This window comes from Sapajus apella, unplaced genomic scaffold (genome assembly GCF_009761245.1).
Source record: "Sapajus apella isolate SASKATOON/1434 unplaced genomic scaffold, GSC_monkey_1.0 scaffold144, whole genome shotgun sequence".
Classification (NCBI taxonomy): Eukaryota; Metazoa; Chordata; class Mammalia; order Primates; family Cebidae; genus Sapajus; species Sapajus apella.
Window position 1 is genome coordinate 998,167 of NW_022437084.1, and position 104,379 is coordinate 1,102,545.

The window sequence follows — 104,379 nt, forward strand, 5'->3', positions numbered from 1 at the left end:
CTTTTTCTCTCTTTCTTTTTTATTATACTTCAAGTTCTGGGGTACATGTGCAGATTGTGCAGGATTGTTACATAGGTATACACATGCCATGGTGGTTTGCTGCCTCCATACCCCTGTCACCTACATTAGGTATTTCCCCTAATGTTATAAATGGGACGTAATTAAACTTAAGAGCTTCTGCACAGCAAAAGAAACTATCATTAGAGTGAACCGGCAACCAATGGAATGGGGAAAAGGTTTTGCTATCTACCCATCTGACAAAGGGCTAATATCCAGAATCTACAAAGAACTTAAATTTACAAGAAAAAAAAAATTCCATCAAAAAGTGGGTGAAGGATATGAACAGACACTTTTCCATGGTCATTTTCACCATCTTAATGGGGGATGGGGCAGCCTGCTAACCCGTGCCTCAGTGGTCCCAGCTGCACTGTGTTGGTTTCTTTCCTTAGAATGAAAGCCCGCAGGAAGCATGAAGCTGGGAGATCAGAGAGAATAAGTGACGAAGACCCCGTTATGGGTACTGTCGCCTGGGTGAGTGGTTTGGGGATCCTCTCATGTTCACGTCCACTCAGAAAGTCTGGGCTGAGCTCCTCAGCATCCCACCAAACCCACTCCTCCCTCGTCACCTGGGAGTTCTCTTCTCTCTTGTTCTCCCCTTTCATATCCCGGGACGAGGAAATCGTTATGTCCCATCCAACCTTCTTTCCTTTTTTTCAAAATGGAGTTTCACTCTCGTTACCCAGGCTGGAGTACAATGGTGCGATCTTGGCTCACTACAACCTCCACCTCCGAGGTTCAAGAGATTCTCCTGCCTCAGCCTCCCAAGTAGCTGGAATTACAGATGTGCACCACCACGACCAACTAATTTTGTATTTTTAGTAGAGATGGGGTTTTGCCGTGTTAGTCAGGCAGGTCTTGAACTCCTGACCTCAGGTGATCCACCTGCCTCTGCCTCCCAAAGTGCTGGGATAACAGGCATGAATTACCACGCCTGACCACCAACTTTATTACTAAAACTAACCTGTCCTCTGCTCATCTTCCCACCCCCCCTCTACTGACCTCGGAACCCACCTCACCTCCTCCCTGCCTCCATCTCTCATTCTAAACGTCAGGCTGCCAGAACCATCTCCCCAAAACTATTACTTCTCAGCCAGTCTGAAGCCTCAATGTTGTTGTTTGTTCCCGTTGCTTAGAGAATCAGGGCCATGTTCCTTGTCCCACAGGGGCCACTTCAGCCTGTTTCCCAATCTCTGATTCTGCCCTTTGGCCTGGCCACGCTGGCCTCCTGTCTCCGTACACACTTGCTGTCTTACAACTTTGAGCCCTTGCAAGTACAGTTTCTTCCACTCTTCCTTCCCCATTTCCACCAGACTGCCTCATCCAATCCTCCCAGCTCTAATCTCAGTATCTGCCACTCTGGGAAAACCTAGTTGTTTCCATTCCCGTTGACATCTGCCCCTTCTCTTCCCTGTTTACAGCCCTGCACGCATCCCTGTCCCCGTCCCACATCACCACTGCCTTTACCTGTCTCCACCCCCTCATCATATCTGTGGAATTCTTGAAGGACAGGGGCTGGGGCTTCTTCAGCCCCTGCAGTTTTTTCTCATGCAGTTTCTATCCAGCACGTCTCCTCTCCTCTTTTATAAAGTTGGTCTAGTGCTGTCCCAAATGGAATTATCCAAAATGCTTAGTTCATGACCAAGCTGCTATCATTAGAACGAGCATCATTTACTTGTACTTCTTCATTTTTGTTCATAATATGATAAATGCGAACCCACCATCCAACCTAAGACCTAACACGCTGATGACAACTTACATCCACCTGTGCTCCTCCCTGATCCATTCCCAGTAACTGCTGTTGTGAATCTTGTCTTCCTAGTGTTGTCACATATATGTAGAGCTAACATATACCACTATTTAGTTTTAATTGCTTATGAATCTACAGAGGGTATCGTGTTCCATGCACACTTATCAGACTTGCTTTGTAGACTCAGTGTTGTATTATGATTCAGCCAATAGAAGTTGCAGTTGTGTTGACTTTTTCTGCTTATAATATATATAATTTTTGAGATGGAGTCTGACTCCATCACCCAGGCTGGAGTGCAGTGGTGCAATCTCAGCTCATTGCAGCCTCTGCCTCCTGGGTTCAAGCAATTCTGCCTCAATCTTCTGAGTAGCTGGGATTAAGGCATGTACCACCGTGCAAGGCTCATTTTTGTATTTTTGGTAGAGATGGGTTTTCTCCACGTTGACCAGGCTGCTCTCAAACTCCTGACCTCAAATGATCCACCTGCCTTGTCCTCCTAAAGTGCTGGGATTACAGGTGTGACCACCTATAATATTTTATTTGATGATTTTATCTATTACCTAAGCACAGACTGATGATACATATTTGAGTTGTTTCCATTTGAGCTGTTCTGAACATTCTTATTCCTGTCTCATTGTATCAACACGCAAGAGCTTTTCTTTAGCACTACCTAAAGATTGGGTTGCCGAGTCACCGGGCATGTGAATGGGCTTCTTTACAAGGTCATAAAAAAATGGCTTTCCAAGGCCATTGTATCCATTTATTTATACTCTCATCTATGCCTAGGAGATCTTGTTGATCTGCAATCTCTCCAGCACTTGCTGTTCTCAGTTTTCTCAATTTTGGGGGTTATTTAAATTATCTCCCTATGGTATTGATTTGCATTTCCTTGGTTAGCAATGAAGATGAAATATCTCTCTCTGTGTTTGTTGGCATAAGCACACATCCTCTGTCAAATGCCTGGTCACATCTGGGTTCCATTTTCCTGTTGGGTGTTTGCCTTTTTCTTATTGAATTTGTTGGAGGGCTTTATACATTTTTACACTATTTTTCTCATTATATGTGTTATAAATATCTTCTCCCAATGTGGAGCTTGTCTTCACTTCTTCTTTTTTTTTTTTTTTTTTTTTAGACAAAGTCTCACTCTGGCACCCAGGCTGGAGTGCAGTGGGGCGATCTCAGTTCACAGCAACCTCCGCCTCCCAGGTTCAAGCGATTCTCCTGCCTTAGTCTCCCAAGTCGCTGGGATTACAGGCACCCACCACCACGCCCAGCTAATTTTTGTATTTTTAGTAGAGACGGGGTTTCACCATATTTGCCAGGCTGGCCTCAAACTCCTGATCTCAGGTGATCCTCCTACTTCGGCCTCCCAAAGTTCTGACATTATAGGTGTGAGCCACCATGCCCAGCCTTGTCTTTACTTCTTAAAGGGATCTTCAATGAACACGAGTTCTTAGTTGTAATATAATCATATTCACAATTCCCTTCTTTTCTATTGAGTACCTTTTGGGTCTCATTTTAAAAAATTTTCTCCCATCCTAAGATTAGAAAGATATTCAAGTATAGTTTCTACTATAAGTTTTATGCTTTTCTTTTTAATTTTTTTTTATTTTTAATGTTGTGGGTACATATTAGGTATATATAGTTATGGGGTACATGAGCTGTCTTAATACAGGCATGCAGTGTGAAATAAACACATGATGAAGAATGGGGTACCCAGCCCTTCAAGCATTGATCCACTGAGTTGCAAACAATCCAGAAGCAACCTAAGTGTCCATCAATAGATGAATGGATAAAGAAAATGTGATGTCTATATATCATGGAGTACTATTCAGCCATAAAAAGGAATGAGATCCAGTCATTTGCAACAACATGGGTAGAACTGGAGATCATTATGTTAAGTGAAATAAGCCAGGCACAGAAAGAAAAACATTGCATGTTTTCATCCATCTGTGGGATCTAAAAGTTAAAAAAAATTGAACTGATGGACATAGACAGTGTGCTTTTCTTTTGATGTTTAAGTACTCAGTGTACCTAGGGTTGATTTTTGCACGTGGTGTGTAGTGTTGATCCATGTATGTTTCTCCTTCATTTCTGACCAGTCCTTCTCCCTTCTCCATTGAGCTCCATACCAATTCTGCCATGTTTTACAATTCTATACATATCTGTGGTCTCTTTCTGTGGCCTCTACTCTGTGCCAATAGTCAATTTTACGGTCTCTGAGTCACCACTGTCTATAAATTCAAAAATAAGTTCTGACATTGAGTACCGCAAAACCCCTTCCTTAATCTCCTTCAATAGTATCTTGACTATTCTTGGTCCTTTTTTTTTTTTTTTTTTTTTTTTTACACTTAAATGTTAGAATCAGGTTGTCAAATTCCAAAAAATACATTGACTCTATAGCTCAATCTGGAAAGAATTTATTTGTTTGCAAATTCATGCCTTCTTATCCACAACAGTAATAGTAGATCTCTCCCTTTAAATCTTAAGTGGGTTTTTTTTTTTTTTTTTTTTGATGAGATGAAGTCTTGCTCTGTCACCAGGCTGGAGTGCAGTGGTGCCATCTTGGCTCACTGCAACCTCTGCCTCCCGGATTCATGCAATTCTCCTGCCTCAGCCTCCTGAGTATCTAGGATTACAGGTGCATACCACCATGCCCGGCTAATTTTTGTATTTTTAGTAGAGACTGGATTTCACCATGTTGGCCAGGCTGGATCTGCACACCTGTCTCCCAAAGTGCTGAGATTATAGGCATGAGCCTGGCCCTTTAAGAGATATGTAGTGTTTCTTCACATAGGCCTTAGACATCTTTTGTAATTTTTCTTCCTAAATACCAGTTTTTGTGGCTCTTGTAAATGCTATCTTTTTTAAAGTGCATTTTCTGATTCCCTATCAGAATGTACTTCATTTAAAAATAGATGGGGTTGATTTTTTTGTAATTAAAAAATATCACAAGTTGGTTTTGCATGTGTCCTTTAGAATCTTCTTGCTTTGGTAGCTGGAGAATTCTTAGATATTATTTATAAGCCTGCTGATCTCTTATTTTTCAGTAATATAGATACCATCTGAAAAATTAGTGATATTCCTATCTTTAAGTGTCATGGCTTTTGCTGAATCAAAGCAGCTGGATTTGATGCAAATGTAATGCTATTTTCTTCAAGAATCAACTCATCCTTTTGGGCTTCAGGTACTGAGCAAGAAATACCTGTCCTCCTGTATACTCTGCAGATGCATTTTTCTTCTAAGAGATTTCAGATTTCAACAAACGACCCACTGTCCTGAATAATCACTTTCGTGAGGAAGTGAGGACATGCAAACCTAACCTCATCTGGCAGCGGAAGTCCATGTAACACCTCAGGCTTGGGGCAGTCTACAGAGGGTTTGAATGATAAACAGTTACTTTTCATTTCCACACCATTAGGCAACACAGAACTTCTCCTTTTTCTTTCCTTCATTGATGGGGTTGAATTTATCGGCTGGGTTCCTCTAGGGGCTTCACACTTCACTATAACTGCGCATCTCTTGGTAGTGACACCCACCTCCTCTGGGGTATCAGCTGGCTGGATTTAGAGAATTGTCTTAATTCTCTTGGCAAATGCAGCAAATGAAACTCAATTACATTTTTAATTGATTTCATATCTTTCCAACTTGCTATGCTCCCTTATTAGTTCAAATAACTCAAATAACTTGTATATAAAAAAAAGAGACCACAATTAATATCTTGAAGATATTTCAACTTGTTTTAAAAAAAAGAAAGAAGGAAATTGAAGTATTTTAAATAAATTTCTTTTTCAATTAAAAAAAAAATCACAAATTAGGCCAGGCTTGGTGGCACATGCCCATAATCCCAGAACTTTGGGAGGCTGAGGCAGGAGGATCTCTTGAGGCCAGGAGTTCGAGGCCAGGGGGTAACATCATGAAACCCCCTCCCATCTCTACAAAAAGAAAACAAAATCACAAATTGGTCTTGGGTATTATTTGGAATCCTTTGGGATTTCAAATTAGATAATTGTATCATCTGTAAAATAATAGCCTATTTCTTCCCTTTGTCCCTAAGCACTTCCTTCCTTTTTCTTGTTTCAATATGCTGGGTGAGATTGTAGTGAAAGTTGAATAGATACGGTGACCCTGGGCGTCTTTTGCTACTGCTGATTTTGAAGGAAATGCACTCCATATCCTGCCACTTAACTGGGTTTTTGTTAACTTTCATCAGGTTAAAGAAGTTCCTTTCTATCACTAAATAAGTTTTTATCATAAATTTCTATTGTATTTTTTGAATTCATCTACTGATAGGATTTTCTTCTCCTTAATCTGTAACCATGGGGAATGACAATTAAGATTTTCTAATCTGAAACTACGCTTGTATTCCTGGGAGAAACCCATATTGTTCAAGGCATGTTTTTTTAATACCCCAATAGGTTCAGTTTGATGATCTTTTGCTTAGCACTTTTGCATCTATATGCATGGGTCAAATATACCTGCCATTTTCCTTGTTCCTCCTGTTTCTTTTGTTTGGGCGTCAAGAAAATATCAAGAAATTGGAGATTAGTCTCTTTTTCTATTATCTGGAAGGGTGTGTATAAAATTGAAATGACTTGTTTCCTGAATGATTGATGTCACTTATCAAAGTACCTGGGCCTGGTGGTGTTGCTATGTGCAAGTTTCCTCATTTAATCATTTTATGTATTCTTCAGCGAGCTTTATTCTAGAGACCTGTTCATTTCACCTGAGTTTTATATATATTTTTTGACAAAAGGATATGAGTGGCATTCTCTTGTCTTTATATTATTTGTTTTTGCCAAGATTACTTCCTGGTTTTTTTTGTTTTTTGTTTTTTTTTTTTTTTGAGACGGAGTTTCACTCTTGTTACCCAGGCTGGAGTGCAATGCCGCGATCTCGGCTCACCGCAACCTCCGCCTCCTGGGTTCAGGCAATTCTCCTGCCTCAGCCTCCTGAGTAGCTGGGATTACAGGCACGCACCACCATGCCCAGCTAATTTTTTGTATTTTTAGTAGAGACGGGGTTTCACCATGTTGACCAGGATGGTCTCGATCTCTTGACCTCATGATCCACCCGCCTCAGCCTCCCAAAGTGCTGGGATTACAGGCTTGAGCCACCGCGCCCGGCCTTACTTCCAGTTTTAAAAATATTCCTGACATCAGTTATGTGTGACTTCTTTCTTTTTTTCTAGCTGAATCTTTTTAATTGCTTTCCCTATTTTATTATCAGTTTCAAGGAACCAACTTTTGGGATTGTAGAATTTTCTCACCGTGTCTTTGTTTTCTATTTTATTGATTTTTACTCTCATTTTCTCAGCATTTTCCTTCTACTTGTTTTGGTTTATTCTGATGATTTTAATAAATATTTAAGCCGGATATTTAGTTTGTTAGTGTATATCTTTTCATTCTCTATAAAAAGTAGTTAGGGATAAATTTCTTCAAGAACGTAATTTTCATTCCATTCCACAAATTTTGATATTTACTATTTAAATAGCATTCAGTTATGGATATTGTTAAAAAAATTGTGATTTCTTCTTTGAATCTTAAATTATTTGAAATTAAAAATTCCACAGGTATGAAGATTTTAAACATCCTTCATAATTAAATTCTAAGTAGATGCTTTCTAGTCAGAATACCTGGTTTTATGATACCTGTTTTTAAAATTTGTTGAGACTTGATCTGTGGCCTGTACAGAATGAATCTTCTTAAAAAAAATACACACCTACACATTTTGCTGAGATATTTTGACACCTTTCTCTCCCACACTTATCACAGATTTCCTGTTTTTCTTTCTCTTTGTCTCTTTTTATTTGAATTCTTCCTCCCAGTGGGTTTTCAATCTGGGTTCCTCAAGGCTTCTGAAGACTTAAATCCCTGAAAATTTATTTTATGCCTTTATATTTGAATTTTATTTGGCAGGATATAAATTCTAGAATTAAAGTGATTTTTCTTTGATGCTTTAACTCCACCCGACTGTTTCTTTCATCTAGTATTGCTGTTAAGACATCTTACGTCATTCTGGATCTCACGTATTTGTAGGTGATCCACTAGTTTTCCCTGGAAACTTTTATAATTTTCTCTTTGGTTCTGATATTCTTAAGATTCACTATCCTGTATCTATGCATGGGACTCCCTGCATCTTTCATCTTGAAGTAGTAGGGCCCTTTTTTAGCTGAGGTGATTCATCTTTCTTTAACTCTGCAAATTGCGTTTCCGCTATTTTTTTCAAATATTTATTTTCTATTTCTTTTTTATCTTACTTGAAAATTATTATTATCTAAATGTTAAAGTAGGGTTTTGTTTTTTTTTTCAGACAGTCTCACTCTATTGCTTAGGATAGAATGCAGTAGCACAATCTCAACTCACTGCAACCTCTGCCTCCTGAGTTCAAGTGATTCTCGTGCCTCAGCCTCCCGAGTAGCTAGGATTACAGGCACATATCATCACGCCTGGCTAATTTTTATATGTTTTTAGAGCCAGGGTTTTGCCATGTTGGCCAAGCTGGTTTCCAACTCCTGACCTCAAGTGATCTGCCCACCTTGGCCTCCGAAAGTGCTGGGATTACAGGTATGAGCCACCATGCTCAGCCAAAGTTTTCTATTTCTATCTTCCAGAAACAAATAATACAAACACAAGACCTTGGAGAAGCTAATGAACCTCCTTGGTTTTTTGTTTTGTTGTCTCTTATGGAAATAGGGCAATTAATATGCTAGCATCTGTCTCAGATTGTTACAAGGAGTGTTTAGTAAAGTGACAAGCTCACAGGGAGCTCACTTATATTACTTTTCCTTCCAACAGGGAACTGCATGAAGGGGAGGTATTTGGGTGGTTTCAGTTCACTTTTTGTCCTCATTTACAAGAACAGCATCTATCCCATAGCAAGCACTAGGCAAAGAGTTATTGCGTGACAGGAGGAACATACTGCATTATCCTATTTATTAATCTGAGCTGTGCCCTGTCTTTCAATTGTCAATGTAACCCTTTTTATTTCAATACCGCAAACTTATGATAGACATATGTCTTTATTTCTTCCTTGGGCTGCATAATGCTGGTGTGGATAGCCACGTTTTCATTTTATTTCATCTTTCTTGCACCTAATATAGGCAGCTCTCTCCAGAAAGTCTATTTTTTCTGACACAATGATGCCATTTTTTCCCTAACTCTGAAGTCCTTTTAAAAAACTTTATGGCTGGATATGGTAGCTCACGCCTGTAATCCCAGCACATTGGAAGGCCAAGGTGGGCCAGTCAGTTAGCCCAGGAGCTTGAGACAAACCTGGGTAACATGTCAAAACCCCATCTCTACAAAAATTAAAAGAAAACAAAACAAAACAAAAATTAGCTGGGAGTGGTGGTGTGCCTGTGGTCTCAGCTACTCAGGAAGTTGCGGTGAGAGGACTGCTTGAACCAGGGATGGGAGGTTGCGGTGAGACAAGATCAAACAACTGCACTCCAGCCTGGATGACAGAGTGAGACTATGTCTCAAACAGAAAATTTCTGAGTTACCATTTGAAGACTTGTTACTTTCAAGATGCTTTTCCATAGCATGATGAATAGGGATGTGAATGAAGGTGGGAGAGGGAAGAAATTACTTATTCGTGTCTGGGCACCATCTTTGTTGGGGGACTTAGGATCTGCTCCATTTTGTATCTGTTTTGTGGGACCCGGTTCCAGGATCAGAATTGCTGCCTCTCTTCTGGTTTGCACGTAAGATACCTTGTAATGTATGCTGCTGGTAGACATTTGCTTCATCTATAATCCACTCCTCCTAGCAGGCCATAGGCTGCCTAGGTCAGGGTCTATGTCTGATTTCTCACACTGTACGTGCCCAGGACCTGAAACAGGGGAGACAGGGCTGGGTTGGACTCCTGGCCTCACCATGTGTTAGATGAATAACTCTGGGTAAGCTACTTAACCTCTCTCCACCTCAGTTTCTTTTTGTGTAAGGTGGGGATAATTAGAATATCTTTCATACTCTTATGGTTTTTTTGTGATGATTCAATGTGGTAAGTCCTCAATAAGAACTAATCAATCACAGTTTCACAAAATTTTGAAAGAATGAGTGAATAGTTGAATTCACAGGAAATGCAAATGGAGAGGTGGGGCCAGGATTTGAACCCAGCCCTGCGTGCCCTGTGCCAGGTCCTGGGCACGTACAGTGTGAGAAATTAGACATAGACCCTGACCTAGGCAGCCCATGGCTTGCTAGGAGGAGTGGATTATCAAAGGATGAATTGATAAATGTCACATCAGCCCAACTTCCCCGTGGGAACCATTTGCTATATTTTCCTCAAATTTGGTGTTGAGGTCTCTCTCTGGGAGTGGTCATAAACTCTAGCCCTGCCTTGAATAGGAACCCCAGGGATTTGGCCATGACGTTCACAGTGTGACTTTCACAGAATACTCCTTTACCCTGGCACACAGCCTGCTGCCTAAGTGCCCAGGCTGTGACCAGGTTGTCCCTTGCTATCCTGGTAGATGCCTGTAGGTAACCCTCCATCTGGGCACCGAGGAAGGCGAGCTAAGCAGATCCCCCGTTCTCCTTCCTTGATGCCCAGATGGGGGGTTACCCACAGATGCCCTTGTGGCTCTCATATGACCTGTGTCCAGTTTATTCCTACCAAGACGCTTATTCTCTAGGAGAGCCTTGACCAGAAGAGAAGTTAGGTTCAGGTATGTCAGTCGGGTGGGACACAGAAGAGACAACACAACAACACACATAGAATAACAGAAGCAGTTTATTACTCACAGGTCCCAGAGAGAAGATGCCATAGCAAGCCTTGAGGGGCAAATGGAAAGGAGGGAACTGACAAGGACACAAGTGCTCATCCAGTGGGTAGGGAAGGAGAGAGAGAGAGAGAGAAAGAGAGAGAGAGAGATAAGCCAAAGCCTTAATTAGAGTCCAGGGGATCACCCAAGCAGGCTTCCCACAGGTAGTTCTAATTGGGGGTTTAGAGCTGGCAGGAAGGAGCTCTGCAGAGCCACACTGTGACTGACAGGTGGTCACCACCAGGTATCTGTGCAGCCCATGAGGGACACAGGAGTCAGGACACTAGTGAGTTGAGTAGGTTGCATCTGTATGCCCCACAGGGAGATGGTCATAGGAGGTGGTTGTATAAGGCAGACATCTGGATTAACCACCTTGGGCAACTGGGAGGAGGTAGAGACGGGAAATTATGTCCATGTGACTAAGCCCTGCTTCTGGCATGAGAAAGTCCAACTTATGGTCAAAATAAATCCCAAGGTAACATAAAAATATAAAAATGCATTATACTATGCCTGCCTCTTTATTCCCACTTTTCCTTCCCCTTTACTCAGGGTTCCAGGAAGAAGCCTTGTCCAGACAGCCCCGGAGACCAAGCATCTCCTGCTGAGGATGCCCCTCCTTTGGGGGAACAACAGGAGCTCCATTATGCCTCCCTCAGCTTTTCCGAGATGAACTTGAGGGAGCCTATGGACCAGGAGGCTCCAAGCACCACAGAGTACTCAGAGATCAAGATAAGCAAGTGAAGACTCACCCAGAGTTCAGTCCTGGCCAGCGGAACCACAGCCTGTCTGGGAGAAAGGAGAAGTCAGGGACCACTTGCTGAAGCACCAAGAGCCCTTGTGACAATGCTAACATTAACTGATGTGTACGTGCTCCAAACAGAGCAGAAAGAAGATAGATGATGGAATTAGAGAGGTGGGCTCAAACCTGGGCCCTGGCACTGTCATCAGGCAATTCACTGCATCCCTCTGTGCCTCAGTTTCCCACTCTGTAAATCAGAGATCATGCATCTTACCTCAAAGGTTGTTGTGACCATTAAAGAAATCAGCACTGGAAATCAGTCAACACGGGTCCTGGCACTGGGTGGGTCCTCAGTGCTTGCTGGTCTCTCTTCCTTAAACAGGAAGTTCTCTCAAGGCTGGGGATGACCAGGCACAGAAAACAGGGCAGCAGTATGTTGGTGTCAATCCCCTTGGCAGAACTCCTCAAAGACTCCTTAGGAAAGGACACACAGGGAAAATAAAATATAACATGGGATATTTATGTTAAATATGATTAGATAAATGCTTCAGTTAAAAACAGAGTCCACTTGGATGGATTCCAAGTATATAATCTTTACAATACATGTAAAGTACAAGATGGAGAATGCCAAAAGTGAAAGTATATTATGCCAACATTAATAAAAGGAAAGCTAGTGCAGTCCTATTTGGCCATACAAAATACACATTACTATATTGTTCCATTTGTATGAATGCTTGAAGCAATTATTCTTGCTTAAGAATATATACACAGGTATTATGCTTATGGGCAAAGGCAGGGAAAAAAAGGTAATCCCAAAGATCAGTAATGTGGTAACTCAAAAGGAAGGTTGGGGAGGGTGGGAAATGGAGGGGTTCTAAGGTTTCCGGGGTGCCCACATGTTCTATTTCTCAGCATAAGAGATGATTACATAATGTGAATGGTAAGTGTATTTTTGGTAACACAAATATAGAAAAATATTGCAGACTAGGAAATGTCTGATGTTCTGATAGTCATCTTTTCTTAAAATTTTTGAAGAAAAAATAATTTTCTTTGGAAGATTATGACAAAAAGTTAATAAAATCATCCTTCTTACCAAAAATCTTGATAGATTTGACAACATCAAAACTGAAACTATCACCAGGCTTGGTGGCTCATGCCTGTAATCCCAACACTTTGAGAAGTGAGGCAGAAGGATCACCTGAGACAAGGTGTTTGAGACCAGCCTGGCAACATAGTGAGACCCTGTCTCTACCAAAAGAAAAAAAAAGTTAGTGAGCATGGAGGCACATGCGTATGGTCCTCGCTGCTTGGAAGGCTGAGGTGGGAGGATCACTTGAGCCCAGGAGTTAAGAACAGCCTGGGCAACATAGTGAGATCCCACCTCTACAAAAAATAAACAAAAATTAGTTGGGCATGGTGGCAGGTGCCTGTGGTCCCAGCTCTCAGAAGATGGGAGGATCCCTTGTGCCCTGGAGGTTGAGACTGCAGTGAGTGAGATCACAACACTGCAGTGCAGCACGGGCGACAGAATGAGACTTTCTCTCTCTCTCTCTCTCTATATATATATATGTGTGTGTGTGTGTGTGTGTGTGTGTGTGTGTGTGTGTGTGTGTGTGGTGTGTATATGTGTATGTATATATATATCTATATATATGTATGTATGTATATGCATCAATAATGTGAGACCCGTGAAGTCAATTATACATCCAGTCTCTGTTTTCCCCTCTGTCAAATGAGAATTATTAACCAAACCTCTCTTAGGTTGGTTATGAAGATTAAATGCAGCATATATAGAAAAGCACAGCCCTGAGTCTGGAACTTGGGGAGATTCAGTGAATGTCCATCTCTTTCCTAAACCCTTATCCGAGAGGAGATCCAGGCACGGACTTGCTATTTAAAGCGTGGTCCATGAACCAGCAACATCAGCATAATCTGGAACCTCAGAAAAATACCTTGTTCTTCTTTGTCCCTTAGCCAGGCCAGCACCGTGATTCAAAGGAATGATCCTTAGGTCAACTAGCGGAGTGAGAGGAAAAGCACAGCAGTAAGTCCTTTTCCCTAACCTCTTTTTCCCGAAAGGGACCCAGCCTTTTCGAAGCCTCTCAGACTTAGGTGCCCTGCTGGCCTACAGCTCAGAACCTTGCGCCTGTGAATTTGTGTCCACGGCAGAATTGGGAGTTTCCTGAACTCAGCACAGTTACAGTGCAGAACCATGGACAGAGCCAACCCAGGGCTAGTTGTTCCCCAAATCGGCCATGGTGGATGGAGCGCCCCCTGGGGGTAGAACGCTGGCCTGTCTCAAATGCAGAGGTAAGGAGGTTGGAGAGCAGGGTTGGTGACATTCTGTTCTGCAGGGCAGAGGTGCTGGTCAGAGGGCATCCAAGCTCCTCTGCAGTCTTCCTATGAAGGCCCCCTCATTTTAGGGAAGAGAAGACTTAGCTTTAGCGAGAGAGTGCATTTCTCACAGGCCACTGGGATCCTTGCCTCTCTGGACTGACTCTGCCCTCACTCCTTCCAGGAAACCTTCTCTGTGGCAGGCTCCATCTCTTCCTCCCTTCCTTTTCCAGTGGGTTGATAATTTGCCCTTGCTTTGAATCCCTTATTTGTCCTGTCATGGTATTCTGAACAACAGAACATGATACGTGATCCTTTTTCATACCTGACTCTGTGCAAATCCTGAATCAGCTCAAATGAAGGAATGAAGTATCTATCAGAAGGCTGGTTGTGAAGTTATATTTGGAGCTGAGGGGTCGCAGAAACAAATTATAAGTTTTCATTCTACATGAATGGTAAGTATTTATACTGGGAAAAGGATCCTGGGGCCTCAGTGGACCACAGGATGGAGAAGGTTGTCGTGAAGGGCAGAACAGACAAAGCAATGTCGGAGTTAAATGGATGTGTGTTAAGAAGAGATCTGATAAATACTGTGACCATGGGAGGCCTACGGGGCTGAAGGAACTGTTGAGAAGTCAAAACTCACTCTGAAGTTGTGAGTTAAGGGCTTATCAGAAACCTGAGAATAAGCGGGGAGAGATACAAAAATTCAGTAACTTTCTAAACTCAAATTGACACCAGAAAAACCCCAGACATCACATCCGGGTCTGATGCTGGAGCCAGGGCCTCAGTTCTGAGTCACAGTCTCTGACCTTGCAGGTGAGTTTCAGTTCAGCCATCCCTTCTTATGAGTGTGATCAGGACTGGGGGTGGAGGGGCAGAGGAAGATTCAGTTTCAGGGCTCCTGGACTCTTCTGCTCTAAGAGAGGTCTCCAAGAGCTCTAAGTGAACAGAAGAGTGGGGGCATGTCCCACTCATGCTCTGAGGAGGGGTAGGAATGGACGCCTTGAGGAAGCAACATCTGAGTGAGGAATGAGATGGCAGGGTCCACTGAACAGGTTATCAGTAGGCCTGGGGTGAAAGGAGGTCACCCTTCACTTCCCTAGTAGTTGTTTGAGAGAAGAGGACTCCTAATAGAGGAACTTGGAGCAACTCAATCCAGGAAAAGTCTCTAGAAAAGTCTCTAGCTGTCCTCTTTCTGTCGCTGCCTTGATCTCCAGACAGAACAGACTTATCAGGTGCTGTCAGGAGTCGTCCCAGACTCACCCCTCTCCAATCCCAAGATGCTGCAGTTGCCCCTGCTGTGCATGTGCAGGAGTAAGAGGACTGCAGGAAATGTGACTTCACAGGAGGTCCTTGGTCTTCATTTTGGGGTACAGCTTGGAGAAATATGCAGGATAGAATCTGCAGATCTGAGATCTGAAGATGTGGTACAGGACAAAGCACCTCTGTCCTCATGCTTTGACTTCCATCTTGAAATTTTTGTGCTTACTCTAGAATAGCCTGTCTTTTGGTTTGCGGAAGGGGTCAAAATTTCCATGATCCTCCTATTTCCACAAACAGACCAGGTCAAAAGCTGCAGAAGAGGTGTCACAAACTACAGGCTGATTCTACCTCCTTGGGGACCTCTAGACCAACTCTTCACTGAGCAACAGAGATGCCAAGAAGGAGGGGAGCAGGACATTTTTCCCTCATGAGGAGAAGGCTTCTTGTGAGATAGTGCCACAAATAGAAAACATAACCTCTGAATGTGAAGGGTAGAGTAGGACCCTCATCCAAAGGGTTGGGTTGGGAAGGCATGAAGGACCCTAAGCTGAGAGCAGAGGGGCCAGCTCAGGGCCTGATGCAGAGGCCACTGCTGGTACCATACCCTCCTCTGTGCTCCAGGTCCTCCCTCTCCCCCAACCCAGTGCTGACCCAGATACCTGACATTCACATCCTAGGTATCCTGGAGTCTGGGTACAAGGAGGATCTGACTTCCCCATGCCAGAGACTGCTGAGGATATAGGACACCCAACAACTGTTACTGGCAATGGGTTACCCTGAGACACACCTCCCACCACCCACCCACCCACACTTACTGTGGTTGATGATCAGAAGAGCTTGCACCTTGCACCTGCCTCACTCCAGGATCCCCAGATAGACTCAGATTCAGTTCATGGCTATTGGCTCTGGAAAGGGGCCATCCTTACCTGGATGCTCCAGTACCAAACATAACAGAGTCTAAATTTTAAAGAAGAAGGCAATGACAAATCTACCTTCTTCAAGACCTCCAAACTCACAACTGGCCCCCAAGCATGAGAGGTGCCCAGAGTGGGACACAGGAACACCTAAGCTCTCTGTAAGTACAACAGATATGGAGCTGGCTCTAGAAAAGGATATGGTGGACGGAGTTTGTGGGGCCGAGAGTAACAAGGGCATGGGGACTCCTGACTCACCTGTTGGGTAATATTCCCAGTGTTGCCGAGAACACAGAGAAAGCAATCCTGGGGTGTATCTCATGAGTTGGGGGCAGTTTTGCTGATCCAAGAAAAATAAGGCCCACGGGGGAGCTCCTCAGTGGATGTCATCCCAGAACTGTAGAGGCAGTGGCACTAGACGCAGAATGCTCGGTGAATTCTCAGGTGAGATTAGTTTAGGTGACATGATTCTGATGGTGGCTGGCCAGGTCATTTCAAATAAACTTTCCTCATGGAAAATTTTTTTTGAAGACCTAAAAAAGTTGATAAAAATTTTCAAAATGTTTTGTGTCAATGGAGAGAAAATAAAAGGTTTGAAAGAAGTAGGAAGCCAAGACAGATGAGCCAATTATTTGGCGACACCATTTTTCCTGAAATAGGTTGCTGATTCCAAGCAGACACTGAGAAGCTGAGCAGAACGTTTGAGTCTCATGGGGATAGAATGATAAACGTTACGGCTGAGGGCTTGCCAAGGAAAACGGGCCCTGGTAAACACTGCAGTGCTGTGGTGGGGACCTTGCGGAGTAAGGAGGTGCTGGAACTAGATGATACCTCATAAGGATTAAAGCCAGACCAAATGTCCTCAATATCCGATCAAACTGAAGTCGTCTGCTTACCACAAGCAAGAGTAAATATGCCCTGAAAAAGATAACGTGACTCAGGGTTTAAAATTATCTCTATAGGTTTTCACCACTCTAGCAGACAAGAGTGTGGCCAGGGAAACAGCCACCAAGAGTTTTATGAGAATAAGGGGCTCACTAGAGGACCTAGAACTTAACGCAAATGTGGTAGACCTGGAAAGTCTTTGTGGAGTGACGCCTTGGAGAAGGCAGGACGATCATGAGAGCATCATTAAGCAGTTCAATTGAAGACAAGGTGTGGGTGGGCTTGCGGGGATATATGAAAAGCCAAGCATGTCCACTGTTACCATGGGACCCCAAAGGGGGATGTCACAGAAAGTTCTATGGAAAACTGTTGCCTATGTAGCTACTGCCTCTGTAAACACGGAGCCAAGCAGGTGGTGGTAGACTTGAAGCTGGTGTTGGTCATCCCCAGGGCTGGCAATTGGGAAGATGACGTGCATGTGGAGCAAAGCAGGGAAAGTTGCCTAATACGTTATGCTATTTTATAGTTGTTTATAAAAGGAGGGTAAGTCTGATACTAGTTACTCCATTCTGCCTGGTTCTTTATTATCATTCATCACATTCAGTTTTAATGGTTCTTTTAAAAATGTAATCATCCGTCTTCACGCTGCTAAGACATACCTGAGAGAAATTTTTAAAAAAGTAATCAAATACAATGGTGAATTTCTCTATTTTAGCATCTATTTTCATATGATGACAATTAAAGTCCATACCTAAAATTCATATCTAGAACACCTGTAATCACATCTGTGCTCTTGACGCCCAGCCTCTTGGTATTCAACCATTTTGTCATCTCTCCTGGCATGCTTGTAAACTTTTTAATTTTTAATTGAATTTCCAGGATTTTGTTTGAATAACTAGAGATTTTCTGGAACGCTGAAACTTTCTTCCTCTGGATTCTAGTACAATCTAGAATAGCACTGCACAGTGGAATTTTCTGATGATGGAAACATTCTTTCTGCATTGTTCAACATGGTAGTGTGGAGCACTTGAAAGGTATTTAAGGTGACTGAGGATTTAATCCTTAATTTTAATTAATTTAAAGGTAAATCAGCTCATGTGGCTAGGGCTACCCTATTTTTGCTTTCTGGCAAGTAGAATAGAGACAGATCCTTTAATCCAGCCCCAGACTGAGTGAGTTTGAAGATGGGTTTTGCTTTTACTTTTAATTTGTAACCTTTCTTGAGTCCTAACTAAAGGTTTGGGGCGTTTACTGGACCTCTCCTTATCAGATCCTGAACATCAAATTTGGTTTACCCAGTTCCATCAGACTGCTGAGAGAAGAGTCTAAGCACGTTGGGCTCACCTCAATGATCTTCCCTTCCTTCCAGGATTTTGGTCCCTCAAGTCCTGTCTACCTTGGTAGCCCCAGGCTTCATGATCTATTTGTATTTAATTTTATTATCATTTTTTTAGAGACAGGGTCTTGGTATGTTGCTCAGGCTGGCCTCAAACTCGTAGGCTCAAGTGATCCTCCTATGTTGGCCTCCCAAAGCGCTGGGATTATCCTGGCCACCGCGACTTCTGTCTCTAGCTCCAACTGTGACACTGCGAAAGCTCAGCTCAGGTTCCCACCGTCCTAGCTTCTGCTTTCTGCTTGCCTCCTTAGCCTTTTGAACCCTCAGGGAGAATGAGCTTCCCTTTTCTCTGGGATCCTGGCCAACTTGGTAGCCCTCCAATGTCATCGGATTGTTTTTGTCTGGGCCGGATCCCCGGGCGTCCCCGGCGTCGCCTGCTCGTCCAGCCCCCGGCGGCCCTTGCCGATGGCCAGGCGGGGCCGGCCGCGGTTCAGGCCGTCCAGGAGCGCGCAGGCCTGGCAGAGCGCGCGGCTGGCCAGAGCCCCGCAGCGGGAGCAGGCGCCGGGGCGCGGGGGCCGAGCGGACGCGGCCAGCGCCAGGCGCTCGGCGGAGTGCACGAGGTCCAGCACCGCCGACGGCCGCGCCGCCTCCAGGCGCTTGAGCAGGTCCCGGGCGTGGCCGCGGAAGGCCTCGGGCGCGTAGACGCACTCCTCGGAGAAGTAGTCCAGGCGGCGGAAGTGCGCGTACAGCACCACCTCCTTCTGCGACGCGAACTGCAGCGGGCGGCAGCGCGGCAGGGCGCCCCCCTCGCCCGGGGAGCCCAGGCCCCCGCCCCGGGCCAGCCGCCCCGCGTCGCCCCGCAGGAAGTTCATGAGCACGGTCTCCGCCATGTCGTCTGCGTTGTGACCTGGTGGGGAGAGACGGGAGCGGGTGAGCTGGGGCGCGGAGGGCGCTGCTGGTCAGGGAGACCCTCGGGGAACCGTGGGTCCATGAGGACCCAGAGGGAGACTGGGAGGGAGACCCATGGAGACCCAGGGCACAGTGGGACCGCCAGGACCCAGAGAGAGAGACCGGGAGAGGAGCGCGGACCATGGAAACCCAGGGCACAATGGGGCTCCAGGACTCAAGAGAGAGAGGGACAGGGGGAGGGAAAGAGGTACGATGGGGGGAACCCTGCCATGGAGACTCCCGGGAACCATAGAGCCTCCCGGGAACCATAGAGCAGCCAGATGGAGACTGCAGGTGGAAAGGAGACTTGAGGGGAACACAGATAAGCTCCTTGAGCGCCCCCTCATTTGCCCTCCGCCTACTGTATAGCAGGCCCTTCACTAGCTGTCCTTCCACGTAGGGAGCAAAAGTGTTTTCGCTGCAAACCCCATTTCAGCCTCAGTTAAAACTGTATTTCAGACTACACAAGAGAAAAAAAGGCCATTTAATGAGGATTCTCAAGAGAGCTGTTGACACAAGTGCCACTGGGAATACAGATCACCGGATTTAAGAAAGACCAGGAAGAAAGTTAGTGAATACGTAACACACCAGTCACCATAAAATTTAAATGGAAACCATCCTTATTCTGCATCTTATCTTATACTTGAGTCTGTAATTATGTAATTATAACCTGACAAGTGCTACTAAGGAAAATTACACAGAATGTGTGAATTTCTATCAGGGGGTCCTAGTGACGGGGAAAAGGTGGGGATTAAGGAAACCTTTCCTGAGTGAACTGAGACCCAAAGGCTCAGTGAATAACCAGGTGAAGAATGAATTGGAGTCTGTATTTCAGACTGTCTTGGTCTCTTGTGCATCATCATAACAGCAACATTTACATAATGTTTACTGTTTTTCAGCCTCTAGTCTAAGTGCTGTATATATAAAACTCATCCAATTCCCAACTTGAGGACCCAGATGTCATTAACATCCCCATTTTACAAAGGATGAAACGGAGCTTAGGTAATTTGCTCTAGGCTACACTGCTTGTATCTGGTAGTCAATGGACTATAAGTACTTATTGAAGTAATCACTGGGAGAAAATAAGAGAAACCTATTAAGAGAAGGAGTTAAGAGAGACCGTAGCGTTTCAGACTGTATGGCTTATGATGGGAGACGCCTCTTCACATCTCTCTCTGTGATGGGAGATACAAAGAAAGTCATTTCCCTCTACTAAAAATACAAAAATTAGCCGGGCATGGTGGCAGGCACCTGTAATCCCAGCTATTCAGGAGACTGAGGCAGGAGAATCGCTTGAACCTGGGGGACGGAGGCTGCAGTGAGTCGATTGCGCCACTGCACTCCAGCCTGCGCGGCACAGAGAGACTCCGTCTCAAAATAATAACAACAGCGGAGTACTCCGGCTTTAGTTCCTACAGGGTAGCCCCTCTATTTGCCAAGGTGTGTACTAAGATGATGGCAGAGACCCAGAGGCCAAAAGTCTGCCCTGCTCCATCCTAGGGAGGAACACGTACCACCCACAGGAGCCTTCAGTGGGCTCTGGCCCCAAGTAGGTGGATGACCGTTTATTTCCCAGTTGCTTTCTGGGATCCTTCCGCTAAGCCACGCCCAGGGTCTCCTTTCCCGCTTCTGGAGCATGCGCCCCAGTCCCCTTTCAGGGCCCGCCCCTCGTCCGCGCATGCTCCCCACTGCCTCCACTGCACCTATCTGCGGCCGCGCTTGTTCTCACTGATCGCGATGTTAGTGGCTCCCGCGCGGCGCGCCGCTTGCCGCTCCCCACGGAAGGTGCAGCAGTAGCGGCTGCGGTCGGAGCCTGCTGTTCTGCGGGCCACGGCGTCCGTCAGGCCCCTGAAGAGATCTTCGTAGGCCAAGATGGTGAGCGGCAGCTCCCAGCGCGCCGCCTGGCGACGCACGGCCGCCAGCGCCGCGTCCCGGTAGCCGCCGATGCCCTCGTCGACTGCCACGAGCTGCAGTGAGATGCCCAGGCGCGGCACCAGCGCGCGCAGCACGTGCGCCAGCACCGTGGAGTCCTTGCCGCCCGAGGCGCCCACGGCCACCACCGCGCCGGGAGGCAGCAGGCGACCCGCGAGCACCGTGTGCAGCACCTCGGCCTCAAAGGCTGAGCAGAAGCAGGCACCGCACAGCGCTTGGCCGGAGCACGGACGGCGGAGGGCGGCGCGTGCAGCGTGGCAGGAGGTACACGGTGGGCATTGCGGGAGGGGACAGAGGAGGCGGGTTACATGTGGATTCCGGATTGCAACGTCACTGCCTTTGAGGAGTTCCCTGGATAGCACCCCTGCGTGGAATAGACCAGGGGCAGCTGTGCATAGCTGCTCCTAACGCTGGGGACACTGCCTCCAGGAAGGAGTGCACTAGGCCGGTCCAGCCCGCTTCCCGTCTGCGCCTGCGCAGGCACCAGCGCGGCGCGGGCGTTCTTGGCCTGTGGTGGTTCGCTGTGCTCAGTGTAAAGATGGGATGGACTTTATTTATTTATTTATTTATTTTTCAGATTTTTTTCCTGTTGTGGGAATATGGCAAGAGTTGTCTAAGGGGGCGGAGAAAGGGATTAGGAGTGTGAAAAGGGAAGATTTGCGCAAAGCACATTCCTAGGATTGGGCCGCATCTCAGGGATGCAGAGTGGGCTTTTGCGCGCGTCCTGCAGCCGTGGGAGAATACGCATGCCCAGGCGGAGGGTCAAGGCCGTGCGGGGTGGGGTCTCTGTGCATGCACGGAGCTGAAAGGTAGCGGTTTCAGATAAACACGCGTGCCCAATTATCGGGACGTGGACACGGTGAACAGTTATGCACAATCGTCGGTCTGACACAAACACCCCCTCCTGCTGGATGGAGGGCAGGTAAGACCCGTGAGGCAAGCTCCCAAAACCAAGGAACGGAGCAGTCTTTGTGAGGCCATTGATAAGGAAGACTGAGAGTGAAGGGTGATGGTAGACACACCTTGTGTGTCTTGTGACCACCTCAAGCGTTGACCTTTGGTAATTGGAACTTATTCATTTGTTGATCCATTACCTATGTGCCGGGCCCTTTGACCGGCTGGCCAGATACACCGGGACACAGGTGTATCCAGCCTGGTCCAGAGATAAGGATGATAAATCTTAATGTGAAGGTATCAGATGTTAAGGGCTGCAGGAGCCCAGAGGTTACAAGTGCTGCAAGCCAGGACATGTGAAAACAACAGCGATTATGCCATTGGCTTGTGCCAGACGCTGTGCCCTGCACTTTCCACCCATCGTCTCAGGTTTTTCGTCTGTAAAATGGAGATAATAATAGTATCTGCCTCAAAGTTTGAAGATTAGTGGAAAGTGTTTAGAACAGTACTCTACTAAACAATAACACTTAATATTTTCATCTCATTTAACCCTCATAATCAAGGGTGGCTTCCTTTACTGAGCCAGGCCTAATTTTTACTTTAAAGCAAGCAAGGGTAAGAGTTTCAAAACCCCAGACATCCTAAAGATAATGTCAGTCAGTGGTTCCCAGCTGGGGAGGGTAGGAGTGATGTGGTCTCCCAGGGAAGACAAATTACATCTGCAAAGATCCTATTTCCAAACATAAGGCCACATTTTAAAGTAAACAAGAATTTTGAGGAGACAATATTCAACCCAGTACCACTGAGTTGTGGGGTAGGCAGGTCTCTGACCGCTCGAGGCCTCTGCCCCTTCAGACGGCCTCTTGAAAGTGATCATTCCAGAGAACCTGACAATGGAGAATGTGGTAGAGAAGAACCCACTGGTGAAGCTGGGAGGCCAATACCAGCCACCTGACTGCTGGGCACAGCACCACACAGCGGTAGTGGTGCCCTACTGTGGGCAAGCCCAGCACCTGAAGTACCTGCTTTCCCACTGCACACGTTCCTGCAGAGCCAGCAACTGTACTACACCATCTAGGTGGTGAACCAGGCCAGGCAGGACTGGGAGGGGCAGAGGTAAGAGGACAGAAGGGTCCCAGCATGGCAGGGCTGAAGTTTGCACTCTTTTTTTTTTTTTTTTTTGAGACAGAGTCTTGCTCAGTCACCCAGGCTGGAGTGCAGTGGCAAGATCTCGGCTTACTGCAGCCTCTGCCTCCTGGGTTCCAAGTAGCTGGGGCTACAGGTGCATGCCACCACGCCCAACTAATTTTTGTATTTTTAGTAGAGAGGGGGTTTCACCATATTGGCCAAGCTGGTCTCGAACTCCTGACCTCATGATCCACCTGCCCTGGCCTCCCAAAGTGCTGGGATTACAGGCGTGAGCCACTGCGCCCTGCCTGAAGTTGGGACTCTCTAAGGTGATAGTGGTCTGGGTTAGATATTGTCTGGGGGGCTTAGTTTGTGAGTCAAGAAGAACTTGAATTAGAGGATGTTGGAGCCAAGGGCTGTAGGTTTGGTCTAGACTTGCCAACTCTGAGATTGGCTTAAAAGGCTGTCTGAGGCAAAGGCTCAGTCCTGCTGAGTGTGGGGCTCCTTGAGACCAGGGCTGCCCAGATTTTACGGTAAACCTAAGGGGCAACTTAAAGCACTGGATTTGGGGTCAGTTATGGGATTGTTTAAATCCTGGCCTTGCCTATTACTAGCTGTGTTGTCTGAGTGTGGAATCATTCATTCATTCAGTCATTCAGCATGCCGTTATTCAGTATAACTGTATGAACTTGGAGCACTTACGTGCCACAGTTTTCATTCACCATGGAGATGATCATAACACCTCCGTTGTTACATTATGGGAAAGAATCATACCAAATGGAATGCTGTATGTTAACCAATGTAAGACAGGCCAATGCGTAGCACATAGTAGGTGCTCAATAAGTGATTGCAATTATGGTGATTATGAATGGTGATGGTGATGATTTTGAGAATGATGGTGGTAGTGCTGCTGGTGACGTGATGATGGTAGTGATGTTGATGGTGATACTCAAGGTGGTAGTGATGTTAGTAATGATATAGTGATGTTAATGAAGGTGGTCATGATAATGATTAAAGTAATGGTGATGATGGTGGTAACAATAGTGGAGGTGAGGTGATTATGTTGACAGTGTTGAAGATGATGAAGGCAGTGATGTGATAATGATGGCAATGTTGATTATAATGATGGATAGTGATGATGGTGTTGATGATGAAAATAATGATGATAGATGAAGGGGAGGAGGAGACGCAAACCCCATGGGGATTCCTGGGCTTCTGAGCCAGTCTATCTACTAGGAGCCGAAACAGAGACAGAGGTGATCCCTTATCATCTCTAACCTCTGCCTCTCTTCGATGGCCCCTCGAAGGTGATGATCCTCGAGAACACTGCAGATGGCCAGAGAAGGGAAGCCGAGATGCTGAAGTTACTGACTTTGACTTGGATGGGGGTGGGAAATACAAGAGAAGTTTCTCAGGGGAGTAACTTTTGCATTGCATCATCCTAGACAAGTCTGGATTTTCCAATTACACAGTGGGAAAGAAAAGGCATTCAAGGTGGGGGAATGGCACTTGAGAAAGCGAAAGAAGATTGGCCTAGTAGGTAGGGGAACGCTGCTGCCTGATGGTGAAGACAGCTCTGAGCATCTGTGTCCACCCCAGGTAAACAACACAGCCTTCGACCAGGATAGGCTATGCAATGTGGGGTTCTAGGAGGCTATGCAGGAGGAGGACTGGGACTGTGTCTTCTTCCATGATGTAAACCTACTCCTAGAAGAGGACCACAACCTCTACTCCTGTGACATCTTCCCTGCCCATATGTCTGTGGCCATTGACAAGTTCAACTACCAAGTAGGTGGAGGGAGGGGACCTGCTGTGGGGGACTGTCGGCCAGGCCTTGCCTTTCCTTGCGTCTCACCCTACCTATCTGTGCAGTAAGGTTAAAGTCAAGGGTCCATCCCTTGGTCCCTAGGGCTGAGGTAGGGAGGGAGTGGGTGATGTGACATGGAGAAACCCTTATAGATGGTGAAGAAACTTCCTTTGAGACATGGGTGTCAAGTGGGGATGGGAGTGGTTATTGACAGAAGAGTCAGAAGATGTACTTAATAAAGTGGTGAACTGAGAGGTTGTTTTGGGGTTCAGAGGAGGGGAACATGGGCGAGGTCTGACTGGGGGTGAGGAAGGAGCTATTCTAGGGTTCTGGGGAGAAGGGGCCATCAACACAGTCACAAGATGGTCTTGCCAGATGACTCAGAAGAGAGGATGTCCTAAGAATCAGGTGAGGGCCATCCCAAGGGTCAATGGAAGGGCTACCCTGGGGTCAGAAAAGGGGACATCCTAGGGTAAAGATGGGACCATCACAGGGGTCAGGGGAGAGGTCATCACAGGGTAAGTGGAAAAGGGCCTTCTAGAAACAGACCTTGTAGAACCTGGCCAGGAAAGGGCCAGGACCCTCTCCTACAAGGAAAGCTGTGCTTCCGACTTTCTGCCTCTGTAGTCTTCCCCATCCAGGCCACCTTGGAGGGGTGTTTGCCCTGTGCCCCATTCACTACCTGAAGATGAATGGATTTTCCAACAGGTACTGGGGCTGGGATGATGATGACGACAACATTGCTGCTAGGTGGGAGGCCCTGCTCCAAGGAGCCCAGAAGGGGCTGCAGGTCCTGACATGATGAGGCAGGTATGGGCCACCCTGGACTGCAGGGAACACGGGCTACCCTGGACTGGAGGGCTGGCCTGTGGCATGGGGACCCTGTCAGAGACAGATGTTTGGCCTCCATGCCCTCCCATGTCCCTGGAAGGGTATACCTAAGCAGGATGCTCCTCTCCTGGCCCCACCTTCTCTTCCGACACTACCATATGCCGGAGGGGATCCCAGAGTGGGGTCCCCAGGTGATGCTTAGGAATAGGGGAAGCCCAGATCTGAGAAGGGAGGCACCTCCCAAGGAGTCTTTGGAACCTCTAACCAGTGTATCTATACTGTAGGCTCAAGTTTTTACAACACCTATCCTGGGGCCCTGCCACCTTCCTCCCTGAAACTGAATAGGGTGCCACTCCCAGGACCCAGGTGTACGCTGTTTCCCCCCACACCAAGTAATACCCCTCACCACCATGGAGAGGCCTCTGAGGCCTTTCCACCCCAAACCAGTCACATCTGTGGCCAGCCAGTCCTTGTGCCTGGACTCCCCAGGTGAGACTCTTCCACTTTTCTCGGGAGGTGGGCCATGGTGACTGATACTACACCCCTGGACAGGGAGAGGCCAGTTAGACACAGAACAGATTTGCTCTCCAAAGCCCAGCACAGGCTCAGGTCTGTGCCTGTTCCTGACTAGCTGTGCAGGCCCCTGCCAACCTTGAAGGGATATGGAGACTAAAGCCATGGGTGCCCATCTCTAACACTCTCCCCCTTCTGGAAAGGACTTCAGCTGACTGGAATCTGCCACTGCAGTCCCACGCCCAGCACAAGGGAACCCAGGCAGTCTCAGGGATACAAGGTCCCACTAAAATTCATCAGCAGTTGGTCTGCCCATGCAGTTCCAAGGGCTTAACACATACACACTTCTCACATCAAATGCGTGGGGGTTGGGTACTATCATAATCTCCCTTTTGTAGACGAGACATCTTTTGTAGATGAGACCAAATAACTTGCTGAGCAGATGCAGAGGGTAGAGAGTGGACCCAGGAATAAATGCAGAAGCCTGGCTCCTGAGCCTGTGCCCTTAAAAGATTATGCTGGTCTGCTTCTCAGAAATATTTGGGTAACAGTCCCCTCTCCCTTTTCTTTAGCAAGAAAAGGTATGTGTGTGTGGGGAAATAAGTAATCAAAACTGGGAATGGCTAAATAAATTATGGCAGGTCAACCTCATGGAATATGTGTGTGCAATCCATCATAGATTACAGAATGAAAAAAAACATGCACACACATGTAAGAAATCTGAGTTTTATAAATCAAGGAAAGAGTCCTTCCACAGGTATATAATTATGAGCAGAGTAATATATGTGTATGTGTGCGTGTTTGTATCAAGTGTTGGCAAACATTTTCTGTAAAGAGCCAGAGAGTAAATCTTGGGGGTCATCTGATCTCTACCAAAACTACTCAGTTCTGCCAGTGGAGCATGAAATTAGCCCAGAGAATACATGTCCAAATGAACATGGGCTGTATTCCAGTAAAATTTTATTAAAAAAAAAAAAAAAAAAAAAAACAGTTGGTAGGCCATATTTGGCTAATGGCCACAGTTTGTTGATTCCTGGTGTGTATGTTTAGGGGCCTGTGTAAAAATATGAACCAGATTAATGGCTGGCACTGATTATGCAGAGACTTGAAACAGACTAAAGGTTGGCACTGATTATTTATGGAGAAGCTCACCATAGATAATGGAGATGGAAAGGGAGGGCCAAGCTGAGCTAATCCTAAAAGAAGAGAAAAGCTATAATATAAAGATCAGTAAACATTATAGAATCTCATTTATGCATTTACCAAAAAAATGTACTTTCATGTGCATGTATAATAAAGGAGTTAATCATTATCAATAACAATCTCATGAAATAAATATTCAATAAGGAATTTTTTTAATAAAAACAATTAGATTAGATTCTTTTAAAAAATAACTGTAATCTACCTACACCTGCTATGCAGTGAATTCTGCGGCAAACCCCACTGCACTGAGGGCATACATATACACATATGCATATATACACATATGCTGACCTGACCATACACATATATCTGCATATGCATATATACAGACACAGATACATAAATATACGTACATACAGGTTGGGTATCCCTAATCTGAAAACCCAAAATCTGAAGCTTTTTGAGCTCTCACATGATGCTCAAAAGAAATGCTAATTGGAGCATTTCATCTTGGATTTTCGGATCAGGGATGCTCAACCAATAAATATAATGCAAATATTCCAGAATCTATAAGTATCTGAAATCCAAAATGCTTCTGATCCCAGGCATTTTGGAGAAGGGATACTAAACCTGTATACAATATATATGCTTTTATATACATAAGGCACACACACATAATATTGTCCTGTTATTACTCTGTTGGCACTGTAGAAATATTGATATCCCACAATAAACAGGGTTATCATTAATATAATTTCCCACAAACTTTAAGTAATCTGGTAACAACCTGCTTGTACCATTCTTTACAGAAAGGCTTTTCTCAATGCATTAGTCTGGGTTTCTTCTCAGGATGAAAATTTATAACCCTTAATGAGGCCAGTATTAAGAAGGACATTTCTGCTTATTCTTTTTTCAGTAATTTCTCTCACATAAAGTGTGACTTTGTCGTGTGTTCACACATGCAGTGCATTCCTAGAGTTTTTCTGAAGCATGAATTCAATAACATACAATTAGACTGATTCTGAGATTTTCTCTTCTTCAAGAAACTTAGGGAGTATATTTCATTGATGAATATGCTGATGAACTAGGAATTCATTTCTTGGTAAAGCCTTTCACAGAATAACTGAATTTGTAAGATTTGTCTCTGGTATGAGTTGTTTGATGTTTATTGAAATTTGACCTGTTGTTGAAGGCCTTTCCACATTCAGAACACACGTAAGGTCTTTCTCCCGTGTGAATTCACTGATGCACCTTGAGTTGTGGTTTCTTACTGAAGAATTTCCCGCAGTCAAGGCATTCATAAGGTTTCTCTCCAATGTGAGTTCTTTGATGGGTAATCAACTCTGATTTCTGGAGAACAGCCTTCCCACATTTGTAGCAGACAAAAGGTCTCTCTCTAGTGTGAGTTATTTGATGTTTATGGAAATTTGACCTGCCATTGAAGGCCTTCCCACAATCAGTGCACACATAGGGTTTCTCTCCTGTGTGGATTCGTTGATGCTTTTTGAATTGCGACTTAGAAGTGAAGGCTTTCCCACATTTGCTGCATTTGTAAGGCTTCTCTCCCGTGTGAATTCTCTGATGCATGCCGAGTATTGACTTCTGATTGAAGGCTTTCCCACATTCACCACATACATGGTGCCTTTCTCCAGTATGAATTTTCTGGTGTACATTCAGGTGTGACTTTTGGGTGAAGGTTTTTCCACAGTCACTGCATTCATAAGGTTTCTCCCCTGTATGAATTCGATGATGTATATCAAGCTGTGACTTGGAAATGAAGGATTTCCCACAGTTGTGGCACTGATAAGGTTTTTCTCCTGTGTGGTTTCTTTGATGGACAGTCAGGTGTGCCTTCTGGATGAAGGCCTGCCTGCATTCAATACACATGTAGGACATCTGCCCTGAGTGGATTCTCTGGTACAAGCTGAGTGTTGACTTCTGGGTAAAGGCTTTCCCACAGTCACTGTATGCATACTGTCTCTCACCAGTATGAATTTTCTGATGTATAATGAGGGTTGAGTTTTGGGAGAAGCCTTTGCCACATTCACTGCATTCATAGAGTTTTTCTCTACTGTGAGTTCTCTGATGTCTGAAGAGAGATAACATCTGGAAAAAGGCTTTTCCACAGTTATGGCATTTATAGGGCTTCTTTCTAGTGTGAGTTTTCTGGTGCGTAACCAATTCTGATCGCTGAATAAAGACCTTCCCACATTCTTTGCATATATAGAGTATATCACCTGTATGATCTGTCAGATATAAACTGAGTTTTACTTGTGGGGTGAAGGCTTTTCCACATTTGCCACATTCATGGAAATTTCCTACACTATGAATTCTCTGCTGGGCAAAGAGGTGTGACTTCTGGATGAAGTTCTTCCCACATTCAGAACATCCATCTCGTTTCTTCTGAGTATGAATCTGATGTTGGGTGAGTGACTGTTTATAGCCACAGACTTTTCTACACTGATTACCTTTGCAAAATGTCTCTCCTGCATTGCAAGCATCGGAAGAGCTGTGGCTGAATAGCTGACCACATCCAACAACGTCATCAAGCTGTTTTGTGTCATTGTTTTCATTCTGACCATTCACTTCTAGGTTCAGCTTCAAACTTTTTGTAAATAAGCAACATTTCTTAGGTTGTTTTTGTGAAGAAACAAGGTGGGGCTTTGTGTGAACCATTTTCCCTCGATCCTTATATTCACAATTGCTTTCTGTGTTTAATGTTTTCTTGTTGAAGAAAGCGCTGTGACTCATGGGTTGAATTTGATTTTGCTCATCTCTCTTTCTACGGTCAGCACCCAGCCTCAGTTCTTCTAAAACGGAATACCACGAACCATTTGTTGTGGACTCACCTACCATATCCTTTTGAAATGACGCTTTCTTAGAAATCTCCTGTAACTCCCCTTCTGCAAGGAGAAAGAGAAGATGAAATAGACACAATGAACAGGAAAGAGGAGACATTGTATAAGCTGATTGACAATGAACACAAGGAAATTGCTGAGTCGTGTAATAATGGTGCTAATGATGTTGACAATGAGCAGAAACATAGAACCCTTATTATATGCTGAGCACTTATCTACATAGCACTTAGCACGTGCCAGGCAATGGCTACATGGCATATACATACTCATTTAATTTGCATAATGACCTCAGGAGGTAGCAATCGTGTGTGTTCCTGTTTTACAAAGAAAAGGAAGCACATAATGGTTATGTAACTGGCCAAGATCATTTCGCTAATCTGTGGGGATTAGATTTGAACAACCTGGGGCCATTTATACAAAAGCAGTCTAGACACCCAGATCTAGTAGAATAAGTAGTGAATAAAACAGACAAGAATGTTGCAGGCACCATCTCTGGACAGCCAAGGCTTGAAGGATGGGGCGCAGCATATAGGTGTTCATTAACTTGCAGAGACAAATCCTCACCAGTCTCCCTGCTTTATCTTACTTGTAAGAAACGATGCCAAGCCCATCAGCCCTGTATATCCTCCTGAAAACTATTAAAGCTTCACCTATCTTGACATGGCCAACCAGTGAAAGAATGACTATGCCCCAACTCTCCATGAAGTTACAATTTTTTTTTCCATGAACTTAGGAATACACCCATATCCCCAGAAAGATATTATGAAAAACTGGACAAGCAAGCTCTTCCTCAGAATTTGTTTCACTCTTCTTCCATAGAAATTAATTGTTCTTTGTTAGAACTTTCGGCTTTATGCTATCAAATATGCTTTTTTTAGTTTGTTTTTTTTCCCAAGAATAGGAGTCTCTGATCATCTTGTGCATTTTATTAGTATAGTGCACAAAACGTACTAGGTTCTCAATAAAAATAATAGTTACTAAATTTTACTATTACTTTTTTCTACCAGATTTTAATACTAAGTATGATGTCACATGTAGTTTCTTTTTTCTTTCAGTCACTTAAGCTGTATCCCAGATGCTTATCATATCAGAAAACTCAATCATCTTTCATTCTTAAAAAAAAAAATTAGGACAGTTTTAATCTTTATTGTTAACTTCTTCTTGTAACAAAAACTGTGTAATATTAAATGGACCATCTTACCCATTTTGTATTTTACAGTTCAGTAGTGCTACCTTTATTCACCCTATTGTGCAACAGATCTCCAAAACTTTTACATCTTGCAAAACTGAAATGCTGTACCCATTAAACAATTCTCCCTTTCCCCTGTCCCTCATCCTTGGGCAGCCACAATCTTATTCTGTCTCTGTGAATTGACTGCTCAAGCTACCTCATATAAGTAGAATGATATATTTGGATTTTTTGTGTCAAGCTTATTTCACTTAGCATGAGGATAAGATTCATCCACACTGCAGCATGTTTCATAATTCCCTTCCTTTTTAAGGCTGAATAATATTTCATTGTATGTATAGACCTTATTTTGCTTACCAGTTCATTGGTCAATTGACAGTTCTACTTTCTGGATATTGTGAATACTGCTGCTATGAACAAGAGTGTACAAACAGCTGTTTGGGTCCTTGCTTTCAATTCTTTTTTGTATCTAACCAGAAGTGGAGTTCCTGGATCATATAGTAATTTTATGTTTAATTTCTGAGGAATCACCATACTATTTTCCATAGGATTACGCCATTTTACATTCCCACTAGCAATACACAAGGATTCCAGTATCTCTATATCCATGCCAACACTTGTTATTCTGTTTATTTAATAATAGTCATTCTAATGATTGTAAAGGGATATCACACAATGACTTTGATTTGCATCGTGATGTTGAGCCGTTTTTCCTATTATTGGCCACTTGTATATCATCTTTGAAGAAATGTCTATTCACATCCTTTTCCCACTTATTAAAACAGGTTATTTGTTTTCTATTTCATTTTTCACTCTTAAATAGCAATTTTACCCACATAAGGGTAGTCATTTATTCTGGCAGTCTTCCACTGTGTCCCCAAGCAGAGATTTGAAACATTTTTAACTTCTCACTTCATGTCATAAAAATCTTGCTGAACCTGATAACACTTAAATTACTGCCCAAAATGTTCAATGTAAACCATGAGAACTGTACTGAAAAGCTTTTCCATAACTCTTCAACACAGTCTAACAATGCTGATTGAAAAAAAAAAAAAAAAAAAAGATCCAGTTTATTCTCAAATCCAAGCACACTCTCATGTCTTCTGATCCCATTAATCTTGCTTCATCTGCTTCTTCGTTTCAATTCTAAATGGCTTTGTGGATCAGTTATAAGTACTGTGTCCTTAAAATTCCCAATGTCATTCCACCTCTAGGTTGACATCATTTTTTCTGAACTTCACAAGCATTTGCTATCCATGTTTCCCATTTTGATACACTTGCTTTTTGAGTAGCCTTCCATGAAATAGACATGATTGATGCGCAAAGGCTGATGCTTTTAACATTTAATGCCATTGTCCTCTCCAAATGCAATCTCTGTTCTTTTGAACTTAGCAGATATTTAAAGCATCCTTTAAAAATAGTGTGAAATATTCTCTTCTGCTTATTTTCAGAAAATCAGTAATTTCTGTATCCTAAATATAAAATATAAAATAAATATAAAAGTCTTAATGCTCTATCTTAAATGTATAAAATTTATATTTTATAAGATATAAATATAAAAAAATCCTAATGCTGTACCTTAAATGTATCTTAAATCAGATAACAGATATGAAGAGAGGCTCCCCACCATTCAGTTATTAGAAAAGTAACACTTAAACAATGAAACAGCCCTTTGACCCATCAGTAGGTCTATAAATTCAGCAATTTTATTAATGCCAAGTGTTAGCAAGCAAGATGTGCAAATGCAAATCCTTGTGCATAGCACATGGGACTGTAAACTGGTGCAGCCCATCAGGAGAGCAATATGGTTGACTTAGTCAAGTATACTTATCTCCATGACCAGGCAATCCCCTTTGTGAGTATTCACCTCTGGGAAATTCTTAAGGCACCCGCTATAGGACATTTAGAATTTATAGACTATTTACAGTGTTTGATGTAGAAACTGGGAGTAGGAGGCAACCTATGGGCCACCACTCGTGGAATGGAGGGAATGGAAAAGTATGGTAGATTGGTAATGGTTTCCTGTAAAGATACCTGCATTTGCCTGGGTACAAGTTACTCACCTTGACACCTCTGATGTGAGAATTCAGCCTCCTCCATACAAGGCTCCTTTTCTTTTAGCCTTCTGAAGATGACATCTGGGTTGGGAATCTGATACCCTGTTAATTAGAAAGGATACTGGATTTAGGTGTGGCTTCTTCAGTTTTAGAGGCCATTCAATGAAGCTTTACATTGGCTCATTAGAAAAGTCAACATATTCCATGGGGCACAAAATAATACTAAAAGGTGCCCAAAAGAAACAAACAATCCAGGACAAGCCAAGGCAAAAGTCATGACATACTTTGATATCTCACTGCGTACTGCAACTAGGAAGAAGAAAATCTCAACAGCATCCAGCCAAGATTCCCAGGTCAGTTGTGCTCACCCACTGAGAAGAGGTGGCTATAGAGCTCCAGCATCACATCCTGGTACAGGCGTTTCTGGGCAGGGTCCAACTGTTGCCACTCCTCTCTGCTGAAGTCCATGGTCACATCCTCAAACAACACTGATGCCTGTAACAATGTAACCAATATTTTAAAAATCATCGAGATGCTTTACATTCTGTTTTTATACTAAGTTTTCAGAAGTCAGCATATATTTATACTTGAAGCACATCTCAGTGTCAACCAGCCGCGTTCAAGGGCTCAATAGCTACATGTGGTGAGTGGCCACCACACTGGACAGCACAGATCTAGATTTAAATACCAGTTCAGAACAGATATTGGGCATATACCCAGGGGTGGAATTCTGGGTCATAGCAAAGACATGTTCATCTTTAGTAGAAGACTGGAAATCATTTTCCAAATCGGCTGTACCAATGTACTTGCTCACCATCAGCACATGAAATCCTTCTGGTTGCTCTGTATCCTCACCTACATTTGGTATTATCAGTGTTGGCAACTGTATGCATTTTGGTGGGGGCATGGTAGTTAACTGACATTTCCCAGATGACTAATGAAGCTGAGCATCTTTCCATGTTTACCAGCCTACTCAAGCAACTTTCTTCTTCACTTTTCTGTTGGGCTAAAAAACACTTTTACTCAATTTTTTTTTTTTTTTTTTTTTGAGACAGACTCTCACTCTATTGCCCAAGCTGGATTGCAGTGGCATGAGCACAGCTCACTGCATCCTCTGCCTCTCAGACTCAAGCGATCCTCCTGCCTCAGCCTCCCAGGGAGTTGGGACCACATGGAGACTTGCTCTGTTGCCCAGGCTGGAGTGCTGGAGTACAGTGGCATGATCTTGGCTCCTAGTAGCCTCTGCCTCCTGGGTTCAAGTTATTCTCCTGCCTTAGCCTCCTAAGTAGCTGGGATTACAGGTGTGCATCACCATGCACACCTGGGGTTGAAAGTATGAGAAAGTGGGTAAAAGCAAACCTTTTAATGATCTGTTTCTTAATTAATTAACATGTTAATTAACAATCCAAGAAGGAGCAATATAAGCATGTGTCACTGAAAGATTAGGAGGTAATTGCCAAAAGAATTAGCTAAAAATGTAAAAAGTGAATGCCTGGGAGGAGCTGGAACTTGTATAAAAATATAGCAAGTGACGGCTCTTTCAAAAGATGACAGCCTTCATAAAACCACCTGATCCTCTTTTCTATTTCAAATAAAACTGAAACCTTTCAAAGGAAAAAGTTACAAAAGTATTTACAAACATATGCAACAAGGACCTTAGGTTATTACTATGTGAGAACTCTTTAAAAATCCGGAGGCTAAGCCAAACCAAAATACAAATCAAAAGATAGGAAAAAGTAACTCACTAAAGACAAGTAACTGACCAATAAAATGATGGGAAAAAATCCTGTTTGTTAACAAAGTAATGCAAATTAAAACACTGTACTATCTTTTTTTCCCATCAAATTAGAAAAGATAAAGATAACAGAAAAATACAGTATTGTCCAGAGCAGCGGGAAATATGCACCACAAAGAGAAGGCAATGTGACTGGGACTGGGATAGATTCTGACATGCAAGTTGACCAACATCAATGCAAATAAATGTACATTTGCACCGCTGTCACAAAGACTTAGACAATTTCATGTTTTAAACTTGTTTTGTTTTGAGACAGGGTCTCTCTCTGTTGCCCAGGCTGGAGTGTAGTGTCACCATCACAGCTCACTGCAGCCTCGACCTCCCCAGGCTCAGGTGATCCTCCCATGTCAGCCTTCTGAGTAGCTGGGACTAGAGGTGCATGCCACCACACCTGGCCAGTTTTTGTATTTTTGTAAAGACAAGAGTCTTGCCCTGTTGCCCAGGCTGATCTCGAATTCCTGTGCTCAAGTGATCTGCCTGCCTCGGCCTCCCAAAGTGCTGGGTTTACAGGCATGAGCCACTGTACCCTGCCTAAACTTGTATGTTTCAAATTTTCTTTTAAAAATGATTTTTAAATGTTAAATATTTGGGGTATTTACAATTTTGAAAATGATTTATATGTGCAATTTATTGTGTTAATGTTCCCTTCTTTTCACACTTTCTACTATCAAATGTTTCTAGCAGGTTGAGATGATTTTAACAGGTTGCTGAAACATATCATCTTCTGATTTCTTGTTACCAAATCCTGTCTATTTCTATCTGTGGGCAATCTGGAAACACTATTTTCCAGCATTTTTTATTCACCTTTTTAAACAGGAAAAACCACATGGTTCTGAAAAGCCTGTTCTCGCTCTGCCTCCCTGTGACTCTTTAAACTATAAAGGAAGGAGATTTTTCTGCACCTTATGAGAACAGAGGAGAAATGAGCCAATCCCCATAGACCAAGCAAGGAATCTGGTGGGAACCACTTGAAATTCTTCAAAGACCCAATGGAGTGGAGCCAGTGCTTAGCAGGAAAGAGTCAGCTCTTCCATTCTGTGTCTGGGGTTTCTGATCAGACCAGGGATCACAGTTTATTCTTTTTTGACCCAAGGCCAACACTGTACTGTCCTCTTTTATCAGCCAGTTCATGGTTTCCTCTGGAACACAGATAGCCTAAGAATGTGGAAACATCAGGCCTCTGTGGTCCTTGCTTGGCAGGAAAGTCAAGACTGACTCAGGAAAAGGGAGCCCAGAGCCTGCTGCATCCTGTGTATGCCCTCATGTTCTGGAGAACTGTCCCCAGGGCTGCTCCTACTTACCCCACAAGATCCATCCTGCTCCTCTGGACCCAAGACCTGAGGCTTTTGAGAAAAATTCACATCAGCAGGCATCTCCACTCTGGGCTTCTACACTTGGTCTCTCTTGCTGACAACTCAACTCCACTTTTCCTAGGAGCCAGAAGCTGGATAGGCGTTTGGATTCTCCAACTGGGGATAGTCCAGAGAGGTGTGCTGGGCTGTGAAGGGAGATCCTGCAGCCTCAATGACGTGGCCTGACCTGGAGGTTCTGCAGCCTAGAGGAAGCCTTGCTAACTACATGGTCACTCATTCAACATTCACTCCACAGATATTTCTTGAGGGCAGTGAAGTTGAAGTCACTGTGTCAGACAGTGTAGTAGACAAAGTTTAGAAAAGTCCAACTCTAGTTATTAGGGTTAGAAATGAAGACTGAGTCTGGACTAAATGATGAGTTCATTGCAGCTTTGCTACCTTTTCACTGTGAGAATATGAAAATATTTAGTTTTAGTTTCCAAAATGAGAATACAGGTATTTATCACAGGTGTTGGGAAATTTATGCAAGATGAAGCTTGTCAGGTCCTCAGTGCCTGCCTGGCAAGTGGTAAATATGAATAAAAATAAGCAAGTTGTCAATTTCATTTCACACAACCCTGTCAGCTAAATATAATGGGCATTATGATACCCGTTTTGGGGATGAGGATAATGAGGCTGTGTGCTGTTACGTAATTTGCCTGAAGGGTCATCAGTCTGCAAATGGAAAAACAGGGAATCAGCCCTATATCTGCCTTGTTCTAAACTGTACACTGTCCCCACTAGCTCATGTACCCATACGTGGCCAGCTCCCAGAAACACCATTTCCTCCTCCTGTTTCCTTCATAGAGCCCAGGCTGGGTGGTGGCTGTGTCAGCTGTACCTATTCTGAGCTTCTGGACTTTTCAGTCCCCAGCCATAGTACACCACACAGCCCAATATCTTCTGACAAAGCTAAAACGTAAAATCACTGGGTTAATCCCCACCGTGACCCAGACAATTTGCAGACATGCAACAGGGCCTTCAGTCACCATTTCTTGCCTGTCCACAATGAGTTGCCCCCACCACACCTGAATGCCATCTCTGACAGCACTTGACTTTCAGAAATCCCCAAAGAGTGGACCACAGGACATCCAAAAAGTTACAAAATGCCTTCCAGTCACTGACATGGCCTAGGTTTCTGAAATCATTATTGCCCTGATAGCCAAGAAATGTTTCCCAGGGAGTACAGTTTTCTGGTTTCCACAAAACGGCAAATAATCCCAAACACAAGGGTCCAAATGAAATGCCCCGATAGGAAACCATTATCCATCTGCTCAACTGTCAATTACTGATCCTTATCATGTCCAAGGGACCCAAGAAGCAGCCAACACTGACCCACCCACCAATCCCTGTCCCACTCATCTATCCCTGAAGGACCCCGATACTGCTAGAAAGCAATGCAGTCACCCTCACAAATCCCCATCATTGACTCCCTAGGCCTCTAGTCAACTGGTTGCTGTAGGCTACCCCTGGCAACCTCACTCTACTGATTCCTATAGGTCACCCATCACTGGTCCCCTGAGAGTGTTACAGTGTGATCCTCAAAGTCCTCCAACCCCTGAAGCTCTTGGCTTGCAATCTATCACTGACTCCCCTAGTCCCATGGACAGTGAATCCCTTCCCTGAACGTCATCCAGTGCCATCTGCAAAGGCGCTCTTGAAGACGCACTTCACTGACCTCAAGTCAGCCAGTTTCGTGGACCAATATAAAATCCGATATTAAAGTACATTTAGAATTTAAGTTACAAAAACACTTATATACAAGCAGAAAATAAGAAAAGAGGGATAATTAACAGGCTAATTATCCAACTAAAATCAGCAAACCCTACTTACTCCACGGCATCCATCACCCACCACAGAAATCTATCAGTCAACACACGCCAGTCACTCACCTCACAGCCCCGTCTTTACCCGAGAAATCCCTTCACCACGCACCCCCCCCCCCAACAAGCCTCTCCTCACTCACCCCAGGCCCGAGCCGGCCTCTCCGCCCTGACCCTACAGAACCCCTACTGCTAATGTTCCCAGTCACTTCAGCGTCTCTTAAGCGACAGACAGATGCAGGTAACAGAAGCAAAATGGCCGCTCTAGGCCACTTCCGATTTAGGTTAGAGTCCCCTTGGGATTAATGTGGCCAATGTTGAACTGCGCGCATGCCCAGTAACACTTTTGAAGCTACAATGGGCCAACAGTTATCATGACGTATAATGGTATACTTTTATTCCGTGGTTCATTCTCCTTCAGAAACTTCATCGGAAGAACGGCATGGCCACACCCATATGGATTAGGATATGGAGGCCGCCATCTTCAAAGGACTTCCATTACGTACAGCCAAGAAGGGCAAATGGAATGTTACAGATAAAAGTCTTGGGTCCCACAGTGGCAGGGGACCTATTCAATACTTGTGTATATTTATTTCTAGAAGAAACTGACATTATGTATCCGAAAAACACTTTTTCTCTATATTTTTCCCGCTAAAGACTTGTTTTGAATTACTAAACAACTCACTGTCTTTAATAGCACTTTTGAAAATGTTATCTTTCTGAAAAATGTTGTCTTTGTTATCCTTACACGATTGCTCTCTATACCTGTATGAGCCTATTGATGAAGTTACCTATCAAGAGACCACCTGAAGAGAGAATTTAGGGCTCTTGGGACACTTTTTAAAGAAAGGAGAATGAAAAAATACAATCAAGTTAAAGGAAAAAAAAAAACACAGTTACTGAGAACAATGTCAGCCAGCCCAACTGAGCAGAGGTTTATTGTTTATCTGGTTTATTTTCCACTAAATAAACAAAAATGTATTCCAAAAAGTGGGCAATGGTAATCATAAAATTTTTAAAACTTGGCTGATTAGTGGGAAATGGGAGGTGGGGCTAAGTGAGGATCTGAAGGTGAAGAACCTTCTCTCTCTTTTTTTGGAGACGGGGATTTGCTCTTATTGCCCAGGCTGGAGTGTGCAATGGCGGGATCTCAGCTCACCGCAACAGTCGCCTCACAGGTTCAAGCAGTTCTCCTGCCTTAGCCTCCCAAGTAGCCGGGATTACAGGCATGCGCCACCACGCCTAGCTAATTTTGTATTTTTAGTAGAGACGGGGTTTCTCTACTAAACCTGTGTTGGTCAGGCTGGTCTTGAACTCCAGACCTAAGGTGATCCTCCCGCCTCAATCTCCCAGAGTGCTGGGATTACAGACATGAGCCACCGCGCCTGGCCATTTTTTTTTTTTTGAAAAATAATAATTTAAATATATTGCTTTAGGTGTTTGTGTCATTTTATAGTTACCTATTTTATATTCTGTGTTCCCGATTTTACATTCTGTGTTCCGAGCTTCTGCCACCCCATCTCTGCAAGCCATCGTATTACTTTTAATTACTTTATACCTCATTTTCAGTCAACTGAGATCATAAAATAAGACTGTTTAGCCAATGAAGCGTTTTTTTGAACATGGTTCTAGGAATAGTTCAGTTTTCACAATTAGTGTTTGTTACACAAAGCATGAAACCTGCTTTCATTTTTAAAAATCAATTATATATTTACTCTAAACAAACATTGTAAAAGCAACAAAACACTTCCCTTCACTGTATGAGAAAGTATGATGTTTTAAGTTACTAAGAAATTCCCTGGATTTAGAACTTTTAAATTTTCTCCCCTTATAAATCAGAGACTATTTTTTGCTGTATTAAAGGTTTTACCCTAGAGCTTTGGTACATTGTATTTTTTAAAAAGGAAAATGCAGAGAGTGAAAATTAAGATAGAGGTAAAAGACTTTAAGTACAATAGCTGAGCATGTGTATGTTCAGGCAAGTAAAGAAGCCCCTCCACTGGGACATCTGTATTATGTGTAGGATGAGGGGTAACTGCCACCTCATACTCTTAGTGGGGCAGGCATACCCTAAGGTGACCCCTATTGAGTCACACCTTGTATAAATCCCTCCCTTTGAGTGCAAACAGAACCTAAGATTTGTTTCTAGCCAACAGAATATAGCAAAAGTTATGGGACTCATCTCTATTATTGGATCATGATATTAAAATCTATGGGAACTTGAACATCATCTACAAATACTGGAAACATTTCTCAGTTTCTAATTTTTACATTCCTGGCCTATCTTTCTGGTTTTACTTTATTGGCTATAACCTCTCTAATAACGTCAGATAATAGTGGTGACAGTGTGCATCCTTGTCTTGTTCCTGTTCAAATGAGGATGCTCCTCAATTTTTCTTCTTTAGGATGAAAGTTGGTGAAGGTTTTAATAGATATCTTTTATCATATGCATGGTAGTTCTAGTTGCTTCACTGCCTGAACAATACTTAGTATTGTTCGTCTTTTTAATTTCATATGTTTTAGTGAGTATCTCATAGTGGTATCTCATAGTAATTTTAATTTGCATTTCCCAGATCAAGCATTTTTTTCAAATGCTGAATGATCACTCATTTATCCTCTTTGCTGAAGCACCTCTTCAAATTTTCCACCCATTTTTCATTGGGTTTTAAAATTATTGTATTGTGAGAATTTTTTATGTATTCTAAAAATAAGTCTTTGAGAGATATACATTTTACAAACATTTTCCATTCTGTGGTTACTTTTTTATTTCATCTATTCTTTTCTAATTTTCAGAAGTTTTAAAATTTGATTATGACATTCTAGAAGAGTTTTTTAAGATTGGAGTTGGCAGTTTCTCAAGAAGGCAGACAAAACTTCTGACTCTGAATCTTCATATATCTTGTAAAGATAAAAGTCAAAAAAGAAAAAAAATTCTGGCTCTTGAAACTTGAATAAAGTGCTTCTAAATTAAAGTGCTTCAAAAAATAAAGACAAAAAAATCTTATGTAGATAAAGTCAAAAAAGAAAAAGAAAAACAATTCTGGTTCTTGAAACTTAAAAGTGCTTAAAAATTAAACTGCTTCAAAAAACAAAGACAACTGATTGCAGCTTATGAGGACTTCAGCATTTCAAATGCTCCACTTTAAAACCATGCCAACCATGCCAAGAACTCTCATCCTGGCCAACTTCAAACCAATCTACTGCCTGCATGACTGAATGCCTTGTTAAATAATTTTGTTGATTTCAACAAAATGTCTGCACTCAAAATCTCTGATATCAATTGTGCCAGTTTTTTTTTTTTCCCTGGAAATCAAAGAAAGTAAACAACCAACAGCATTAAAAGAAACTTCACCCCAAAAATATAGTATTTAACAGACCATTCTATATTCAGAAATGAAACTGTTTATCACCTTCATTTATAGCTAAGGAATATGTGCTTGCTCACTGACTAAATCTTTTCTTTCATATGTCTTATTTTAAGCAAACCTATTCTAAGACATTTGGGAAAAAGAAGTTAGAAATTAGAAAACAAAATAAAATTAACAGTTGTGATGTGCATCACAAGAAATTGGATGCTAAGGATATGTATTGAAGATTCTCCAAAGTTCAATTATTGATCTGTTCAAGTGGATCCAATATTAAGATTCTAAGAATATCATTCTCATTCCTTTGTATTCTGATATTGCACTTTCCTCAGAAGCAGAGGATGAGGAGCCCTTGGAAACTGCGTGTGGCCCGAAGACAAATTTTGGGCAAGTCTAAAAAAGTGAGATTCTTAGTCTGCTTAGGGTTTATGTGGGGAAATGGCTGAGGGCTTTGGCTGGAGGAATGAAGGTCACTGACAGATTTTAATCAGGGCTGTGATCTCCCTTATTCTTGTGTCTAAAATGACTATCCAAACTGCCAATTAACAAAACTGGAAAAATTAATAATTCCTGAAGTTAGAGAGGCAATGGTTACCCTCATTCAAGATTGGAAATGGGACACTTTCAGCCATTTTCCCAAACTCCTGGCCTCAAGCAATCCTCCCATCTTGTCCTCCCAAAGTGCTAGGATTACAGGTGTGAGCCACTGCACATGGCATGTTACAGCCATTTTTGAAAGCAGTTTGTAAATATGCATCATAGTCTTACAAACATATTACTTTCCCTTGAAAAGGTGATCCAGTTTCTGCTTAAAATATCTTCTAAGGAAATAATCAGAAATTATATTTTTGCACAAGTCACACTTGTTACTTGAAGTCAGTCACGGTAGAAGTGTTTGCACTGCAGAAATTGGCAAATATTGTCCATCAAGGCTTGATTGGTCATTGTACTGATTGTCTACACTTGATATAGTGATGGAGAAAATGCTAATAATGCAACTTAAAAGATGTTAATGTCTGCAGTCATTACATTGTAAATAGCACAAAAATTTAGAAAATGTTCTACTAGTATAGATATGCCAAACCTCTTATCTGATTCAGCAGAGTTTACTCCTGTCACTGACAAAAGAATAAAACCCCACCATACATCTCATTATTTGTTTCATCTTTCTCCTTAATGTAAATTAAAATATCAACAGCGTTTATAACTACACAGTGTACTGTTCATCAGTTGCCATTATAAGTTAGCTAAAGTTGCAAGAGTTCAGAAAAATCAGTGAAAGCATTCTGTGAGAATCACTTGACTGTGAAATTTACAATAAAAAGCATAGTACATTTTCTTATTATTGAAAAGTTATGTGCTATACATGCTTTTTGTCAGTAAAATTTATAATGAATATGTATTTTTGGAAATCCAGTTGCTAAATATTTCTCAGCACACTTCTGCTCCAATTTCATGTCTCTCTTGAATAAAGAATGGCCTTCATATGTGGAAGGGGAAGGAGTGGGGAGGAGAAAGACTATTCTACTGGGATCTTTCTCACTCACCCCCACACCAGGTGTTACCCACCAGCATAGGGTGAGGGGTGCTCTTGGGAAAATCAACTCCGTGGTACTGGTAGTCTGCCCCTACCCAGTTGAGTGTGGAATGCCAAGTTGCATATGTTCACAGTGAAGAGTTAATTTGCACATATGGGAATAGTGCATGCCAACTATATTATGAGTGGGTAATTAATATTCTCTACAGTTTTTTTTTTTTTTCTTTTTTTTTGAGTCGGAGTTTTGCTCTTGTTAACCCAGGCTGGAGTGCAATGGCGCGATCTCGGCTCACTTCAACCTCCGCCTCCTGGGTTCAGGCAATTCTCCTGCCTCAGCCTCCCGAGTAGCTGGGATTACAGGCACACGCCACCATGCCCAGCTGAATTTTTGTATTTTTAGTAGAGACGGGGTTTCACCATGTTGACCAGGATGGTCTCGATCTCTTGACCTCGTGATCCACCCGCCTCGGCCTCCCAAAGTGCTGGGATTACAGGCGTGAGCCACCGCGCCCGGCCTCTCTACAGTTTTTTAACATCCTGAGCCCCAAATAAAAAATAGCCCCAGAAGTGCCAGTCAGACTCCTCAGGGGTTGAGGGAGGAATTTGCATCTTCACCTATTAGGGCCAGCTCCTTTACTGGATCCTGTTATAGCGGCAGGCAAACCCCTTCGTCTACTCTCGTCCTGGAAACCATAGCTCCACTGTCACTAGCAGGATTGGTTCTCTGGCATCCCATGTCTTCTTGAATAGAGGGTGTGTTCTTGGTGTGGTCATTTTTCTTTACTATTAATGCCATTTCTGGGACAGGTCAATGTGGTGCCATTTCTGGGACAGGTCAAAAGTGCCCAATACCTGTTGAATGAATGGGTAGTTGATGTCCAGACTCAGGTAGGAGAGGACAGATGAGGGTGTTAGGTTAAAACTCATTTAGGATCAAGCTAAACACACATTATCTGGCCAAGGAGAATCCTATGCTGATAACTGGAAGTGAACTCTGTGGCTTCATGTAACCATAAGCCAGAGAGTTTTCAGGAAGGCAGCCCATAAGCCAGATGTCTACTGGGAGGAGGCAGGATGAGGAAGCAAGATGTGTGGTCTTAATAGATGTGGGGACAGATGAAAAACTAGATAAAGCATGAAAGAGGGATGTCAGGAGCCTGCTGCAAGAGCAGCAAGTGGAGAAATTTGAGCCCTCATACACTGCCACTGGGAGTGGAAACAAATTCTGTAGCCGCAGAAAACCACTTGGCAGTTTCTTGATAAGTTAAAGTAAACATTGACTTATCATGTCAACTAGCAATGACATTCCTTGGCATGTATCCCAGAAAATTTAAAACGAATGTTCAAACAAAAATTTGTGCATACATTTGTGATTTGGACAATGTTCTTGCTTATTTCTGTGTTGAGACATGACTGTGGAGTGTTGTTGTTCGTGTCTTTACCATCATGGTAACAGAGTGTCCTTCTCTGGGGCTGATGTCCTCTGAAACAATGAACAACTGGAGTTTCAACAAAGCCTGGCTGTGGGTGCCAGGCCAGCTGTGGCACGTCAGGGCTGTGTTATTCTTTCTAAAAGGAACACTTGAAAAACACTGGAGTAAGAACAGATGGGGCTGGAGAAGCCAACAGGCATCAGATCACTGACAGCCTTGGGCATTGACAAAAAGAACTGAATGTTTCTTTGGAAAACTAATAATTCACAGAGTGTTCAATCACACTCACACACCAATGAGTACTTATTATAACTATAACCGGTAATAAAGTGCTGCACTTGCAAACTTTTTCCTCACTAAAAATTGGGGTGATTCCAAGTTTCTCCTCTGGTAATAGGTAGTCTCCTGCTTGCCTTGTAACGTGCTGATGTTGAGGGTGCCTGGGTGGAAATCATTTGAGAATAATGCTGTACTATTGAAGGGCTTTATATTTTTGGGAGAGTGGGTTTTACGTGAGGAAAGTGGGGTGACCATGGTGACTTCATTTTTGCTTTAATGTGATTCCTCTGGAAGAGATTTGGTTCTATTGAGGTGCAGCTAAAAGTAGCTTTTTTTTTTAAATTTTATTGCATTTTAGGTTTTGGGGTACATGTGAAGAACATGCAAGATTGTTGCATAAGCACACAGGTGGCAGTGTGATCTGCTGCCTTCCTCCCCATCACTCACATCTAGCACTTTTCCCCATGCTATCTCTCCCCAACTCCCCTCCCCCTGCTGTCCCTCCCCTATTTCCCCCCAACAGACCCCAGTGTGTAGTGCTCCCCTCCCTGTGTCCACGTGTTCTCATTGTTCAACACCCGCCTATGAGTGAGAACATGTGGTGTTTGATTTTCTGCTCTTGTGTCAGTTTGCTGAGAATGATGGTTTCCAGGTTCATCCATGTCCCTACAAAGGACACAAACTCATCGTTTTTGATGGCTGCATAATATTCCATGGTGTATATGTGCTACATTTTCCCTGTCCAGTCTGTCATCGATGGGCATTTGGGTTGTTTCCAGGTCTTTGCTATTGTAAACAGTGTGGCAATGAACAAAAAATAGCTTTTTGGAGAGTACTGTCTGCAAATGTGTCCAGAGCCTGGGCTTCCCCTGGGCGCTTCTCTTCTGTAGCACCATGGACAGCGCAAACTCCTGTGCCTAGGGCTGGGTGGTGGCACCTGCGCTGCGGGTGGAGTGCTGCCTCGGGCCCCGTCCTGAACTGTTACACAGCTGGGGTGGGAGGAACCGGGAGGAACCCGGGATCAGGTCTGGAACCCAAAGGACACAGTGATGCTGGTCATGGAAGATCTAGATCCCCCTTCTCCTTGACAAAACTTTCCCTTGGCATCTCAGTTGCAGCCACTCCTGGGCTCTCCATTCTCACCGGGACCCTGGCCCTCGCCCCTCCCTCCTCAGGACTCGGTCCTCAGGTCACACCTGCACCCCCCAGGGTGGGATCCTGTCAGGACCCCTGTCAGACCCCCTGCCTCTCCCTCCTGCACCTCTCACCGTCCCCGCCCTTCCTTCCAGAGCCCACCTGTGCCCTTGTGCAGTTCCGGGGTCTGGAGCCTGGGTGGGGCTTCCCAAGCCTGTCTGTGTGGCATTAAGGATGAAGAGTAGGCGCGCACCTTCTGCAGAATGAAGGAGAGGCGGCTGGGGGACTAGAGATCTGGTTTTGGAGGGAAGAAGCTCAGGGAAAACCCCAACCTTCTCAGGCGAGAAGACAAGCGTGAGGCTGACCAGAAACGAGTCCTGGTGCCCCAGGCAGCCTCTCCAGTCCTGCCTGACCGAGGCTGGGAGGGTGGCTGGGGCAGGAAAAGCTGGGAGCCGGTGGAGCAACAGGAGCTCTGGCCTCGCTGGAGAAGGGGACGTGGTGAGGAGACCACAGAAACCACAGGAACTCAGAAAAGTGAAGAAGGCGTGATGAGAGGGAGTAGCGTGCTTTATAGAATCAGGAAGGCGTTTCTGAGGAGACGGCCTCTGAGCTGAAACAGGGAGACAGGGCTGCCTTAGGGAGAGCATTCCTGCAGGAGGGACTTGCAAGAGCCATGCACCTGGTGAAGGGACAGCCTGGGATGTCTGAGAAACTCAGTGCGCACCGCTCAGAGAGTGCAGACCCACAGTGAGGGGTGAAGTGCCTCTGGTGAGGTCAGCAGGGGCTCTGTCCTGTGCAGCCTGGTAGATGGGGAGTGCTAGGATTTTCTTCTTCATAAGATGAGCAGCCATGGAAATGTTTTAGCGAGAGAGGGATTGGTCTGATTTGTGTTTTAACAAAGTCCCTGGATGCTGCTTGGGAGGGCACTGTGGTAGGGAGAGGAGGGTCAGCCCGGGCCCTGGCATCCTGTAGATGAGGAAGAATGGTGGTTGGACCTGCATGGGCATTCTCAGTCAGAGACGTGTTTAATTCTCACAGTGGGGAGGGGAGGGAGCTCCTGGCATATGGTGAGTAGAGGCCAGGGAAGATGCTTAACATCTGCAATGCAGTCTGTACACCTGAAGGCTTAACATCACGTAGAGGCCACCAAGTCTTATGGCTTGCACCCTCTGAAGCAATGGCCCAAGTTGTACCTGGGCTTCTTTGAGCCACAGCTGAAAATCCATATTTGTTAAACAACAACTCCTCCCTTTCCTTCCTATCTTTCTCTCTCTCCTGCAGCCCCAGAAACCACCAATTTTACTTTCTTTCCCTATGAATTTGACTACTCTAGATACGTCATATAAGTGAAATCATACAGTATCTCTCACCTTGTGATTAGTTGATTGACTTAACATATATCCTCAATGTTCACCCATGTTGTAAGGTGTCGCAGGATATCCTTCTTTTTAAAGGGTAATTAATACTCCATTGTCTGTATATTCACCGCCTGTTCTTTTTTAAAAATATATATATTTTATTGTACTTTAGGTTCTGTGATACATGTGCAAAACATGCAGGATTGTTGCATAGGTATATATATGGCAATGTGGTTTGCTGCCTCCATCCCCCCGTCACCTATATCTGGCATTTCTCCCCATGTTATCCCTTCCCAACCTCCCTACACCCCCGCTGTCCCTCCCCTATTCCCCACAACAGACCTCAGGGTGTGATGCTCCCCTCCTTGTGTTCATGTATTGTCACTGTTCAACACCCACCTATGAGTGAGAACATGCGGTGTTTGATTTTCTGTTCTTGTGTCAGTTTGCTGAGAATGATGGTTTCCGGACATGAACTCATTGTTTTTTATGGCTGCGTAGTATTCCATGGTGTATATGTGCCACATTTTCCTTGTCCAGTCTATCATTGATGGGCATTTGGCTTGGTTCCAGGTCTTTGCTATTATAAACAGTGCCACAATGAACACACATGTGAATGTGTCTTTATAATCCTTTGGATTATAAATCATTGTATTATAAACCAGTAATGGGATTGCTGGGTCAAATGGAATTTCTATTTCTAGGTCCTTGAGGAATCACCACACTGTTTTCCACAATGGTTGAACTAATTTACACTCCCACTAACAGCGTAAAAGTGTTCCTATTTCTCCACATCATCTCCAGCATCTGTTGTCTCCAGATTTTTTAACGATTGCCATTCTAACTGGTGTGATATGGTATCTTAATGCAGTTTTGATTTGCATTTCTCTAATGATCAGGAATGATGAGCATTTTTTCATATGTTTGCTGGCCTCATAAATGTCTTCTTTTGAAAAGTGTCTATTCATGTCCTTCACCCACTTTTGAATGTTTTTTTTTTTTCTTGTAAATCTGTTTTAGTTCTTTGTAGATTCTGGATATTAGCCCTTTGTCAGATGGGTAGATTGCAAAAATTTTTTCCCATTCTGTTGGTTGCTGATTCACTCTAATGATTGTTTCTTTTGCTGTACAGAAGCTCTGGAGTTTAATTAGATCCCATATGTCTATTTTGACTTTTGTTGCCAATGCTTTTGGTGTTTTAGTCATGAAGTCTTTCCTAGCCTATGCCTATGTCCTGAAAGGTTTTGCCTAGGTTTTCTTCTAGGATTTTTATGGTGTTAGGCCTTATGTTTAAGTCTTTAATCCATCTGGACTTAATTTTAGTGTAAGGTGTCAGAAAGGGGTTCAGTTTCTGCTTTCTGCACATGACTAGCCAGTTTTCCAACACCATTTATTAAACAGCGAATCCTTTCCCCATTGCTTGTTTTTGTCAGGATTGTCAAAGATCAGATGGTGTGGCATTGCCTCTGAGACCTCTGTTCTGTTCCATTGGTCTTTATCTCTGTTTTGGTACCAGTACCATGCTGTTCTGATTACTGTAGCCTTGTAGTATAGTTTGAAGTCAGGTAGTGTGATGCCTCCAACTTTGTTCTTTTTGCTTAGAATTGTCTTGGCTATGTGGGCTCTTTTTTGGTTCCATATGAAGTTTAAGGTGGTTTTTACCAGTTCTGTGAAGAGGGTCATAGGTAGCTTGATGGGGATAGTGTTGAATCTATAAATTACTTTGGTCAGTATGGCCATTTTTTATTCTCCTAACCATGAGCATGGAAAGTTTTTCCATCTGTTTGTGTCCTTTCTTATTTCCTTGAGCAGTTGTTTGTAGTTCTCCTTGAAGAGGTCCTTTACATCCTTTGTTAGTTGTATTCCTAGGTATTTTATTCTCTTTGTAGCAATTGTGAATGGCAGTTCGTTCTTGATTTGGCTCTCTTTAAGTCTGTTATCAGTGTATAGGAATGCTTGTGATTTCTGCACATTGATTTTGTATCCTGAGACTTTGCTGAAGTTGCTTATAAGTGAGCCACTGCACTCCAGTCTGGGTGACAGAGCAAGACTCTTTCTCAAAAAAAAAAAAAGAGAAAGAGAGATACGGGGCGGGGGGAAGGAGACGTTTAGATAGAATAGGTTGCATTTTGTGTGAATTTGGACAAGAATGTGTGGGTTTGAAGTACACTATTGGATCAAGGACTATAGTCAGGAGAGGGGAGTAGGCTGGGTGTAAATTTGGAAGTCATCAGTCTATTGATGGCGTGAAGTCTACAGAGTGGATAAGGTCATAAAACAAAAGTAAAGAAGGAGAGCTCAGGGCAGCTCTGATATTTAGGGTCAGGGAGATGTGGCGCATCTGGTGAAAGGGCTGCCAAGAAGGTGAATGGACCCAGAAAGAACAACGTTCTGTAGTCGAGTCAAGAAGTGCTTCTGTGTAGGGAGGGTGAGCAGTTAGGTCCTCTGCTGCTGCAAAGTCCAGGAAGGAGAAGACTGCAAGGTGGACGTCTGGACTCAGCCAAGTGGAGGTCGCGGTGACCTTGATAATAGCAGTGCTGAGATGTGGTGTGTGTGTGTGTGTGTTTGACAGTTCCATGGAGCATCTGCAGTGCAGGGGAGCAGCAGGGAAGGGCAGAGATGAAGGAGGAGCCTCCCAGGCAGCCTCTGTCGCTCTCCGCTGTGTGAGTCTGTATTAGTTTCCTGTGGCTGCTGTGACAAATGACCACACATTTCTTGGCTTCAAACAACATACATAGATTAACTTAAAGTTTTGACAGTCAAAAGCCCAAAATGGGTGTCACTGGGCTAAAATCGAGGCATTGGCCATCAGGGTCAGTTCCTTCTGGAAGATCCAGGGGGTGGTACACTTTCTCACCTTTTCCAGCTTCTTGAGGTGCCTGCATTCCTTGGCTCAATCCCTCCCTCTGTCTGCAAAGCAAGCAGCCTGGCATCTTCCAATCTTTCTATTATACCCTCTTCCTTTCACTTGTAAGGATCCCTGTGATTCCACTGGACCCACCCAAGTAATCCAAGAGAATCTCCCCATCTCAATATCCTTAACCAAATTCCACCTGTAAAATCCCTTTAGACATGTCAGGTAACAGAGCCACAGGTTCCAGGGGGTTGAGGCATGGACATTTCGGAGGGGCCATTATTCTTCCTGTGACAGGGATACAATTTCTTTGACTGACTTGTCTTCCCCACACCACCAAACTGAGAGCTTCCCAAGGGCAGGGGCCACGTCTGTATCAAGGCCCTGTAGTTCTCTCTCACTTGCCCTCTTTCTGCTTATCTTATCATAATTCACACATAGATATGACAGTCATTTATTGCTACCTCCTTCAATTAAAGAGTGAGCTGCAGGAGGCCAGCGCCCACGTCTTCCGTGTCCGCCATGGTCCATCTAAAACCGCCTCAGGGCCTCACACACAGTGGGCCTCAACAGGAGGCCAGGCTTTGGGCTCAGAAGGAACCGACTGCATTGGGTCCTGGTGTAAGAGGGAGTTTGTGCAGAGCACTTACCATTTCTACCTCAGTTTTCAAATTTGTAAAATGGAAACAGTAATAATATCTTACTATGGGCTGGGTGCGGAGGCTCACACCTATAATCCCAGCACTTTGAGAGGCTGAGGTAGGCAGATCACGAGGTCAGGAGATTGAGACCATCCTGGCTAACATGGTGAAACCCAGTCTCTACTAAAAACACAAAAAATTAGCCAGGTATGGTGGCACGTGCCTGTAGTCTCTCCTGCTCAGGAGGCTGAGGCAGGAGAATCGCTTGAACCTGGGAGACGGTGAGCTGAGATAGCACCACTGCACTCCAGCCTGGGCAAGAGAGCGAGACTCCATCTCAAAAAAGAAAAAAAAAATCTTATTATGGAGTTGTTGTTGGAAGTTAATCAGATTAGTAAACACCAAATAAGGTGATAATTGAGTACTAAATATTAGAGGAAGGTATGAAAGAGATTTCAGCAAACTGTACATGGGTTGGATGGAGGAAGGAACTCCTGGGTCTCTTTCCTGGACTCTGGCACCTGCTGGCCCCATTGCTCTACTCTGACTCCCTTCTCTCTCTCCATTCAGTGACCCAGATTGAATCCCAGGCAGATGACAGCCCCCCACACCAGGCTCCCTCAGCCCTGGCCGCCCCCTCCTCAGAGGCAGGAGAGATCCCCTATGCATCCCTCAGTTTCCATAATGTGAGGCCCTCAGTACCCACAGAGACAGGAGGCCGCTGGCAATGAGTACTTGGAGATCAAGACCCTTTAAAGTGAGAAACTGCAGAAACTCAGGCCAGTTTGAGGATTCACAACCCCTCCAGCAAAGGAGTCCTGGGCTGATTCCTGTAGAATTAACAGCCCTCCATGCTGTGCAACAGGACATCAGAGCTTCTTCCTCCTGTCTGATTGAAAATGCTTGCCTGATGGCCAACCTCTCCCTTTCCCCATCCAATCAATCACTCCCCGCCCCAGCCTCTGGTGCCCACCATTCTCTTCTCTACTTCGCTGAGGTCGACTATTTTAGGTTCCAAATATAGTGTGATTGTAGGGTATTTGTGTTTCTCTGTTCCTGGCTTATTTCACTCAACATAACAACGTCTAGGTTCATCCATGTTGTTCCAAATAACAGAATAATGTATTTGGATTAACTGAATATTTCAAAATAGCTAAAAGAGAGGAGTTTAAATGTCACCAAAGAAAAGTGAATATTTAAGCCGACAGATGTGCTCATCACGCCGACTTAACGGTTCCACGGTGCCTCCAGATGGAGAAACCTCACTGGGGCTGCGTTCAGGTTACTCAGCTACTCAGGGCAGAGCTGGAATTTAATCCCTGCCTGGTTCCAAGGTCTCTTCTCTCACCCGGCACTCAATGAAGCAACCACTGAGTGGGGACTCCTTGGCCTTAAGTTTGCAGCAGGCTGTTGATTCTGTGGGTCAATATCTGAAAAGCTGGAAGCACAGGAGCTGAGGGAGGAAGGGAGGAAGTGCGTGGAATTAGAGCCCAGCTTTGCGCATGGCCCGCCCCGGCCTGCACCCCATTGGCCAGCTCTGATTGGCAGATGGAGCGCCCAATGGTCACATTGTTCATGACGTCTTCCCCCAGTCCCAGGCCGGGTCTGTAGATGTCCCACCAGAGCATCCATCTCCAGACCTTGGTGTGACTTGGCTGAGTCCCTCTCTTGTCAGTCACCTCCAAAGAGACCCTGGGCCCTTTCCAGCCTTGCTGACCCTATGGGGACCCCCAGCTCTTCTCCATCACCCTCTCCTCACCTGTTTGCCCGCTGGTCTTGTCCTCAGGCCTGAGGGGGACACTCAAGTGGCCCGATTTGTCCTATGGGGAGAAATCAGGGAAGAAGTCACATCTCAGATCTCTAAGAAACACGGGAGAATCCTGGGTGTAGAGAGGTGAAGGGGCCCAGCTCCCCACCAAGACCCCGCCCAAACCCAATCCCTCCCCACGTGGGACCCTGTGGAGGAGATGGTCTGAGGGCTTCACCTCTGCACTGAGAGTTCTCAACAACCCATACTTCTAAAGATTTCCAAGGGCACTGGAGGAAGGTACCATTGTTTGGGGAAAAGAGGCCGGGTGAAGCTGAGGAAGGAGAGGGCACTGCTGGTCTAATTACCAGCGGTAACAATGACGATGAAGGTAGTAATAGTAATTTATTTCACACTGATTCTATGCCAGGCACTTGTAGCTTATGACAGGGTTACCTTTAGCCCTCCCAACAGCCAAGCAAGACAGATACATTGACCCCACTTTTAGATGAAGACATGAGGGTCCAGAAAGGTAAAGTTACTTGCCCCAGGTCACACAGCCAGAACAGAACAGAGGCGAATATTCCAAACCTGGCTTCTCTGACTCCCAGACCCCTGCTCTCATATCAGATTGGAGGTCTCAGACCATAGAGACCATGGCGCCCTTGAGAGGAATGGTACAGTGACCTGGTGTAGGTTTTTTGGCTGTCAGGAGGTTGCTCTGCCAGGCCAGGGGGATCCTTCCAGGTGGTGGAAGATGAGGTGATTCAGATACGCTCTTTGAAACCCTCTTGAACTTTCTTGAGCTTATCACAATCAGTTTGGAATTGCACATTGAATAATATGATGGCATTAATAATAATATCTGAGATTTTATGAAGTAGTTACTGTGTACCAACCCTTGTTCCAAGGCATTTAGCAGAAGAGCTTACTTTATCCCCATAGGAGATATCCCTGTGAGGTTGAAACCAGTATTAATCCCATTTTGCACACGGGAAGTAAAGCACACACAGGCTTGAATGCCTGCTATCTCACTGTATGGTCAACATTATAGACTGTTTCGTGAAGGGACCATGTAATAATCATAAGTAGGCTCAATATCTAAATACTAAGATAATTTAACATGTATCTTCTAAAGTCTTTAGATACCATGTTAGTGAAAACCCGTACATGGAGGCTGTGTGTCTCCTCTGCTCCACCTTGCCCCACCATTTATTCTAGGAAATGCCACTTCTGTGTCTTTTGGGTGGTATCCAGATCCAGTCACGGTTAAAATCTGAGTAACTGCAGGATGATCTTTGGGGGAGGGAGAAGGGGAGCAGGTGTGACTGCTGAAGGGAGGGGGCTAGATCATGGCAGCCGTAACATTACTGGGAGCAGGGAGAGCAGCTTGTTCATCTTTTGCTCATCAGAGGCCTAAGAATAAACCCAGGAGCTTGGTGAAATATGGGGCGACTGAGAAACCAAATGAGGAACAAATGAATGAAACCTTGGAGGTCTCTATCAATGGCTTTGGACACCAGGATAGAAACCCCTGGAAACTTTTCGTCTGAAGAAATTCGAGTGGAAGCAGGATCATTATGCACAGAGGCACTAAAGCCCACTATACTTTTAGGACCCACAAAAATGTTTCAGTTTCTTCTAAAATCAGAAGAAAAAGCTAAATAAAAAGCCGCCCTGTAATTTATACATTATAATTTATATCAACAGAGAGGTAAAATATAGTTTTTAATATTTTTATGGGGGAGGGGCCCACAAAAGCAAATGGAGTCCATTTACGGGAACAAGGAGGGAGCCCGGAGGCCTGTCCACACGAGTTCCCTGCCCCACTCCAAACCCTGGCACCTTCCGTAGCCCTTCTGAAAAATGTGGTTCCAGGTCGAGGAGGGTCCCGCCCCCAGGGAGGATTTGCTCTAAGGCAGGTGCCCACTCCTGCTCAGCTGAATTCTCTGAGACCTTGTATCTTGAGACCTCCCTTGAAGACTGGCCAACAGCCCTGCATTTCTAAGACTTTGCTGACCTCCCAGGCTCCTGTTTCTGCCATTGACCTGAACCTCCCCCAGGTCATGGCCACTCTCTCAGTCTGCTTTTGCAATCCCCTTTTCTCTGCTGTTCCCTGAATATGAGAATTCTCTTTCCTCTTTGAACTCTGTTCTCTTGCCATGCAGTGGAGTTCCTGGGGTTGCCTTCCATGTGATCTTTGTAGTGTCTAGAGACATTTTTAGTTTTCTGAACTGGGGTGTTGGTGGTAGTTACTACTACCGTCTAACTGGTAAAGGCCGGGATGCTGCTAAATGTCCTACAAGGCACAGAACAGCCTTACTGCCTCCCCTTCCTCATCAAAGAATGATGGTCCCAATGTTAATAGTGCTGAAGTTGAGAAACTCTGGTCTACCCTATGCTGAGAACACTGCAAGTCCCCTTATCCTCCAAGATGTGTCTCTAACCCCCACATCACCCTTCAGGCAGGAGTTGCTCCTTGCATTCTTCAGGTGGGCTGAGGATGAGCTAAGAGGAGAAGTGACCTACCCAAGGTAACCTAGCCTACAGGTAGCAGAGCTAGGGTTTGAACCCAGACCCTTACCATCCCACCACTCAATCTCTTCTCCCTGCATAGTTGACGGCTGATACCTATTTCCCCAACTTCACTTTGTAGCAAGGGACATCTGTGTCCTAGGAATTGACATGCACACTTCTCATTTTCTAACCTGTCCCTCTAATAAACCTTAATATCCATTTGTAAACACAAAGAAACTTCTAAAGAGAAGGGACATTGCTGGATGAAACCCCACAGCTGTTTAGAAGCGTGGCTGGCTCTAAACCTTACCTTGCTCCCATCAGCTTTAGGTCCTGGAAGCTGAGCTATCTGCCCCAGATGATCCCTGACAACCCAGTTCCAGGCTTATCCCTTCCCCTCTGGCTCTGCCTCCCTGTCTGGAGGGAAGGCTGGCCCCTGAGGCCCAACACCCAACCAACACCCCACCCTTGACCCAGAGCAATGAGGGAACCTGTTTGAGTAGCAGTTGATCAGAGCATGGATTAGGACTCCACAGAGGTAGACGCCAGCCGCCACTGTCCACCCGATGAGGAGCACCACTATGGGTTCCGAGATGGAGAACACTGTAGGTAAGATCCCTGGAGGAAGAGGACACCGGGGGTCAGGACCACGACTCACCCGTTCATGTGTTCACTCATCTCTTCACTCAACCACACATCTGTTCTTCAAAGATTTGTCAACATCTATTACCAACAAAGCACTCTTCCCGGTACCAGGGATTCAGCAGCCAACAAAACAAACTCCCTGCACCCATGGGGCTGACATTCGAGCTGGGAAGTGGACAGAGGACAATGAAGCAAAGAGAGGTCTCAACTGCAGGCAGCCATAAGTGAATAGAGAAGAATAAACCCTCGTAAGGAGAGAGACAGTGACTGGAAGGGGGTGACACAGGGTCATTAACTCATTACACAAATGTTCACTGAGCAGCAACTATATGCTAGGCACTGTGCCAAGCGCTGAGGACAAATGGCAAACAAAAATCTCACCCAGCTTCTGCCCTCCTGGAGCTCGGAGTCCAGGGGAAGAGAAAAACGTGAACAGATGACTTGGAGGGCTGAATGCACACATTGTGTCTGGTGCATAGCGGGTGCTTAGGAAGTCGTGCGATGTGGCTGAAGTCTGCAGACCACATCCTGCAACATCTCCTGGACTTTCTTGCACAGTTTTATTTTACTCTTACGGCACCCTTTTCATGCAGGGATTCTTATCCTTTCATTACAGTTGAGGAAACTGAGTGTCACAATGATGGAGCTGTTTGTCCCGGGTTCCTGGAGATGGGCAGCAGCAGAGTGGGGATCTGGACCCAGAACCTTGTGCTGCAGAGTCCGGCATTCACCTGCCCCACTCCTCTGCTCTCTCCCTGAGCACGTCAATCTCTCTCCCTGATGCAGAGGATTTGCTGAGAAGATGCTTTCCCCATTTACAAACTCACTCCCAAGCCAAGTTTCTGACGCCATGGCCATGCCAAATCTCTACTCCCCTCCACCCATCCCATCCCTGCATCTTTTTAATTCCTCATCTTGGAGCAGCTGAGGGGAGCAGTTGAGGGCATAGGCTGTGGGTTCAGCCCGCCTGAACTTGAATGCCACTCTTCCATGGGTTATGGAGCGATGAAGCCTTGAATAAAACACTCAGACTCCATGGGGCTCAGTTTTCTCCCCTGTAAAATGGAGGTGATGCTAATCACATGCACTTAGTCCATGGAGAGCTGGTGAAGGTCACGCAGGTTAGAACAAAGGCAGCACATAGTAAGTGCTCAGCCAATGTCTATAAGCTACTCTTATCCCCCTGGGAGCCACCCTGGCTCTGATCTGAGGACTCCAGAGGATTCACAGAGGAGGCAGCTTTGAACCCAGACTTCAAAGGATGGGGAGATTTCACCCAGAAGTTGTGAGCATGGTATGGCAGGGTGGAGGTGACACTCCTGAGGGTGGGCACTGCCTAGCAGGGCATGGAGGCAGGGAGATGTACAGAGCATGAGCCGAGAGGGGGAGCTGCTGCACTCACGGGGGGCCTGGATCCTGATGTCCACATAGAAGGTCAGCTGTGTCGCAGGGTTCTCCACGATGCATCGGTAACTGCCCAGCTGCTCCCAGGCCAGACTTGAGAGATTCACCGTTGCATCTGAGACGTTCAGGAGGGAGCCGTTGTGGATCCAGCGGTACATGAGAGCCGGCAAAGAATAGGCGACACACTCCATTTCCACATGGGAGCCGATCTCAGCTTTCATGATGCCATTAAAGGCATATGGATTGCTCCTCAGCTGCACATAGTCGGGCCCATCTGTAGAGACAGGGCAGGAGGCCCAGGGCTGTGGTTCTGACGTTTCGGGGGTCCCGTCTCATGAAGAACTTCCCCAGCTGGGGGGTTCCCCACAGCACACCTCAAGCTGACCCCTAGACCCACGCCAGGCAAGGCAGTTGTGTCAACAATAATAACCAGAGGAGCGTCTTCCATAATGAAGGGACTACTAGGGGCCACCCCACGGTTCCCTTCACATTGTAAGAAAACTGGTGGAGTAAGGCTGGGTGCAGTGGCTCACTTCTGTAATCCCAGCACTTTGGGAGGCCGAGGCGGGTGGATCACCTGAGGTCAGGAGTTCAAGACCAGCCTGACCAACTTGGAGAAACCCCATCTCTACTAAAAATGCAAAATTAGCCGTCAGTAGTGGCGCATGCCTGTAATCCCAGCTACTCAGGAGGCCGAGGCAGGAGACTCACTTGAACCAGGGAGGCGGAGGTTGCAGTGAGCCAAGATCACGACCTTGCACTCCAGCCTGGGCAACAAGAGTGAAACTCTGTCTCAAAACAACAACAACAACAAACACTGGTGGAGCAAAAGCAACCACATGGGCCTACTGTGTGCCAGGCACTGTTCTAAGCCCTGTGCCTGTCCCCACATTTGTTGAATTCCCAGAACAACCCATGTGACTAGTTCCACTATTGAACCATTTTATTGGTGGGAAAAAATGAGGCTCAGAGGAAGAGGCATAGGACTTTATGACTCCAACTAACACAGAAAGATCGAGCCAGTCCCAGGGCCAGGAGCAACCAGCCTGAGCAGCTGCAGCCTCTGGATCGTGGGTTTTGGTTCCAAGCCTGACCTGTAAACAGCTGTGTGGCGGTCAGCAATTGTTCACCACTCAACCCAAGCTTCCATGGGCGCATAGCCTGTGCTTTAGGAAACCTGACAGACCACTAGAGGGTTCCAGATGTAAAAGTGATTTTAAATGTTTGATTATGTTTTTCAGTTGAAAGATTAGAAGAGTTTATTAAACTCTGTGAGCAGTCCCGGAACACTGGAAAGGATCTAAGTGTTGATGTATTTATAAGTTCAGTGTGTGAGATTTACAAGAGCTGTCTGAGAATTTGTGTGGGTCTTGCTGGGTTGTGAACTTGCCCAGGTAGGCAGCTGAAGGGCTGTAAAGAAAAAAGAATGTATGGAATGCATAATTTAAAAAGAATGTATGGAATGCATAATTTAAAAAGAATGTATGGAATGCATAAATTTAAATAAAACTGTTTAAGGGCGCATAGTCTGTTCAATTTCAGTGACAGAGTGACGGTGACTATACTAAATGTAGGAGAAAAGAAAGAAATTAATGAGCAGAATTTGAAGGCTCGAGGGCTTGAAAACTTAATAAATTGAACATCAATTTAAGAAACAATCGTTGTAAGAGTCCCCTCTTTACACAAAAGCAGACCTCCACAAAGGCACACTGACCATTTCTAATCTTAGAAATGGAGATTGGAGTCCCCATTTCAAACTCGAGTGTACCACGGTACTGAGCAGCGAGGACAGCTCCCGAGTCCACAGGGCTCAAGAGCTCAAGCTGATTCCAACCCAGATCAAGCTGACTGCAGGCTGGCCCAGTATGTCCCCTCTCTCCAGCTCGACGTGTGCTAACCCATTCCTATCCCCAGAAGACCCTCAGCCCACCCCTGGCTCCAGTCCCAGGAACCCAGACCACTCACAGGACACAGTCAGAGAGATGACTTCACTCCTCTGGAAGATGTCTGGGAAACTCTCTATTGCACACTGAAGAGTTCTCTCAGAACGCCTAATCCTGAGGATGACGAGGCTCTTGCCGTCTGGGGAAATTCTCATCCGGTCACTGCCAGATATGGGTCCATAATTCACATACCACGTGATGTTGGTGGCATTGGTGTGGCAATTGGCAGCCACGGAATCCATGTTCTCTACCAGGGAGGTGGCATTGACTGAGAGGCTCGGATCGCTTCCCAACTCTGGGAGAAGCAGGAAGGAGAAGACAGTTAGAAGTGGGATCTGCTTCCCCAAGCTCTACTCCTCTCCAGGGGACTTCTGGGCATGATGAGAGAAGCTAAGAGCTGTTAGATAAGATCTGGAATCCTGGCAAGGGAGCTAAGAAGGGCAGAGAAGTAGGCACAGGGCAATGAGGCTGCTGAGGTGTGGGCCTTTGCCGTGGTGTTTGCTGCCGTCATGGTGAGCTCTTGGCATGCACATGTGGACTAATCATTGTTTCTGAACCCCCAAACCAGGACCCTCATCCAGGAGCCATGAGAGGCTCTGAGTGAGAGGTAGCATTTGGCTACACAATACTGCTCCATTATTGGAGTCCCATTCACTTCATGAATACTCCCTCCAGCACTGCAACAGACCACAATGGTAGGTTCCTCCCCACTCTACAGATGAGGAAACTGAGGAACACAGTGGGCACACAAATGAGGTTTGTAATTGCAGCCACTGTCAAATACAGGACTGCTTGTCTCCCAACTCTATCCTCACGTCCCCTCCCCCTCAGAGCCCCCAGGAGCTGTCCGTGGTACACAGGATTCCAGGGCCACTCCCTGATTTCCATTCCTGGTGTCATGCCCTGTGTCCTCTCCTTCTCTCAAGTGTGAGGGGGACCCAGGAGCTGCTTCTAACCTGTGGAATATGACAAAGGCCAATGAATATCACTGCCATCATTACCTGATGGCATGTAAGCCTCTGTCCTAGCAGACACTCCAGCTGGCCTTGAAGACACAAACAGCCATGGTATGAGAAGCCAGTGGGCACAGCCACATGGCAGGGATTTCAACAGCCTCTAGGACCCAAAGGGTCTCTGTCTAACAACCAGTAAGCAGCCCGCTGGGCCCTGAGTCCCACAGCCACAAGGAAATAAATTGAGCCAGCATCCTGAGTGAGCCTGGAGGCAGACTTCCCTAGTTAAGGCACCAGATGAGACCACAGCCCTGGCCAAAGCTTTGTGAGACTCAGAGCAGAAGCCTCAGCTCAGCTACACCTGGTCTTTTGATTCAGCCATATACCTGGGCTGTGGGCCCCCTGGAAATGATGCAATAATGAAAGGGTACTGTTTTAAGCTGTTACGTGTGTGGCTCTTTGTTATGGAGCAGTAGGAAGCTGATAAATACACTGACAATCAATTCAAATACTTTGAAGGTAGTGAATGTCCCCCCACCTGCCGAGGTTCCGATTGTCATGCAGAGGTGGGTGAGGGAGGGGAACAGGGTGATCTCTGAGCATTCACACTCCCAGGGCTGCCATGTCTAGCTCTCCTTGGGAGTCAGGAAGTGGGGCACCTGCTCACCCACCTACAACCTCCAGCCAGCCGGTTGCTCTGTGGGTCTCATTGCTGGCAACCACCCGAACGGTGTAGTTTCCTGTGTCATTTAAAGCAGTCGGCCTGATCACCAGGTCGCCTTCTCTGTTCACCCTCTCCCTGCCAGTGTACATGGGCCCAGGCTGCCTGGTACTGGGCAGTTTGTAGCTCATAATCATGTTTCCCGCGCTGTCATTTGCACCCCGGTACCAGCTGTATTCCTGGACATCCTCGGGGACGTTGTCCACGGCAAGGATAGTCAAATATCCCTTTATCCCCAGTATTTGGGTGATGAAGATTTGGCCAGAGGCATGGCAGATCCCGCAGGCCAGCAGACTGGCTGAGGAAGACAAGGAGAAAAGACACAGAGAGATCGACACCGTCCAGGAAACGATTTCCAGAAACACTAGTGAACCAGGCAAGAGTTTCTGGTTCCTGGTAGAGTCCCCAGCCTGTCCCCTCCTGTGCCTCCCGTCAGCCCCTGCCCTGGTCCGTTTTATCCTTATCTTCTCCCAAGCCCTCCTCCCTGGCCATGCAGTCTCCAATGCATTCTCATGTGACAGTTATTTAAATCTTAATGAGCCCAAGTTGTGACTCTGCTTTCGTCTGCTCAAGCACCTTCTATGGCTCCCCAGTGCTCTTAGGATAAAGTCCAAACTCTTAGGCAGGCATATGAGACACTCAGCCGGAGTTGGTATTTGTGACTCATCTAGCCTCCTTGTGGAGCTCACCTACCCCATCCTGTTCAGTTACTCACTCATTTATCTGTGTAGTTATGTATCAGAAGATATGACTGCCACGCTGAATGCCCCGGGCCTAAGCATAGCTCTCTTGGTTCACCACACCTCCTCCTAACTCCAGGCTTCGCACACGCTGTTCCCCATTCCTGGCACACTGACTCCTGCTCTCTCCTCTCCATCTGCATCCTCCTTGCTGACTCACTTCTACTCATCACTCAGGTCTCAGCTTGGATGTCTCCTCCACCCCAGCCTGCGTCAGTTGTCCCCTCTGAGCTCCCCCTAGCTCCTCCTGGGCTCCCCCGATCCCAGCCTTGACTTCTGGGGGTCCTCAGAGTCTGGTCACATATCTAGCTCTTGCCCTGGACTATGGGCTCCAGGAGGGCAGGGCTGCCCTGTCTCAGTCACCACTGAGTCCCCGGCACTCCTAAGCACAGGCTGGACACTGGGGGAGCTCAGTGATGATTGGGTGAGAAACTCCCCTGAGACTGTCCACATGTCTTTGACTTTGCATCTAAATTCACTGGAGTGGGTGTGAATGGAGGTGAGAGCCTGTCACCACATATGACATGGCAGGTGTCCACTGCCCTCTGAACCCCAAGTCTGAGCCGTGTGGAGGAGGCAGAGATGCCTGAGCCTCTGGTTCCAGGCCTCATGTGCGGACACTGGACCTGTTCAAGGACAGTACATGTGGTAAAGCAGGACAGTCGTGCTCTATGTGGGCACAGAGTGTCCTGGGGAAAGGTGAGGGGCTGGGAAGGGATCTGGCCTGCAAGGTGGGGAAGGGGATGGGGCAGATTGGGGCACCCAGTGGGAGGTGAGTGCAGGGAGGTGAGGGTGAAGGTTCCTGGGCATGGATAGAAATGCAGGGGTGTGTGTGTGTGTGTGTGTGTGTGTGTGTAACACCACATCTGTGGGTCTGTACAGGGCTGTGTCTAGGGGCAAGCTGTGCCCAGGTGTGTGAACTCATGAAAGTCCTGCTGAGGCTCCTGCCCCCTCCCCTCTCCCCCATCCCTGCTCTGGGAGTTTCTGGCTGTGCCCCTGGATGGGGATGGTCCCAGCCCACTCCTCCCCACTTTGCTCCTAGCTGCCCTTCCCTCAGTCCCAGGAAGCTCATCCAGCATCCAGCGTCTCTCACCCACGAGGAAGAACTCCCTCCACAGGCTCCCTCTGGGTCTGGAAAGGTCCATGAGTTGCCTGGGGTCCTCCAGGACGAGGGGTCCCTCCAGAGACGCAGCCGCCGCCTCTGCTCCCTCACAGACCTGTGTTTCCTGGCACAGAGGCTGCCAATCTCATCTCCCGGCCCTCGGCCCTCGGATCCGCCTTTCCTCCCCAGGGTGGACTCTGACCAGCAGGGGTGGGGCCTGGGGAGGACTTTATCTTTATGGCCTATGGTGCCTTGAGTTCATTATTTATTTACTTATTTTTATATTTATTTACATTTTTTTCTCTGGCCATGAAAAAAACAAATAAACAACAACAAAAAACAGGCTCACTGATGGGAACAGCAGAAAATATAGCTAAGCACCTCAAAGACAGGACATCAGACTCCTCATGTACGTCTCGTTTCTATTTGGCTTGGTTTTCCTATGCAGGGCCCAGTTCTTAAATTGCTTGGGGCTGTTTTACGGCCAGCCGCTTTTCTCCTCATCAGAGGGCTATTTATCTGTGTCACTAAATATTCCTCCTATGGCCATTGTCAATGGCTGTGGTGCATGCTCTTCTATATCTGAACCAGTGTGCGTATAACCAGGTCCCTTCGTGAAAGTTCTCACAATCCATAAAAGCCCTGAGATATATTGGGGAAGGCTATGAAGTGAGGGTTCTCTGATAACAAAAACTTTCACAGAAGACTCTGCAAAAACCCTCGCCTTGTACAAAAGCCAACCACAACCACAAAAAAATACTTCTGTGACAAGTTTTGGACGGCAAACTCCTGTCCAAACTTGGACTGACGTCACCCTTATTAAGGATCCTTGTAGCCTAGGACAATTATCTCAAAATGTTTATGAGATCCTCCTCACTTTTCTTTTTAAAAACCTTTGTGTTCTTCAGCTGCGCATGGTGGCTGACGCTTGTAATCCCAGCGCTTTGGGAGGCTGAGGAGGATGGATCATGAGGTCAGGAGTTTGAGACCAGCCTGGCCAACATAGTGAAACCCCATCTCTACTAAAAATACAAAAGAAAGAAGAAGAAAAAAATAGCCAGGCGTGGTGGCAGGCACCTGTAATCCCAGCTACTTGGGAGGCTGAGGCAAGGGGAATCGTTTGAACCTGGGAGGTGGAGGTTGCAGTGAGCTGAGATTGCACCACTGCACTCCAGGCCAGGCAACAGTGTGAGACTTTGTCTCAAAAACAAACAAACAAAAAACAACAACAAAAAACCTTTGTCTTCTTTTACCTCCCTGAATATGCACATCGTTTACTGTGGCACCCAGCTTTTCATTGCAGTGCCGCATTCCGGAATACATACCATTTTCTGTTAGAGAGCTTCTCTCTGTTTGTTATTTAGGTTGGCACTTTGTTGTCGGAGCTTCAGGCTATTTCTGAAATTCACCATTAGGAAAAATGCTGTGAATTAGGAGCGAAGGGCATGTGTGTGTTCCTTGTAGACGTGGCTCCAGGACAGGGGAGTTGTGCATTACTTCTATGCACAGAAGTAATGAGGTGCAGGTGCCTTGACACCTGAGAGAGAGAGAGACAGACAGACAGAGCCATAGAAAGGAAAGATGCAGGCAGCCAGGTGCGGTGGCTCATGTCTGTAATCCCAGCACTTTGGGAGGCGGAGGCAGGCGGATCACGAGGTCAGGAGTTCAAAACTAGCCTGACAAACATGGAAAAACCCTGTCTCTACTAAAAATACAAAATTAGCCAGGCGTGGTGGCGCATGCCTGTAACCCCAGCTACTTGGGAGGCTGAGGCAGGAGAATCGCTTGAACCCAGGAGGCAGAGGTTGTAGTGAGCTGAGATCACGCCATTACACTCCAGCATGGGCAACAAGAGTGAAACTCCATCTCCAAAAAAATAAAAAAGATGCAGGCACAGCGAGATACAGAGAGAAGACACACAGAGAGAGAGAGAGAACAACTCAGAAATGTCTAATTGACAAGGTCTTCCTAACCATACTTGGGAATGTGTTTGTCTTTTGTTTTGATAACACACCCTACTTTTTAAATTACAAAAAGAGTGAATTTGAATTTGTTGTAGAAATTTTTGACTTACATATTTACATATTAATTTAATATTATTTAACATTTACACATTTATACACACATTTCATATGTATAACTATATAAGTATGTAAAATAAATATAAAATTATTTATTATAATTTAATGACTACCATTTTTTAAAACCACCCAGAGACACAACCAGATGTTTTCTATGTGTCTTTTCAGTTTGGGTATGTCAGAGCTGGCATACGCATGCACATGTGAATCACTTTTATTGTAGCAGAATTATATCATTAAATTTTTTTTTTTTTTTTTTTTTGAGACGGAGTTTCGCTCTTGTTACCCAGGCTGGAGTGCAATGGTGTGATCTCGGCTCACCGCAACCTCCGCCTCCCGGGTTCAGGCACTTCTCCTGCCTCAGCCTCCTGAGTCGCTGGGATTACAGGCACGCGCCACCATGCCCAGCTAATTTTTTGTATTTTTAGTAGAGACGGGGTTTCACTATGTTGACCAGGATGGTCTCGATCTCTTGACCTCGTGATCCACCCGCCTCGGCCTCCCAAAGTGCTGGGATTACAGGCTTGAGCCACCGCGCCCGGCCAATTTTTGTTTTTCTTAGGGCTTTTCAAATGTTAAACCCAAGCTCAGTCAGAGTAAGGTGAATATGCACCTCTGGGTGTCTACTGGTTTATAAAATATCTCTGAAGTTTTCTTCTGTACCCTGAAAACCCATATGAATATTTGCAGCCTACAGCAAAGCATACATGTTGGTTTTAATAGGAAAATAATGCACTCGTTACCAGTGATGTTAGTTAATTGGCCTGCCTCAGTATTCAAGTATAAACGGGGCCTCTGAAATATATACAAAGTGAGTCTCTGGCTTTAGCTCCTCTGAAACATTCCCCACATTCTGCCTCAGGTCCTGGACTCCCGTGGGACAAGCACAGCTTTGCACCATCACCGTTAATTATTCATGGCTGCATAGTATGCCACTGGATTGGATATGGGTTGAGTTATTCAACCAATCCACTATTTGCAATCATTTATGTTCTTTCAGTTTTTTTTGAGACAGAGTCTCACTCTGTCCTCCAGGCTGGAGGGCAGTGGTGTGATCTAGGCTCACTGTAACCTCCGCCCCCTGAGTTCAAGTGAGTCTCATGCCTCAGCCTCCAGAGTAGCAGGGATTACAAGTGTGTGCCACCACATTGGGCTAATTTTCTTATTTTTATTTTTAGTAGAGACGGGATTTTGCCATGTTGACCAGGGTGGTCTTCAACTCCTGGGCTCAAGCTATCTATTTCCTTCAGCATCCCAGAGTGTTGGGATTACAGGCATGAGCCACTGGGCCAGGCCAGGTTCTTTCAATTAAAAACACAATTATTAGCCGAGTGCGGTGGTTCAAGCCTGTAATCCCAGCACTTTGGGAGGCCGAGGCAGGTGGATCATGAGGTCAAGAGATTGAGACCATCCTGGCCAACATAGTGAAACCCTATCTCTACTAAAAATACAAAAATCAGCTGGGCGTAGTGGTGTGTGCCTGTAGTCCCAGCTACTTGGGAGGCTGAAGCAGGAGAATCTCTTGAACCTGGGAGGTGGAGGTTGCAGTGAGCTGAGATCACGCCACTGTACTCCAGCCTGGTGACAGAGTGAGTCTCTGTCTAAAAAAAAAAAACAAAACAAAACAATATTTTAGAGCAGTTTTAGGCTCACACCAAAATTGAGCAGAAGGTACAGAGGTTTTCCATAAATCACCTGCCCTCCCGCGTGCACAGCACCTCCATTATCAACATCCCCACTACCAGAGTGGTACATTCATTGCATTTGATGAGCCCACATTGATACGATATTAGCACCCAAAGCCCAGAGTTTATGTGAGTGTTCACTTTTTAAAAACACAACAGCATGAACAGCTTTTGCCTAGTCCCATTTGTAGAACCGTAATGAATCCTAGAGGTGAACCTGCATAGAAAGGAACTGAACCCTACTCACATAGAGGTCTGGCCTTCACTCTCATCTACTGGGAGGGAACTCTAAGCCCCTGAATGTCTCACCTGATAGGAGTGTCTTTATTTACCTGAGAACCTTGGACCTCATCAAATAGTCTAATAATACGGCTAATGGTAGGGGGTTGGGTCATTGTTATCAGCTCTATCTCTAGAGCAGCTGAAGCTAACGTCAGCCATATGAACAGTCATCCCTGTCTACATGGCAAAGTCACAATAAAAACCCTGGACATAAAGGCTTAAGTGAGTGTCCCTGGCTGGCGATGCTGTATGCATCTTGTCACATGTCATGTCAGGAGGAGTTACTGCTGTCTGTGATTCTACTGGGAAGGGATAATTGGAAACTCCCCATTTGGAATTCCCTGGACCCTGCCCCACGCTCTTCTCTTGGCTGACTTTAATCGGCTTCCTTTTGCTCTAATGAGACATAACATGAGGATAACAGCTTTCAGTGAGCTCTGTGAGTCCTACTAGTGAACTGTCAAAACTGAAGGTGGTCGGGGACCCCTGAACGTGCAACTGAAGTTAGAAATGAGGGTGATCTTGTGCACAGCTCCCTAGTTACTGAGGACTGCTGGGTCAAAGGCTGTGCAGGCTGTTTGCAGAGAGAGTACGGTTAAGAGGGGAGATTCCTGGTCACACTGCCTGGTTTGAATCTAATGTTGCCACTTACCTGCCATGTAATCTCAGCTAAGTTGCCTCCCTCCCCTAAGCTTCACTTTCTACACCTGAAAAATGGGGATATTACCTTAGACAATACACACAGAAACAGAAAACCAGTACCACATGTTCTCACTTATAAGTGGCAGTTAAATGATGAGAACAGATGGACACATACAGGGGAACATCAGACACTGGGGCCTACTTGAGAGTGGAGAGTGAGAGGAGGGAGAGGAGCGGAAAAGATAACTATTGGGTACTAGGCTTGGTATACGGGTGATAACTATTGGGTACTAGGCTTGGTACCTGGGTGATAACTATTGGGTACTAGGCTTGGTACCTGGGTGATAACTATTGGGTACGAGGCTTGGTACCTGGGTGATAACTATTGGGTACTAGGCTTAGTACCTGGGTGATAACTATTGGGTACTAGGCTTGGTACCTGGGTGATGAACAAATCTGTACAACAAACCCCCATAACATGAGTTTACCTATATAACAAATGAACGAACGAATGAATGAGTGGGTGAATGGCTACCACCCACACTGCACCTGGGGTTCTTCCTTTCGCTGTTCCAGATACTCCCACAGACCCTCCAGGATCCTACATCCTGCAGGACTGACTTCCTCATGATTCTACATGAGGCTGCGACTCTCTGGGGCCAGACCAGGAGTGACCAGTTCCCAGGTGTAAACAGTGGTGTACAAAAAAGCACCTCAGGGTGGGAGGACCTTAGCCCCTCATGGGTGTCCCATGCCTCAGATGTCCCCAGAGGTCCTAGTCCAGGCTCTGGTGTCCGAGGGAGGCTGTGAGAGGAGAGGAAGTACATGGTCTCTGCTCCCTTACAGCTAGTGCTCAACTTAGGACCACAATTGGTTCCGACAGACCGGTCATAACACGATTTGGTCATAAGTTGAGTAGGCTATATGTACAGTACTGTGAACTGATGTTATAAAAATCTTTAAGTCATATTTTATCATAATTTTCTTTCATTATTTTTATATATCATAATTTTCTTTGTTCATTTTATGCCATTTGTATCATCTCTACACCATTTTGTTTCTTATTTTTACATTCATCAGGTTTAAGTAAAACACTGCATTACCAGTACAACTGGTTTAATATTTGCAAAACATACAAAATTACAAAATACAGGTGCATACAAAAATACAAAATACAGGCGTAAAAAATACCATAGGAAACATTTTCCCAATTGCAAAACATATCAAAATATATAAACATGTACGAAACATTTTATTGGCCGCTGGTGCTTGGCTGCAGATCGTTGATGTCGTCATCTGAGACAGCAGTTGGGGTTACCGGAGTTGGTTTTTTCATAAACATGGTGAGCTTTGTCTGAATTGTATGTTTCTTTTTTTCTTCATAAATTTCACGATATGGACGAAACACATCGTGCGCCATCTGTTCAATCCTTGCAAATCGTTCCGATGTTTGGGTCCATTGCTTCGAAATGTATAAGAAGTTTATTCAGTAAAGATAAACCACCTGATAATCCCTTAGTGGTGAACTTTCTTTCTGGCTCCTCCTCTTCTTTCTCTGCTTCTCTTCTTTCTTCTTCCGCCACTCTTTCTTCTTCCAGTTCGATTAGCTCTTCATTTGTAAGTTCTCCAGATTCTTTGTCTAGCAACTCTTCGACATCTTCCATTTCACACTCCAAAGAAAGGTCTTTAGCAAGTTTTACTATTTTTTCCCGAATCGTTTCAAGTTCATGATCACTGTCAAATCCGTCAAAATCATTAACATAGCACTTAAAACAATTTTTCCAGATGCCATTCATGCACTTTGTCGTCACAGCCTCCCAGGCGGTAGTGATATTCTTGATACACATCAAAATGTTGTAGTGTTTACAAAAATCTCACAATGTTAGGGTTCTGAGTCAGCATCTATAGCGGATATTGCTTGAGCAAAGGTGGTTCGGAGATAGTTGGCCTTTAATGTAGCAATCGAACCTTGGTCCATAGGTGGGATGAGCGGAGTTGTGTTTGGCGGAAGAAAAACAAATTTTACATCTGGATGGAGATCGCCTAGATGTGGTGGGTGTCCAGGCGCATTATCGAGTAGCAATAAAATCTTGAAAGGAATATCTTTCTCCAAACAATATTCTCGAACTTGAGGAATAAAAGAGTTCATAAACCAGTCTTCAAACAATCCTTGTGTCATCCGTGCTTTACGTTGAGAACGAAAGTAGACGGGCAGTGTGTGATTGCTAACATTCTTGAACGCACGCGGGTTGTCTGAGTGTTAAATTAAGAACGGCTTCAGCTTAAACCCTGCGATGTTCCCACCAAGCAGCAGAGTTAGCCTTTCCTTAAATGCTTTAAATCCCGGCATGCTTTTGGCCTCTTTGTGAATATAAGTGCGTGCTGGCATCCGTTTCCAAAATAATCCAGTTTCATCAACATTGAAAATCTGTTCTGCTAGATATCCCTCACCCGTAATTAATTCATCCAGACTATCAACAAACTTACGTGCTCCTTCCTCATCCGCACTCGCTGCTTCTCCAGTCCCTCGAACACTATGCATTTGGAATCTTTTCCTGAATCTCTGGAACCAGCCAGTGCTTGCTACAAATTCTTGACTGTAATCTTCTCCAGCACGCTCCTTCAGAGTCTGAAATAGACTTCTCGCCTTCATCTGCACAGTAAAAAGACTTAATGGCGTCCGTTTTTGAATTTGATCTTCCATCCAAATATATAGCAATTTCTCCATTTCGTGGATGGGCCCGCTTCATTGCTTTGTTACAACTGTTGATCGCGTGGGTGCAGAACCTTTCACAGCTTCACAGATTCTTTCTTTATCTTTCAAAATGGTCGACACAGTCGAGTGTGGTTACTTCGTATCACATGCGATCACATTCACTTTCTTTCCTCCTTCGTACTGCTTAATTACCTTCATTTTCATGTCGAGATCTATGGCCTTTCTTTCCTTCTTGGCAGGCTGAGGCGTAGACAAAGACAATTTCCTCTTGGTAGACATCTTGGGAGGGGTTTGATGAAAAACATCCAAGACACAAAACACAAATTGCTGTACGGAGTCTGGGATAACAGTTGAAATGGTGCACGGGGAGATGGTAGTGCTGCCGGAAGCTGGTCCGCACTGTCGTACGCCCAGCTGGGCAATGCTTGCGCTGCCAGACACGGAGCAGTCGTGGCTGGCAATTGTGGTCGTAAAGTCGAATGGTCGTAAGTTGCATAGGTCGTAAGTTGATCAATACCTGTATGTGTTTCCCTCGGGGCAGGTCTGAGGTCTGTCTGAGGGAGGCTGTGAGAGGAGAGGAAGTACATGGCCTCTGCTCCTTATATGCTTCCCTCGGGGTAGGCCTCTGAGGTCTCCCTCTGCTCTGTGCAGAGGGGGACGAGCTCTGACCACCTGTAGGTCTGAGGTTTTTCTTCTGTGAACTGCCAAGTCCTCCCGCTTCTCCTCAGCCTCCAGTAGACCCTCAAACCTTCCCCTCGGCTCCTTCCTCTTCTCTCACTGTACAGGGAGCCCAGGATCTCTCTGCCTAAGAGCCGCTGCCCCCTCCGCTGTGGGTAGGTGAATGGGCCATGGGGAGAGGGACTCTGGGGCTGGACTGAACTGACCCTTGTTCTCCACTGGAGCCCTGGCTCAGGATGTGGTTTTCCAGCTGGAAATGCAGGAGCGCGGGACTGTGCAGGAGTGTCTGTGCACCCTCATGCCTTGCTAATTCTCCTCCCTCCACCCTCCTACACCAATAACTCTGTTCGTGATGACTGGTTCCAGGAAGGAGCCAAAGAATTCTGGGATGCTCCAGGGGCCACAAACAACCCAAACTGAAAAGTAGAGGACAGCCTGGCCCTATTTTCCCTCTTCAGGAATCCCCAGAGGAACAATTGCTCCCAGAGTCTCCTGGATGCCAGGGGAGGTGAGCAGCGGTTCATATTTCTCTCCGATGGAGGGAGGAGCTACCAAATACAGTTTAAAATCTCCCCAATTCTCTCTGTGTGTGACGGGTGGGAAGCCAACTCCAGGACTGACCACAGGGGAAAGTCAAAGGGGCTGCAGGGCAGGGCTGGGACAGGGCCCCTGTCCTGGGAGGGAGTTGGGCATAACCCATGTGGGGGCTCAGGGGAGGAGCTAGACCAGAGCCTCAGCTTCCCCCAGGGCTGCACCCTGGACCTTCCCCCTTGATCCTGCGTGCCCTGCATCTCCTCCGTAACCCTGACTCATACACCCAACACTCTCATCCTGTAGACCCTAGAGTCCAGCCACCTCTGAAACCTGACTTCATCTGTGTGCTGGGCCTATCAGCAGGGGACACCCCCTTATCATTTCCTGGATGTCAGCTGCCTCCACTTCCCTGAACCCCAGGACCACTCATTCCTGGTGTACACAATCACCCCAAGGCTCCAGGACCCTGGCACCAACCTCACTTGTCAGGTGAAGTTTCCCAGAGCTGGTGTGACTGCAGAGACGCCACACCTTCTAGCTGCACAGGGCCCTTGGTTCCACAAGCCCTGCCTGTGTTTCCAGCACCAGGCCCCTTACTAATAGGAGCTGGGGTGGTCCAGGGCTCCTCTGCCCCGTCGTTCATTAGGGAACTTCCCAAGGAAGGAGACAGTCTGTCACACTCTCCCCTTTGTCTCTATCCCCCGAAAGGAGGAGATGCTCCTGGTGTGGTTGTTGTGCTCATTCATTAAACATCACCTCCCCCACCTCGGGGAACCCCTCTCCATCTCTCATGCCTCTTGGTTCCTCCGCCCGTCCTTCCTGAGTCCCAGCCCTGGCAGGACCAACCCTCCCAGGAACCTAGAAGCTGTAATGGCCAGGCAGTGCCTGCTTTCCTGGGTGTGAACAGTGGTGTGGGAGGGAAAGGCTGTGGGCAGAGAGCCCACAGCTGTGGTTTGGGGCCTCCCTGCTGCGTGCAGCCCCCACCGAAGACCCCATCTGGAAAGTAGATTGGCCACTCCTCAAGAGCCCTGATTGCTCTGGCAGCGTGAGGCAAAGGTCCCCTTTTGTGGTCAGTTATTTTTCTGATCTTACCCCTAGGCTTCCTTTGGGGCCTCCTCTAGGGCCCTGTGACACCAAGGCTCTGTGACTCTCACCCTAAAGAGGCTCACACTGCAGCTGCTGCTGCCCCTGCTGTGGGCGGAAGAGTGGGCCTCGGGGAGAGGGGCCGTGGGGCTAAGCTGGGTTGACCCTTGTTTCCCCACAGGGGCCCTGGCTCAGGATATGAAATTCCGGCTGGAAGTGCCAGAGTCAGTGACGGTACAGGAGGGTCTCTGTGACTGTACACCACTCCATCTTCCACCCCCATGGGTCCCTGTATGACTCTAGCCCTGTCCACGGCTACTGTCCCAGAAAGGGGACGATTTCCATCAGGATCCTCAAGAGGCCAGAAGCAATCTAGGTGGAAAAGAGCAGGAGGAGACCCAGGGTTGATTCCACCTGCTTCAGACCCCAGGCCAGAACCTGCTTTCTGGATGTCAGAGATACACAGAGGGGAGATGCAGGGAGATCTATGTGAACTCTAATTACAGAAATGCTCTATGTGCATGTGACAGGTAGGGAATGAGGTCAAGAAAGGACACACGAATGGGGGTTCCCAGGGCAGTGAAGCTGACACTCAGGAAGGACCACTCAGGAAATCAAATTAACTGTCACACCGCTCAAGGAGGCAGCGCTCAGCTCATGCACAGAGAGAAGAAGCACACAGGTGCACACACTCTGCCTCTCCCTCACACACACGGTCACTGTCTCTCGCTCTGTTAAGACCTTCAATTAAAAGCTTCCATTAACATTTTAATATCATCCTTTCGATACAGCAGCTAGAAAATATAGTGAGACAAGTAAGGCTCCAACTTTACCTTTTTGTGTTAGCTGTGATTCGTGTTTGCTCCTGTTTTGGATATCTACCAGTGCACGTCAAACCACCCAGACAGCGGGGAGTGTACTGAAAGTCGCCTCTGCCATTCAGTGCATAGATCTCTTGTAACTTCAGTGCGTAGCGTTAGAGCTCATTCTGACCAAAATGTCTTTCTCCGTAAACACCCCTGCTGTGATCAAGGGAGTGCACTACTGAATTGCAGGGTCAACAGGAACTTCCTGAAATGACAGCTCGGTGAGTTCTTGTTCACTGGGTTGACTTTTTGTTCTTCATGATTGAAAAATAACTCAGTATACAGAATTTTAATAACCCAAACACTTCTTAGAAATTGCAAAGTATTCTTGGCTGGGCATGGTGGCTCATGCCTATATTCCCAGCACTTTGGGAGGCTGAACTGGGTGAATTACCTGAGGTTAGGAGTTCAAGACCAGCCTGATCAACATGGTGAAACCTTGTCTCTACTAAAAATACAAACATTGGCCGGGTGGGGTGGTGAACGCCTGTAATCCCAGCTATTCCGGAGGCTAAGGCAGGAGAATAGCTTGAACCTGGGAGGCGGAGGTTGCAGTGAGCTGAGATTGTGCCACTGGACTCCAGCCTGGGTGACAGAGCAAGACTCTATCAAGAAGGAAGGAAAGAGAGAGAGAAAGAAGGAAGGAAGAAAGGAAGGAAGGAAGGAAAGAGAGAGAGAAGGAGCAAGGGAGGGAGGGAGGGAAGATTATAGATTTATAAAACATTACACTGCTAATTTGGGTGGATCAACAACAATAAATCAGTACTAAGACCTTGACGCACTCAAGATTTTAAAAATAAAATTAAAACAGGAGAGCAACAAAGGACCACTCAGGAATGACTGTTCTTTGGATAAAGATATTCTCCAATATGCAGTGAATTTATAGCAACCCAAATTGTATAGATTTACATATTTGTAAATCTGTAAAACACCACTTGCTGCAAGCACTTTTGGTTTGTGTAGGTACCATTTGCCCTGTTGGTCCCAAATGAGCTGTTCATTCCCTTCAGACTCCAAATAGATAAGTGAAAGGCAGTTACCAAGTTCTAGCCTGATGAGAGGAGCGTCACAGGAGAAACCTGGTCTTCCTTTTCTGGGTATCGTCGGCAGTCGCCTGAATCGGTAGCTGAGGAAGGGGTTCAGCAGGGGTGTGAGGGGGACTCCCAAAGACAGAATTCATCCTTTCCCTTTGCAGCCTCTGCTCCCTCAAGGGCTTCTCATTTTTCCGTCTCTCCATCTCTGTCTTGTCTGTTGCATATTGAGTGGATTCAAGTGCCAAACAACCACGGTGAAAGTGAAAAACAGACACCCTCCAGGCACAGGAAAGGCAGCAGGATGGCAGTTATTGGAGGTAGAAATTTACCGCATTGAGTCCGCTGTCCTCGGACACAGAAGACAAGCTGAAATCCACAGAGATTCCGAGCTTGGGCCTGGGATGGAGCTGTCTACATCATAGTAAAAAGCACAGAAAATGGGATTCTTTTCTCCTACACAAGGGCTCACCCATGGGCCATGGTGACCCGTTTTGCAAGCACATCTTTTGCAAGTACGGCAGCGGTGAGCATGCTCTGGCTTTGCAGCCAGTGGGCTGGTTCCAGTTCTTGGCTTTGCCTCAAAAAAGAATTTGAGAGGGAGTCCGAAGTAAAAGTAAGCAAGAGAGTTAATTGCAAAGTGCAAATGCACCCTGACAGCTGATCAGAGCGGCCGCTCAAAGATGAGACAGCACTGACTGACGCTGGGGAAACCCCCTTTAGGGGAGTCTTTCATGATTACTCATGCAGGGGTGGGAAGGTGTGGCTCTTAAGCATGTCCTGGGTGGTCCCTTGGGCCTGCATGCACAGTGGCTGTACATGCTAGTGCATACGTCGCATGTCTTGTTAGCACTTTTAGTCTCCACCCAGGGGAGACTGTTGTACTGACCTGTGCTCAGCCCCCTGGGTGGAGACTATTGTAATGAGCATAAGTCAACCCCAGGTCACTAAGCATGGGTTTCTGCACCTGCGAGAATGTGGGGACTTTCCCTTCTGCCCTTCTACCTCCTCGCTCCAAGATGTTCTGACCGCGAGCCCAGGATGCGGTTTGTGCGCTGTCGGGCGGTTTGTTCTCTCCCTCTATTTGGCAAGTTTGTTTCCCTTTAAGGGAAGCCGTGACCCGCCTGTCTAACCTGCTTCCGCTTGGTACAGCAGCACTTGGGGCAGGTGTCGATCACTTCCTGGGGCTGCAGCTGCACACTCTCCGTGTATTCTTTTGTAGCCTTTCCTTTGGGTACCACCCTGGGGTCAGTGATCCTGGTTCTCAGCTGGGACAACCGGCAAACATCACCAAGAGGTTAAGATGTCCTCATTGACCACAGAGCACCAGAAGTCTTTGGAAGGCAGCCGCATGACAGACGTCACCACAAAGTCTGCATGGAAGACCAGAAACCACATCATGACAACGCAGATAACACCACAGTCATCGCAGTGACCCAGACCCCATCTGCCACATCAGCCTCAGAGAAAGAGGAGAATGACAAAGAGTCATTATTGTCCTTTTCAGTCAGGAGGGGAGGATGCTTGGTGTCCCGGAACCTGTGTCCTGATGGCCGCATGGCTTCCCTGACGCACCCTCGGGTGCAGACGGCAGGTGCATCTGCATAAGGGGGACACCCACAGACACCTGACACTGGCTGTGCAGGAATTCCAGGGAGAGCATAACAGGATCTGATGCACAATGCTTGGGTGTTTTAGCACCAGATGTGTAAGATCTGCTCACTAATGATTTCTAAACATCACTTGAACACTTTGTGCCTTTTCTTCGGGGTCTAAGGTGCATGCTGTCGTATGTGATAGGATCTGAGGCCCAGGCGGGGTTGGCTGGCACTGCAGCTCCTCCCTGCCTGCTGCATCACCAAGGCCAGGACACCTCATGCAACCACATTCATGGCTGAGCCAGAGTGGACCTGGAGCTCCTCTCTGTCCCCTCCATGCCACCGGCCAGTCAGAGGGTGGCGGCCGCCAAGCAGACGCTGGAGCCCAGAGCGGCACGGCCCCTGGGAGTCTCACCCAATTTTTAAATTCCTGGTCCTGTTTTCCAGCTGCTTTTACCCTCTCAACAGGCTACTCTTTCCTTGCACCATTAAAATATTTCTCAGCAAGGCCATTTTGAATGGTTGCAGGGCATGCTGGTATAATCCTGAAGCCAAGTTTGTATGACCAGTGTCCTTGCTGGAGTTCCAACTTGTTCCTAAATTCACTGTTAGTAGTATGTACAAAAGTTCTCTGAAAAGGACTTTTGGAGGAAAAAGACTTTATTCCAGTGATCAGTTTGCAAACCACAAAGGCTCCGTGTCCGGAGGGCAGTGGCATGATCATGGTTCACTGCAGCCTCAACCCTCCAGGCTCAGACAGTCCTCCCACCTCAGCCTCCCAGAAGGGTAGTACCACAAGTGTGCACTACCATGCTAATTGTTTTTTTCTGGTAGAGACAAAGTCTGCCTGTGTTGTGCAGGCTGATCTCAAATTCGTGGACTCCAGCTGTCCTCCCACTTCAGCCTCCCTAAGTGCTGAGACTGTAGGCTTGAGCCACTGTGCCCAGCCAGTTCTTTCCATTAAAAAAATATATATAGACAATTTTTCCCAGAAGCATATCATGGGATAGGCATAACTTTCAGAGCAGTTTATGTTCACAGATTGAGCAGAAGGTACAGAGATTTTCCATATAGCAGCTGCCTTCACACATGCATAGCCTCCCCTATTACCAGCATCTCCACCAGAGTGGTACATTTGTCATATTTGATGAACCTACATTAACACGTTATTAGCACTCAAAGTCCATCATTTATATCAGGGTTCACTACTTTGTATACACACCAGCATGAACAGCTTTTGCCTAGTCCCATTTGTAGATCTGTAATTAATTCCAGCAGTCAACTCGTGTGGGAAAGAAATGAACCTTGGCCAGAGAAAAACCTGGCCTTCTGGAGCACCTCATCCAAAACCCCATCTCCTCGGTCAGCAATAGCATCCAAAGCCCTGGGGGCAGGAGGCGGCCTGGGGAGCAGACCCAACGAGCTCACAATCCCTTTCTGGAGCTCAGCTTTGTAGCTTCGTATCAAGAGAGCAGAACATCACAGTCCCTCCCAAAGCAAAGTCCTGCCTGGTGCAGCCAGAGTGGACACTAATGAACAGCCACTGTACCCCATTTATCAGGCCTGGAGACAAGTGAAATGCTAACCTGGAATCTTTGAGGAGCTGTGCACAAGGTGGAGGTTCTAACAGTGCCCTTACCCGCATCCTTGGGGCCCTGTCCAAGCAAACCCCAGCGCCTCAAACGCATCACACCACTAGGGGGAGCCATAGAATTGCACAATGCATCAACCCTCACCTTTGTCTACAACCTCCTGGTAGGGGTAAGAAGTGGATAGAGAAGGTGAGAGGCAGGAGGCCTCAATCAGCTTCCAGAGATGAGAGTGGAATGGAAAAAAAAAAATAGCCTTAACAATAGCAATAACATTACGAATAACCTCAGATAATAGCTACTTCCTGTAGTTGTCATTCCTGTTTGGTGAGATTGTAAATCTTTGTTTTGGGTTTTCTTTTTTTTTTTTTTCCCCCGAGGGAGTTTAGCCCTTGTTGCCCAGGCTGGAGTGCAATGGCACGATCTCGGCTCACTGCAACCTCCAACTCCCGGGTTCAAGCAATTCTGTCGCCTCAGCCTCCCAAGTAGCTGAAATTACAGGTGCCTGCCACCGTGCTCAGCTAATTTTTGTGTTTTTAGTAGAGGTGGGGGTTTCCCCATCTTGGCCCGGCTGGTCTGGAACTCCCGACCTCAGGTGATCCAGCCACCTCAACCTCCCAAAGTGCTGGGATTACAGGTGTGAGCCACCATGCCTGGCGAGATTGTAAATCTTGACATAGGTTAGTCTCTGGGTGACAGGGTGGGAGTCGGGTGTCAGGAAGCATTTGGGGGTCAAAGAGGATGGAGGAGATTGGTGCAGGGATCCCTGCAACTCTCTGGGTGAGTAGCAGAGGGCGCCCTGACCAGGGCAGGGAATGTTGGATATTTGGACATAAGGGGGCGTCATGGTGCCTTGGGAAGTCCACCGACTCTGCCTCAGAAGGGAAATTACTTATCTCTATGTGCCTCAATGTCCTCATCTGCAAAGTGGACATCAGCTTCTACCTTTATGAGCCTGAGAACAAAAGCCAGGCAGAATAAATGAACAACCACAGGAACAATAACAAACAAGGACAAGAGCCAAAAGCAAACAGAGAGATGAGCCCCTCTATCATCAGACCCCGAAATCCAGCCACAGTGAAAGCCAGGTCTACCCCTCAGATTTCCCAAACAACAGAAATCAAAGCTTTTTTTCATTAAAAGCAAAAAAAAAAAAAAAAAAAAAAAAAAAAAGCCATAACATTGGATGGAAACAACTATGATTTTTAATGTGAACATGACTTGTTCTTGTGGTTCCTGGACATTGCCTGCTGTATGAATTGTGAGAGAGACAGTGAGAGCTGCTGCAAAGCCCTGTAGAGATGGAGATCATGCAGCAAATGGCCAACGGCTATGAGCGTTAGAAAACCTGTGCTGGGCCAGGTGCAGTGGCTCACATCTGTAATCCCAGCACTTTGGGAGGTCAAGGCGGGCAGACCATTTGAGCCCAGGAGTTGGAGACCAGCCTGGGCAACATGGCGAAACACCATCTCTAAAAAACAGGAAAAAAGAGAAAACCTGTCCTGATAAATAATGATGACATCTCCACATGCAAATCTTTCTCCAGAGAGGGCACATTCCCATCTACTCAACGCTGCTCGTCCTCCTTAAGGAATTGAATGAAGCTGGGCTTGATGGCTCACACCTGTAATGATTCCAGGTTAACATTTCATTTGGTCTCCGGGCCTTGAAGGCACACACTTTGGGAGGCTATGGTGGAAGGATTACTTGAGGCCAGGAGTTCGAGACCAGCCTGGTCAACATAGCGAAACCCCCTCTCTACCAAAAATTCAAAATAATAGTGGGGCGTGGTGGCACACGACTGCAATTCCAGCTACTTGGGAGGCTGAGACACAAGAATCTCTTGAACCAAGGAGGCTGAGGCTGCAGTAAGTTAAGACCATGCCGCTGCACTCCTGCCTGGGTGACAGTCTGTCTCGAAAAAATGAGAAAGAAATTGAATGAGCTTTTGCCCAGTGAGGAAAGTTTTCTTGTATGTAAATTCATGTGCTTTTCCTTATTCTTCAAAAGTTATTTTCTATGCACTTCACATTCTCGTTGACTACAAAGAGAAATTCCTTGTACATGTCAAAGCTTGATTAACTCACACACTATGCTTGAACATCCCTATGTGTTTCACCATGGGGTGGTTCCCTGGCCACCTTACCTTTTGAGCTTAAATCTTCCTTGGAGAAATCAGAATAACCTCAAATGAGATCATAATTTCCCACTAATTCCATGTGCAGCCTCATATGTTTTCTCCGTTTCAGCTTTAAAGTGTTATTTATTTTAGTTCCAAAATGATGCGTTTCTTCATATTTTCATTTAGAAACAAGGAATAGACTCTAATTGTTGGACAAAAAAAAGTGAATGAATAAACAATGTGTGTCACATACATGCAATCGAATATTACTCAGCCTTAAAATAGAAGGAGCTGGGCCGGGACATGGTGGCTCACGCCTGTAATCCCAGCACTTTGGGAGGGCCAGGCAGGCAGATCACTTGAAGTCAGGAGTTCGAGACCAGCCTGGTTAACATAGTATAAAACCCTGTCTCTACCAAAAATACAAAAATTAGCCAGGCTTGATGACCTGTGCCTGTAATCCCAGGTACTCGGGAGACTGAGGCAGGAGAATCACTTGGACCTGGGAGGCAGAGGTTGCAGTGAGCCTGGATCATGCCACTGCACTCCAGCCTGGGCAACAGAGTAAGAACCTGTCTCAAAAAACAAAAACAAAAACAAAAATTAGCTGGGTGTGGTGGCAGGTGCCTATAATCCCAGCTACTCAAGAGGCTGAGGCAGGAGAATCGCCTGAACCCAGGAGGCGGAGGTTGCAGTGAGCCAAGATCACATCATTGTACTCTAGCCTGGGCAACAAGAGCAAAACTCTGTCTCAAAAGAAAACGAAACAAGCAAACAAACAAAAAAAAGAAGAAGGAGAAGCTAGCAGGAGACACTAGCATGTGTTGCAGCGTGGATGAATCTTAAATATATTGTGCTCAGTCACAGCAGGAAAAACACTGTATCATTCTACATATGGGGGCGTGGAGAATAGGCAGATTCACAGATGCAGAAAGTAGAACCATGCTTGCCAGGGGCTGTGATCAGGAAGAAATACGGAGTTTTCACCTAATTGGTGCAGTTTCAGTTTGGGAAGATGAAGAAACTTCTGGAGCTCAATCATGGTGATTCATAACAATGTGAGTATACTTGGTGCCACTTCTCTGAACACTGAAAAATAGTTAAAATGGTAATTTTTTCTTCTGTATATTGATTAAAGGAATAACTATGTGCCTACATTTCTAATTCTTTTCCAAATTAATATTTACATGGAAACAGGCTGAGGCTTCATAGCCACGGCACTTGCGGGGTTTCCCCCCTACAAATGGTTTGCATTTTTTCTTTGTACGTTAAGGAGCCATTTTATTTATTTTATTCTGTGACCTCCTGTTTATAGGGTCTGCTCAGCTTTCCAGAGTGATTTTGCCTTTTATCATTTATTATTGGAGGCTCTCTTCAGTTTGAGAAATTACTGAATATCAGTAACATGCATTCCAAATACATATCCCAATATGCCATGTGGCTTTTTTCTTTCTTTCTTTCCTTTTCTTTTTTTTCTTTTTGGAGAAGGAGTCTGTCGCCCAGGCTGGAGTGCAGTGGCATAATCTCAGCTCACTGCAACCTCCACCTCCCAGGTTCTAGTGATTCTCCTGACTTAGCCTCTCGAGTAGCTGGGATTATAGGCACGCGCCACCACAGGTGGTTAATTTCTTTTGGTATTTTTAGTAGAGACAAGGTTTCACCATGTTGGTTGGCCAGGCTGGTCTTGAACTCCTGATCTCAGGTAATCTGCCTGCCTCAGCCTCCCAAAGTGCTGGGATTACAGGCGTGAGCCATCGTGCCCAGCCCCATGTGGCTTTTTCTTAGTTGTCCATGATTTTTGCAATGTAAAGGGATCCATTTGTTCCTGTAGCCACACTTCTCGATCTCTTTTATTGGTGCCAATTACCCCCATGCAGAATTTATTAAAGCAAATCTTGAGCGGGCGCAATGGCTCACACCTGTAACCAGAGCAATGTGGGAGGTCAAGGCAGGTGGATTTTTGAGGTCAGGGGCTCCAGACCAGCCTGACCAACATGGTGAAACCCCATCTCTACCAAAAACACAAAAATTAGCTCTGTGTGGTGGCACACACCTGTAATCCCAGCTGCTCAGGAGGCTGAGGCAGGAGAATTGCTTGGACCCAGGAGGTGGAGGTTGCAGTGAGGCAAGATCACGCCACTGCACTCTAGCCTAGGTGACCCCTCCCCTCAAAAAAAAACACACACACGCACAACTCCCTGCTTTTCCTCCTGTGTCTTATGGCTAAATTCCACCTTCCACCCCAGCGTGTACACCCTGTCTCCCTCCAGCCCTGCAGGTCTATTTGCATTTTCTGGAAGTGCTCAGGCTTTGGTCATCTGTCCACTTTCTGTTCCTTCTTAATGGAATGTGCTTCCAGCCCTCATTATCTAGCTACCCCTGCTTGTGCTTCATGCTCTACTTCATGTGTGAAGTAGGTGTGCCTCCTTCAGGAAGCCTTCCTGGATCACATAATTTACCTGGTCTCATATACATTGACATCCCCAAGGCTACTGGAGCCTGAGTCACCTCCACCACATGTCATGTGGCCTCATGAGCACCTGTTCCTAAGTCCTGCTACCAACCAGTCTCCGCATTTCTGGGAGTGAGCGCCTCTCAGAGACACAGTGATAAGTTAGTAAACCGGTGATAGGGGAGGACCTGGATAAAGACCAAGAAAGTTCAGGGGAGAACCTGGAAGCTGAGGTGTCAGCGAGAGCATTGAAGAGGACGTGGAATATGGGCCTAAACTGGCATCTTATCTGAGTGTCCTGTAAAACCCAAGAGCCTCCCTCGGTGATTTCTGGGGCCCAGATCCAGCCAAAAAAGGCCCATCAGAGCAGAGATGAATCTAAACCATGCTATGTAGAGAAGTTGGGGCCTGAGCCAGGCTCTGATCCCAGGCTCACCCCTCTTCCTGGATCCATCTCACAGATCCTGTTTCTATCAGTCTTTGCTTGTGAGTCTGAATCTGTTCCTCTATTTGGTCTCTTTAGGTGTCCTTCTTTCTCTCGACCTCTTTGTCACTCTGACCCTCTGTCTCTTTTTCTCTAGCCTCCACAACCCTGAGAAATGGGTCATCTCTTCTGGTTCTGGAAGGACAGCGCCTGCACCTGGTCTGTGCTGTTGATAGCAATCCTCCCGCCAAGCTGCGATGGGCCCAGGAGAACCTGATCCTGAGTCCCTCACAGCCCAACCCTGGGGTGCTGCAGCTGCTTCGATGCACTTCAAGGATGAAGGAGAATTCACCTGCTGAGCTCGGAACCCTCTGGGCTCCCAGCAAGTCTCCCTGAGGCTCTTTCTGCAGAGTGAGTGTCAAGGGGCTGCATATCGGAGCCCCCTCCCTCCCAACGACGTTTCCTCCCAGGTCTCTGAACGAGGAGTCCACAGAGCTCACCAAGAGAATAGGGCTATGCTCTGCTTAGCTCAGCCTCAGCTGTGAGGCCAGGAATGTCTCCAGGGCCAGAGCCTCTGTTTACCGCTAGTCAGTCTCGGTAGGGGATGAGGTGAGCCCTGGGCTGTTTTCTGACATGCAGGGATGCAGGGAGAACTGGTAGAAGCCATGTCCAATTGTCAGGAAAGGAACAATAAGGAACTGTGGTTTAGCAAGTGAATCTACCTCATGCACCTTTATGCAGGGAAATCGGGGCCCATGGCAGAGGTGGTTCTGGTGGCCATCAGGGAGGCTGCCATGAAGATCCTGCTTTTCTTTCTCTGCCTCATCATCCTCAGGTGAGCACTGCCCCAGGGAGCAAAGGGAGGTGGGGGGAAGGCAAAGGACACAAGGCTGAATTTGAGTCCCAGTACTGGAGGGACCTGAACCAGTCAAGAGAGCCTGGGCCAGCAGAGGCTCAGCCGTGGTGAGAATTTCACACAGAACAGTGTTTTCTGTACCCAACATGCAGTTTTTCTGCATGTCCAGGGTGTGAGGTTCCTCCCCTCATCGTGGGGGTCTTGGGATGGAACCTGCTCTCTCCACATCAGTCCCCTCCAGCCCCTTAGCAGGGCACAGGGAAGTGAGTCTGCTGCCCCCTGCACCCTGATTTGGCCACAATCACAGGCCCTTGTCTCTTCACACAAAGTGAAGTCCCACAGGAGGAAGGCAGCAAAGGCAGCTGCAGGTGTGGAGGCTGCAAATGTTGTCAAAGGTTAATATCTCAGGTGAGTGCTGAGGGCATCTCACCCTCCAACACACTGGACACCTCCCCCTTGATGGCCCCGATGATTGCTCAGCATGGTCCATCCATCTCCCTCCCCAAACCCTCTTCTTTTCCTGGGCTCCCCATCCCACTGATGACACAGTGGTCCCACCTCTTGTCACAGGTAAACGACTATCTGGGGCCAGTGGCACAGGCAGTAAAAAGAATTTACCAAGACAGTTATAGGTGTAGAACTGCAGATTTATTAGAGAAAGTATGAAAATACGTTCTAACAGGCAGGCCAGCAAGAGGGGAGCTGACTGCAGAGACAAAGGCTCGTCCCAGCAAGCCTTTATAGGATGGTGCTTGTGCTGGAGAGGGACGCGTGGAGTACTGATAGTGCAGTGAGGTAACTTACACTTTTCTATCAGCTGAGGGTCTGGTGATAGCTGGGCACAGAAAGTTATGAGTTATTTGTGCAGAGGGGCTACCTGTCCTGAACCGTGAAGAAAGGCAGCCTTGTAGCTTATCAGCTTTCTCTCTTTGCCTGCTCCTACCAGCCTGACTCTTTTTCCTCATTAGGGCTTGACATTTCTTTTTTTTTTTTTTTGAGAGTCTCTCTCTGTCACCAGGCTGGAGTGCAGTGGCGTGATCTCGGCTCACTGCAACCTCCACCTCCCAGGTTCAAGTGATTCTCCTGCCGCAGCCTCCCAAGTAGCTGAGACTACAGGGACATACCACCACGCCCTGCTAATTTTTGTATTTTTAGTAGAGACGGGATTTCACCATGTTGGCCAGGATGGTCTTAATCTCTTGACCTTGTGATCTGCCTGCCTTAGCCTCCCAAAGTGCTGGGATTGCAGGCGTGAGCCACCGCGCCAGACCAGGGCTCGGTACTTCTAAAGTCAGAACCAGAGTGTGAGTCTCCACCTTGATCTCTCTCCTTCCTCCAAGGCCCATAAATCATTAACTCTTGTCCTCCTTCCTCCTAAGCAGGGTTCATTGTGGAGCCCTTTTCTCCATCCTGACCCTGATCATGCCTTGGGCCTCACCTCTTCCCTGGTCACTAAAACCCCCTCACCTTTTGCCCATCTCTCCCCAGCACAGGCCTCCAGACTCTGCTTCCAGAACCGGGGAGGCAGAGGTTGTGGTGAGTCGAGATTGCGCCATTGCACTCTAGTCTGGACAACAAGAGTGAAACTCCATCTAAAAAAAAAAAAATCTTGAACTTGACTCATCACATCTGTAAAGCCCCTTTGTATTTTTTTTTTTTGTGTGTGTGTAACTCTTGGCTCTTGGCTCTGCAGGGTAAAAGCTCCTTTATCTTGTGCAGCAATATATTAACAGCTTCAGGCGATGCAGGATTTTTTGCTCCTGAGCTAAACTAGGTCTAGGTTTTTGTCTCATGGCCAGGAAAAATTAGGCAGGTGGACACTTGAAGAGGGAGTGGAGTAGAATTTATTAAGCTAAAGGAAAGCTCTCAGCAAAGAGAGTGTTCCTGAAAGCAGGTTTCCGGTTACCCCCTCAGAGATTAATAGGTTTTGTTGTTGTTTTCTTTTGTTTTATTTGTTTTTTGGGGGTGGGAGGGAAGGAGTTTTACTCTTGTTGCCCAGGTTGGCGGGCAGTGACATGATCTCGGCTCACTGTAGCCTCCACCTCCTGGGTTCAAGTGATCCTTCTTTCTCAGCCTCCTGAGTAGCTATGACTACAGGCATGAGCCACCATGCCCAGCTAATTTTGTATTTTTAGTAGAGATGGGGTTTTACCATGTTGGTCAGGCTGGTCTTGAACTCCCGACCTCAGGTTATCCGCCTGCCTTGGCCTCCAAAGTGCCTGGATTACAGGCGTGAGCCACCACGCCTGGCCCACACACAGGCTTTTACATAAGCTGATGGGCTAGGTTCCGTTTGTATAAGGTGCAAATTCCTGATGGCTCCACCCCATTCCCCCAGTGCATATGTGGGCCCTTCGTCTTCCATGAGATGTTTAGGCAAGTCTCCTGTGCAGGTTTCCTTATCTGCACGAAATGTCTGGTGTAAGCGCCTATGGGGTGGATCAGGGGTTCTTTGGGGACCCTTCCATTACTGTCCGCCTAAAGCAAGCTGACTAACTCCTTTCACAGGGATTAGCAAGTAAACATCTTTGGGGGCCATTACCCTGTTGGCCACTTCATCTAATCAGGTGTGGGCATTGTCATAATATGTATGTAAATTGTAAGCAAAGAAGACATAAATGGCATCCAGGAAATGTGGAATTAATTAGTGGAATAGGCAACAGTGATCCTGTTCCCAGGCCCCTCATGCACCTCCTCCTGCCCGATGAGACCCTGCCTTCCCTTTCATCAGGGCTCGCCAGCAGCATCCTGTCCATGAGCAGATGTCTCCCTTCCTATGCTGAATGGGAGACAGACCAGCCCCAGGTGGAGCCATGAGGGTGGAGCCCAGGCTGGGGGTCAGGCTGGGTGCTGCTGAGCTTGTGCGGGGGGCTCCTGGATGAGGAAGCTGAGTGCACATGGTCTAGACTCTCGGGGTGACATGGTAAGAGTCCCAGTCATGAGATCCTGTTAGAAACAGGAAGCTGTCCCTCTGTTCCTGGGTCACTGCAGCAGGGTGTGGGCAGCTGTCCCTCTGTTCCTGGGTCACTGCAGCAGCAGCGGGCTGCAAGCAGCAGGTGCAGGAGGGCTCCTCTCAGGTCCATCTCTGTGCTCTATCTCTCTCAGAGGTGCTCCCTGAACTTCTGCCCAGGGGACTTTCTGCAGCCCCAAGTAGCCCCATCTGGCCTCCTGGGCTAGCCCCTTCTTTATCTTCCCAGCTGTGCCTTTCCATCCACAGATCATTTCATGGGTTACCCATGTTTTGGGGAGCAAGGGTCCTGTTCTGTAAATAACAATTTAAAAAGTGAAAAGAAAAGCGGACAGAGAGGAAAAATATCTGAAATACACATATCTGACTTAGGTCTTGTATCCAGAAAATATAAAGGACTTTGGCAGGAAAACAATGAGCCAACAAAACCCAGTTGAAATAGAATAAAGAATTGATCACATGCTTCACAAAGACAAACAGTGTCATTAGCCATGAAATCATGCCCAGCATAATTCCTTAATAGGGAACCAAAATGAAACCAGGAGATGCCCCTGCACCCCGATTACAATGGCACAAAACAAGGACGTCTCTCTTGGCCACTGAATGGCGGCAGCATTGAGGAAGGGACATTCTTTCTCCACTGGCTCTTAAAACAACGTGCTTTTTTGCTTTGCATGAAAACATCCAGCATGACTCTTATTTTGGAGGCATTCTTAAAGTTTCTTATGTCCACATGCTAAATATAAAAAAAAAAAAACTTCCTCATTTCTATTTTTGAATGCCTAATATGCTATTTTTTTTTTTTTAAGTTGGAGTCTTACTCTGTCACCCACGCTGGAGTGCAGTAGCACAATCTCAGCTTACTGCAACCTCCACCTCCCAGGTTCAAGCCATTCTCCTGCCTCAACCTCCTGAGTAGTTGGGACTACAGGCACCCACCACCATGCTCGGCTAATTTTTTTTGTATTTTTAGTAGAGACGGGGTTTTATCATATTGGCCAGGTTGGTCTCGAACTCCTGAGTTTGTGATGCGCCCACCTCGGCCTCCCAACTAATATGCCAGTTTATATTGTGAACTATGTACTGGGTTCTAGTGGAGGGAAGAGTTTCCCTGTGCCCTCAGAGGGTGCAATAATTAAGTTTACAAAACAGACGACAGGCAGATCATCAGGAGAAAAGGGATCAAGGTCCCTGGAGTCTCTGGGGCTGAGGGTTTCTGTTGCCGTCTGCAGAGAGCTTCTGAGCTCTAACTGTGTGTGGGTCTGAGGTTCCTCTTCTGTCAGGGCTGAGGTCTCCAGCTCCTTCCCAGCTCCCCATGAATCCCCGAAGCCCACCTTCCCCACTCCCCTCCCCTTTTCTCACACAGTGAGTCCTGGCCTCAGAGTTGCTGCAGCGGCTGCAGCTGTCCCTGCAGTGGGCGGGTGAATGGTCCCAAGGGAGGGGCTGTGGGGCAGGTGGAGCTGAACCTGTGTCTCCACAGGGGCCCTGGCTCAGCGTCCAAGATTCCAGCAGGAAGTGCCCAACTTGGTGACAGCACAGGAGGGTCTGAGAGAGTGAGATGGGCGCTGCTCCATCTTCTACCTGACAAATGGTGGGAATGATTATACCCCAGCCATGGCTACTAGCTCAGGAGTGGGGGCCCCAGGTCTCGCCTCTCTCTGCATGACCCTTTCAGAAAGCTCATATCCTAGTCCTACCTCTGCCTGGAAGATGCCCATAAATTTCTGTCTGGTTCAGCCTGTTCTGAGCACAATTCACTCCCCGTTGAGAGGCCCCACCCATGTGAGTCAGCTCGGCCAGTGTCCTGGAAAGCTCTTTACGCGTCTCTGAATTTCACCCAAGTCTTCCCATGAGTTGGGGGTTTTGCAACCTTGACTTCCGGAAAATGTCTGTAATCACCCCCTTCCTTTATTCCTATGGCCACAGTCCCACCTCAAGTCTCTAACTTTGCTCACCTGGACCCGGGTGACGCCTGGAGCTGCAGCAGCTTCCCTCCTGGCCTAGCAGTCTCCAGTCTTGCTCCCTCCAGCCAACCACAATTTGGGCCCCAAAGAGGGGTCTGTCTCTAACCAGATCTTTCCCTGTCGCTTCCCTACTCAGATCCTCCCCTGGCTCCTGTGGCCCAGGAGAAAGCCCAAGTGTGTCACCTGTCTTGGTTCCTCTAAGTGGCCAGAACCACAAGGGTGAGGACCCTCCACGGTTTCGCACACAAAGGCCAGTCGTCCTGGGTCGTTCTCTCCATGTCCTGATATGGCCAAGTCCTCCACATGTTTCCATGCCCCTGTCCCGGGATCATTAATGTGCCTCCCCACCCCTGCATGCTGGGGGTCTTTGACCCTACTTGCTCTTGCTTGCAATTCTGGTCTCAGAGAGGCTGTTTCCACTCCTAAGTCTGGGGAGGACAAAGGGAGAGACAGGAGGGCCTCTCAGTCCTGCCCCTCCAGCTCTTTCGGTTTCCCTAGTCCCACAGATTCTGGGCAATGCCCCGTCTCTGCAGATGCAGGAGGGCAGTCCCTGCACGTGGTCTGTGATGCTGACAGCAGCCCCTCTGCCAGGCTGAGCTGGTCCCAGGGCAGCCTGACCCTGAGTCCCCCCACCCCTTGCATCTCCAGGTCCTGGACCTGTTGGTTTTAGGGAATGGAGAATTCACCCACTGGGCTCACTCCCTGCTGGGCTCCTGCCACATCTCCCTGAGCCTGGCTGTGCAGCGTGAATGTTAACAGAACACCTTCTTCTGTTGGGGGTGGGTCAGCTCAGGCAAGGGAAGAGTGGGCTGAGGACAGTCCCACCTCTGTTTTCCTTCCCCTACCCCAACCCTGTACAGCCTGTTTCTGCTCTCACATTTCTGGAGAGCAGTGGAGCGCCTGGCTTCTGCCCCTCAACCTGCTCAGGGGAACCATAATGGGAGTGGCTTTCTTCTAACCTATGATGTCACCTGGATCTACTGCACAGGGGAGAAGCCCTCTCAAGTTGTCCTATAACTTGAGCCCTCAAATCCATGGGTGGCTTCACCATCCTCTCCTCCCCAAAGCACAACTTCCACATCACTGGTATCTCCTCTCAGAACTGTGTTTCCCACACAGGCTCAGGGGCTCCCAAGGGGATAGGACTGCTTGTGGTGACTGAGCTCCCCACCTCACAGCGGAGCTGAGGTCTGGGCCCCAGGGCCCCAGTGGGGGTGAGGGTCCTTCAGACCACGTGTCCTAAGACTCACCCTGCACATGGCTGGAGCAAGGAGATCCTGGGTGTCTCAGTCCCACCTCCTGTGCAGAACAGCCTCTCTCTATCCCTTACCTTTGCTTTCCTTACCTCTTCCTTATGGCTCTATAGGAATGGTTGTGAGGGTAGGTGAGGAAATAGATTGCTATGCGTTATCACTAATTCGAGTTATAATCCATGCAGTTTCTTGCTCTCCATGCTTGCTTTAATCTGGTTTTGATAGGCCACTAATTCATCCCCATAGTATGTTGGTATAAACTCCATATTCTTTGAGATGGAGTCTTGCTCTGTCACTGAGGCTGGAGTACAGTGGTGCACCATCAGCTCACTGCAACCTCTGCCTCCCGTGTTCAAGCGATTCTCCTGCCTCAGCCTCCTGAGTAGCTGGGATTGCAGGTGCCTGCCACCACACCCAGCTAATTTTTTTGTATTTTTAGTAGAGATGGTGTTTCATCATGTTGGCCAGGCTGGTCTTGAACTCCTGACCTGGGGTGATCTATCCACCTTGGCCTCCCAAAGTGCTGGGATTACAGGTGTGAGCCACAACGCCTGGCCTGGGTTGACCTTTTTAAGGCTCTTTAACTTTTACCCTCTCTTATGATAGGTCTAGTGTTCTCTTTATTCTAGGGCTGTTTTTATCTTCCTGGCTCTTGTTTTCCATCCACAGTAGAGGATCATTTCATGTATAACTCATATTTTGGGGAGCAAGCGTCCTGCTGTTTTGTAAATAACAGGAGAGTAAAAGAAAAGTTAACAGATGGGGGGAATATCTGAAATGTACATATGTAGCAGGTGTCAGATCACAGACAGCTTTGGAATTTGACATAAAGAGTTGAATCTTATTTTGTAAAACTAATATTTCAAGTGAGTGTCATGTCACACTCAGACACCAGCAAGTAACTATTATATGTGATAATAAAGTGCTGCACTTGCGAAAATTTTTTCTTCACTAGAAATTAGGGTGAATCTGCCGGGTGTGATGGCTCACGCCTGTAATCCGAGCACTTTGGGGGGCCAAGGTGGGCAGATCACCCAAGGTCAGGAGTTTGAGACCAGCCTGGCTGACATGGTGAGACTCCATCTCTACTAAAAATACAAAAATTAACCAGGCGTGGTGGCATGCATCTGTAATCCCAGCTACTCGGGAGGCTGAGGCAAGAGAATTGCTTGAACTCGGGAGGCAGAGGTTGCAGTGAGCCGAGATTGCACCACTGCACTCCAGCCTGGGTGACAGAAAGAAAGAGAGAGAGAAAGAAAGAGAAAAATAAAAGAGAAATTAGGGCGAATCAAAGTTTCTCCTCTAGTGATACTTCACTCTCCTTCTTGCCCTGCAATGTGCTATTCTGACTTGAAGGGAAAGGATGGAGACCAGCTAAGAGCCCCTGAAATATACACTACCCCAACCCAGACAAAGCAAAGATGCATGACCTGAAAAGCCTTCAGGAGCATATTTTCTTTCTTTTTTTCTTTTTTTTTGAGACGGAGTTTCGCTCTTGTTACCCAGGCTGGAGTGCAATGGCGCGATCTCGGCTCGCCGCAACCTCCGCCTCCTGGGTTCAGGCAATTCTCCTGCCTCAGCCTCCCGAGTAGCTGGGATTACAGGCACGCGCCACCATGCCCAGCTGATTTTTTGTATTTTTAGTAGAGACGGGGTTTCACCATGTTGACCAGGATGGTCTCGATCTCTTGACCTTGTGATCCACCCGCCTCAGCCTCCCAAAGTGCTGGGATTACAGGCGTGAGCCACCGCGCCCGGCCCGAGGAGCATATTTTCTTAAGTGGATATCACATGCTTAATGTGCCTGGGTGGAAGTCATTTGAGAATAAAGCTGTAAAGTGTGTGTGAATGTTTTGAAGGGTTTTATATTTTGGGGAGGGTGAGTTTGGGGTCAGGGAAGTGAGTTGACCATGGTGACTTCGGTTTTGCTTTAATTTGATTCCCCTGGAGGCGATTTTGTTCTGAGGTGCAGTAAAAAGTAGCCTTTTTGAAGAGTGCTGTCTGCAAACGTGTCCCGAGTCTGGGATTTGTTCCCCTGGTAGTCTCTCGCCTGCAGGACCATGGACAGCGTGGGCTCCAGGGTCTGTGGCGCTGCGGCGCCTGCGCTGGGATTGTAGCGCCCTCTGGGGACGGCGTCCTGAACTGCGGCACAGCCCGAGGTGGGAGGAAAAACCCGGGACCAGCTCCGGAGCCCAAGGAACGCAAAGACGCTGGTCAGGGAAGTTCAGGTACCCCTTCTCCCGGCAAAGATTTCTGCGCTGGTCAGGGAAGGTGCAGATCCCCCTTTTCCCCGGCAAAGCCTCCTGGGCTCCCTCGGGGTCTCAGCTGCAGCCACTCCTGGGCTCTCCATCCTCGCCGGGACCCTGGCGCTCCCCCGCCCTCCTCAGGACGCGGTCCTCAGGCCACAACTGCGCCCCCCAGGGTGGGATCCTGTCAGGAACCCCCGCCTCTCCCTCCCGCACCTCCCACCGTCCCCGCCTTTCCTCCCAGCGCGCACCTGTGCCCTCGTGCAGTTCCGGGGTCTGGAGCCTGGGTGGGGCTTTCTGAGCCCTTCCGTGTGACATTAAGGATGAAGAGCAGGCGTGCACCCCCTGCTGAATGGAGAGGCGGGGCGGAGGTGCGGGGGTCGGCGGATGGCGGAGCTGGGGATCTGGCTTTGGAGGGAAGAAGCTCAGGGAAAACCCGAACCGTCTCAGGAGAGAAGACAAGCGTCAGCCTGACCAGAAACGAATCCGGGGACCCCAGGCAGCCTCTCCAGTCCTGCCTGACCGAGGCTGGGAGCAAGGGGAGGGGGCGGTGGGGGCTGTGGCCTCGCAGGAGAAGGAGACTACAGAAACCACAGGAACTCAGCAAAGTGAAGAGGGGGGAATGGGAGGGGGCAGAGATGTGGAGAAACCCGTGGGAGGAGGGAGACTGCTGCTCTCCTGGCTCCTGTCAGCTGGTCCCATGGGTGTGAAATGCTCAAAGGCAGAGGTGGGACTGGGCCCAGATTGGGGCCTTAGGGGTCAGCTCGTTAAGGAACCCACCCCCCACCCCCACCCCGCCCCCGCCACCAGGACCCAGAGACCCTTGCTCCCCTCACTCCTCCCTGGGAGAGGCCCTTTTCTGAGCTCTGTGGAGAGGAAGGCATGATGTGCCCCCAATACAAGAGCTCCCCTGGGGGAAGGAGGCTGGTGTCCCCAGAGAAGGCTCAGGTTAGGTCACAGGGAAGCAGGGATCAAAGGGAAGGGCATGCTAGGCAAGGTGGCTCACACCTGTAATCCCGGCACTTTGGGAGGCTGAGGCAGATGGATCACCTGAGGTCACGAGTTCAAAACCAGCCTGGACAACACGGTGAAACCCCATCTCAACTGAAAATACAAAAAATTAGCTGGTCATGACGGCGGGTGCCTGTAATCCCAGCTACTTGGGAGGCTGAGGCAGGGGAATTGCTTGAACCTGGGAGATGGAGGTTGCAGTGAGATCGAGCCACTGCACTCCAGCCTGAGCAACAGAACCACCCTCTCTCTCTCTCTAAAAAAAAAAAAAAAAAAAAAAAGGGAAGGTGAATATTAGGGTCTGAATTGTATTCCCCTTCCCCTCACCAAATTTCTGTGTTGAAGTCCCAACCTCCAGTACCTAAGTACTTGCAGACAGAGTATTTAAAGAGATACAGTCGTTCTGCTGTATGTGTGGGAGATTGATTCCAGGCCCCATGCCCCTTGGATACCAAATCCATGATGCCCAGCTCCCTCACCCAGTAGTGTTTGCGTAGGACCTCTGCACATCCTCCATCTCCAGGTTACTTATCATACCTGATGCAGTGTAATGCTGTGTAAATAGCTGTTACGCTGTATTTTTAATTATGCTGTTTTTTGTGGTTATGTTGGCTTTTGTCGGTTTTGTGTTTGAATGCCACGATGGGCAGGTGGTTGAATCCCGGCATGTGGGACCCGTGCATACTGAGGGCCGACTGAAATGAGGTCATTCATTTGGACTAGGGTGGGCCTAGTCCAATATGACATGAGTTCTTGTAAGTTCTTATAAGAGCAGGAGCTGAGGAAACAGACACCCAGAGAGGGATGGCCATGTGAGGACACCAGGAGGAGTGGCATCTAGAAACCAGGCAGAGGCCTCGGAAGGAAGCACACCTTGGTTTTGGACATGTAGCCCAGAAGCCTGAGGAGGTCCGTGTTAAGGACTGTTTCAGCCCCTCTGTCTGTGGCACGCTGTGACAGCAGCTCAAGTGACTAATGCAGTGGATGAGGCCATGGTGCACACCTGTAATCCCAGCACTTTGGGAGGCCGAGGCAGGAGGATCACTGGAGCCCAGGAGTTGGAGACCAGCCTGGCCAACATGGTGAAACTCTGTCTCTCCAAAAACTACAAAAATTAGCTGGGCTTGGTGGTGCATGCCTGTAGTCCTAGCTAGTAGGGCAGACGAGGTGGGAGGATCACTTGAGCCCATAAGATTGAGGCTGCAGTGAGCCATGATCGCACCACTGCACTCCAGCCTGGACAACAGAGCAAGACCTTGTCTCAAAACCAAAAACAAAAACGTCGTGGACAAAAGAACCAGGACAGGGCAGGGGCTGGGTCGCCTCCTCCAGGAGGCCTCTCCTGACTTCCCTCCACCAGGAAGAGCTGACTGCTCCTCCATACCCAGGTCCCATCTTGAATGTCTGTCCAGCATCTGGGTCATTTAAGGGGCCCTTCTATGCTTTCCTGTTTCTAGAAATCTTTATTTACTAACCTGGGGTCCTGGAGGTGACCCACCATGGAGTATTCACCTCAGAGTCCCTCTGAAGCTCAGCACCTGGTACCCAAGGTGCATAGAGGTTGAAAGGAGTCCCGTGTTTCTGTGTGACCCACACGGAGTCATGTCAGCAACAGCTCAGTGAATGGACAACACCTTGTAGGGTTTACTCCACTCATTGCAAAGTCCCACTTCCCTAGTCTGTTTCCCACACCCCGCCCCCTACTCCCGCCTTTCCTCAAACTCCTCCCATCAGCATTATTTTTTGGGCATATGTGTTCTAATCCCGATGGATGTCCCAGCTGAATGACAGAGGAGGATGGGAGACTGGGAAGTGGACTGAGGCCTGGTGGGGGCCAGAGGATGCTTCTGGGGAGCAACAATCAAGAGCTTACCATGAAGTGTGAAGTGTGAGATGAAAGTTGCCCAGGTGCCAAGCAAGAGACTGAAGGCACAATCTGTCCCAGTATAATCAATAACTGATTACTTAGTTTTAGCAATGATACCAAATATATTTAGAAACAATCACATAATCAACTATATAATCTTATTAAATCATTATTCTTTGTTAATCTTTGCTTTAGTATTATAGCATAGAATCATTTTAGTCTTACAGAAATAACCAGGTGAAATACAATTAGGAACAGAAGGGACATTGTGAGAAGTGATCAGAAGGTGAGAGTGAGAACCTTGCAGCTGTGCCAGCACCTGGGAACGTATCCGTTACTTAGCAGGCCATGAAGGGGAGTTTCCCTTTCACTGGGGGAGTTCAGAGAACACTCTGCTCTGCCCGGCTCTCGAGGAAGGCCTGACATTAGCCAGGCCGGCCTGCAGACATCCAGTGGCTTAAATGCCTCTCTGTGGTGATGTGGTCTGATAGTCACCATCCTTGTCTGCTTTCATGTTCCAATTTCTCACCTGGAGCTCTTTTTAAGTTCTTAGAAGTTGTGAGAAGAATAGCGGAATCCTAAAAGCCTTTGATCTTTCTGACAAGTGCATAGAAAGATGCTGAAGTGTGTGCCTCCCCTCCTTGCAGTGGCTACCTGAAAGGGAGGGCCCCCTGTGCTATAAGCATGTGATTTGCTTGACCCTATCAATCACGTCAGATGATTCACTCTCTCTACCCTGCCCCCTGCCTTGTATACAATAAATATCAACAGGTCCCAGCATTCGGGGCCACTACTGGACTCTGTGCCTAGGTAGTAGTGGTCCCCAGGGCCCAGCTGAATTCTTCTCTTATCTCTGATTCTTGTATCTTTCTTTCCTGTGATCTATTGTCTCTACACACAAAGAACACCCACCAGACCCTGCAGGGCTGGACCCTGCAATGAAGGGCTGAGGCTGATACCACCCTAGGATGGCCAGATTTAGAAAAAAAGAAATTCAACATGCTCAGTTAAATTGGAATCTTAGGCCAGGTGCGGTGGCTCACACCTGGAATCCCAGCATTTTGGGAGGCCAAGACGGCAGATCACTTGAGATCAGGAGTTCGAAATCAGCCTGGCCAACATGGTGAAACCCTGTCTCTACTAAAAATACAAAATTAGCTCGGCATGGTGGCGGGCACCTGTAACCCCAGGTACTCGAGAGGCTGAGGCAGGAGAATCATTTGAGTCCAGGAGGCAGAGGTTGCAGTGAGCAGAGATCATGCCACTTCTCACACCAGCCTGAGCTACAGAGCGAGACTCTGTCTCAAAAAATAATTAATTTGAATTTCAGATAAACAAATTTATTTTGCTTTTTGGTATAAGTATATCCCATGCAGCAGTTAGGACATATTTATACTAAAAAATAAAAATAAAAACTTAGTGTATCTTTTCTGTGAAATTCAGCTTTAATCAGACATCTTGCATTTAATCTGACAAGACCAGCCCCTTCCAGCAACTGTCCCTTCCCCTGTACCCACTATCTCCACCACCAGTTACCCAGATAAGGGGGGCTCATTGTGGGCTTTCACTTCTGCTTTTTCAATGACACAGGGCCCAGAGGGAGAGCCCCCACCCCACTGCCCTACCCACAGCCAGGCCCCCAGGGCAGACACAAGCCTGCCCTCCCCTCCTGCACTGGGAGCTCTGGAAGGACCAGCTCAACAAGCCCAAGGTCAGGCTGGGCCCCCAGGAGACCCGGAAGACAAGCGGGCAAGGTGGACAGGGGAATGCCGAGGAAGGGGAAGGAGTGCTGTGACCTCAGGATCTGAAACTCATTTCACGCATCAAGCCCCAGCAGGGCTCAGCTTCCGCCCTCGGCTCCCCCCTTCTGCCAAGAGCCCTGAGCCATTCACAGCACCACCAGAAAACAGGCTTGTCTCAGGCAGGTCCTGTGCCTCTTATGCCGAGATGCTACTGCCGCTGCTGCTGTCCTCGCTGCTGGGCGGTGAGTGGGCTGGGGGCCAGAAAGGACCTGGGGCGGAGCTAGGCCTGGGGTTGCAGGTTGAGCCTCTGTCTCCCCACAGGGTCCCAGGCTATGGATGGGGGCTTCTCAATCCAAGTGCAGAGGTCGGTGACAGTGCCAGAGGGCCTGTGTGTCTCTGTGCCTTGCAACCTCTCCTACCCGCGAAGGGACTGGACAGACTCTACCCCAGCTTATGGCTACTGGTTCCGAGAAAGGGCTGAGACAAGCAAGGATGCTCCAGTGGCAACAAACCACCCAGATCGAGAGGTGGACATGAGCACGTGGGACCGATTCCAGCTCACGGGGGATCCCGGCAAGGGGAGCTGCTCCTTGGTGATCAGAGATGCGCAGATGCAGGACACGGGAGGGTACTTGTTTCGGGTGGAGAGGGGAAGCTATGTGAAATTCAACTTCTTGAACAAGTTCTATCTAAAAGTAACAGGTATGGAATGGGGTGGGAACTCCTGCCTCTCACACTGGGGAGGGACCCTGGGCATGGGCTGAGCAGAGAGGACTCTCAGGGACCCCTGCAGCACTAGCACCCCCCCACCTTGCCTCTGTCCCAGCCCTGACTCAGAAGCCTGATGTCTACATCCCCGAGACCCTGGAGCCTGGGCGGCCAGTGATGGTCATCTGTGTGTTTAACTGGGCCTTCGAGAACTGTCCAGCCCCTTCTTTCTCCTGGACGGGGGCTGCCCTCTCCTCCAGAAGAACCAGACCAAGCAGCGCCCACTTCTCAGTGCTCAGCTTCACACCCAGGCCCCAGGACCATGACACCGACCTCACCTGCCATGTGGACTTCTCCAGAGCGGGTGTGAGCGCAGAGAGGACCGTCCGACTCCGCGTGGCCTGTGAGTGTGGCCTGGGACTATGGGGCCTGCAGACAGACCCGGGGGGTGGGGAGGTGGAGCCCAGCAGGGTAGTGAGCGGCTCCCAGCTCATGAGGGTCCAGGGAGAGGAAGCCGTGGGGTCCCGGGAAGCTGGCACAGCCCTGGGAGGGGATGGGAATGGCTTCTGGTCCTCTGTCCACACGCGTGAGCCCCGGTGCTGGCTGTCACTTGTCTTCTGGGATAGTCTCACTTTAGTTCCCCCGTTTTTTGGTTGTGGGAACAAACTGTCCCTCCCTGAAGCCAGCTCAGAATCTTGTTGCAGATGCCCCCAGAGACGTTGTCATCAGTATTTCCCGTGACAACACGCCAGGTACTGAGGGCCATCGGGCTGGGACTGGGCCAGTCCTTAAAGAGGGGATGAAAAAGCTTCAGGGGATGAGGGGATGTGCCCCTCCCTGTACCCCTTCTCTCTCTCTCTCCCTCCCTCTCTTTTTTTCCCTCTCTCCAGCCCTGGAGCCCCAGTCCCAGGGAAATCTCACACATCTGGAAGCCCAGAAAGGCCAGTTCCTGAGGCTGCTCTGTGCTGCCGACAGCCAGCCCCCTGCCACACTGAGCTGGGTGCTGCAGGACAGAGTCCTCTCCTGGTCCCACCCCTGGGGCCCCAGAACCCTGGGGCTGGAGCTTCCCCGGGTGAAGGCCGGGGATTCAGGCCACTACACCTGCCGAGCGGAGAACAGGCTGGGCTCCCAGCAGCGAGCCCTGGACCTCTCTGTGCAGTGTGAGTGCCCAGCAGGGGCCCGGAGTCCATCTGGGAGGGGAGGACGGGTGGGGACGCAGGGGCTGGATCCAAGTGCAGAGGTCACTGACGGTGCCCGAGGGCCTGTGTGTCTCTGTGTCCTGCTCTTTCTCCTACTCCCAAAAGGACTGGACAGCGTCTACCCCAGCTTATGGCTACTGGTTCAAAGAAAGGACTGAGACAAGCAGAGTCAGGGCTCCAGAGCTGAGGGGGCCTGGAACCCCAGGCCTAGGGGACCCACCTTCTTACCTGTGTAGACTCATGCAGTTTGTGTCTGAGACTCAGTGGGTGATTCTGCTGTGCCCTTCTATCCCCCCACTTCCCCCACCTCAGTCTCCCAGGACAGCTCCCTTTGCCCAGAGGGAAGCCCCTGGCCCATCTAGAGCCGGTCCCTTCTCCATTTCAGATCCTCCAGAGAACCTGAGAGTGATGGTTTCCCAAGCAAACAGGACAGGTAGGAAAGGGGACAGAGGAGCCAGGGCCTCTCGGTGCTAAACTGGGGGCCCAGGCATCTGGAGGGTCCCCACGCAGGAGGGTCCCTGTGCCCCAAGCTGCACATTGATTCTGCCTCTTCCTTCTCTAGTCCTGGAAAACCTTGGGAACGGCACGTCCGTCCCAGTCCTGGAGGGCCAAAGCCTGCGCCTGGCCTGTGTCACCCACAGCAGTCCCCCAGCCAGGCTGAGCTGGACCCGGGGGGGACAGACCCTGAGCCCCTCCCCACCCTCAGACCCCGCGGTCCTGGAGCTGCCTCAGGTTCAAATGGAGCACGAAGGAGAGTTCACCTGCCACGCTCAGCACCCACTGGGCTCCCAGCATGTCTCTCTCAGCCTCTCCGTGCACTGTGAGTGGGGAAAGGTGGCACCTGGGTCCCAGGAAGGGGTCCCTGCTGAGTCCTGTCCTCCCTCCCCAGAGACCCCCCACAGCTGCTGGGCCCCCCCTGCTCCTGGGAGGCTGAGAGTCTGCACTGCAGCTGCTCCTCCCAGGCTAGCCCGGCCCCCTCTCTGCGCTGGTAGCTTGGAGAGGAGCTGCTGGAGGGGAACAGCAGCCGGGACTCCTTCAAGGTCACCCCCAGCTCAGCCGGGCCCTGGGCCAACAGCTCCCTGAGCCTCCGAGGGGTACTCAGCTCCCACCTCAGGCTCAGCTGTGAGGCCTGGAATGTCCACGGGGCCCAGAGCAGCTCCATCCTGCAGCTGCCAGGTTAGGGGGCCGCCTGGGTGCTGAGATTCTTGGAGAAGCTGAGTAGGGCAGAGAGCAGGGGCCTGTGGTTGGAGCAGGAGCTGGGAGGGACACAGGAGAGCCATGGCCTCTGTATGTAGACAGTAAAACACAGTGGAAAGTCCTGACGCCTGGGCTGGGTCACTCCAGCCTGGGCAACAGAGCAAGACTCCACCTCAGAGTAAACAGAGGAGTTGCAGATTCAATGTCTGCATTGGGCAATGGAAGCCTGAAGGCCGAGTGAGGAGTGGGCTTCGTGAGCCGAACGTGGATGGGAGATGCCCACCTGACTCTCTCCGTGTGCAGATGAGAAGGGACTGGTCTCAAAGGAACTCTTCATCGGAGTGGTTCTGGGAATCATGATCATGGCTCTTCTTTTCCTCTGCCTCTCCCAGATCATGTAGGTTAAAAGGAGGAGTGGCGGGGTCTGGGGTCTGGACGCAGGAAGAGGAGAGGTGCAGCAGTGCACAAACAGGTGGCTTTGTTTCCTCAGCATGAAGATTCCACTGAAGAAACAAACTCAGGCAGAGACCCCGAGGCCCAGGTTCTCCCGGCACAGCACCATCCTGGATTACATCAACGTGGTCCCGAAGGCCGGCCCCCAGGTGAGTGTCTGGGCCATGCTGCCTCTCCTCTTCTCTAAAGCTCACATCCGCTTTCTGACTTTCGTACCCTTTGTCTTAGGGACATCAAGGTGGGAAAAGCACCAGCGATAGCACTGAATTCATATCCTGGCTGGCACTAGCTTCTCAGCCACGTCCCTCACCTGCTCTGAGCCTTCATTTCTTCCTGTCTCCTTTGAGAGTTGGATTAAGGATTAAGCTGGGCACGGTGGCTCACGCCTGCAATCCCAGCACTTTGGGAGGCTGAGATGGGCAGATCACAAGGTCAGGAGTTTGAGACCAGCCTGGCCAATATGGTGAAACCCCGTCTTTACTAAAAATACAAAAGTTAGCTGGGCGTGGTGGCGGACGCCTGTGGTCCCAGCTACTCGGGAGGCTGAGGCAGGAGAATTGCTTGAACCCAGTAGGCAGAGGTTACAATGAGCCGAGATCACGCCACTGCACTCCAGCCTGGGCAACAGAGCAAGACTCCATCTTGAAAAAGAAAAAAAGAGTTGGTTTGAGGATTAGAACACATGCACTTTCTCAATACGTAGCCATTATTCCATTGTTACCGTCACCAATTACTAATTGCACTTAACTGCTTAACAATTATTCGTATCATCGGGAGACTGTACAGCCTAGGGACTCAGTAGAGGGGTCTGAAGTCAGCCTTCCCGGGTTCAAATCCTGCTTCCACCACTGTGTGATGAAGCAAGTATCTTAACTTCTCTGTGCCTCAATTTCTTTAGCTGTAACATGGGGATAATACTAGTGGCCACCTCCTAGGATGATGCTAGATGTTAGATATATTGTACTTGTATAATAAAATATTCAGAATATCACCAGGCCCCTGGGTAATACTCTGTAAATGCTGGAAATTATTAGGAGATAACATCTTACGCTGATGACTCTAAAACTGTATCTCCTGGCTCCTTCCCTGAACTGCAGACTGTCTATGCAGCATCCCCATGTGGGTGTCTAATCAGCATTTTCTTTTCTTTTCTTTCTTTCTTTTTTTTTTTTGAGATGGAGTCTCACTCTGTTGCCCAGGCTGGAGTGCAGTGGCACAATCTCAGCTCACTATAACCTCCATCGCTCAGGTTCAAGCGATTCTCCTGCCTCGGCCTCCTGAGTATCTGGGACTACAGGCATGTATCACCATGCCTGGCTAATTTTTGTAGTTTTGATAGAGATGGGGTTTCGCTTTGTTGGCCAGGCTGGTCTCGAACTTCCCTGGATGCCCTGTTAAACAGTCATCCCACCCTCCCTTTTGCTGACTTCTGACAGTGCTCAAATTTCTTGATGTCGTTTGTCACTTACCAGTTAGGGTACTTTTGCTAAGTATTCTCTGTTACTGCTTCCAAGATGGAATGCAAGCTGAGCAAAGCAGGGGCAGGGACTTTGTTTCACTCCGTGCTATAAATCAGTGCCCAAATGGCCGGGCACAGTGGCTCACACCTGTAATCCCAGCACTTTGGGAGGCCAAGGCGGGGGGATCATGAGGTCAGGAGATTGAGATCATCCTGGCTAACATGATGAAACCCCATTTCTACTAAAAATACAAAAAATTAGCCAGGTGTGGTGGCACATGCCTGAAGTCCCAGCTGCTCAGGAGGCTGAGGCAGAATTGCTTGAACTCGGAAGGCAGAGGTTGCAGGGAGCCGAGATCACGCCACTGTACTCACTTGGAAGGCAGAGGTTGCAGGGAGCCGAGATCACGCCACTGTACTCCAGCCTGGGCAACAGAGTGAGACCACGTCTCAAAAAAATAAATAAATGAAATCAGTGCCCAACATGTGTTCAAATATTTGCTGAATGAATGAATGAAGGATGGTGGTTCATCCCTCAGGCTCCGAATCGGAATGAGAAGGCCACATCAAGCAGCGCTTCTCAGACACCTCCTCCACCAGGTGCTCCCTGCCCAGAATCAAAGAAGAACCAGAAAAAGCCATATCAGTTGTTCAGCTGCCCAGAATCCAAATCATCCACTCAAGCACCAGAATCCCACAAGAGCCAAGAAGAGCTCCATTATGCCATGCTCAACTTCCCAGGCCTCAGACCCAGGCCTGAGGCCGGGATGCCCAAGGGCACCCAGGCGGATTATGCAGAGGTGAAGTTCCATTGAGGGTCTCGGGCTTTAGGACTGGGACCCCGGCTAGGGAAGAAGGTAAAGTAATAATTTGAGGATAACAGAATGCAAAGTCTCCCTCCCTCCCTCCCTCCCTCTCTCTCTCTCTCTCTATTTCTCTCTCTCTTTCTCTCTCATTTAAAAAAAAAAAAAAAAGCCTCCAAGTGGGCTGGGTGTGGTGGCTCATGCCTGTAATCCTAGCACTTTGGGAGGCCAAGGCGGATGAATTGCTTGATCCCAGGAGTTCAAGATCAGCCTGGTCAACATGGTGAAACCCTGTCTCTACAAAAAGTACAAAACATACCTGGACGTAGTGCTGTGTTCCTGTAGTCTCAGCTGTCAGAGGCATTTGAACCAGAAGAACTCCATCAGGAATAGGAGCTACGTAAAATGAGGCTGAGATCTACTGGGCTGCATTCCCAGACGGTGAAGGCATTTTAAGTCATAGGATGAGACAGGAGGTCGGCACAAGATCCAGGTCATAAAGACCTTACTGATAAAACAGGCTGCAGTAAAGAAGCCGGCCAAATCCCACCAAAACCAAGATGGCGACGAGAGTGACCTCTGGTCGTCCTCACTGCTACACTCCCGCCAGCACCATGACAGGTTGCAGATGCCGTGGCAACTTCAGGAAGTTGCCCTATGTGGACTAAAAAGGGGAGGAATGAACAATCCACCCTTTGTTTAGTATGTAATCAAGAAATAACCATAAAAGTGGGCAACCAGCAGCCCTCGGGGCTGCTCTGCCTATGGAGCCGTCATTCTTTTGTTCCTTTACCTTGTTAATAAACTTGCTTTCTCTTTATGGCCTCACCCTGAATTCTTTCTTGTGTGAGATCCAAGAACCCCCTCTTGGGGTCTGGATCAGGACCCCTTTCCTGTAACACAGCTACTTGGGGGGCTGAAGTAGGAGAGTCACTTGAGCCCAGGAGGCAGAGGCTGCAGTGCACCAAGATCACACCACTGCACTCCAGCCTGAGCAACAGAGTGAGACCCTGTCTCAAAAAAAAAAAAAAAAAAAATTCTCCACAGATAGGGCATCCCGTCCCAGACCTGGGCATTTGAAACAGCCTGACAAATCTGTCCCGAGTGGCCTTCTCTGAATATGGTGTTCTGAGAAGACAGGCAAAAATTTGCCTCTGACACACCCCAACTCCAGCCCAGAGGATTACTAGATGATTAGACACAGCCGGGCGCAGTGGCTCACACCTGTAATCCCAGCACTTTGGGAGGCCAAGGCGGATGGATCACTTGAGGCCAGGACTTTGAGACCAGCCTGGCCAACTTGGTAAAACCCCATCTCTACTAAAAATGCCAAAATTAGCCAGGCGTGGTGGTGCACCAGTAGCCCCAGCTACTCAGGAGGCTGAGGCAGGAGACTTGCTTGAACCTGGGAGGCAGTGGTTACAGTGAGCTGAGATTGTGCCACTGCACTCCAGCCTTGGCAACAGAGGGAGATTGTTAAAAAAAAAAAAAAAGAAAAAAAAAAAAAAAAAAAAAACTAGGCAGGAATCTGCCAACAAGCCTCCTAAGTCACCTCTGGCCTGCTCCCTATTCTCATAGCACCTGCAAGCTAGGAATGTTTTTACATTTTAAATGATTGGGGGGAAAGCTCAAAGAAGAAGACTTTCATGGACCCTGGGAAGGAGATGATTTCAGCACGGCACCCATTCACATTCATTCCTTTATATATTGAGGTTATTTTCATGCAGAGTTCAGTCACTAGCCTGCAAAGCCTAAAATATTTACCACCTGATATGTCTACAGATGTCTGCTAGATCTTAATCTACATAAACTCATCTGTTTTCACAGAAGAGGAAGCAGGTGCAGAGGTCAATAAAGAGTTCAAGAGGCCGGGCGCGGTGGCTCAAGCCTGTAATCCCAGCACTTTGGGAGGCCGAGGCGGGCGGATCCCGAGGTCAAGAGATCGAGACCGTCCTGGTCAACATGGTGAAACCCCGTCTCTACTAAAACTACAAAAAATTAGCTGGGCATGGTGGTGCGTGCCTGTAATCCCAGCTACTCAGGAGGCTGAGGCAGGAGAATTGCCTGAACCCAGGAGGCGGAGGTTGCGGTGAGCCGAGATCGAGCCATTGCACTCCAGCCTGGGTAACAAGAGTGAAACTCCGTCTCAAAAAAAAAAAAAAAAAAAAAAAAAAAAAAG

The 104,379-nt window shown here is 47.1% G+C and overlaps 5 protein-coding genes and 1 pseudogene across 11 annotated transcripts in view; 3 read left to right on the forward strand and 3 right to left on the reverse strand.

Moving 5' to 3' along the window:
* Positions 1 to 11,866, forward strand: part of SIGLEC5 (sialic acid binding Ig like lectin 5) — a 16,245-nt gene extending 4,379 nt beyond the window's left edge. For both annotated transcript variants that reach the window (XM_032264309.1, XM_032264310.1), the window contains 2 exons: positions 450 to 531; positions 11,124 to 11,866. In XM_032264309.1, coding sequence (XP_032120200.1) covers positions 450 to 531; positions 11,124 to 11,315 — 274 coding nt within the window. In that variant the 3' untranslated portion in view covers positions 11,316 to 11,866. The remainder of the gene's footprint in view (positions 1 to 449; positions 532 to 11,123) is intronic.
* Positions 11,867 to 18,431: 6,565 nt separating this feature from the next.
* Positions 18,432 to 21,676, reverse strand: LOC116540783 (cytoplasmic tRNA 2-thiolation protein 1-like). The gene is made up of 4 exons (XM_032264524.1): positions 21,599 to 21,676; positions 21,370 to 21,436; positions 20,726 to 21,292; positions 18,432 to 18,955 (listed from the first exon to the last, which is right to left on the reverse strand). Exons 1-4 carry the CDS (start codon positions 21,674 to 21,676, stop codon positions 18,432 to 18,434), a joined length of 1,236 nt encoding a protein of 411 aa, XP_032120415.1.
* Positions 21,677 to 26,668: 4,992 nt separating this feature from the next.
* Positions 26,669 to 38,655, reverse strand: ZNF175 (zinc finger protein 175). 2 transcript variants are annotated; one of them, XM_032264658.1, is made up of 4 exons: positions 38,462 to 38,655; positions 33,717 to 33,843; positions 33,355 to 33,450; positions 26,669 to 30,147 (listed from the first exon to the last, which is right to left on the reverse strand). In XM_032264658.1, exons 2-4 carry the CDS (start codon positions 33,814 to 33,816, stop codon positions 28,484 to 28,486), a joined length of 1,860 nt encoding a protein of 619 aa, XP_032120549.1. In that variant the 5' UTR covers positions 33,817 to 33,843; positions 38,462 to 38,655; the 3' UTR covers positions 26,669 to 28,483. The 2 variants fall into 2 exon arrangements, with proteins under 2 accessions (XP_032120549.1, XP_032120548.1); XM_032264657.1 differs by lacking the exon at positions 38,462 to 38,655 and adding an exon at positions 36,445 to 36,879.
* Positions 38,656 to 52,017: 13,362 nt separating this feature from the next.
* Positions 52,018 to 62,885, reverse strand: CEACAM18 (CEA cell adhesion molecule 18). 2 transcript variants are annotated; one of them, XR_004264560.1, is made up of 7 exons: positions 62,683 to 62,885; positions 60,800 to 61,147; positions 59,198 to 59,470; positions 57,231 to 57,506; positions 55,675 to 56,432; positions 52,679 to 52,739; positions 52,018 to 52,372 (listed from the first exon to the last, which is right to left on the reverse strand). XR_004264560.1 is itself a non-coding variant. In XM_032264325.1 (5 exons), exons 1-5 carry the CDS (start codon positions 62,732 to 62,734, stop codon positions 56,428 to 56,430), a joined length of 954 nt encoding a protein of 317 aa, XP_032120216.1. In that variant the 5' UTR covers positions 62,735 to 62,885; the 3' UTR covers positions 55,674 to 56,427. The 2 variants fall into 2 exon arrangements, 1 of the variants encoding a protein (XP_032120216.1); XM_032264325.1 differs by lacking the exons at positions 52,018 to 52,372; positions 52,679 to 52,739 and having other exon boundaries at positions 55,674 to 56,432.
* A 7,582-nt stretch (positions 62,886 to 70,467) lies between these two features.
* On the forward strand, positions 70,468 to 84,296 carry LOC116540784 (annotated as a pseudogene).
* Positions 84,297 to 96,029: 11,733 nt separating this feature from the next.
* On the forward strand, positions 96,030 to 102,282 carry SIGLEC10 (sialic acid binding Ig like lectin 10). 4 transcript variants are annotated; one of them, XM_032264305.1, is made up of 10 exons: positions 96,034 to 96,623; positions 96,703 to 97,083; positions 97,208 to 97,492; positions 97,794 to 97,841; positions 97,980 to 98,249; positions 98,674 to 98,721; positions 98,851 to 99,108; positions 99,789 to 99,882; positions 99,976 to 100,087; positions 101,937 to 102,282. In XM_032264305.1, the coding sequence occupies exons 1-10, from the start codon at positions 96,221 to 96,223 to the stop codon at positions 102,210 to 102,212; spliced, it is 2,175 nt and encodes a 724-aa protein (XP_032120196.1). In that variant the 5' UTR covers positions 96,034 to 96,220; the 3' UTR covers positions 102,213 to 102,282. The 4 variants fall into 4 exon arrangements, 3 of the variants coding, with proteins under 3 accessions (XP_032120195.1, XP_032120196.1, XP_032120197.1); XR_004264559.1 differs by adding an exon at positions 99,180 to 99,464 and having other exon boundaries at positions 96,036 to 96,623; positions 97,794 to 98,249; positions 101,937 to 102,035; XM_032264304.1 differs by having other exon boundaries at positions 96,030 to 96,623; positions 97,794 to 98,249.
* Positions 102,283 to 104,379: the final 2,097 nt, after the last annotated feature.

Bases quoted from the DNA above. Each gene is read 5' to 3' on its own strand.
- LOC116540783 (XM_032264524.1), bottom strand. From the start codon at position 21,676: ATGCGTATTCTCCCACGGCTGCAGGACGCGCGCAAAAGCCCACTCTGC. The intron at 21,437-21,598 runs GTGCTTTGCGCA...GAACCACCACAG, and splicing joins TGCGGCCCAATCCTAGGAAT to GCCAAGAACGCCCGCGCCGC. The intron at 21,293-21,369 runs GTGCACTCCTTC...TATTCCACGCAG, and splicing joins AAGCGGGCTGGACCGGCCTA to GGGTGCTATCCAGGGAACTC.
- ZNF175 (XM_032264657.1), bottom strand. From the start codon at position 36,516: ATGCCTGCTGATGTGAATTTTTCTCAAAAGCCTCAGGTCTTGGGTCCA. The intron at 33,844-36,444 runs GTAAGTAGGAGC...ACATTGTTACAG, and splicing joins AGCAGGATGGATCTTGTGGG to GCATCAGTGTTGTTTGAGGA. The intron at 30,148-33,354 runs GTGAGTAACTTG...TTCTCCTTGCAG, and splicing joins CTCACATCAGAGGTGTCAAG to AAGGGGAGTTACAGGAGATT.
- CEACAM18 (XM_032264325.1), bottom strand. From the start codon at position 62,734: ATGGACCTTTCCAGACCCAGAGGGAGCCTGTGGAGGGAGTTCTTCCTC. The intron at 61,148-62,682 runs GTGAGAGACGCT...TGTCTTCCTCAG, and splicing joins GAGGGAGTTCTTCCTCGTGG to CCAGTCTGCTGGCCTGCGGG. The intron at 57,507-59,197 runs GTGAGTGGTCTG...CTGTCTCTACAG, and splicing joins CATCTCTCTGACTGTGTCCT to ATGGGCCCGACTATGTGCAG.
- SIGLEC10 (XM_032264304.1), top strand. From the start codon at position 96,221: ATGACACAGGGCCCAGAGGGAGAGCCCCCACCCCACTGCCCTACCCAC. The intron at 97,084-97,207 runs GTATGGAATGGG...CCTCTGTCCCAG, and splicing joins GTTCTATCTAAAAGTAACAG to CCCTGACTCAGAAGCCTGAT. The intron at 98,250-98,673 runs GTGAGTGCCCAG...TCTCCATTTCAG, and splicing joins CCTGGACCTCTCTGTGCAGT to ATCCTCCAGAGAACCTGAGA.